Raw genomic sequence first — 144,179 nt, forward strand, 5'->3', positions numbered from 1 at the left:
TCCCCATTGGAAACAATGGGGGATGGGACACCCCCTTTGGGAGTCCATAGCTTTGGACCCCCTGGACCAAACTTCACAAAACCTGCTAAGTGGTATCAGTAGTGTACTCCTCTCCTGATGATACCACCCAGGTTTGGTGAAGTTTGGTTCAGGGGGTCCAAAGTTATCGACCCTCAAAGGTGTAGCCCCCATCTCCTGTTAGCTCCCATTGCAAACAATGGGGGATGGGGCATCCCCTTTGGGAGTCCATAACTTTGGACTCCTTAAACCAAACCTCACCAAACCTGACTGATAGCATCAGGAGAGTCTTCCGAAACATCCCTGAAGTTTGGGTGATGCTAGCCTAAAAACTGCGCCCTCTGCAGGCCAAAAATGGAAAACACTGAAAATACAAAAAATCCCACAAACTAACCTGTAGTTTTTGCGCCCCTTACAGGGCTGCGCCCAGGGCAACTGCCCACTTTGCCCAATGGGAGGAACGCCTCTGGTCCTTAGCATTCTCCAGTCCCAGAAGAAAAAAGAAGCAGCTGAAAAAAAGTGATGGAGCTGGTGAAGAGAAGAGCTTCAGCGAGCATTCAGTTCAGATTCGAAGACAAGCTAAAAACCTAAAACTCTGGAAACCTGAATTATGTAGTCTGGAGACTCTTTATAGCTTCCATCTATTTTCACCCACAGAATACCATCAAAAATGGGTTAAGAAGAAGAGTCTGGATTTATACCCTGCCTTTCTCTCCTGTGAGGAGTCTCAAGGCAGCTTACAAACTCCTTTCCCCTTCCTCTTCCCACAACAGACCCCTTGTGAGGTAGGTGGGGCTGAGAGAGCCCTGAGAGAACTGTGACTGGCCCAAGGTCACCCAGTAGGCTTCAAGGGTAGATGCAGGCAGTGGTGGGATCCAAAAATGTTAGTAACAGGTTCTCATAGTGGTGTGGGATTCAAACTGTGGCGTAGCGCCAATGGGGCTGGTGGGGCACGACAGGGGCGGGGGCGGGCATTACGGGGGCGGGGCATTCCTGGGCGGGGCTGTGGCAAGGACGCAGCCACTGCGCCGGTCCTTGGGCAGGAAACAAATGCACATAGGCTCGGGCTGCCACGCATGCCTGTGCACCTCCTGCTAGACTGCTTCAAGTTCTGCGCGCTACTGCTGAGAGGAGGGGTGTAACTAAGGCAAAAAGTTTACTTGTTCTATCCCTTGGTTCTTATTTGACTCTGGTCAAGAGCACCTCAAGAGCACTGTTGTATGATTATTTCTGAAAACAATAAATCGGTAAATAGGAATACCCAACTGATTGTTAAAACCTAAAGGCTACCCTGGAAACCCCAAAGAGAACATGGTATGGTAGTAGAAAATGGAGCCTATTTTAAAAATACGAATAATTGGGTTGCTTTGGGGCTTGTATTTTTCATTCTTTTGAGACAGATATAAACTCTGGACCAGGATTTGCTGAGCTGATGGATGGGATAATTGCACCCTCCGCTTCATCTCCTTGTAGTTTGTCATCCCCCGTGGTTGGCAAGCGGGACATTGAAGGTTGGACATGTATAATTATTTCAAGGAGGTGAACCCTGGAGTGGGGGGGAGAAAGCTATCCCTGCTGGAACAGGTCGAAACGTGATTTGTGCTGACAGAAAAGTATGAGAGAATGATTGACCCGGACAGGCAAGAAGGTATAATTGATCCCCAAAACATGGACTTAGCATTGATTTGCCATTGCAAAACTGATTGGTCCCAGGGGAATGTCCCTAACTAAACTGGCATTTCTCCTGTTTTCTATGTAGAAGGAAGGCTTTTCAGCGCTGGAATGCTACAAGCAATGCATGAGCCACTTGTGGAATTCACTGCTATGAGGTGTGGCTGGTGGCATTGTGGATACATCCATGGACGTCTGTGCTATTAACAGTGGTCAGTGAACAAACGCTCTGTGTTCAGAGGCCCTTTCCCCACTTACCTTTGTCTGAGGGTTGCTGCGTGCAATTCCCAGTGCGCGCAATTCCTGACGCGTGCCCCGGCTTCTCCACAACCCCGTCATCAAAAGGCACCATTTCAAAAGGCGCCAGGAATTACGCGTGCTGAGGGGGCGCGAGAGAGGCAGCGTCGGGGTGGCTGTGTTCTTGCTGCCCCTGAAGTGGGGTGTGCAGCTGGACCCCGTGCTACTTGAGGAGAGTAGCGCGGGGCTTAAGGTAAGTGGGGAAAGGGCCAGAGACAACCTACGTCTGAATACCCGTTCCACATCCTTTAGTAGGTATCTATACATTTGAAATAGTTAAAACAGTTCAGAAATTACCAGTCATTGTGAACAAATAAACATAATAACATGGGCAGTGGAAACTAAAATACTTTCCCTGGGATTTTCCTGGGAAGTCGTGCAAATGCTGCCTGCTTCTGAAATCTTCTCTCAATTAAAAAGGCGACTGCTAGATCAAGAGTTTCAAGTTCTGCAGGACAAGGCGAGAAGCAATTGCTCCCCCCTCTTTTTTAATACCAGATTTAAAATCAATCACATGGCAGATTATTTGAGTTTACTTCAGGAGCCCAAGCATAGATGGATAATCACTAGGGCTCATTGTAACTCCTTCCCTTGCTCTATGCTACAAGGAAGGTTCCGAAAAATCGACCTGCAAGAGCGAAAATGTCCTCATTGTATGACAGCGATGCAAACCATGGAACATATATTGCTCAACTGCCCCAAATACGAGGGATCTAGGACCAGACTTTTTCCTCTTTGTCCTGTAATCTTTAGTGAATACTCTGCTGTGGGGAAGATTACGTTTCTACTAAACAATTCCGCCTCCGAGATTTTAACTTTTGTAGCTAGGTTCCTTATAGAAACTTTGAAATGATTACCTATGACGGTTCTCATGTATGGGATACTTATTTGGACAATGTTGGCTGTTATATGGATTCTATGCCTAATAAAGGTTTATATATATATATATAATAACATAAAATGCATGTATAGAGGTACAATGAATTAAGCTAATGTAGATTCATCAAGCCCCATATCGTGAGATTGCAGAGTAATGGATCAGACCAGGGAACTAACTAAATATGCTTCTGATTTTTTTTTTGTAATTTCAAGCAAGAATTTGGCAACGTCATTGCAATGGACGTAATCAAAGTTATCCAACAGACAGCGGATTATCAGTACATTTGCTGTACTCGTCCCAAGAAGTGGTATGGTTTCAACAAACCTCCTTCTAATGTCATTATGCTTATGGCAGTGCAACAAAGAATGAGTCAAGGTGTCGACTTGGGCCCCATTACAAGACCAGAATCTTTTAGATTTTTCAACTCTTTTATATCTTCTGTGGAGTAATGCCGAGGGCAAGACATTAAATCTGGCTTGCGCAAAGGCTTGTTCAGGATTGATCAGAATATTTAGATATTCAGCCATATATCCTTGTTGGAAAGGAATTGATAAGCACAACGGGGAGAAAAGCCTCATTATTCAGAGCCTAAAATTCAAAGTTGAGCAATCTGATTTTTAAGCATTTTAACACCTCTTCAGCTGCAAGTAGATGTAAGGAGTCTACTGAGAGGCCAGGATTCTCAATTTTCTTTTCAATAATGTTACACCAGTTTGCCACTTTTGAATCAGACAAGATCTTAAACACTAAACAGTCTGGATACTACTGATAATGTATCCTGAGCCAGGGGCTTTCCCCACTTACCTTCTGCTGCGCGCTACTCTGGGAAAGTAGCGCGGGGTCCAGCGGCGCTCCCCACTTGTAAGAGCGGCAACCACGCAGCCACCCTGACGCTGCCGCTCTTGCACCACCTCAACGCGTGCCATTCCTGGCGCTGAAGAAACGGCACCTTTTGAAGACACCCCGTGCTCTGCGTCATGGGGAACCCCGAGAGCGCACCAGGAATGATGTGTGCTGAGGGGGCGTGAGAGCGGCGGGCAGCAGAAGGTGAATGGGGAAAGCCCCCCAGTATTTAAAGTCATTGTCTCCAGGGTATTCTGGGCTATTTTCAGGCACAATGCCACATAAGAGACACAATTGGGGAGCCCCATTAGTTTGTGTAAAATTTGGATTGTAAGGTGTTGGGATTGTGTGACATTCTTATCCAAATTGGGACTTTGTAAAGCAACTGCTAGATGGATTTGTAATTGGTTGACTGGCCGAACACAAAGAGTGCTCATCAATGGCTCATTTTCATCCTGGAGAGAAGTGAGTAGTGGAGTGCCACAGGGTTCTGTCCTGGCCTGGTGCTATTCAATATTTTTATCTGCGGACGACAGAGGTAAATTTACTGGTGGCCCCCGGCCCCTCCATGATGCGGCTGGCCTCTACCCGGGTCAGGGCTTTTATGGCCCTGGCCCCTGCCTGGTGGAACACTCTTCCATCAGAGGTGCAGGCCCTGCAGGATCTTGGTGAATTCCGCAGGGCCTGTAAAACAGTTCTGTTCCACCAGGCCTTTGGTGAGGCCAGCCACGGACCCCACCTCTAGGATGCCCTTGTGTTGTGTGCCATCATTGGCACGCCTGACATACTATCTAATCAGTACTGTCCCCTCCCGGCCTTGGGATCGGGCGCCGTATATTATTGCTGCTGCTGCATTTTATGGTTATAGATTTGTAAATTGTTTTAAATTACCCTAGTTTTTATGTGTAAAATGTTATTATGTATTGTTGTTGCAGGCCTGCTGTACGCCACCCAGAGCCCTTCGGGGATGGGCGGTTTAAAATCTAATATATAAATAAATAAAAATAATGAAATAGGTGGCATGTTAATCAAATTTGCAGATGTTGTCAAATTCAGAGGGGGAACTAATACTCTGGAGGACAGGGGCAGGATTCAAAATGATCTGGACAGATTAGAGAGCTGGGCCAAAACTAACAAAATGAATTTCAACAAATGTAAGATACTACACTTAGGCAGGAAAAAATGAAATGTACAGATATAGAATGGATGACACCTGGCTTGACAACAGTACATGTGAAAGGGATCTGGGAGTCTTAGTAGACCACAAACTGAACACGAGTCAGCAGCGTGACATGGCAGTCAAGAAAGCCAATGCAATTTTGGGATGCGTCAATAAGAGTACGGTGTCTAGATTGAGGGAAGTAATTGTGCCACTCTGCTCTGCATTGGTCAGATCTCACTTAGAGTACTCAGTACTCAGCACCACAATTTAAACATGATATTGACTAGCTGGAATGTGTCCAGAGGAGGGCAACCAAAAATGGTAAAAGGTCTGGAATCCATGCCCTACGAAAGAGAGACTTTGGGAGTCGGAGATGTTTAGTCTGGAGATGCGAAGGTTAAGCGGGGGGGCGGGGGGGGGACATGATAGCCATGTTTAAATATTTGAAGGGATGTCCTGTCGAAGAGGGAGCAAGCTTGTCTTCTGCTGCCTCTGAGAATAGGACACAGAGTAATGGATTGAAGGTGCAAGAAAAGAGATTCCACCTAAACATTAGGAAGAACTTTTTGACTGTCAGGGCTGTTCGACAGTGGAATTCACTCAATGGTGGGATCCAAAAATTTTAGTAACAGTTTCCCTCGCCAGCTCCCCCTCAGCAAAGGGGGCAGAGGCGTACCTAGGCAAACCTGAGCCCTGGGCAAAACCTGAGTTGGATGCCCCCCCATGGGCAGCCACCCCACCACGAACCCCCACATTTTTTTTTCACCAGGTCATTTCTAAATCATCATCACATTATAGAAAATGCCCCAACTCACAAATCTGAACCCAGCAATGGTGAAACACACAGGTTCTTTGATAGAGACTGGTGAGATAAAAGGTACGAAAGGCTGAGAATCCATGAATTGCAGTACCTGAAAGGGATTAACCCAGTTCAGGGAGTTACATTATTAGTCACAATTGCTATATGGAACCTTCACGTTCAAAGGCAGTATGCCTCTCGGGGAGGCGAGGGCGTGGAGACGGAAAAGCGGACCCAATTAGTAACCCCCTCTCGGCACACACAAATAATTAGTAACCCACTCTCGGGAACTGGTGAGAACCTGCTGGATCCCACCTCTGAATTCACTGCCTCGGAGAGTGGTGGAGTCTCCTATTTTTAAACAGAGATTTTTAAACAGAGGCTGGATGATCATGTGTCTGGAGTGCTTTGACTGTATGTTCCTGCATGGCAGGGGGTTGGACTTGATGGCCCTTGTGGTCTCTTCCAACTCTATGATATTCATTTTAGCTCAGCACTAGTGTCTGCTTGGATTTTTTTTGTGCAAGGACTGTTTCAAAATACAGGGTTGATTTTGAGCATGGGCCATCACTGTGAAATGACTTTTGCAAGGGCATCACAACAGCGACAGTTGGAATAACATGTCTTGAATGTTGTGCATATAATTGCAGGGATACTGGCTGAGAGACCACATTGATTTTATTGGGGACTCAAGGGCTACAAGATTTCAGGTGACTTTTAAAAAAATGAACCTTTCTGAAAAAAAATCCTTCGTTTTGTAGAATGGTTCTGAAAACTCCATTGTTCGTTTGGTAGGCTTTTAAAAATCCTTTTCTACTTTCCCTTTGCCTTCAACTTACGTTCTCTTAGCAAGAAATGAGGTGAAGGCATTTAACTGAAGGAGATGCTGGCCGATAGCCAAGTGAGGCCTCAGAAAGCACTACAGCGATAACAAAGGAAGTGCAATCAGCTTGTCAATAGAGATTGGATTCAGATTCATCCAGGTGACAGAAATGGATAATAGACCAGCGCACCGCACTGGAAAATCCCGTCGCTTTAGTCTAAAGCGCCCTCTACTGTTTCTGGTCATCTCTTGCTGTCTCACTGCAGGGCTACCTGGCATGGCCGTCCCACCCCCACCTCATATCTGTTGCTCAGAATTATGATTTTTGCTTCTGTGCACTCCAAAGACAAGGGTTTCGTGCTTCTGTTTTCTGATTTAAGTTCACGGTGTGTCCCTTCCCTCATTTTCCTTCAGTGTTGACAAGTGAACAAACTGGAATTAAGACAAGCTCGTAACCAGGTGTTGGGGGGGATCCTATGAGCCACTTTAATTGCTCTGCCAGGCAGAACTTCATTTAACTTTGAGGATATTTTAAAAACATAGAGTATCCTGGGATAAGGGAGGGGGTCAAGTTTGGAAGAGGCATGCCTGCGAGCATGCATCTTCTCGTCCATGTGTCCTCTTTCAGGATGCGTTTAATTGTCAGGTGCCCCCCACCATTCTATAAGCATGTTTGATGATTGCCAAGCTATGACTACTTTGAAAATTTTTGTCTCTTTTTAACAAGCATATATTTTAATAAGAAAAAGAGGAAGAGTTTGGATTTCTATCCCCCCTTTCTCTCCTGCAGGAGACTCAAAGGGAAGTACAATCTCCTTGCCCTTCCCCCCTCACAACAAACACCCTGTGAGGTGGGTGGGGCTGAGAGAGCTCCGAAAAGCTGTGACCAGCCCAAGGTCACCCAGCTGGCGTGTGTGGGAGTGCACAGGCTAACCTGAATTCCCCAGTTAAGCCTCCACAGCTCAAATGGCAGAGCGGGGAATCAAACCCGGTTCCTCCAGATTAGAATGCACCTGCTCTTAACCACTGCGCCACTGCTGCTTACATACATACATATATTCCTTTTTTTTTACAAACATATTTTTGGAATACTGACAAATGGTGGCTCCATTTTGCTGCCTTTCAGACAGCCATGGATCACCCAGCTTGCTATTAGATGGAACAAGGGAGGGATCCGTGAAAAAGTTGTGGGGTGGAGGGCAGGAGAGTCACACCTAGCTCAGTGGTCCCCCACTTCCTCTCCTTTTTCACAGTCCGCCAACACTGCCCCCTCTGCCTCCACATTTCTTCTACCTTTGGGGGAGAGTTTACACCCCATCCCATTTTTGTTTCTCATTATAGGGTTTTTTTTCTGCCAACTGTGCCTAGAGGGCACACACTCTATACCAGGCTTTACTGTACGGGTTTTTTCACCTGCACTCTGAGGCCAAGTTCATACAGGCCAATTACATCCCCTGGGGTACTTTACTGAGGTACTTCCTGTTTCCTGGACAGCTTCAACCAATCATCACAGCATCCTTGTACGTAAAATACATGACAATTAACTTGATTGTCCTTTCCAGAGTGTTCACCAATTTGGAACAATTTGGATCAATGCTTTGTTGTTCATGCTGATTTCTAGAGAATAGCTTAATAGGAGGAGCTCTCAGAATCCAGTGGAGTGATAACAAAGAGACTTTGCAAATCTGTGTCCCGTTTCATCTGAGCACCTTTTCAGCTCAGCACCAACTTTTCCTAAAAACATGTACAAAATGAAGATGCTTTGCAAATTACTAACATACAGCCCCATTCTGTACATTTGTTTGATGTCTCACAGAGGTGAATTCTGCACAACATATTTATAACAAATTGTAGTCTTTATAAATGAACCCATTGTCCTTTTTTCATTCTCCTGTGAGCTATTTACATGTTCGGGATTTAGCCAGAGGTGGGATCCAGCAGGTCCTCACAGGTACCCGAGAGTAGGTTACTAATTATTTGTGTGTGCCGAGAGGGGGTTACTAATTGGTGATTTTGCCACGTGATTTTTGCCTTAGTTAAGCCCTCCTCTCAGCAGTAGCGCGCAGAACTTGAAGCAGTCTAGCAGGAGGTGCATCGGCGTGTGTGGCAGCCTGCGCCTGCGTGCATTTGTTTCCCACCCAAGGACCGGTGCAGTGGGAACCTGTTACTAAAATTTTTGGATCCCACCACTGGATTTAGCCATGGAAACAATTGGGGTCATTTTCGCGCTTTTGCACAAGAATGCTTCTCTTTTTTTTAAAAAAAAAAAAGGTTCAATGTATGCATGGCTACGAAAGCATATAGAAATGAACCCTTGCAGCCATGCCAATTTTCCCTCAGTCCTCTTGGCTGCACCTGCATAGCTTCACATGTTCAACACACAAATTTAAAAGAGAGAGAGAAAGCACAAAAGGGACTTTCCTGCGGTGACTAGACAATAAGGAGTGTATAGCTGTAGGTCTATGAGGGAAATGGTGGTCATATTCACTGTCATGGGGAGAAAACATGCTCGGGGGACTTGTAAAATGGCAGCGGGTCAGAGATACAGCCTACGATGTGCTGGGCGAAGTGCACAAAATGGTGGGTGGGCAGATTCTTCCTGAAATGGCAGACAGCAGCAGAAGCTGAAGTGAAAGGGTGGCAGGGATAAAAATAAAAGTGTGCTGTCCACCCCCCTCACCCGGGCCCTTTGGGCGGTGTATCCTTCCCTCCTCCCTAACCTGAGGGTTGGTCTCCCCAGATGATGACTCTCTCAATTGTTCAAACGGGCCAAGAAACCACCGCACCCACAAAGCAGTGGGTGTACGGGGCAGCCCTCGCCCACGCCACCCTCCTCCTAGTAGGTCTCCTTGCCTCCCTTCCCTTGTCTGGCTTGAGAGTTCACACCCTCCCTCCCTCTCTCCCTTGTTGCTTCACAGGGAGAGGAGTTTCCAGGGGCTTGTCTCTCCCTTGCGGCCTCACAGGGAGAGGTTTTTACAGCTTGTGTGAACGACTCCCACCCTGTTACTGCACAGGGTGAGGACCAGCTTGAATCGGGGTCTAGGTTCTCAAAGGCAGTCTGGGCTTCAGGGTCCTCTCCCCTCCTTCCCACCATTGAGGTGTCCCTTTCCCTTGTCGCTTCACACCACCCCCCACATTCCCTGCTGCTGCTGCGGCAGCTCCAGACTCGCCCTTTCCCACTTCCTTATATCCCTTCTGCCCTCTCATTCCTCTTCCTCGTCCCAGCTACTTCTCCAGCCCATCTGCTACAGCTGCCTCAGCTGTGGGCTTGCTGGGCCTCAGCCTCCTCTCTTTTCCGCCTTCCCCTTTGAACAAGGCCTCTGAGGCCTCTAAGGCCTTCACCCTCCCTGCAAGAGGCTCCTCTGCAGCCTTCCCATCTCCTGCAGTGCCAGCTGGTGTGGGACTCAGTGGGGTAAGTTCGGGTGCTGCAGCCAACCCCGGACACCTGTCGCATTTGCATGGGAGTGTCTTCAGCCCGTGTGAGGGCTGAAGATTTTGCAAAAAGACTGCTAGTTTAGCAATTTTTGTACAAACCGGTTTGAGAGAAACATGACAGGCCTGAGTCATTTTGGGGAAGAGACCTGTGCCAAGTTCTTCCCCAAAACACAATATATAATGTCCTGAAGGTGTTATATTTGTGCCATATGGAATCCACCAGAGTTCCATAGGGCTGGCTCCCAAGTATAAAACAGCAGCCTTTCTCCCCCCCCACCCCCCACAAAAAAAATTGGTGTGGCTAAAGCCTGTATTTCAATCAGTCCACTATCTTTTTATAAGCACGAATGTATTTGCTGTCTGAAACGAATACACAGTCACTATAGAAACTGCAGCAGAAACTGTGAATTATGCACGGTGGTGGTCTAGGAGCAAATGCCACCTCTGCAAGCTCGAAAATAAAGCGGCTTTGGAAAGACAATAATCTTTTTTAAAGAAAACACCAGTTGTTTTGAAACAGTTACTCATAGCAGCACAGCATTTCCTGTATCCTTACTGCGCTAATAAGTGTACATAATAATCTGCAGTGTAAGGAAAATATGGAGATTCACGTCTGATCAGACTGGAGGCCTGCTCTAATAGGAGCAACCACCAAAAGGCCACGACAGGCCTTTCTTTACCAACTGAGGGGGTGCATACCACCTCCTATTATTTTGTTTTTTGTTTTAAACTATAAACCTTTCTCTCAGTTGCCAGGTATCCTAAAGGTATCAAGTATATAGACTTTGGGTTCACTGTCACGAGGTAAGTTTTGTGGTGCACAAGGGGGTTATTGAGATTACTGAGGCAGGATTATTAAATAAACCACAAAGATTTATTTATTTGCAGGCTGGTTTAAAGAAAAAAAAAAACCCCAGCAGCACAGTTAACAAAGGAGAAACATGGCCGAGCTACTCTTCACTCTGGTGGAAACCACACAACATAAATACAACGTCTTCAAGACATTATGAAAAGATCCTTTGGGGCATTTTGTGTTCCTATAGTGGAGGAGAATGCAAGTGTTGCCAGCCAAAATGAGTATTTTTTCCTGCTTGCTGCATAGAGCTCTTGCCAGTTACACAGTGGTGCCTGCCATTTTGTGCGCAGCGATTTTCCATGTCTCCACCATTTGCTGAAGGTTTTCCACAGAGGTTTCCTCTGCTTGCAGCACATCTGTATGTGATTTCATTCCCACACAGCCATCTAATGTATGTTGGGGCTGATTGGTCATCCTGCAAACTTCTGTGGCAAAGTGAGGATTCGAATCTGAGTCTCCCAGATTCTTGTCCAACACTCTAACCTAGGGGTGGTCAACCTATGGTGCTCCAGATGTTCATGGACTCCAATTCCCATCAGCCCCTGCCAGCATGGCCAATTGGCAGGGGAAGATGGGAATTGTAGTCCAAGAACATCTGAAGCACCATAGGTTGGCCACCCCTGCTCTAACCATTACACCTCCCTGGCTCTCAAAATGTCAGCGGTGTAAGTAATGCATTATAGTTGCATGTGCTCCCCAGTCTGGATACCTTGAATTCTAGAGAAGCCAAAATGATCCTTATGCATTGCTTGGATCAGACACTGAAAGATCATCCCAACACAGTAGTCTTCACCTGAAAGTTTTCAATCTGTACTCAGTGGGTAATTATACTGGTTGGAGACCTGAGGCGCAGAGAGGTCATCTGCAGTACTGTAGTCAAAACTCTGCTCACAACCTGAGTTTGATCCCGATGGAAGTCAGTTTCAGGTAGCCGGCTCAAGGTTGATTCTGCTCCATCCTTACAAGGCTGGTAAAATGAATACCCATCTCACTGGGGGTAAAGTCTATAGGACAGGGGAAGGCCATGGCAAACCACCTCGTAGACATAGTTTGCCTAGCAAACATTGTGGTGTGATACTACCTCATGCGTCAGTAATAACTCGGTGCTTGAACTGGAGACTACTTTATCTAATTACACTGGTAGAAATCATTGCCAATAGATATCGTAATGGTCATGAGTACAGATGGCTTTAAAAGGGAGTTATGTTCATGGAGGATAGGTCCATCTGCAGCTGCTAGCCATGGTGACTAAAGGGAGCCACCAACCACATCCATAGACAGCAAATCTCTCCAATTGCAGGCTAGAAGGCAATGTCATGGGATAGCCCTGACCTCTCTGCCCTACGTGTCAGCCCTGAAGAGCAACTCATTGGCCATTAGTGGTTGTTTCCCCACTTACCTGCTGCTGCACGCTACTCTCCCCAAGTAGCGCTGGGTCCCCCGGCACTCTCCACTACAGGGGCGGCGACAACGCAGCCGCCCCGATGCTGCCACTGTCGCGCCTCCTCAACGCGAGTCATTCCTGGGGCTCCTCAAAACGGCGCCTTTTGATGACCCCGCACAGAGCTCTCCATGCTCAGCCATGGAGAGCTTGCTGGGTTGCCTTGTCAACCTCATAGAGTTGCTGGGAGGACAGATAGGATAGGAGGACAGATAGGAGGACAGATGTATGCTGGTTCAATTCCCTACTGAGGAGAAAAGAGCACAGAGCGCGGGGTCATGGGGAAGCCCGGGAGCGCGCCAGAAATGCCTTAGTAGCGCGCAGCAACCTTTGGTCGAGGTAAGTGGGGAAACGACCAGTGACAGAGATTGCTAGACTAGATGGACCACTGTTCTGATCCAACAGGACTCTTATGTTCTCCCTCACCCAGTGGGTCGCAGACCAAATGATTTCCTTCGAATGAATCGCTTGGCTTCGGTGCCCTGTCTTATATTTTTGCCCAACTTCAAGTTGAATATAGCAGACTGATCACCAGAAATCTAAGCTTCTATGCTTCCTTTCTCGTTGTAAAGTAAAACATACACTTTAAACATGTTTTGAATAGCTGTCAAATCTCTTAGGAGCAGTATTGTTCTCCATGAAGAGGTTCCATTTTAGTCTGCACAGAACTGTGGTCCTTCACTACTGACAGCCCTAAGAAATGTCTATTATCGTGCCAAGATTGCCCAAGGGCACTGCAGTTAAAAGAAAACTGCCAGCTATTAAATACTCCTGTCAGAGGCCTTTTGCACATTATACGGAGGCAAACCAAGATTTCCTTCCAAGTGTATGCTTGACAGAGAGCCAGGGCCAATCTTTGTTTCTGCACAGCACTTGTGTTAGCAAAGATGTACTGCAGTCAGTAATTATACTGTGAATATGCATTTAAAACATCTAAGATGTACACCTTTTCACCGCCCCTCCCCCCCTCAAAGGAGAATGGACTGGATATTATGATGCCTTCTGTCATGCCCAGTCCTATACCAGGCCTGACCATAATTCTCCTCCTCATGGGAGAGAGTATGGTCATCTGTCTCTTCCCTGGGCCCCCCTCACCTTCAAAAGCTTTGCTGGGAATTTACATTCTATTGTGGCTATTGGGCACCTGGAATTGGTTCCTGCGTTGGCTGGGATAGAGTAGCACAAGATAAGGGGGCTCAGTCAATGTATATCAGTGGTGGTGAACCTATGGCACGGGTGCCGGAGGTGGCACTCAGAGCCCTCTCTGTGGGCATGCGCAAATAGAATACCTCCCCACCTCTGCTACATCTATAGGGCTGGCTCCTGGGCCGCTTTTGAGCCTCGACATTATTAGCATTAAACCTAAAACCTAGTTTTGGGGAAGCAGGGTAGGTAACCCTGTTAAGCGCTGTTAAACCCCACTGATTTTCATGCAAAGAACAAAAGCACGATTCTTTACCTGGGAGTAAGCTCAGTTGCTGGCAATGGGGCTTTGGCTTCTTTAGTGCAAACGCTTCTTAGGGTTGGTGGGTGGATTCCAACCCACGTTGGAAGAGTTGCACGGCTGCTTCCAGAGCCACCCACTACCACCAAGCTTTGGCATTCCCGAGGTACACCCGGAGCCAACCGTTTAAATTGATGCTTTAGGTATCGCGGGTGGAGCCATGCGTGCAGATAGCGCCCGGCCGCATCCCTTTCACTACCCATAAGGCAAGTGGTTTTCACAGGCGAAGCTGCTGCATGGTTGGTTCCCTTGTATCCAGAGGGTGTTGCTTTGATCTACCAGCAGATGGCTTGCTGCAGAACAGAACTGGTGGTTCCAACTGTCGCAGGTGTGGCATGTACACAATAACTGGCACAGTTGTGACATGTACGCAACAGGAGGTGTGGAAACAGTATAAAAACCTAGCCGCACGCGAATGCGACGTTGTGTGAAAATTTCAAAGCAATCGGTCCAGTGGTTTGGGAGATTACCTGTCAGCAGAAAAACGCACTGATAGATTTTTATATGGAGAGATTTAAAAGCCCTTCCAATGATGGTGAAATGCTGGCCCAGAGAATGGGAGAAACTGCTTTTGGCTGTGTGGGGAAAGGGGGGAAGGAGTGCAAAAACCTGAAGAAAGCTAAACATGTGCTTTCTCTGCGAAGGGCAGGGGGGGAGTCACACTGTCATTTTCAGAAACCGCAGAGATGATCTACTTTGAGAGCGCAGTGAATTTTGAAGAGTAGGAGAAGTGAGCACAACCAAAAATCCAATCCGAAAGGAATGTACGCTCAATGTGAAGGAGACCACAGGAGCACAGAGTTTCAACTGTTTGCATCTGTACATGTATTTTAAATTTACTTCACTTTTTTAAAAAAATATGGCTTTGAAGTATATGCATAAAGGCTAGCAACTGAATAATGGTAATGAATAGATTTATCACTTGTTTTATCAGATTAATTAAATTTTATGAATCTGTGCGCTAGAAAGAAGACCTCAGTATCAGAGCATTTTTGAGATACGGAGGGAAGTGTGGGAGCCTAAGTGGAAGCGTTTGTTAGAAGAAAGATCACATTTGATTTTATTTTCATTGTTTTCATTGTTATAGAATCACTAAAAGGTTCATTAATTCATCTTTCCATTCAACACATAAAAGCAATTCTAATATTAATCTCTCTCTCTCTGAAAACATCAGGGTTCCTTCAGATTTGCAGAGCAATATCCCCTATCTGTTCAAGGCCTATTGTGTGGATTTTTAAAATCCACACTTGTAAGGCCCCTTCCGCACATGCAGAATAATGCACTTTCAACCCACTTTCACAATTGTTTGCAAGTGGATTTTGCTATTCCGCACAGCTGCAAAGTGCATTGAAAGTGGATTGAAAGTGGATTATTCTGCATGTGCGGAAGAGGCCTTAGGTATATTATTCAGAAGAAGATTTATTTATTTATTTATTTATTTATTTATTTATTTATTTATTTATTTATTTATTTATTTATTATTGTTTATTTATTGGTTAGGTTTATATACCGCCCTCCCCTGGAGGGCTCAGGGCGGTGAACAACATGTAAAATAGAGCACATATATCAAATTAAAATCTGTTAAATATTGGTTAATACAGGCTCTAAAAAATAAACCCTACCCCATTAAAATGCAGCATTATTAAGATCAACATAAAAGATGGCATCTACTATCAATTCCCTTAAAAACCAAAGGGAAGGGGCGGCAGGATCCACTCGATGTTATAAGGAGGAGCGGGGGCCCATCAGCGGCTAGTCTCCCCAAGATATATTGATGACTGAAAAAAGGGCAATAAAACTGTAGCATATACTTCATATACTGAAGATATTGTTCTGATTTGATGATCAAATTAATTCGGTGGACCGGAACTGTAGTACCATGGAAGAGAGAAAGTCATTTGTTCAACGTCATACCCTGTTTCCCCGAATATAAGACATCTCCTGAAAATAAGACGTAGTAGAGGTTTTGCTGAAGAGCGAAATATAAGGCATCCCCCGAAAGTAAGACGTAGCAAAGTTTTTGTTTGGAAGCATGCCCGACGAACAGAACACAGAAAAATAAGACATCCCCTGAAAATAAGACTTAGCGCATCTTTGGGAGCAAAAATTAATATAAGACACTGTCTTATTTTTGGGGAAACACGGTACATCATGTTTCCTCTGGCTCATTCTTCCCACTATTGTTTTTTTAAACTCTCTTTTGCCTTCCCACACAATTAATTATTGGTAGATTCTGCACAAATCAAATTGGAGATTCAATTGGAGATTGTCGAAGGCTTTCACGGCCGGAATCACTTGGGTGCTGTGTGGTTTCCGGGCTGTATGGCCGTGTTCTAGCAGCATTCTCTCCTGACGTTTCGCCTGCATCTGTGGCTGGCATCTTCAGAGGATCCTCTGAAGATGCCAGCCACAGATGCAGGCGAAACGTCAGGAGAGAATGCTGCTAGAACACGGCCATACAGCCCGGAAACCACACAGCACCCAATTGGAGATTCTCCTGCAGGAACACAACAGGCAGGAAAGGCTTTATTTCCCTTCCTTCCACCTATTCACGTTTAGTTCTGCACAGTCCACTGTCAGGGAGAATCCGCCCACCTGCCATTTTGTGGAAGTCACCCAGCAGGTTGGGGGCAAATTCTCTGAGTGCCCAGCAGAGTACAAAGTCCCTCAAGCATGTTTTCTCCTGGTGGCAGCAAGCATGACCAGTTTACAGCAACACATTCATTATTGCTTGGCCATTGTGGAGACGTCTCTTCTTTTTTTGTCTTTTGTGTGTTGGACATGCACAGCTATGCAGGTGCAGCTGATTGTATTGTGAGATGATCAGCATGACTGCAGGGGTTCATTTCTGTATGCCTGCGCAGCTACGCATGTGTTGCAGGAATTTATTTTTTAAAAGAGAGAAACGTCTCTGTGCGAAGGTGCAAAAGCAACCCAAATTGTTTCCATGGGCTCCAAATCGCTGCCTGAGTGGGTGAAGGGCACACATGTGAATAGGAAAAAGGAAAACAAGCTACTTTATAAACACTATAACGCATTATACATTTGCTGTGTGGAATCCACCATTGTAATATCTCCACTCTATGATACCCTTTTTGAAATGGGGCAATCAGATAGGTATTCAGTGTTCCCAGTGTGCAAATGTGCCTTTTAATGATTTAGCTGTGTTGGGCTGCAAGGTTTACTTAATTAAATCTCCTAAGCTTGCTGACCTCCAGGTCGTACTGAGAAGTATTTTGAAGTTACGACTGATTCCCAGACTACAGAGATCAGTTCCTACCTCACAGGGTGTTTGTTGTGAGGGGGGGAAGAGAAAGGAGTTTGTAAGCCGCTTTGAGTCTCCTTGCAGCAAAGAAAAGGGGGGTATAAATCGAACTCTTGTTCTTGTTCTTGTTCTTGTTCTTGTTCTTGTTCTTGTTCTTGTTCTTGTTCTTCTTCTTTGTGTCGTGGTTGCATGGTTCTGGTAAGTTCGTCATAGATCTTCTCCAAGTAATTGTGGTTCCGTAGTTCGTCTGCTCCTTCTTCGTGGTTCCTCGTGGTTCCTCGTGTTCGTGTTCGTGTTCGTGTTCGTGTTCGTGTTCGTGTTCGTGTTCGTGTTGTTCTTGTTGTTCTTGTTCTTGTTGTTCTTGTTCTTGTTCTTCTTCTTGTTCTTCTTCTTGTTCTTCTTCTTCTTCTTCTTCTTCTTCTTCTTCTTCTTCTTCTTCTTCTTCTTCTTCTTCTATGGAGAAAATTGCTGCTTTGGAGGATAGATAGTGTTATTATACCCCATTGGGATCCTGCCCTCCATGAATCTTTAGGAATGTCTAGTCGGAATTTCCAACCCTCTATCTCAGTGGTGGCGAACCTATGGCACGGGTGCCAGAGGTGGCACTCAGAGCCCTCTCTGTGGACATGCGCAAACAGAGTCCCCCACACACATCGAGGCCTGGCCCCTGGACCACTGGGCAAAATTTTATTAGCATTAAAACCTAAGACCCCTAGTTTTTCTTGGGGAAGCAGTACTAGGTAACTCCTGTTAAGCGCTTTTAAACCCTAGAACTGATTTTCAAGCTAGTCGCGAAGAACTAAAGTGTGATTCTTTACCAGGGAAGTAAGCTCTAGTTGCTAGCAATGGGAGAAGCTTGCTTCTCTGAGTCAAACCCTCCTAGGGTCAGTGATTCAACCTGTTGGAGCAGCAGTGGTGCATAGGGAGGTTAAGAGAGCTCTATGTGTATCTTAACTTCTGGAGGAACCAGGGTTTGATTCCCAGCTCTGCCTCCTAAGCTGTGGAGGCTTATCTGGGGAATTCAGATTAGCCTGTACACTCCCACACACGCCAGCTGGGTGACCTTGGGCTAGTCACAGCTTCTCGGAGCTCTCTCAGCCCCACTTACCTCACAGGGTGTTTGTTGTGAGGGGGGAAGGGCAAGGAGATTGTCAGCCCCTTTGAGTCTCCTGCAGGAGAGAAAGGGGGGATATAAATCCAAACTCTTCTTCTTCTTCTTGGAAGAGTTGCACGGTTGCTTCAAAGCAAAGCCACTGACTATCACCAAGCTTACTCCCGAGTAACGCACGCCTCAGAGACAACCATTTTTTCTAAGCTAAAACCTCAGTATTCAGGTTAAATTGCCGTGTTGGCACTTTGTGATAAATAAGTGGGTTTTGGGTTGCAATTTGAGCACTCCGTCTCGAAAAGGTTCGCCATCACTGCTCTGTCTATTATGCAGAGCATAAATATGTTGCAACTTCTCAGTCCAAGAGTATGCACCTTTTTGTGTCCATTTCATTTGGAAGACATTCTATTTGTATGCACCACGGTGCTTTAATATTTTTTTGGCACTGTATGTGGAAGAGTCTGGCCTCCTGTGGCTGCTTTGACATTTCGGCTTTCACGGCAGCTTCCTTGGCATATTGGCAACAGCATGAGTAAGCAAGCAGACCTCTCCTCCCGCGAAGGAGGAAGCACAGGGCCAAAGACTCGCATCAGAGCAAAACCCTGCTCCCCACAAGATGAATGTCTCTCAGGGGCTTTCCGCACTGACAGAGTTGTACTGGTTTCTATCTAGGTTCACCTCAGTGTATCCACATTGCAACTGAGCTCAACGTTGTTTTGTCTCAGTTCCGCCCCCCCCCCAGGAGAACTTTCACGACAGTGCAGCAGTTATGAACTACACCTTTCTTTGCTGGAACAAAGGTACCGATGATACAGCTTCGAAGCTTTCTTAAAAGTCGCGGGACCCATCGAAACGGCTAATTCACCTCATCCGTTCAACCAATCAGGAGCCACTTTTGTGGCATGCGCAGAACGGGAGAGTCGTAGTGGGCATGTAACTGTAAAAACTGTAAAAAAAAAAAGAACGCTCCCGTTTCCCGTGGTAACACAAGCTCCAATCATGATTGAGGAGCGAAACAGGCACCAAGATGATCCCGCCCACTTAACTCGGTTCCAGGGGGCCAAGTAAGTTGCTGTGCGGACAGCCTGGAATCTCCCTCCACTGAAGGGAAACGAGTTGACCTTAGCTCCCTTTTGTAGTGTGGAAAGCCCCTCAGAGAGTTTTGGGATTCATCTTGTGTGTCAAGCTTGGGCAGGAAGGAAGTTGGCAGCGGAACTTTTTCCCTAGCTCTAAGGTACCCCTGGCTGGACAGTGAGGCTAGCTAATCTCCAATGTGTCACCCGGAGGTTATTTAATCAGCCTCTGTGCAGAGCATTACTTACCCTCTCTGCACCCATCCCGGCAACCAATTAGAATTCAAGAGAATAATCCAGGCATTTCCTTGGATCTTGGCAACTCGTCAAGCCTCTCCTACCTTGTTGGAACCCCAGAAAAGCAATCGATTATTTGTCCTGCTTCCTGTCAGCTTACCTCATACCCCCTCAAAAATGATTTTGGGATATAAATATTAGTCCTTTGGCCATACAGTGTTGTTTGTGTGTTCCGGATCTGTTCATGCACCCCCACTTGTGTGAGGGCTCTTCCTTTCACTCCTGGACATGCTGGTTATTTTCCTCTTCAGTGCGGGTTTCTCTTTAAGACAGGAGCTATCACCCCTCTCTGAAATCCTATCCAGTTTCTCCCCTTTTCTCTTAGTCGGCTCCTGTATGCTTTGTTTGCATATGTCCGTTGCTGAAAAGGTTGTTCTTGTTCCCTATTTTTATTCTTTAATAAAAACATATTTTAATTCTACAACTGCTTTTTCATTTCAGAGTTGTCACCCAGGACTATCCTTGTATATATAGGTTATTGCATAAGCATAAGCATTTTATTGTCATTGTGCATGCACAATGAAATTTGCAGCAGCATTCCTCGATGCACCCAATTTCAGACTCATACCCCATCCTCACTTTCCCCTTCCTCCACCCATCCCTACACAGCCCCAAACACATCAACCCGAAGCCGCGGAGTTCAGCATAGCCACAGCTCTAGAGTAGAAGCTGTCTCTAAGCCTATTTGTCCTAGTTTTTATAGACCTGTATCATTTGCCAGGTGGTAACAGTTCAAAAAGAGTGTGTGCTGGATGAGACGGGTCTCTCAGAATATTTGGGGCTTTCTTTAGGCTTTGGGAATTATAGAGTTCTTCCAAGGAGGGGAGAGGGCAGCCGATAATCCTCTGTGCAGTAGTGATCACCCTTTGGAGCGCCTTCCTATCTGCCACTGTGCACTATTGGTCCAAGTTACCCCATCTTGCTCTCTGTCTCCAGCTTACAAATAAAGTGGAGACTGCCTTTCAAATAAAGTGGAGTAACACACGAGTCAGCCAAGAACCTTCTGCCAAAACAACACACACACACAGATTGGGAGAGAGAGTGTGTGTGTTTCACAACTGTCATTTACTGCTTTCGGACACATTGCCAAAGTTTGTTCTGAACTTGTCAGTCAATGAACATAAGATCTCTTTGTCAATATCTGCACTGAGGTTCCAATAATCTTTGTTTCCAGTAAGTACTTTTGAATGAACAAAAGAATGTTCAGGTAATCAGGGCAGAAATTTTGGAATTTTAAAAATGCAACCACCATAAGCCAAAGGTTGGTGAAAAAAATAGCAGGGATGGGAAGAGATGTGATGTTTCAGTTTTCTTCCTGGCTCTCCAGCATGCAGATTGCACATCAGCCCAAACTGTGCCACTTCTCAATTGCCGGTGTCCTTGATTTCAATAATAAAATCAAGTATCATATTCAGCACCAATGAGCAGTGAGAAGAGATGAGGCATGAAGGCAGAAGTTCTTATTTCACTGTTGTTTCTCGGATATGACAATGGGAACGGGATCTGACGGCGAGTTTCATTTCAGTACTTGAAGATCAGATATAAAATATGCAGTGTTTGAATGTGAAAATGTAGTGGCTCTGAAATATGCTTGGCTGAAAGCTGCTACGAAACGAAGGTCTGCTTCCTAGGCCCGGGTTTCTCCTATGTTAACCACAATGAGCAGCAGTGGCGTAGGAGGCTAAGAGCTCGTGTATCTAATCTGGAGGAACCGGGTTTGATTCCCAGCTCTGCCACCTGAGCTGTGGAGGCTTCTCTGGGGAATTCAGATTAGCCTGTGCACTCCCACACATGCCAGCTGGGTGACCTTGGGCTAGTCACAGCTTCTCAGAAGCACCCTCTCAGCCCCACCTACATCAGAGGGTGTTTGCTGTGAGGAGGGAAGGGCAAGGAGATTGTCAGCCCCTTTGAGTCTCCTGCAGGAGAGAAAGGGGGGATATAAATCCAAACTCTTCTTCTTCTTCTCTTCAATGATCATATAACTTGAGGCAGGGCCGAAGTCAGCAGGCATTGGGGTGGGGTGGCTCCCAGAGCCCAGACCTCCAGTTGGGGCCTGCTGGTGGTGACCCCTACTAAAATACCTCTCCTGCCAGTTGTCTGTACCCATGATCTCAACTGCCCAGACTCATAGCTACATCCAAAAAAGGGGGGAGGCAAATCTGCCTGTGGGAGCTGTGTGGTGAGGACAGATTTGCCCCCCCCCCCGGGAACACTTGCCCCAGCAGAGGGGTGCTGCTCTCCTCAGTGCAGGGATGTTGCACTAGGCACCGCACCAGTGTCCCAGTGCCCCTGCCACCACCGGCATAACAAGGGCAGGGTGGAGGCAGAGGTGGGATCCAGCAGGTTCTCACCAGTTCCTGAGAGTGGGTTACTAATTATTTGTGTGTGCCAAGAGGGGGTTACTAATTGGGTCTCGTTTTCCGTTAGAAATCCCATTAGGTCCAAAAATCATAAAGTCCTGTTGTTTCCTATGTGGCTGGTTAGCGAAGGTAGAAAATGGGATAATTCTCCCTGTTGGGCTGTTTTAAAAACACATTTTAGAAATATGGTAAAGTTCCTTGTTTAAGGAAAGTATCCTTCTTTTGATTTCTAGAAACAAAGTTAAGTATTTGAAAGTATTAAGTATTTGACAGGCAGTCAATTAGAGGAGAAGTCGTTGTTTCTGTTGGCAGTAGACGATCGGACTTGCTATAATGAGTTTAAATCATGGACAGAAAGATACCAGCTGGAAATTAGGAACTTTGTTTTTACAGTAAGAGTTTTTTACAGTAACAGATAAATTATTAATGCCCTGCCCCCGGAATGCCCGGCCACGCCCCCGGCGTGCCCCGCCCAGCCCCATTGGTGCTATGCCACTGTTTGAATCCCACCACCATGGGAACCTGTTACTAAAATTTTTGGATCCCACCACTGGGTGGAGGTATAGCCAGGGTTTTAGCCCCGTTATGCTGGTGGCTGGTGGCTTTTAAGCCTAATGGGGGCTTCTCAATGGTGGGAAGGCTTTTTCCCTTTCCTAGCCTCCCCATGCCACTGGGAAGCTCTAGGGGAGTGGTGGGGAGGCGGGAGTGCACCACCGGCTGCCTGGTCTCGTGGGTGGACATATAGTTATTGAGGAAGGGCATATAGATGATGCAGAATGGTAGTAACCCAGTGGTGTTACAACAGCTCTCCCACCTTCATATACTGGGTAGCGTTGTCATAGAAAAGATGTGTTAGTCGTACAGGCAAATGAGCATGATTTGGGAGGACTTGTAAGTAGGACAAGAAAGCAGAGGCAGGTGGAGGGGTGGAGTAGAAAAGGAGGCATGAGAGGGGCCCTGGTTGTGGGCAGATGGTGGGGGGCAAAACCTAGAACCAGCATTGATTATATAATTATCTAGAGTTAACCTGTCAATTGATGTATTCGTTTCTTTTAAGTAAATTTGCAAACTACTAAAGCCTCCATCAAGAAGCCTTTTTTTAGCATTCCAAAGTTCAATGAGAGACAACTTAACAATTTTCTAACCAAAGCCTATCACTCACTGTTTCCTTTTCCCTTCCTTGCTACAGCCACACACCAGAATCTAAATAGCCTTAAAATATGAGCAAGTGTACATTTTTTTCTCCGTGGGGAAATCTGAACTTTGTGCCAGTTTCAGTAACACCATTCAGATTAAATCCCTTCTGGTCTTATCTGTTCAGCAGGCAGCCGGGGAAACTCTGCATTGGGAAATGTGGATTTAATTTTATTCAATATTGATCTCCCGTTGCTCCTTTGCCAATCCAAGCATGAACAAATGCATCCTGGGTCAGGGATCCCCAGCTATTATGAACCTGTGAGCATTTTTGAACTGTTGACAGATAGCACCAGCACAAGACAGCAGGCACCAGCACAATACAGTCTCTAAGTCTTCCCCAGGGTATGTTGTAAAATAAAGTTTGAATTAAAAGAGACATTCAGGGCAATTTGGATGGGTAGTGTTCCAAAATTGTCTCCCCCTCCTGCAATTCCTCTGAGGCCCACAGCTCATATCCTCCAATCTGACCATCATATGGAATGTGGATGATGAAAACAAAACAATGAGGCCAGGTAGAAGAAAAAGGAATATCAGGAGGAACCCCAGAAATGGGGGGAGGACTGTTAACCTTCCCAAGAATGATAAAAAAATAGAAGGTAGGGTTGCCGGCTTTGATTAGAAAAAAAAACCCAGGATGTTTCATGGGGCACAGCCTGAGGAGGAGGAGGAGGAGGAGGAGGAGGAGGAGGAGGAGGAGGAGGAGGAGTTGGATTTATATTTCCCCTTCCTGTCCTGTAAGGAAACTCAAAGGGGCTGACAATCTCCATTCCCTCCCCACAACAAACACCCTGTGAGGCGGGTGGGGCTGAGAGAGCTCAGAAGAACTGTGTCTAGCCCAAGGTCACCCAGCTGACATGTGTTGGAGTGCACCCGCTAATCTGAATTTCCCAGATTAGCCTCCTCAGCTCAAGCAGCAGAGCGGGGAATCAAACCAGGTTCCTCTAGATTAGAGTACACTTGCTCTTAATCACTATGCCACTGCTGCCTCTCAGGAGGGCAGAATTTGGGGAAGGGAGGGACTTCAGTGGGGTATAATGCCACAGAATCCACCTTCCAAAGCAGCCATTTTCTTCAGGTGAAATGATCTCCATGGTGTCCATTTCCAGCTTACACTTTCGGTTTGGAAAGCATTGGGTGGGCCAGAATGGCGAGGCGGGAAAAATACAAAAGTTCTGCCCCAGATCTGCTCCTGCGGTTTTTTCCACAGCACTGGGGTCACACCGGGGTATTTAAAAAGTACCACCTTGCTAGTGATTTCTGAAATTCATGGAGCAAAGGGAATACCGTGGGGCAGTGCTGGGGCAACACAGGGGCAGACACGCTGCAGCATTGGGAGCTGTGAGGAATCCTCGAATGCACAGGTATATTCCCCGTCCTCACACTGGTGCAATTTCACCATGAAAAACCGACAAAGGAGTTTTATTTCTCAGTTTTGGTTGTAAAGGGATTGATTGCTGTTCCTCCATGGAAAAAAGATCTCTGTGTTAAAGCCCCAAATCTCAGAAATGTGATAAGATAAAGTGCTCAGTGGGACTGGTATAGGGTAAAGTGCTCAGTGGAACTGGGTTGAGAGAGTGGGTGTCAAGCAAGATTCAGAGTCTTCTAATCTGGAGAATTAGGTTTGTGTGCTACCATTATCCCTAAATAAATGTAACAAACTTTATTTGCTCTCCTGCAAAATTTCTTGCAAAAGCTGATCCTTGAATCCATAGGCAACAAAGACCCCAAGCTTGTCCAACCTTTTGCTCTCATTAATTCCCCACACTAAAAGGGAGAGACTCTCACCACTTTGGGTAACACTACCAGGTCAATTCCGCACTTGCGTTATCGACCTAAGTTTGAGCTGCGTTCAACCTAAGTGCTCCGCTGGGATCGACGTGGTTTTGTACCAGCTTCGCCCCATGTAACGGTCAAATTTCCGACTCCAGTTGGGAACTACTACTTTTTCAGGGAACCACGCTCGAACTCAGCTCGATTCCAGTAAAGTGCGGAATCTCTGGTGCCAGGAGTCCCCCATTCAGCCAATCACAGCTGAGTGTTCCGGGCATGCGTACAGCTGGCCAATCAAAAACCGCCACCTTCGTCCCTCCATTCCTGTGGCAGTTTTTTTAATGTGTGTGGGGATAGACGGAATATGGCTGTAGAACAGTAGCCAATCAGAACGGAGCGGCGAAGAGGCACAGGATGATTCCGCCCTCCGAGCTGCGATCAAGCTGGTTGCAGTGGGGAACAACAATGGCTTCGACCTACGTCAGTACCCTTCTCAGGGAACTGGGTCGAACCTATTTTACTCATGTGCGGAATCGCCCCCAGTCTAATGTTGTTTGCATCAGTTCAGGAGTGGGAACAAAATGATCCATGATGTTTCATTCCCACTAGCATAAAGAACAAAAACCAACTAGGCAATGTTGGCTGATCCTTACTCAGAATGGTGCCTGCTTATGCTATAATTTTGCAATCCAATATTCTCTGAGCGTGGCCTCTGGCCTGTGTGGAAATTTGGCTTTCCTTCCTATTAATGCAGGGCCCCACTGCTGCCAATAGCACCCCTTCACACGGAGCCTGCGTGTGAAATTATTGGTGGAAGGTCAGTTACGCACAGAACCTTGCCAGACTTCATTCTCAAAAACCCACAGACACCGCAGCAAATATTTATGTCCAAAGGTTGAGGAAGGGAAGACAGGAAGTGTTATTAAGCAAGATTTAAATTGCTGTGGGCTTTGATTTCGGGAATGGCTCATAGAGCCAGGGATTTCGGAAGAACTTTTTAAAAAATGACAGTTCCCAGAGGAAAAAATAAGAAAAATCATTAGAGTAAGGTGTGGGTTTTCTGGGTTGTATGGCCGTGTTCCAGTAGCATTTTCTCCGGACGTTTCACCTGCATCTGTGGCTGGCAGTGTTGGAATTTCCAGCCTTGCTTTGCATGCAGCAGCAGCAAGAGCAGCAGGGAATTCTGGGAAGCTGCACAAACATTCGAAAGGTGACAGTGTTCTGTTCCTTCAACACACATTGGGAGACTGCCTGACTGACTAACTTGGGCTCATTCCGCACATGCAGAATAATGCACTTTCAAACTTCTTTCAGTGCTCTTTGAAGCTGTGCGGAATAGCAAAATCCACTTGCAAACAGTTGTGAGAGTGGTTTGAAAACGCATTATTTTGCGTGTGCGGAAGGAGCCTAAGTGAAAGATGCTCTGTATACTGCTCTGTAAACCAAATGATATATAATGTGTTAATGTATATACTTTGTTAATGTATATACTGTATGTTTTCTCTCTCAGGCCCCTTCCACACACGCAAAATAATGTGTTTTCAAACCACTTTCACAACTGTTTGCAAGTGGATTTTGCTATTCTGCACAGCTTCAAAGAGCACTGAAAGCAGTTTGAAAGTGCATTATTCTGCCTGTGCAGAATGAGCTTCAGTTCAAGTAAAGTTCTGCTTCTGTTTTCATGAACTTCTGAGGTAAAACGGCTGGTCTTTTGAGAGATAACTATTCTAATTTGTCGTGCCGCACAATCCACATTTCCGCCCGTTACTTTGCTTGACAGGATTATATATACCAAATATACCTGTTGCCCTTCAGGCATCTTCAGAGCATCTGATGGTAGTAAAGCAAGTGGAGTTTAGGAGAAAATGTCAGGAGGAAATGCTACTGGAACACAGTCATACAACCCAGAAAACCCACAGTGTCGCCACAGGTTTGGGGTACAGACCCAGAGGCAAATGAGCCAAACCGACAAAGGAATAAAATTAAAGAAATAATTTTATTCAAGCCAACAAGGGCTTCCACTAGAATCAGGGGAATCACACACAACTGAGCAAAACCAGCAGTTTATAAAGGGTACAAGCCAGAGTATATCAAAAGAAAGAGAAGACCAATTGGTTTAGATAGGATTACAACTGTTCTGTCATAATTAAGTCATCAATATGCCAATATGCCAAGAGATAGTCAGGAGCAGTGGCGTATCTACCTAGGGACAAGGGGTACCCCTTGTCCCTGGGCGCCACTCTTCTGGTCACGTGAGGGGTGCAAAATCAGCCCCCCACGTGACCAGGGAAGTCCTAAGCTGTCTCCTCGTTTTCACGAGTCTCAACCCGCTTTCAGATGGCTCCCAATCCCATGTTTGCATCCCCCAACCCCTTCCTGATCCCCAAGCCCCACCCCCCGTCCTCAGTGCTTATAAAAGAAGGTCTCCGAGGCCGGGACTGCAGTCTCTTCTGGCCTGCCTGGAGGGGAGGTCAGAAGAGGCTGCAGGCTGCCAGCTGGGAGCCCAGCCAGCAGGGCGAGTCTGGGGGGGAGGTGGGCACCCTAGACCTTGCCCATGTCCATGGTGACATACAGAGTCGAGCCTGAAGTGGGGGTAGGAGCCCCTTGGGGGGGCATCAAGGGCGGGGGGGCAGAGGCTGGGGGGGGTGTCCTGGAGACAATTTGTCTCCGGGCACCATTTACCCCTGGAACGCCTCTGGTCAGGAGAGGGTCTTAATGTTCCAAAAACATGCAGAGACTTAGCTTTGTTGTTTGACCTGATTCAGCATATTTCACACCACCGACATCCTGTTCTTCTGGTGTTTCTACTTTCTTATCTGAATGTGCCTTTATGGCCCTGACTTGAATTGAACAACAGAAACTGGCTATTGACACTCCTCTGGAGGATCTCAGGATCCTGGTGCCAGGAAAGGTTTGTTTCTAGGCAGGAGGCAGGAGTTTCCCCTTTATAGATGCCTAAATTCCGGGGCATGATTTGGAACAAGAGGGGTCTTTGGATGACACTATGAATTCTATTAGGCTGAATGCTAATATGCCTCTTTGTTATGGACTATAGGCTGCTGTTATCTAGCTCATTGGCTACAAGAGAAGGCCCGTTCCTACAAAAGCCTCTGTAGTGATTAAGGCCAGTGAAAGCCTTTGACAAATACAGAAGCAAAACCACCAGCCAATCCTAAATTAATGGTTTCCTATTTCATGCTGTTGGAGCTTTTTAAAATCAGAAAAAGAAATGCTTAAGCCATGTTATGTAATGTCTCCAATTGAATTCCAACACTACAGTGACAAATTCCAGAGGGTTAACAGTCCGATTAATCAGATTAGCAGTCGTAGCAGCACAAAAAACCCCAAGAGGCAATGGGTGGCATTTTCGGGACCAACAGGTTTCTTGAAGCATCAGCGTTAGTGAGCAAATGGGCTTCATCTCACAAAAACTGATCAATCAATCTGTCAAACCTTATTGTGCCCCGAGACTCCTCTTTGCTTTATAGTGATGGGTAAATCTGATTGGATTTTATAATGGCAGGTTTCATTTTGATGATCATTTTTATAATAATTGTTTTAATTTTTATAACCCCGAGTTGTATTTTTATGGCTTTGCAAATGAGAAAATCTTGGCACCGTGCTTATACAGGCCCGTAAATTATTGTTCTCCCTGAAATCAGGCAGCACCCACAGAGTATTTTTCTTTCCCATGTAACTAGTCAGTTCTCCATCCTATATCTGCTCTTCACATGCACCAGAAGTAACGATGTCTGAAAAGAAGGCTGTTTGACCAGGAACATCAGATCCTACTTGAAAAGGCTTCCAGGACCTGCTCTCCTTTAGCTCTGGGTATCACTTACACTGGTAATAAGGGGGCTCAATACCTGTACCAGATCACCATGCCCAGTCTCCATAGAGCAATGATGTTGGCCCGTTGCAATGCCCTTCCATCAGCCGTATCAACAGGGAGATTCACTAAAACCCCTTACCACCAAAGGCTATGCATATGCAACAGGAACTGTGTAGACTCTATAGATCATATTTTACTTTATTATCCACTTTACGCCATTCCAGAGTATGCATCTGACTTGCAAAAGATTACCTTTCTGTTGGACAGCCCAGGTAGTGATGCAAACGATGCAGTCGCCAAATTTGTGGATTGTATATGAAACAACGCTCTAGGAGCAAATTTTGAACATCAGCCTTCTTTTCCTGTACATTGATTTTAGTTTCCCTCTATTTGGTTAAGTGGACCTGTGTATATAATATTGTTATGCCAATAAAGGTTCTTTGTTGTTAAAAAAAAAAGTAATGATGTCCAGAAATACACGTTATATGAACTATGGTTGCCAGCTTTTAGGTGGGGCTTAGAAATACCTTGGAATTACTAAAGAACCCCATGCTACAGAAATCATAATCCCTGTACCAGGGTTCTGCAATCTGTGGCTCTCCAGATGTTCATGGACTACAAATCCCATCAGCCATTGCCAGCATGGCCAATTGGCCATGCTGGCAGGGGCTGATGGGAATTGCAGTCCAAGAACATCTGGAGAGCCGCAGGTTGCAGACCCCTGCCCTGGACAAAATGGTTGGTTGCTTTGCATAGTGGGCTCTATGACACTGTACTCTGCTGAGATCCCTCCCCAAACCACACCCTCCCTGGGTTCAATAACGGGGTGTCTGCATTTCCAATCCTGGAGTTGGCAGTCCCTAACAATTCAGGGAGTTCAATAATCAGATCTAGAGACCTTCAATGCACTGTACGCTCTCTGTGTTGGGTTTGGCACAAATGATGGAGTCATTTTCAGAGCCTGAAAATGGATGTTCTCAGTAGGCCAATGAGCCCATAAACCAATGGCCGTGATCTAGCATTGCCAAGTCTCCCTGAAATGCAACTGATCTCCCAGCAGGAGAGAGAAGTTCACCTGAAGAAAATGGACACTTTCAAAGATGGACTCTGTAGCACTGTACCCAATTAAGGTCCCTTCCCTCCACAAACCTTGCCCTCCTTCGGATTCACCTCCAAAATCTCCAATCCAGCCCAGAACTGGCCACTCTTATGTGGCTGCATCCAGTGGTGGGATTCAAATAATTTAACAACTGGTTGTTTACAAGCACCATTTTAACAACCGGTTCTGCTGAAGTGGTGTGAACCTACTGAATCCCACCACTGACTGCATCCTAGAAGCAACTGTGTTCCCCCACCCCCCACAGTGAAAAATTAAAAGCATACCCTAAAAGCTAGGTGTGAAATTGGCCATCCAACCAATGAGGTCTCATAGGGTTGTCAGGTCCCTCCTGGCAATTAGGCACGTGAGTGCAGGAGGCAGCTATCCATGGTCCTGCACAATGCCATCACTTTCAGCGCAACGCAGAAGCTCCAGCTGTAGCCCTTGCCCCCAAACTCTATGATTTCCATAGAGTTTTGGGGAGTGCGATAGAAGTTCTCTCCTGTACGATGCCGGCACTTTTGTATTGTGTTGGAAGTGACATCATCACATAGGGACACAGATTGCTCCTCCTCCTTTTCCACTGGCTTGCTTCTGCCTGACAACAAGCTGAGCGTTGGCGGTCAGTGTCAAGAATTGATGTTGCAAATTGTAATTTGTAGATCTGCATGCAGGGCTGGACTACTGACCTGGTCAGCCACCAACCCTGACTTCTTGGAGGAACAGTGGGATGAAAATGTTATAAAGGTCAATTACTTTTTATCTAGGATTTCCAACTCCAGGTTGGGAAATTCCTGGGTATTTCGGGGTACAGCCTGGGCACAGCAAAGTTTGGAACTGAGAGAAGACTCATTGAGGTATCAAAGAGCAGGGGTCATAGAGCAGGGGTCTGCAACCTGCAGCTCTCCAGATGTCCATGGCCAATTGGCCATTCTGGCAGGGGATGATGGGAATTGTAGTCCATGAACATCTGGAGTGCCATAGGTTCACCACCACTGGAGTATACCAACCAACCCCACCAATAATAAGTTGTGATTCTGGGACATCTGCAGGCTCTGGAAGCTGGCAATTCCTTTTATTCCATTCTTCCGCCAAAGAAGCCAATGCAGACTATGTGGTCCCCCCTCATGTTTTATCCCAACAACCTCCCTGTGAGGTAGATTGTACTGAAAGAGGGCAAATGGCCAGTGAATTGATTTGAACCAGCTCTCTCAGTTCTAACCTAAGATGATAACATTCCATCTGCCACCTTTTGAACTGTCTTTACTGTTTTTCAGAGACGATCCCTATTTTTACTTTCATCCTTTGCAGGAGAAGCCTTTTTAAAGAATGTTGACATACAGGCACATCCGGTGGAACGTTTCAGGTTTCAATTCCTTGAAAAATCTTGCATTCATATTGGCACAAATGGTCAGCATACTTGATTTCTTTTCTTCCGTTCTTGTAACCCAGATAGTAAACCTATGGGTTGCTGTGATGCTATGGCCCCTTCCGCACACGTAAAATAATGCGTTTTCAAACCACTTTCACAACTGTTTGCAAGTGGATTTTGCCATTCTGCACAGCTTCAAAGAGCACTGAAAGCAGTTTGAACGTGCATTATTCTGCATGTGCGGAATGAGCCTATAACTGCTGGAGTTTTGAAGCAGCCATGTTGCTTCATTGAGGGGAAGAAAACCTAGAACGACCCCTTGTGAAGAAAAGAGTTTTATAACTTTTCTAAGGGGCAAGGGGTCTCGTTGTTTATGACCTAGCCAGGCCATGTCAAAAGGCCAAATGGTATGTCCTTCTTCACACCCCTCCCAACATTTTTTAAGAGAATTCAGCTTGATGAATTGTTCTGGAGAACTCAAAAGATTGGATATTGTTTTGTGTCGAACCCTAGTTGGTGCAGTTCCTGGAGATTTGAGGGTGGAGCCTAAAGAGGGACCTCAGTGTGATGTAATTGTAACCTCTTTCTGTGGGTTCTGTGGGGCAGTACTTGGAAGGAGTTGCAAAGAACTAAATTTAAACAAAACAGCTTACTTCTCTTAACAAATAACACTTTTAAAACATTTAACATTTACACTTGACAGTCCTGTGAAGTTTGCATTTTCAAGTCCTTATATTTACAGCCGACTGATATTGCCAAGTCCAATTCTTCTTTGCTGGTGGTTGGTTTTGAAGACATCAGAGGCTCGGTGGACGGGATTCAAGATGATGAAGGTTCCCAGAAAACTCTCACCATTTACATACACAAAAACTCTGAAACAATAAATTCTAACATTTACAATATAGCAAAAAATAAACTCCCTTCCCACTAGTTCCCCACAACATTGCAGTTACCTTAACCAAGGTGTTAAGGGCTTAATAAAATCAATCAAGGTCCCAGCCTGGTAGCCTTGCTTCCTCCAACCTCATGAGTTCTGCAGCCTTCTGCTTCTTTTCAGACTCCACCCCTTTCTGGGTCATCCCATTCTTACACAAGGGTTACATAATGTCACAAAGTCCACCCTCTTTAGTTACCATTTTCTCCAGGGCAAATGATCTCTGGTGCCTGGAGATCAATTGTAATTCCAAGAGTATTCATCTTGATGTCGGCAGCATACTCCACTGAAGTCAATTCAGTTGGGCTCAATAAAAGATATTAATAACATAACGAGGGCGAACGAGTCAAATGACTCAGACTAGAGTCTGGCTTAGTCCATACCCCCAAGTTACTTTTTGCAGTGGCCCACCAGGTGCCTTTGGGAGCTCACCTGCAGGATGTGAAAGCAAGGGCCTTCTGTGGCTGTTGCTCCCGAGCACCTGGACTGTTAAGGCATTTGCAATCTCAGATCAAAGAGGATCAAGATTGGTAGCCATAGATCGACTTCTCCTCCATCAATCTGTCCAAGCCCCCTTTAAAGCTATCCAGGTTAGTGGCCATCACCACCTCCTTTGGCAGCATATTCCAAACACCAATCACACATTGCGTGAAGAAGTGTTTCCTTTTATTAGTTTTAATTCTTCCCCCCAGCATTTTCAATCGATGCCCCCTGGTTTTAGTATTGTGAGAATGTGTGTCAACATTTTCTACCCCATGCATAATTCTATAGACTTCAATCATGTCCTGCCTCAGACGTCTCCTCTCCAAACTAAAGAGTCCCCAACGCTGCAGCCTCTCCTCAAAAGGAAGGTGCTCCAATTCCTCAATCATCCTCATTGCCCTTCTTTGCCCTTTTTCTGTATCTCCGAGATAGAAAAAGATACATGGCTTTTGCTTTTCGATTTTATCATTGTGACAATAAATATTCTTATTTTTTAAAGGCAACTATTGCCATCTATTTACTAGGATATTTTAGAAGCCAGTTCAGCAGAGGTGGTTGCAAAGTTATAAATAAGATGCCCAACAGGAGAATGTACAATAGATGAACGTAGTCTGGTTTCATCTGCTACAGACAAATATAGACTGTCAGCTGGGCGTGCACACGAAACTATAAGGTCACTCGTTTCCCATGGGAGGTTTCATCTTTCATTTTTGCCCTGTCACTTTTAATCCTGTTAATAATAGCTGTACAAATGGACTATTGTGTTATGTGAAAGATTGCTCAAGACGGGAAGTTTTCTGGTTTTGCAAGGTTTAGGGAGGTACGGGTTGAGTTCGCCAAAAAAGGCAAAGGAATCGAGTAACCGGTGCCTTTGCAGAGCGCAGTCATGAAAATAAGATATTGCCCTTAATTCCTGTCGCCAGGCATGGTGCCCATTTTTAAAGAGGGTAGCCAAGTACCACGGAAAATGGCACACACACCACTGTCTAAAACTGAGAGCCACCATGGTGTGGTGGTTAAAAGTGGTGGACTAGGTTTGATTCCCTGCTCCTCCACATGAGTAGTGGATTTTGTTTAGTAGTAGTAAAGCCTTTATTGGCATTGTAAATTACAGTAAAACATTTATCAATTTAAAAAACAACTAGAAGGCACCAAATATATACACATACAAGTTTGTTCCAATGGAGTTCTCGGTTTTGTAATTCCAGCTCTTCTTCGGCGATAAAGCCTCCCAAACGTGACCTACCAAGTATTGCTACAATCCAAAAATGCTCACTTTTTTACAGTTCATATGCCAAACCCTGTTCAAAGCGTTGAGAGCCATAATGCTCTCAGGTTTAAATAAGTTGCTTTCCTTCTGGCCTTGTTACATGGCAGATTTAATAAGCAATAGTGCTGGCTAAAAAGATTGTGCCCATGTGTAACAATTTTAGTCGGAAGCTGGAATCTCTAAAGTCTTACCCACTAATATCACCGTCTCGGTGATTCAAGGTAATCAGATCCCAGTATGTGAACCTCCTACTCCTTTACATTTACCCTCGATCTCCCCGATTTATTTACGCCGACGAAAAGCACTACTTGTTGGACAACCCTGATCCTTCTCTCTGTATGATAGTGGCAGACTTTCTCCTGGAAATTACCAAATGCCAGTAGATTTCCTTCATCCTAACATGTATATCCTGTATTGTATATGCTTTTTAATCTGTTTTTATTATTGTTGTACTGTTGTCTATGCCAATAAAGGCTTGCTTCTACAGTTCATATAAACAGTGATACCTGATAATGAGACTGCAACATCTTTCTATAAGTCCTCCACACTTGCTTGGGTTTGGTTATCAGGGGTCTTAGGTTGGTTTCTAAGAGAACTGTTTCCCAACATATTGAGAAGTGGACTGATTATAAAGTGTTATAGATTTCCAAATCTAGCATGGGATAAATAATACTACTAGTTAGGAAAAAATACACAGTGAGCTGAAACATAAACCTTCAGTTCCTAAGCTCAATTAGTAGACACAGAATACCAGTAGTCGTTATATAATGTAGCAAGTAGTGGATTTGTATCGGGTGAACCAAGTTGGATTCACCCCTTCTCCTCATGAAACCAACTGGGTGACCTTGGGCCGGTCACACTTCTCTCAAATCTCTGATAGCTCCACCTGCCTCACAAGATGTCTGTTATGGAGAGGGTTAGGGAAGGAGATTGTGTTAGCACTTTGAGACTCCTTGCAGGAGAGAAAGGCGGGGCATAAATCAAAACTCTTCTTTTCCTCCTCATCTGGAGAAGATTTCCAGTCACAGAAAAATAAGTTCTGTTTAAAAATACACCACAAATACTATGGCTATTATATACGAAATTGAGAGGAACCATTTGGGGCAGACATCTCTGGTAACACTTTGGTAACAGTACTATTAAATGTATATAAGAGTAGTGGTTCTTATGACTGTTTGAATGGGACCCCTTAACAGTATCCGCCCAAACATTCAATTCAACAAAAAATAAAAAGAGGAAAACTGCCATTTCTGGATGTCAGGGTTATCCACAAAACAAATCAACAATCGGCCACACAGTTTATAGAAAATCAACTCAAACAGATTGATATGTGCATAAAACTCCAGTCAACAACCACAACAAAAAAGGGGCATGTAATCAAAAAATCATAGGACTCGTAAAATGGATTCTGCAAATCTCTGGTAGACATGAGAACCAACCCATTTCCACTAACAACTAGACATAGAACAGTTTTCCCGAAGATACCATCACTCTGTTAAACAAATAGATTCCCTAGATAATGTTAAACTATTTGTATATACTTATTATATAATTACTGCACTACTTTCATCATTCCCTATTACCCATCTCCTCCACTTACTTATTTGTATGACTATAGCCTGTACTGACATTTTATTTTATTTTATTTTATGATTTTACATTTTATGTTTTCATTACTACTGATTGTTTCTTGATTGCTTACTAGACCTATATGACAATCATTAAGTGCTGTACCTTATGATTCTTGACAACAAATGTTTTTTACTTTTATGTACACTGAGAGCATATACACGGGAATAAATTCCTTGTGTGTCCAATCACACTTGGCCAATAAGATTCTATTCCTATTCTATTCCTATTCCTTTTTCCCAGAGAGATTCAGTTACCTTCACCTTAAGAAACATACCTGTGAATACTGTCCAAACCTCTGAGGAGTTGGAGCACATTTTATTAGTTTGTCCAAAATTTAGCGATTCTAGACCAAACCTGTTTTAGGGATCACTTACTGGTCCATCCAAACCTTTGTAATCTTAAATTGAACTATCTTCTGAATACCAGAAGATCCCAAGCAACTGGATATAGTGGCCAAATTCTTGCTCACTATTACTTGAAATGATTTCCTGGTCTCCTCTTTCGCTCTGATGTATGCATTTTTTGAAACAGGAGTACCTGTTTATCTTGTAAAACTGTATTTGGATTACTTAGTTCTGCTATGTTTTAATGCCTAATAAAAGGGTCTTTGAACTTGAACTTGACATTTCACAATCAATATCCTGTAGTGTGCAAGATGACAATAAACTTTTTAAATGCGACATCCAAGCCTCAATAGTGTTACTCCACGTTCAAATATGTGGCTAGTTCTACTTGAAGTGTATGAAACTCATTCTGCCAAAATAGTACTCTTTTATTAACACAAAATGGGTGGGGGGGGTGTCCACTGCTTGTCAGATGGCAAAAAATTATGGTTCATGCAACTTATGGGAGGCTGTGGTGTGACCTATGGCACTCAGATGTTCATGAACTACAATTGGCCATGCTGGAAGGGGCTGATGGGAATTGTAGTTCCACCGAACATCTGGAGTGCCATGGGTTGTCACCACTGTAATAAGAAGGATGGCGTGGTTAACAGCAAAGGTTCCCAATATGGGTGACATGGGGCCCTGCAACCCTTTTCAGGTGCCAGGGTGCTAGAAATTGGGTGGGCAGAAGTGGGTGAGCTTCAGTCCAGCAGGGCTTCTGACTGACTACTGGACATCTGATTGGCTGAATTTTTTTAAAAATTGCTTTGTGGCAGCTGCCTGAACAGCACAAGGATCTCTGTGTTACCAGTTAAGCTGTGGCAATCATTTTGTGGCTAGCTCCATGTACTCCTGCAGCAGGCATTTTTTTTCTGTGCCATTGACAGAATTTCAAATGTGTCTATTAGCCCAACCTCCATGCTCAGAATGGGACATTATGAAAGGGTGGAGACTCAAAGGCAGCAGGAGGCTGCAGAGCTCATGTAGTTTGGAGGAACCAGGCTACCAGACTGGGACCTTGGTTCATTATAAGCCCTTAACACCTTGTTAAGGTAACTGCAATGTTGTTGGGAACTAGTGGGAAGGTAGTTGTTTTTTTTTTGTTTATGTTGTAAATGTTGCCGGGTTTATTGTTTCGGGTTTTGTGGTTGTAATGGGTGAGAGTTCTCACCAAGAGCAAATGTATTGAATCCCTGTTCATCAAGCCCTTGGAGTCTTCAGGAGCCAACCCACTTGCAAAGAAAAGGAGTGGACTTAGCCATATCAGTAGACTGCAAATATAAAGAGACTTGAAAATGCAACTTAACAGGTTGTAGTAATGTGTTAAATGTTAAATGTGTTATTTGTTAAGAAAAGTAAACCATTTGTTTTAAATTTAGTTTCTTTGCAACTCCTTCAAGCACTGCCCACAGAACTTCATAAACTGAGGGTTACATCTACCCAGGCTCAAGTAGGTTAGAGGGAGTCATGGTTTACAATATCTTTTCTCCAGTATTGTGATATTTTCAATCTGCTGAAAACTAAGATGTTTTACTTTTAAAACAATTATAAAAGGTACCAAAATTATAGTATGTTAAAGTTATAAGTGATAGTTTGTTATGTTATTAAAAAATTGTAAAATAAGTGCAGGTTTGATATTTCAGTTTCCCTAAAATTCCCCATTACTACGGCTTTGGAAACTATAGAGAGCTACACCCGTCCAACAAGGATTCACATTTAATTAGTATCAAGTAGCATTGGCTGGCGTTTCCGTGAACTGGCAGCCTTCACACCACCCGTGCTCCTCTGACTTGCCCTGATCAGCAGCAGACAAGCCGGCCTTGAGGTGGCACTGCTGCCCGCGACTATTCTCCCTGGGCCTGCAGACTAAATTCAAGGAACCTCAGCACTTCTACAAAACATGGATTAAAAACCACGGTGTTATGGGTGAGGCAAGCAATGGTCAGGCTGCACAGTAAATATGTAATGAGTTGCAGTCCCTTTTCCTTTTCCGTTCACATGCGTTTGGTGCAGGCAGCGACTGGAACCCATTGAAACAATCCAGATTGCTGCACCTTTGCATGGAGGAAAACCTCTTATTTTTCTCTTTCCTGCAACATGCAACTACGCCAGGCATGCAGAAATTAACCTACAACCATGCGATCATCCCACAAAACCATTGGCTGCACCTGCGTGGCTAGCGCGTATTCAACACTCAAAATAGGAAAGAGTCTCCCTGCAATGGCAGGGAACAGCAGCGAAGCCCGGATTCTCCCTGACTGTGGATGGCCTTGTGGAAGGAAGAAATAAAGCATACCTCTTGCTTGGCTTACGTTAAGCCTGGGAAGCTGACTTTGTCAGGGCCTGTATTTAGGGGGTTTTGCTTGTCTTGGCTCTCTCAATGCACAGGGGAGGTGGAATGGAGTTAAATGCATTTCTAACTGTCTTTCCGCTGTTGTTTCTGTAGATGTTATACAGTACCAGGTGTGGTGCTCAAGGTCACTGCCACGAACCATCATGTTATCTTCTTGATGGTAGCAGGTAGCGCTTTTCCAGGCTGGGGTGCGAGCTGTTTTAATTACTAGGTTTTACAATGAGGCAATTCTCGGTACTGGCTTTAGCCAGGGAGATCAACACCGGATAAAAGCTACTGTTCTTCAACAAGAGTTTGCGTGTGTTTTGGGATTCTGACAGGCTTCAACCAGGATGTTACCGAAAGGACCGGCTGGTTTTGGTGATTTTTGAAAATCACAGTTGAAATAAAACAGGAGCGAGGCTCTTTTTTTGAGGCAGGGACCTATGCAAGACTCTCTCCCAAAATGGTTTATATGAGTGTCCAACACCTGGGATGGCTTGCCCTATGTGGAATCCACCATTAAGAGATGCATCTACCCGCTTACAAGATACTCGATTTAATGGACCAGGAACCCAGGGAAAAAGTTTAACCCTGGGCCTCCACATCTGAAGTAGAGACTAGTGTTTCACCTTGCTTTGTAGTATATGACGAAAACACTACCCAACTACCCAAAGAGTTCAGTACTAGCACAACTCCCTTGCTGAATTGCTCTCCTCAGATATGGCTGCTCTGTTCAATTTCAGCCAGTTTACAAGTGAAGGAAATTTCAATTTTGAGGGGTAAAGCCCAATTAAGAAAGTTGAGCAACACCAAACCATTCCTTAACTCCTAGTTAGACAGCCATTTAGCTAGACCTGTGGTGGCGAACCTTTGGCACTCAGATGTTATGGACTACAATTCCCATCAGCCCTGCCAGCATGGTCAATTGGCTGATGGTTGTGTATAACAGATGCTCTTCACCACCAAACTGAACAGAAGGGAAAAATCCACTGAAAGGACCAGGGCTATAATTATTTGCCAGTATTAGCACACCACGCTACTGTTGCAATGAAACGTATGGGATACTTCAGCTAATGAGCTCAAGCAATGCCAGGTTTACCAGATTTTTTTTAAATCCTGTCCTTCTCAAAGATTCAGGGCCACCAGTCCCCTTCCAACACATAAATACATTTTTTCCCCATCAAACTGGAGTCAGCTGACAGATTTCTGTCCCATCCTCCCAGTGAGCCTTAGTGGCAAAGTATTCCTAGTCTGACAATAGCTATTAAACTAAACTGGTCTACTTACTGTTCCATCACAGGCAAAGCATACATGACATATACAGCCACACCCGAAATCAATAATTTCGAAAAAACAACTGAACGCTTTCAAAGAGACAGCTGCATTTTGTTACTCTGCTGGCACTAGTACAAATTAGCCTTTTCAAGGCCCAAGGCATAGATGTAGATATGTAGCATCAATTAATAAAATTATAACAAGAACACTCCAACACTTGAAGAAGAAAAAAAGATACTTATCCACAGCTTACTTTTTTGTGGCTGTATTAGAAAGACATAGGAATATTTAGAACAATCACATGAATCACTCACACTGCTGTACTACACTACAACATCTGAACACAATTTACCATGCTGCGTAACAATATTCCTTGTGTAAACTTTGGCATACAGGTGAAATTCCCTCTTGAATATCATTCCTAATAAGATTACACCTTGTCTCTCAACCCAGAGTTAGTTTATTTATTTACTCAATTTATACCCATGCTTTATCCCAAGGTGACCACAAAACATTGTATTCCCTATCCTTCATTTATCCCTCCCACAACAATCCTATGAGATGCGTGCATTGGGATAAAAGTGTGATTGCCCAAGGTCACCCACACAGCCTCATACAGGTCCTAATCTACAACCTCACTTTTCTACTAAGGGCAGAAGAATTAATATGCAAGTCACATTCCTGACAGCAGCTACTGAGCACCTTTCTGCAAAGGGTGTCAGAACATCTGGTCATCATGGAAATGACCGGGACGCAAACAGTCCTTGACAGCTCACATCACCCCAAAAGTTTGCTCAACAACTTCACATAGTATGGCTTCAATTTCCAACTTCTCCAGCGGAATTTGCCACCGTCGTACGGTAGTATCAGCATAGATCAGATTCTCTGTAGGAAATATAGGGAGACAGATACACAGACCCGGACTCTGTCTATGTGTGTGCATGCTGGCTCCCAAAGGCACCCTGGTGGGCCACTGCGAGTAGCAGGGGAGTGCTGGACTAGATCTGTGGTGGCGAACCTGGCACTCCAGATGTTATGGACTACAATTTCTGTCAGCCCCTGCCAGCATGGCCAATTGGCCATGCTGGCAGGGGCTGATAAGAGTAATAATCCTGCTTATCTGAGTCTGTCCTCCTACTGAACTAAATGGACTCTGGTCTGATCCAGCAGACTCTTTATTCCATGTTGTTATGTTCTTATGCACATGCAGGTAGGCCATGGTAGCATCCCACAGGGACATGTGGGGTCACATATCCTAGGCTGAGGAGCCATTTGGGTCGCGATGGGGGCTGAAAATCACTGAGCCTTTCTTCCCCCTGCCCCTGCTCAAGCTCACCAGAGGCAACTGCTGGGGTGGCCTCACCCAGCCAGGCTCAGCGGAGGCCCTGGTAGATCTTGAGCCAACCACACAAACTCAGCCTTGATCCTGGCTAGCGGTTGAATGAATAACTCCAAGATTGCGGGGTGGGACCGCGGAGGTGAACGTGGCAAACCACCTCTGAATATCTCTTGCCTTGAAAACCTACAGCAGGGTGTCAAACATGTGGTTCGGGAACAGTGGTGGCGTATGGCATTTCAGATGTTCGGTGACTACAATTCCCATCAGCCCCTGATGGATGATAGGTATCCCATGAACATCTGGAGTCTCAGTTCCTCCCTCATGGGGCTAAGGTAAGTGGGGGCCGGGGTGTGTGTGTGTGGAAAACTTAGAGTCTGCCCGGGCTCCATTTTTTTACTTCATGCTGAGGTGAGCTGACCTCGTCTTCTTTAGTATAACCCTTAGGGGAGCCAGATATACCATGCTAAATGGAAATTTACCCTGGAAAGCTAGCACATTTCCCATCCTTGCTCTCCCCACAACAGACGCCTGCATTGAGGCAGACGGGGCTGAGAGGTTGGAGAACGTGACTAGCCAGGGTCCGCCCATTGGAGAAGCTGGATGGAGGGAGCAGGAAATCCAAACCCAGTTCTCCAGATTAGAGTCCACTTGCTCCTAGCCACTACACTGCACTGGTGGTGTTGGTCAGGCACCATGCTAGAACCGCTGCTCTCCATACATCTATGATCTGTGAACATCTCTGACTCTCACAGATCCACCTCTCTGTATTACTCCATCTTTCACTTTTGCGGTTTTGATGTAGCCTCCCTAGGAGCCGAGGACTACGCAGTCTTGGAAGTGCTCAGCAAAGCACCAAAGGTCCTGCAGGTAGCATCCCAGCAGCTAAGCCTACATTCTCTCTCTCTCTCGGCGTTTAAGCCTGCACGATGTGTGTGTGAAAAGTGGCACAGGTTATTACTGTATTGTCAAAGGCTTTCATTACTGGAATCAACTGGGTGGTTTGTGAGTTTTCTGGGCTGTGTGGCCATGAACTGGTAGCTTTGCTCAACTGAAAAGCAGGTATGTAGTAAATGACTGCTTGCAGAGCCAAAACATTTGGAGCAAAAAACTATCAGACCGATCCACTGTCGCCATAGTTCGATCTTTGCTGTAACTATTGTTACCATTTTGAATGGTGGAGTTCACTCAAGTGAAGTTGGGTCAATGAGTTTCCTGGGCATTGTGAATGTTGTAAATTTTATAATGATTAGCCAAATGAGTAGCCTCTATGAACAATGGCCAGATTCTAAACATCAGACTGCGTACGGGACGCAGTTTGGCCTCAAATAATTTGTGCAAAAAATTTGGGTGGAATGATTTGATAACGCTGTTATTCGGAGATTAGCCAAATGGGGCTCCATGGAGGTAGCTGTGCTCTCACCTTCAGCTTGGAGACTTGCAGAGCTGGTTACCCCTGGAGTAATAGAACCTCTTGATGGCCTTCAATACTTGATTGAGCCGGGGGCAATTACATCTTTTAGATAGGTGGACCATGACAGGTGTTAAACCAGAATCTAAATACTTGAAAGTTGTTACTTGCACCGATATAATGGCTGAACCACAGTCATATAACGGAAAGGCCATAGCAACCACACTATTACTATATGACGATAATGTTATTTGCAGGCAAAATGTTAGGAGCAAAAACTCCATAACCATGGTCTGGCAAAAAAAAACCCACAAAAGCCACTCATTATTACTATTGCTGTTATTTGCAAATGAAATGTTAAGAAGCAAGAACTGCACACACTGAGCCACAGCCAGAAGCCAACAACAACCATATTTATTTATTTATCATTTAATGTTGTAATATCTCCTACTATCTCCTCCCTTCCTTGGCCTTGGTTGGGCACCTGTTTTAAACAATTTTGTTATAAAAATACTGCTGTTTTTTAATTTATTGCTGTATAGGTTTAAGGGATTTAAGTTTTATGTTGTTGATTTGCTGTTTGTTAGAACAACCATGTTATCGAAACCATGCCGAGCCCTTAGGGATGGGCAGCCTATAAGATTTAATTAATAAATAAAAATAAAACAAATAAATATCACAGCTGCCAGTTCTTTAACTGGTTGCTGCTGTATTATCTTTGTTATTTGCAGACCAAAGTGTTTAGGAGCAAAATTGCCAGGCCAGAGCCGCAGCCTGGAAAACCCACAACACTCATATTTATTATTATTACTACTACTGTATTATTATTGTGTATTATTATTATGGGATTTATTATTACTACTACTGTATTATTATTATTATTATTATTATTAGTATTATTATTATTCTGCTGCTGCTGCTGCACTCCATGAGCGATTGAGCCCCACAGGCGACCCCTGGGGCTCCTTCCCTCGACTTTCTAAGCGGCAGCCATTTTGTTTTCGCCACCGCCTCCGACGCGACACTTAATGACAGCCCCTCGAACTCATTAACGCCCACATGCCTTCGCCTCGCCCCCCCCTCCCAAGAGCCCCGCCTACCGGATTACCAGGCGCGCCGCGAAGTTCGATGGCACGCGCGCCCGTCAATCCAGTCTCGCCACCCGCCCGCCCCTTCGACCGACACGCCCAGTTGGGCGCTGACCATTGGAAGGCGCCTGACGTCAATCATCCCTTCTAGTTAGCCCACCACTTGTCGGGTAAAAAAACCCGCCCCTGGCAAGCAAGTTCCCACTCCCCGCCGGAGGATGACGCTCTACCGATCACTCGGTACCGATTACAGAAGTGAAACAAACTGTACGCACGTCGTTTTGCTATAGGCTGCCCGTCCCGTCAATCCAAATTTAGCCCTCTCCCTTTTAACCTGCAAAGCGAAGCAAAGCGGGTGGGAGAGAATCACTTTGGTAAGCTCGGAGCGGAGGGGCGCGACACCACTAATAATAGGCGTCCCTTTCGGTATTTGAGTTTCACACCACGTGTCACGCAGCCTTCAGCTACCCGTCCGGTCGGGCGGATTTGAAATGAAACATGTTCTCAGGGCGATGCAGCAGCCCCCCTTCCCACAAGGGTGGGGAGGGACAATGGAGCCGCCGCCTTCCCGCCAGCACGACCACATGCAGAGCCGGCACCGATCCCTGAATAGGTACCCAAAGCAGCTTGGTGGGGCAGCCCGGGCTTTCCAGCTAACCGCCCTTTTCTGCGAAACAATTGCAAGCTTAAGACCACCCATCCATTCCTACTATCAGATCCTCTGAAGATGCCAGCCACAGATGCAGGCGAAACGTCAGGAGAGAATGCTGCTAGAACACGGCCATACCGCCCAGAAACCACACAGCACCCCAGTGATTCCGGCCGTGAAAGCCTTCGACAATACACAGATATTTTCCAGTTTTAATATTTTGAGCCCTGATCTGGATGGCCCAGACTAGCCTGGCCTCATCAGATCTCAGAAGCTAAGCAGGATTTGCCCTGGTTAGTGCTTGGATGGGAGACCACAAAAGAAATCCAGGGTTGCTATGCAGAGGCAGGCAATGACAAGACAGCTCTAAACTTCTCTTGCCTTGAAAACTGTGCAGAATCACCATATATTGCCTATGCCTCAGCAACACTTTTCATAGAAGAAGAGTTTGGATTTATATCCCCCCTTTCTCTCCTGTAGGAGACTCAAAGGGGCTGACAGTCTCCTTGCCCTTCCCCCCTCACAACAAACACCCTGTGAGGTAGGTGAGGCTGAGAGAGCTCCGAGAAGCTGTGACTAGCCCAAGGTCACTCAGCTGGCATGTGTGGGAGTGCACAGGCCAATCTGAATTCCCCAGATAAGCCTCCACAGCTCAGGCGGCAGAGCTGGGAATCAAACCCGGTCCCTCCAGATTAGAGACACGAGCTCTAAACCTCCTACGCCACTGCTGCTCCCACACATACTTTGTAAGATCCTAGGACAATAAAGGTTGTGTTCTGTGTTTCCAGCCCGCTCTTTTGGAAGTGGCAGTGAACGGTTATTCGTGACCAACGGAAAAGATGGTAGCTTCGCCACAGCAAACCACACCTGCATCCAAACAAGAGGCTACGTGCCTACTCCTGACAACGAGGCCGAGAACAACGCCCTGGCGAAAGTACTGCAGAGGCACAACAAAGCAGCTTTCCTTGGCCATGTTTCGTCCGGATACTCAAACTGGGCACCCCAGGAACCCACCAGCGCCAAGGGAGCAAAGAACTGTGTGAAAATGGACACCGATGGCAAGTGGAGATCCGCATCTTGTGAAGAGCAGCTCTTGACCACTTGTGAATTCTTTGTTGTTTAGCTGATCTGTGTTGAGTGACACAGCAGTGGGGTACGGTACGAGAAAGTCTTGGTCTTGGATCAGGAGGTCCTTGTTTTAATACCTGCTCTGTAATGAGGCTCACTGAATGGTTTCCCATCTAGCCTACCCCACAGGGTTGTTGCAAGGATAACGTGAGGTCCCTTTTTCTTGCCCTCTGCTGCACCTGTGTGATAAATAAATACATCCTTTGAACTTCTCTGGTATTTTATTTTATTTTTTAAAAAACAAGTTCACTGTTCACTCGGTGGACGCAGGGGCCATCTGGGATCATAGGGGGCCTGGTGACAGGATGAGGGATATTTCTCACAGGAAACACTTTGTTTCCCTGCAAAACATGCATCTGAGAATCCCCAACACAAGAATCTTTCCACCCCAAAACCCCCTCACAAACAAATACGGGTTCAAAATGGGATCTGCCTTGAAAGTCCACTCTAATGGTTGCTGCCTACAGAATCCACCATAATTTATTTATTTATTCATTCATTCATTCATTCATTCATTCATTCATTCATTCATTCATTCCATTCATTCATTCATTCTTTCATTCTTTGGACTTTTATACCGCCCTATCCCCGAAGGGCTCAGGTAGCCAGAAAGGGGGGAGGGGGGAACAGAATGCTTCCTGCTTCCTGTAGTTTGCACAAGCAAGCAGAAAGCATGTGAAACCTGGGTTAGAGGGGGGAAAGTTGCTAATTTAGCAACGTTCATTTATCCCAGGTTTAGCAAAATCAAATGGGTTAGACGCATTTGGGGGGCAAGTTCTGCGGGAACCTCTCCCCCGTAATGCTTCTTTTCACACCTCTTAACCTGTTATATTTTGCCTGCACAGAATCAGTGAAGCTCTTTCCTATCAAGAGAATCGTTTCTGGGGGGTAGTTGTGTTGGTCTGCAGTAGAAAAGATAGACTAGGGTTCTGTAGCAACTTTGAGACTAGCAAGATTTCCAGAATATACGTTTTTGAGAGTCAAAGCTCGTTTCATCAGAGTCAAAGGGCGAATCCCCACTACCGTCTTAGCCAGGTTTCAGAACACAAACTAACCAGGTTTCAGGGATGACCTCCCCATTGCTTGCGTGGCAGATTCCATTTCTGGCACTTGTTCTCCCCGTTAATCTGCGGGCAAATCATCAGCCGTATGCAAATGACATAGACCCCATTAACATGGTTCAGGGCTGATCCGAGGGGAGGGATGAGGGTTGAAACCCTGACTCGTTTCCCGCCCTGGAGTGTGACACGGAATTTGGGCAACCAATCAGCGATGCGATGCGCGCACAGCCTTTCCTTGGTTTCGTTTCCGCTTTTGCGATTGGCCAGCAGAAGGGGACGTAAACATTAAACAGCCAAACGTGTAACCTTAAATCATTAATGGTTTACACGGGTAACGATTAACTGTTTGCACAGTTAAACAGTTAAACGTTAAACTTTTACATGCTGGTTTTTTGATCACGCCCCTACAATGTACGTTTCCACAGTGGGAAAAGGTCCCGCCCCATCAAGGCATGCCAGCCAATCAGGGGAGAGTGGTGAAGCGAGCTCTCCTGGTAGTGGGGAATGCTAAGAGTTCTGCAACTTGGTGTGTCTGCTGTGTGCTTGCTGCAGTGGGGAGGGAGAAACTCCAATGAAGAGGACACGGTTTCACAACGAACAGGTTTGGATCTGCGTGCAAATTTCAAGTGGGGATTTGACCAAAGTGATTCTTGAAAGCTTAAAGGTAAAGGTAATTCCCTGTGCAAGCATTCCATTTCATTCCATAGCCTGTATTGGCATCACATAAATATCAACAACACATTGTTGCTGTGTGAGGGTGGGAACCTCTTGTGCAAAGCCCTCTCCCCATAACCACACCACTTCTTTTGCTGGGGTAAATCAATTGGCCATAGCCATTTTATTAATCAAGCAGAAGCGTGAGGCGTAGCAAGGGGTCTTGATCTGATCGTATCTGCATCATGGCGGAGCTCCCACGAGCAGATGCCCCGTACTGGAGCTTCGCTCCGCCGTGGGGCATTGCTGGGCGGACGCTCCTGGCAAGAGGTATTCCCCATCTGCCCTGATCGGCAGGCGGTTGCCTCTTGCCACCATCGGCTACTCCCAAGGGGAAGAGATAGCTCCCTAGCTCTCTTCCCCTGGCCCTTCCAGATCAATACCCATGCGCCAAACCGTTCATGGCTATGACAGAGATAACATGCATTAACAAACTTGTAAAGATGGGGAGAGGCGGGCGGGCAAATCATCAGCCGGCCGAAGCACGTGGCCGGCACAAAGGAGGGCTTGGTCCTTTATAGGCTCGGGCCAGCCCTCCCACTTCCAGTGATGTCTGCCCTGACTTAACATGGCCAGGGCTCTGCTTCCGCCCTTACTTGGGCAGAAACAGTCAGCTTAGCTTCACCTACCCACCCCGAGCGGCAACCGCAGCCCGTGGTGATTCACAGCTGTCTATCTCAAAAATAAAGTTACAATGCTTAAAATTAGGTTCACATTCTCCAAATACAACATTATTTGTTTTAAAAAGGGGGAAACCATCAACTCAGTCCTGGGATCACTAAAAAATATGGAATGTCTTATAGATTAACACCATGGAGAAGCTGTATTCCTGCTTGCAAGAAACTAGCTACATCTTCACATAGGATTGGATCAGAAGTGTTTAATAAACAAGAAAGCTTTGTATCAGGAAGTCCCACTCTATAGACTAAAAATGGTTTTTATATATTTCTCACGGAGCACATCATAAAAAGGACAGTAAAAGAACATGTGAATCACACTCTCAACATCACCCATCTCACAGGGATATAGCCTCTCTTCCTGAGGAACATTATGAAACCTTCTACACAGAAGGCATAACATTAAATCCAGCTAGCAAAAAAGCTGTGCATTCTTTGACAAAAGAATGGGGGATCTGGGATCTTTCTTGCATTTCTTCTGGCCCTTAGACTGTCATGGTATAGAAAAAAAGTAAAGTTCACAAAAGGGTCATTTCTAGTCAGCAGAAGTTTGCCAAACACAAAGGCTGGAGACAGTCAGTCTAGGGACAAGCTATAGTTAACCTTTAACATGATTGGTGAATTCAACTGTGACTCTCTAGACCAATGACAGGCTGATGCCTGGGTGGGGGGGGGGGGAAAGTATCCTGTTGGATGTATTCATTGTATATGCTATGCTAAGTTCTTTGATAGAGATAGAGAGTTGAGTTTAAGTTCTGTGTGTGTTGAACTTTGTTATTGCTGAAGAGTTCTGTATAACTTTATAGTCTTGTAAAGAATAAACTTGTGTAACCTTGCAACTGCCAAAGTAAAACCTTCCTATGGAAAGAACATCTTGCATGGAGAGCATTCTTTTTCAAGTGTGGTAGGAGGCTGCAGTGAGTGCAAGAAGACTATAGACCTTCTCATCTTACCAGAGTGACTCCGCTTTAAACTCTGCTGATATAGACTAGGTCTGACCCTTACGCAAGGTCAGATGTAGGCAGGGACCTTGCTACCAAAAAGTGGCAGAAATCGAACATAAGACAACTAGAAGTGGCAGGAATCAGACCTCAGTCAATTTTTAATAAGCATAAATTACATTCCATAGTTAGGGGTTGTCATGGGTTCATATCACCGTTAAACCCCAGGAAACGGCTTCCTGTTTACATCATGCATACCAACAAGGTATCCTTTGTCCTGATCAGGTCTTACAACTCTGATCTCCCTTGACCTGTTGTGATGATATTATAGTGCAAAAGCCCTTTTCTGGCATCTCCCACAAGTGAAAACAGCAACAGGCTGAAACCCAAGGAGCTCAGAGGTCAAAGGCTCTTTTCTGCAAATAAATCCGTGTGGGCAAAGCCACGGGGTATTGTTGTATGGCTGCAAGCTTTCCGCCCCTGCCGATCCAGTTGCAGACTTATACTAGTATTATAGATATTATAGCACCAGGAATGACAAATGGTGGGTGTATTGAGGAGGAGGCGGGCAACACACCTAAGGGTACAAGGAGATAACTGCTGTTTGATTACATGGTTCCATGGACTCATTGTTCACCTGAGTTTTCCCAATGCTATCTTGGCGGTTTAATGGGTTTCTCTATTTCAAAACAACTCTTACACAAAAAGGGATTCTTCTTGAGGTTTTTGTAGGGGGGGAGGAGGGTAAGAAATTTCAGATTTTCTCTTTTCTCCTCTGATATTTGTGGCAAAACAAAATCTGATCAGAGACGAAGAAAAATTCCCTTCAAATATACTGTAAATCAGGCGTCCCCAACCTATTTGAGCCTGGTGGGCATCTTTGAAATCCTGACACAGCATGGTGGGCGCTGCCATAGACTCCCCAATCGAGGTCAGAGGCAGTTCAGAGAGGATCTAGCAGTTTAGTGCACACTTAAGATGGTGAAGCACCAAGTTCACAGGGGTCTAGCAAAGCCAAGTCCAAAGTCAGAACCAAGGTCAAAGCAGGATTCAAGTGACAAGAACACAAGAAGTGGTTTCCAAATCAGAACACAACATTGCTGCCCCAACACAGTCTGGTTTCCACTTCCTTCTGTAATGAATACCCCATCTGCTAGTGCAAAACCCCATGCAACTGAGTTGCTTCAGTCTGGCTCCTGCAAAGACTTCTCACTGAGGCCAGCTCACCCCAAAGCAGTTAGTTTGTTGCTGCATCTTCTTCTCAGTAAACTGGCACACAGCTTCCTCCCTCCTTGCTTCCAGGGGTCTGGAGATACAGGGGCAGGAGCAGTGGTGGGATCCAAAAATTTTAGTAACAGGTTCCCTCGCCAGCCCCCCCCTCTGCAAAGGGGGCAGAGGCGTACCCAGGCAAACCTGAGCCCTGGGCAAAACCGGAGTTGGATGCCCCCCCCATGGGCAGCCACCCCACCACAACCCCCTCAAATTTTTTTGCACCAGGTCATTTCTAAATCATCATCACATTATAGAAAATGTCCCAACTCACAAATCGGAACACAGCAATGGTGAAACACACAGGTTCTTTGGTAGAGACTGGTGAGATAAAAGGTACGAAAGGCTGAGAATCCATGAATTGCTATATGGAACCTTCGCAATTGCTATATGGAACCTTCACGTTCAAAGGCAGGATGCCTCTCGGGGAGGCGAGGGTGTGGAGATGGAAAAGCAGACCCAATTAGTCATCCCCTCTCGGCACACACAAATAATTAGTAACCCACTCTCGGGAACTGGTGAGAACCTGCTGGATCCCACCTCTGGGCAGGAGGCTGAGGAGACTCGGAGCTGAAGCCTGGCTGTAGCTCCCAGTCTGTGGACTCGATCTGAATCTCTGGTTCTGGTCCTACAGGCACAACGGGAGCCTCAGGCCTGTGCACTTGTAACCTCCTTCTGTGGGTTCTGTGGGGCAGAACCTGGAATGAGTTGCAACAACAATTTTTAAACAACAAAATGGTGTACTTTTCTTTACAATTAACACTTTTAAAACATCAACATTTAACGTTACAATTCAAGGTCCTGTTCAGGTTGCATTTCAAGTCCTTCTATTTACAGTCTACTGATATTGCCAAGTCCAAATCTTCTTGGCAAGTTGGCTGGCTCGTGAAGACTCCAAGGGCTTCTGATGAACAGGGTTGGTGCAACATGACATTGAAGGTCTCCAGGAGAACTCTCACCCATTACAACCACAAAAGAAAACCCTTAACAAGGTGTTAAGGGCTTATAGAAATCAAGGTCCGAGTCTGGTAGCCTTGTTCTTCTGCAAAAGAGCTCTTTCAGCCTCTCTGCTGCTCCGAGTCTCCACCCCTTACTGGGTCAACTCATTCTGGGCCAACCCATTCTGGGCATGGGGGTTACACACTCTCATGCATTTGAGTCCTCATCTGAGGAGTCCCCAGCCATGTTGGGTTATAATAGGCTTAGTCACAAAATGGCTGCCTCAGACTACCTTCAGTTACACAGACAAGCCCTTTTTGCTGTTCTGGCAGCTGCTGTCAAACCATTTTTTTAAAAATCTGGAAAGCCTACCAAATCTCCAATGGCCAATCAGAATCTGCACAGCGTATTAAATCTTCAATGGCCAATCAGAAGCCTTGTTTGGCAAGGGCCTCACTTGGCCAGAGCCACTAAAACACTTGGTGGGCACCAGGAAAGCAGGTGCCATGGCACCCATGTGTACCCTTTTGTGGATCACTGTCCTAAATAGAAGGGACACCACTTTCCTGTGAAAGAATCCCATGTATCTCAGGCATGCATGTAAATCGAATTAGCACCTCTCTAAGAGGATGAGCACCAATCACATGACAAAGAATCACCAATGGGCCCTGGCCATACGGTTGCTTCATTTAAACCTACTTACCAAACTTCACCCCATTCTTTCACAGGGAAGGATGTGAGTTACATGAACCTAACATGAGCCTTATTTTTGGTCAATTTTTTTTGTTTCCTGAAAGCCCCATAGAGGGTGACCCCTGATCACTTCTACCCAACTGGTGACAATCAAAGTTCCTGAATTGAATGTAGCAAAAATTCATGTGGAAAATTAATACTGATGTTGAATTTTACTGTGATTGAATGAAAAATGCACAACTGGATTAACTTGTATGCAAAAGTGAGTTATAAATGTCCAGCTAGTGACCCCAGGAAACAGGATCAGGGAATATTCCAATAGTTGACCTATTGTATGTGTGCCTCTAAACACATTCATGACATAGGAAGAATGTAAAAGCTATGGTGGATTCTGCACCTCATGACTATAACATCTTTAGGACATTATAGAAAGTGTTTTGGGGAAGAACTTCGCACTTTGCACAGCTCTCTTTCCCAAAACAACTTCAGCCCATTATTTTCCTCTCAACCCGGGTTTCTCAAAAATGGTAAAACTACAGGTCTGTTTTCCCAGCCCAGGTTGAAAACATTTCTTGCTTGCTGAGCAGACATAAGCAGGCAAGAAATGCTTTATTTCTCCCACCCAAACCTCTTACTTTCATTTTGGCCTCTCACACCTGCCACTTTGTGCACTTTGTCAGATTCTCCATTCACCTGAATTCTGTTGTTTTCTGAACATGCAACAAAAACCGGGACAGGGCCCCTCACAAAACACATGGGGGGGGGGGCCTTATACAGAATCAAAATATCAGTCTACCAAAGTCTGTTCAGACTGGCAGGAACTCAATGGCCCCTTCCGCACATGCAGAATAACGCACTTTCAACCCACTTTCAATGCACTTTGCGGCTACGTGGAAAAGCAAAATCCACTTGCAAACAATTGTGAAAGTGGATTGAAAGTGCATTATTCTGCATGTGCAGAAGTGGCCAATCTGAGGTCTTTCACATCACCTGTTACCGGATCCTTGGAGGTACCGGATCCTTGGAGGTACTGAGACCCTCTGCATAGATGCTTCGCATCTGAGTTGCAGTCCATCCTCCTCCCAGACTCCGTGTCTCCTGTCTCTTCAACTGTTCTGGCAGGGAAACTCCTTGATCTCAGACAAATGTTCTTTGTCTTAAGGAGCTTTAATGTGCGCTTGCCGGCATGTTGTCAAACATCTCAATTTGACAATAAAACTAAGTGCTTGGTAAATATTTATTTATTTTCTGGGTTATAAATAAATCATGACATGCTTTAAACTGAGTGGCGGCGCTGACAAGCAAGCAAACAGCCTCCCAGCAACAGAATGGAAGTTTTAATAATGTATATGGTATGGCGGAAGAAAATCAACATGTACACATTCCCAGGAGACAATTTTTTTTACCACAATCTGTCACTACCTCTTATGAAAAGATCTCAAATGGAAATTGAACACATTGCCCGACGTTTCACTTCTCGAATCAGAAAACAGATGTAGGTGGTTTTTCCTAAGTCACAGAGCTTTCTCTGGCGTTTTCCCCATGGCCAAGATATCCGGGGGGGAAATTGGGATCATACATACCGGGATGTTTCTATCTGGGTCTCTGCCACTGCACGGCAGCCCGCCAGCATGTTCAGGCCAGGAGGAAGAACAACAGATTACGCACGGCCCCTAGTTTAGTTGCATTTTCCTTACTGAGGTTGCCGCACATGCGTAAACTGTCCCATTTTTCCAGCATTCTGATTGGCTGTGGATGGCAAGGCGGGAAAAATAAACCGGTCTGCCTCCCATGGTGTTTGCATGGGAATGGGATAGGCACAGTTTTTTAAAAAGAACCGCCAATTTTATCGGTTTCTGAAAGGTGCGAGATAAGGGAAATCTCATGGGGCAGGTCTGAGTTAGACCCAGAAGTCATGGCCAAACTGGGATGTTTCACCTCCTTCTCCCAGGATATATTGGCTGTGGGGAAAACGCCTCTGTGGGAGACACCATGACATGTATGATAGCAAAGGGCACCCTGGGTCAGTGCCACATGTCACTCATTCCTCCTCCCTTTCTGTGTACATGGGCCTTGTAAAAAAACATGTCACAGGTTATAGTTCCTTGTGATTTTTCAGGCAGGAATGAGAGCTTTCAGGGAGGCTGAACCATTTCCTGGGAAACGTCCTCATTACTGCAGGCCAAAAACGTAAGCAATCTTTGGAGAATTGCCCTTTTAAGAAAGTCATAGAGACAGGCTGCACAAGCAGCAGCTTCCCTGAAGCCGAGCCTCAGAGCCTGTGGGGAAAGGAAAAGTGTGAGTGAGTGAGGGGCAGGGGCTAAAAGGAGCGTGGTCGAGCTGCAGTGGGTTGCAATGCAGGGCTGATCATGGAGCTGCTGCATTTCCCACCCTCGACGTATACACGAGTCAATAAGTTTTCCCAGGTTTTTTTGGTAAAATTGGGTGTCTCAACTTATACTCAGGTCAACTTATACATGAGTATATACAGGGTAACTGATATTAACTGAAGAAGAAGAAGAGTTTGGATTTATATCCCCCCTTTCTCTCCTGCAGGAGACTCAAAGGGGCTTACAATCTCCTTGCCCTTCCCCCCTCACAACAAACACCCTGTGAGGTGGGTGGGGCTGAGAGAGTTCCGAGAAGCTGTGACTAGCCCAAGGTCACCCAGCTGGCGTGTGTGGGAGTGCACAGGCTAATCTGAATTCCCCAGATAAGCTTCCACAGCTCAGGCGGCAGAGCTGGGAATCAAACCCAGTTACTCCAGATTAGATACATGAGCTCTTAACCTCCTACGCCACAGCCAGTTAAAGTTTCTCAAAAGTTTGTCCTGTAGAACTGCTAGAAATAGTAATGAGGAAGGAAATTTGAGTCTCTCTTTAAACCATGATTACAGGCAGTGTTTAATTTCTCGGTCATTTTTTATTCAGCACTTTCACATTGTATATTCCCTTTGAAGTTTTTTTTAAAAACCGAACCATGACTTTCAGATCTGTAACAATATGTTCAGGAAGACTAAAATGTTCCCTACTGGTTTCTGAATGTTGTGCGTTCCTATGTCAGTTTTGTGTTCATTGATTTCCCTCATGCTGAGACCAACCTGTTCGTCTGTTGTAGGCAGTAGAAAAGCACTGATGGCACATAATGGCGTATTTTAAATTTGATGATGTGCAACTGGATAAATCCAGGATAGTGTAGCTGACCTTATTAGGGTCTGTAATAGTACTGCCTTGAATGTACATGGAAAAAAAGCTGACATCTAGGTCTGTTGAGGGCTTTGGCAGTCCCATCCACAGCCTGGTCATGGTACAGCAGCCCCACTGGTCTCGAAGGAGCTTCCCAGAGGCCTCTGAGAAGCACCAGTAGGCTGCTCCGTACTTATGCCAGACATAATGCCATTGGCTCTTCCCCTGCCCCCAGCTCACCCCTGCTACCCTGGAGGTAGGTCATCAATGATGCATTGAAGTGGTTTGATTTGGGAGCTGTAGGTGACACCCAGTGGCATTCTGTTATCCCCTTTAGATCTGTCTTGTAGCAGGCTGGTTCTGGGTACCGCACTGGCTTGTTAATCTGTTTCTTTATGGTACAGGGCCAGTACAATAGTCCCAAAAATGCATTTTTGTAAATCCTCCACCTGAAAGTACCTGTCTGACAAGTCTAAAATTATGCATGGGGCAGAAAAGGCAGAGAGAACTATTTCTCCCTGTCCCATAATACGAGCGCTTGGAAATAAAGACAAGAGCTGTCTGTGAAGCTACTCCAACATGACTGGAGAAGCTGAAATATGGACACATTTGTGTCGCCGTAGCTTTGCAGACAGCCCCCTCAAAACAAAACCAAAGGGAAAATGACACATGCATGGGGTGGCTAGGCTAAACAAACTTTATTCATCTACTTTTCACAGCAAAACAGCAAATGGATGAGTTGCAAGCTGAAGAAACCTCTGTGGCGGGTCTCCATAGAGCAGTGTTTCCCAACCTTTTCGAGGTCAGGGTACCCTTGACTTCACTCTTTATATCTCACGGTACCCCTGCCACCACCACCCATCTTCCCCTCCCATTGCTCCTGCTTGCCACCCCCCCACCTTCCCCTCCCAGAGTGAAGGGAAGCATTGGGGGGGTGGCTGCTGACCTTGCGGCAGGCCCTGCCCCATGGGCCAGCTCCATGTCCTTGCTGGCGCCGGTGGGAGACACCACAAAAATGAGGGGGGGCAGTAGTGTTGCCACGGTACCCCTGGGACACGGAACCCCAGGGTACCACGGAACCCTGGTTGAGAATGGCTGCCATAGAGAATCTGTTGCAACACACAAAATGGTGGGCACCACTGTGAAACTGGCCAGACCTTCATGCAGCAGGCAGAAAAAAATCCGTTTTGGGTGACAACACCTGTATTCTCTCGTGCTGTGGGAACACAAAATCCCAAAACAGATCTTTTTATAATGTTCTAAAGATGTTCTATTTATGCTATGCAGCATCCACCAGTGTTTAGAGCACAGCATGAGGCGGTCTTGGCTTCCGCAGCCTGCTTGTAGGCCATCTGGAGGAATCTCGTTGTCCACTGAGTAAAACAAAATGCTAGACTTGTTGGACCATTGGTCTGAGTCAGAACAACTGGTCTTGTGTTTAATGTTGCTCCCACCTCTGTCATGTACACTGAGGTCCCTTCTGCACATGCAGAAGAAAACACTTTCAGTCCACTTTCAGTGCACTTTTCAGCTGTGCAGAATAGCAAAATCCACTCGCAAACAAATGTGAAAGTGGATTGAAAGTACATTACTCTGCATTTGCAGAAGGGGCCTGAGTGAAAACAATGCAGAACTGCATAAACATTTGTCACTGTGCTCATGATGATCCCTCAAGGTCTTGTCAAGGTGTATTTGCTGCTATGTGGGTGTTGTCAGGGAAAAATCTATTTTAGAACACATGCACACTGTGCCATTTTTAATGCATAATTTAACATATACATGAAAAACATGAGACTATGTATCGAGCCTTCTCCAGGTGATTGCAGCCATAGTTTTCCCACACTGCTCTATCTGATAATGCAGCAAAGTTCTTTTAGTCAAAGGCAAATGGCAAGCAAGTGTTGCCTTTATCTGAATTGTAACCAGGAGGGGACAGGGTATTTATCTTGCAAATCCATCAGATAAATCTAGTTGCCTCTCCCTCCTTAAATGGACAAAGGTGGGTTTTTAATGGATATGATAATGGAGGGAATCCTATCAGCAAAGCAAGCAGTGGTTGAAGGATTAAACCTTCCTCTGCTGCAGCAGCTACCATCTGAATCCAGTTTACCTAGGCTTGCAAGTTTGATTTTTGGAGCTTAACGGCCTATTACTACCTCAGGCCTTTTAGCTGTGTGGTGGGGCTGAAGTGCGGTCTCCTCACGTTTCTCTGTTTACATGTGAGGAGGCAGACCAGTCCTCTCCCCAGCTAGTTTCAATAGGCCTCTGTTTCCTGGTTCTCTTAACTCCACCCCTCTTGAAGGCACAGATCTCATAACACTCGGTGGTCCCAATATTATAGAGCTGATATTCTCCCCCCTTCCCTTCCCCTCCATAGACTGACTCTCTCTCTCTCTCTCTCTCTCTCTCTCTCTCTCTCTCTCTCTCTCTCTCTCTCTCTCTCTCTCTCTCTCTCTCTCATTCTCCCCAGCCCCAGCCCCCCCGCTCTCTCTCGCTGTTGCTGCTGCTGTGGGAGAGAGGCTTGTTTTTTAAAAAGGGGCTTGTCTGAAAAAAAGTTTTTAAAAGCCCTCCCTATCATCAGAAAGGTAAGAAGCAGAGTGGGGTAGGTGGGCTGGAGCCAGAAACAGACCCTGTTTGTGCTGTTCATTAATATATTGATATGAGTGTTTAAAGAAGAATGAAGGAGACAGAAACATGGAAGGGAGGGGGGACGAGAAGGAAGGCATGGATGGCAGTGCAAGGAGAGGGAAGGGCAGAGGTAGGCAGGATGGCCAGGAACAGAGGGAACAGGTCCAGGGCAAAGCTAGGCTCACTGGGAAATCTCCCCACTTGGTTCCGAAGCAAAATTACATTTGTGCTATAGTCTTGCTTGCCACAGGGAGAATGGAAAGTGAGAGAGGGGTTGGAAGAAATAAGTCCATACAAAAAATCTTGCTGCGAAGACATTTGCCCTCTTCGCACAGAAGCTACAGGGAACTGGATGGATTACCTGGACAGCAGGACCAGACCTCAGCTGTTTCACTGAGAAGGGTGAGGCCAACACAGCCCCAACCCAGCTGCAATCAACAGGCCTCAGCATTTCCACATAGGGGGTCAGCCCAAACCAGGCTGCAATCAGGAAGGAGGGCCCAGAGCGCTGAGGGGCCAGTCTTGAGTCAACAGAGCTCAACAGACAGCCCACCAACCATTAGTAGTCTGGAATAGGGAGTCTTGTGGGAAGAGAGTCCCTTTTGGGATGGATAAAAGGGACACAGGGGAGGGGTCTGCGGGGAAGGAAAGGAAGGAGAGAGTTGAGAAATGTGCAAGAGTGTTGTAAACTGTTTGCCATGAAAGTCTGCCTGATGGAAACTGCTAGCCTTGGTGTGCTTCTTTGCTCTGCGAGTCGTTCACCAGGGCCAGGGCCTATTTTGCCAGGATGGTGGGGAGAGAAGATGCCCATTACCCACAGCAGGCAATATTGTAAAGTTGCTGCTTAGCCTTGGAAGTTTCTCTTCTGACAAGGTTGGCGGAATGTTTCTCTTATCTGTATCTCCTGTTTCTTTTGCCGGTCTGTGTGAAACTGTTTCAAGGAGGTTTTTGGATGGGAACTAAAGGTGTTTATCTAACTTTGGCGGGAACTGGTCGTAAAAGAGGCTTTTCGAACGTTGGGGGGTCAGTTCCCGCATTGCTTGTGATCGACTTAGAATGCCAGCTCAATAAAGAACTTGAAAAGTTACTTTTGGCCTGGGCTTTACTGGTTCCTTACAAATATAGTGTTTCAATGGGGGAGACTGGTCACCAAATACAACAAATAAATAATAAATACAGTTGGGACACCCAGCATGGTGTGCAGTAGTTAAAAGCAGCAGACTCTGATCTGGGGAACTCGGTTTGATTCCCCACTCCTCCACATGAATCCTGCTGGGTGACCTTAGGCCAGTCACAGCAAACTCTCTCAGTCCACATGGAGGCGAACAATGGCAAACCAACTCCAAAGCATCTCTTGCCTTGATAACCCAATACCTTAAGGTCGCTGTGACCTGGCAGGGCTTAGCAACAGGGTTGCCCCTTACTAAATAGTTCCCAAAGTATTTAGAACTATGGTTTATGCTACTGTGCATAACTTAATGACACGAGGATCCTGCTATGTCATTTTTGTATTATTGAATGTGTCCAGTTAAGACTTGTGCTTTGCTTCAGTTCTGTTTTTAGGTTTTGGGTTGTTTCCTCAACCTCAATTCTACTGTGTGGTTTATTCAGTGCCCGATCCGGTTGATTGTATTGACTCACCCTGTGTAATCCGTGTCCAAGTGAGAAAGGTAACCATAAACGATGTAAGTAAATCTATATTAATAAAAATGTAAGTGTTCGTTTGTTCGTTTTTTCCAAATCCCAAATCTCCAAAAGTCCTTCACCGATCGCTCTGAAATTTGGACACAACATTCCATTCGACTCCACGCTTGTTTTTATGTGTTCCTTTTGAATTTTGACACAACATTGCATCAGCCAATCAGGATGCATGCTTCTTCCTTCACATGCTGATGGTAAATGGACCCTCAGAGAGGTGGCACGCAAGGGAAGTTATGGACTCTCAAGTTATGGACCCTCAAAGGGGTGGTATGCAAGGGAAGGGGAGTGAGGGAGGGGAAGGAGGGAGGGGTGACATGCAAGGGAGGAGAGGGAGAGGGCCCGTCATCTGGACATCACATGCTGTTGGTAAATGGACCCTCAAAGGGGTGGCATGCAAGGGAAGGGGAGGGAGGGAGGGGTGGCATGCAAGGGAGGAGAGGGAGAGGGCCCGGCATCTGGACATGGCCCATCCACCCTAGTGGAGGGAGGAGAGGCGAAGGGGGGGTGTAAAGGATTCAGTGGTGTTGATGAGCGGGTCAGCCGCCTGGCCTTGACTACATTCCACAACCCGGGCGATGGGCCAGCTTCTGCGGCGGAGACCTTATCTCTGCGAGGGAGATGAGACCTACGTTCCCATGGGAAACCGGGAGGGGGATGGGATGGACAGAGTTATAACCTGTGCTTCTGGCGGGAGATATTATTCCTGCCACGGCGTGTACGTGAGCTTTCTAGGATGTCTGAATAAACGGTCTTTTACACCCAAAAAGCCTTTTATTTCTGCTTCTATGGAATTCCTTACAGGGGCATGCACAGGAGAGGAGGGAGGGGGAAGGGGGCATGGCCCCTCGTGAAGGGAAGGAGGGGGTGGGGAGGGAGGGAGGGAGGGGGAGTGGTGGCATGCAAAGGAATGGGAGGGAGTTAGGTGTGGCATGCACCAGATGGCATTTCACCAGATGAGCCACAGCAACGCGTGGCCAGGTACAACTAGTTAATTAATAAAAATGTTGGGAGAGACCTTGAGTCACACCTCCCATTGTGTTTGCCTGATTTCAATCTCACTAAATATTCTCTCCAGCCCAAAAAGCTCCGCCTATCTGGAAATCCACCCCTTCTTCTCGAAGAAATCCAGTTCTACATTGCCCACATTTTGCAGGCCTTGGGGGATCCCTTTCTTTGCGCCTTGTGCTTCTTATCAACTCTGCAAGATGAAAAGGAGGCATCAGCTTTGAAGAACCTTCTATGAGTTTCCTGTAAAGTCATATGACTGAGAAACAAGAGCCCATGTTACTTAATCCATACACTATAAAAGAGAGGCTGCACTCCTAATAGATTATTTTTCATTCAGACCATCAGAGAGCATCAGAAATTGAAAAGTAAGTGATAGGTGTTTTTTTTATAATTTGCTCCTTAATGATGGCTCTTGCACAGAGATTTATAAATGAAATGTCATTGAACTGTATTAATGGGAAATTGAAGACTGTTGCGAGTTACTTCTAAGGACTGGTAAGACTGCACTGCGCTCAATGGATTTGATTAATATCACCCGGAGTTAGATCTTCCTCCTTAATTCAAGCTTCGCTGATAAGCCATCTCTTATATTCTGCATTGTTGTATCTGATTTGCACATCTCTCTGTGCTGATCTAATAATTACTACCGGCTTTAATCTATAGTTGATTATGAGTCCAGCATCAATATCATTTGCTAGCATCTTCATCTATTTGTTTAATGGCTTGGTTTAAATGCAGTTTGTAAATGGGCCTTCGGAACATTTCATTAGGATAAACTGCTGCATGAGAAGATGAGATTCCTGTTCCTTTAATATTTATACAGAAGAAGGAATTTCGGCAAGCATCGTTTGTCATTGAAGGGGGAGAAAAGTGAAATGGGCCAAAATTCCCTCCTTATATTTGATTTCACTTTCGGCTTCGTATTCTTCCGGGACTGTCTCTTTATCCAGCATCAGGACTTTGATAGAATGTGAATCGGTCAGAGGATTTCCACTCATTGAAAAGCACATAAAATATTAAATGTGGGGAGAAAAGAGAGAAAATTCCAACTATTAGACCACTGCATACAATGCAAGCATTCCTAAGTCCAGTTCTTTCTTGAAAGATTATCCCGAGGATTGGTCTGCGCTGTCTTGAAGCTATTTCATCTTGAAGTGACAGACTGACCACACTTGCAGTTTATCAGTGTCTGCCTTGGTAAACATTTTAAAAAATGCAGAGGAGTCACACATTTCCAAGCACCAACCATAAATTGCCCATGGCTTCCCACCGTGTGTCTGCTGTGTTTTTAGAGATGAGCAGTGTGTACAGTGGTGGGATCCAAAAATTTTAGTAACAGGTTCCCATGGTGGTGGGATTCAAACTGAGGCGTAGCGTCAATGGGGCTGGGTGGGGCACGACGGGGGCGTGGTCGGGCATTCCGTGGGCAGGGCATTCCTGGGCGGGGCTGTGGCAAGGATGCAGCTGCGCCGGTCCTTGGGCGGGAAACGAATGCACGCAGACGCAGGCTGCCACATACGCCGGTGCACCTCCTGCTAGACTGCTTCAAGTTCTGCGCGCTACTGCTGAGAAGCGGAGGAGGGGCGTAACTAAGGCAAAAATCACGTTTCAAAATCACCAATTAGTAACCCCCTCTCGGCACACAGAAATAATTAGTAACCTACTCTCGGGAACCTGTGAGAACCTGCTGGATCCCACCTCTGAGTGTGTATGTGTGTGTGTGAAGTGCCGTCAAGTTGCAGACATGTCAATCCTGAGGAGTTTTCAAGGCAAGGGACAAAGACAGGTGGTTTGCCGTTGCTGTTTTCTGCACAGCAGCCCTGGACTTCTGGGAAAACAAGAACCATCCAAGTACTTACCAAGGTCAACCATGCTTTGTTTCCAAGATCTGATGAGATTAGCCTAGCGGCCAGAGGTGTCCAACTCTGGCGCTTCATATGTTCATGGACTACAATTCCCATCAGCCCCTGCTGGCATGGCCATGCCAGCAGGGGCTCATGGGCATTGTAGTCCTTGAACATCTGAAGTGCCAGAGTTGGACACCTACGGCCTAGCCTGTCTTCTTCTTTAAAATAGAAGCTGGTTCTGATTCTCAATCATGAATAGTGGGCATAGTGTCCAGCGCACTTGCTTAAGTCAAACACATCTGGAACTGGTCAATGCTGAATGGGTGATCTTCTGGGACTCCTGTGTAAGACATGGAATTCTGTGAAATACAAGGGTCAAGATATAAATGCCAGAAATCAATGGGATTGAGAGAGGTACTTTGAATACTCAGAATGTGCAATAGATGCAAGCTATTTTGACTTAGGGCCTTTCCCCACTTTTCCCTCTACCACGCTGCGCGCTACTTACTGCGCGCGTCATTTCTGGCGCGTGCCCTGGCTTCCCCACGCGGGGTTATCAAAAGGCGCTGTTTTCTCCAGCGCCAGGAATGACACGCGCTGAGGGGGCACGACAGTGGCAGCGTCGTTGCTGGCTGCCGTTGTTGCCGCCTCTGTAGTGGGGAGTGCTCCGGGACCCTCGCGCCACTTGGTCCGAGTAGCTAATGTTAGCTGCGTGAAGGCGTTTCAGGGTGTTTCCCCACTTACCTTCTACCCCGTGCTACTCTCCCCAAGTAGCGCGGGGTCCCCTGGCACTCCCCATTACAGGGGCGGCGACAATGCAGCCGCCCCGACGCTGTTGCGCCCCCTCAGCGCGCGACATTCCTGGCCTTTTGAAACGGCGCCTTTTGATGACCCCGCACTCGTGGGGAAGCCCGGGCACGCGTCAGAAATGACACGCACTGGGAGTAGCGCGCAGCATCCACTCACCCAGGTAAGTGGGGAAACGACTTTAGTTATTGTATGCACGTCAGGAAATTTCTGAAATAAAAAAAGAAGTTTATAAAAGAACAATGAGGGAGGAGTGTACGATCATCTGCTTATCTACAAAAAAATAATTCTATCTCCCTAATGGTAAGCCAATACCAATATCCTATATCAAGTTCCGAACCATGCTGTAGAGGATATGATCAGTAGATCCACAAAGTGCCATCCTTTATTAGTGGCAAGGAAAATTTCTAATCCTACTGTTGCCATACGTTTTCTTCTTGGAGACTACAATGCTCATACAACACGTATGGTAGCTCTATACCTGACAACCATTTTAAAGTGCTAATTTATTCCCATTTTACTACTTTTAACTGTATTTAAAAAAATATATATCTATATATATTATACCAGTACACTAAACCAAATTGGTTCATTATTATTTTGCACAGAATCAAATTTTAAATATCAAATATGATATACAAAACAAATGTAGATCTTTTTATAAAAGATAGGTATCTTCCCTAACCTGTCTAATATTCGGCATGGTAGGATACCTATTGCTGTATTATTTTGCTTTTAACTTGCTAAACAGATCTATTTTTATTGTAATTTTATATTAGATTGTATTTTTATATCGATGTGTAGAGATATTCATTATTGCTCTGGTTATTTCCTTAAAAAAAAAAATCTGAAGTGATTTGAAGCCCTCGAAGTCAACCGTCAAGTTATGTGGACTATTTCCTTGCTACTGAACTATATTTGAGACTGCAGAATGTGTCTGTGTAAATCCTGATCTATTTATGCCTATTAAAGGTTAATAAAGATAAAGATAAAAGATCCACAAAGTGGAACTGGGAGTAGAAATAACTCCGGCTGACCTGGTCTGCTGACAGTCACTATACAACTGGGCCCAGTGGTGACTTTTTAACTGGACTGGAGTACTGGCAGCACTGTGCAATTCAGTCAGACTTTTCCCAGGCTGAATCTACCAAAAAGAAAGGAGGAAAAGCTGAAAGCAGGGGGCAGGTAAAGATGCTGGCTGGTGGGTGGGCAAGAGAGAGGAAAACAGGCAAAGGGGAGCAATTATGACAGTTTTCAGGAAGGAAAAAGAGGAAACAGGGGGAACAAAGGAAAAGAAATGTCCCTTGCAAGTCCTTGCAGATCTCCCACTAATAGTCATCAGAATGGGGTGCTGTGTGGTTTCCGGGCTGTATGGCCGTGTTCTAGCAGCATTCTCTCCTAACGTTTCGCCTGCCTCTGTGGCTGGCATCTTCAGAGGATCTGATGGTAGGAATGGAAAGCAAGTGGAGTATATATACCGTGAGGTCAAAAGGTGAGGCCCTCTGAATAGAGTAGCCTGGTATGTGAGTCACAAAGAAGTCTGTAGCCTGGGAGTAACAATGAAGATAGTAAGGTCAATCGGTGAAACAGCCCGGAAACCACACAGCACCCCAGTGATTCCGGCCGTGAAAGCCTTCGACAATACATTGAGTCATCAGAATCCTTTACAATATCCTTTGCAAAAAAAAAAACCCTATGCAATGTAATCGACACATTTACCTTGGGTGAACTCTTTTTTTAATTCTTGAATTTTCCTCCAGGAAAACCTTTCGACGATGCTGGTGCTTCTGACTTTTTGTACTTTTGTTTCGCAAGCGGCATCCGCGACAGATCCCATGCCCCCCCATCAAGTGATGCAAAACTTGGATCGGAATGCCTGTTCCCTGGTTATATGTGGACCTGCCGAGAAAGGGTTGCCAGGGAGAGATGGCAGAGAGGGGATCCAAGGCCCAAAAGGGGACATGGGAGCTCAAGGTATGGAAAAAGTTGACTGTCTAAAGACTGAAACTAATGGAGGCCAGCTTTCTGTTGACATACGAAAGGAGGCACCCAATAGCACAAACAATACAGCTAAAATAATTTGACATGAATTGTGTGATAATTTTTATCATGAGGATTTTCAGTCACATTGTTAACTGCTCTACAGTATGTCTAACAATCATCCTTAACAACATAAGAACATAACAACTAGCCTGCTGGATCAGACCAGAGTCTATCTAGTCCAGGGGTAGGGAACCTGCGGCTCTCCAGATGTTCAGGAACTACAATTCCCATCAGCCCCTACCAGCATGGCCAATTGGCCATGCTGACAGAGGCTGATGGGAATTGTAGTTCCTGAACATCTGGAGAGCCGCAGGTTCCCTACCCCTGATCTAGTCCAACACTCTGCTACTCGCAGTGGCCCACCAGGTGCCTTTGGGAGCTCACATGCAGGATGTGAAAGCAATGGCCTTCTGCTGCTGCTGCTGCTCCTGAGCACCTGGACTGTTAAGGCATTTGCAATCTCAGATCAAGGAGGATCAAGATTGGTAGCCATAGATCGACTTCTCCTCCATAAATCTGTCCAAGCCCTTTTTAAAGCTATCCAGGTTAGTGGCCGTCACCACCTCCCGTGGCAGCATATTCCAAACACCAATCACCCGTTGCATGAAGAAGTGTTTCCTTTTATGAGTCCTAATTCTTCCCCCCAGCATTTTCAATGTATGCCCCCTGGTTCTAGTATTGTGAGACAGAGAAAAACTTCTCTCTGTCAACATTTTCTACCCCATGCCTAATTTTATAGACTTTGATCATATCCCCCCTCAGACGTCTCCTCTCCAAACTAAAGAGTCCCAAACGCTGCAGCCTCTCCTCATAAGGAAGGTGCTCCAATCCTTCAATCATCCTCGCTGCCCTTTTCTGCACTTTTTCTATCTCTTCGATATCCTTTTTGAGGTTTGGCGACCAGAACTGAACACTTAACTGAACAGAACAGAATCCTTAACTAATGGTTCTGGCATCAGAATCTCAGGGATTGTTAAATTTGCATGCAGCTTTGGGTTTTGAATGATGTATACATTCTGAATATGGTTCAGGGTGATAGTAACCGGATACTAAAGGGAATATAGGTTGGAGACATTCACCCCAGTCACAAAAGGAGTTGTACACGAGTGGCTTTATGGGAATTTATCATTTACCAGTTTGGGAACTTCGGATGTGCAAATCGAAACATGAGCAACAATGCCATCTATCTGCACTGAAAATGTTTGCATGGTATATACATACCACGATGTACATTTGAATGTCCCTCTCAATCAACATTCTTGAAGTAGTCATCCATGGTGTATTAACTGTTGTCAAGTTCTGTCTGACTCACGGTGACCCTCTGAATGAATGATCTTCATTACCAACTTATTACCAGGAGCAGCAGTGGCGTAGGAGGTTAAGAGCTCGTGTATCTAATCTGGAGGAACCGGGTTTGATTCCCAGCTCTGCCGCCTGAGCTGTGGAGGCTTATCTGGGGAATTCAGATTAGCCTGGGCACTCCCACACACGCCCGCTGGGTGACCTGGGGCTAGTCACAGCTTCTCGGAGCTCTCTCAGCCCCACCCACCTCACAGGGTGTTTGTTGTGAGGGGGGAAGGGCAAGGAGATTGTCAGCCCCTTTGAGTCTCCTGCAGGAGAGAAAGGGGGGATATAAATCCAAACTCTTCTTCTTCTTCTTCTTTGATTTACTTCATTTATAGCCTCCCTTTCTCACTGAAACTCAAGGCAAATTACGGAATATGTAAAATAAGACAATTCAATCAGGCATGTCTTTTTTTCTTCAGATTAAACATACCCAGCTCCCAATTGGCCATGCTGCAAGGGGTTGATGGGAATTGTAGTCCATAACATCTGGAGTGCCAAAGGTTCGCCACCACGGTCGTAGGGTATGGATTCCAGACCTTTTATCATTTTGGTTGCCCTCCTCTGGACACACACAGCAGTGGCGTAGGAGGTTAAGAGCTTGTGTATCTAATCTGGAGGAACTGGGTTTGATTCCCAGCTCTTCGGCCTGAGCTGTGGAGGCTTATCTGGGGAATTCAGATTAGCCTGTACACTCCCACACACGCCAGCTGGGTGATCTTGGGCTAGCCACAGCTTCTTGGAGCTCTCTCAGCCCCACAGGGTGTTTGTTGTGAGGGGGGACCGGAAAGGAGATTGTAAGCCCCTTTGAGTCTCCTACAGGAGAGAAAGGGGGGATATAAATCCAAACTCTTCTTCTTCTTCTTCTTCTTCTTCTTCTTCTTCTTCTTCTTCTTCTTCTTCTTCTTCTTCTTCTTCTTCTTCTTCTTCTTCTTCTTCTTCTTCTTCTTCTTCTTCTTCTTCTTCTTCAATATCCTTGGTCAGCCAATTACAAAACCACCTAGCAATAGCACTGTCCACCTCACATTTTACTAGGGTTTTTTGCAAGAAATATATGGGGGATGTGCAAGGCCTTGTTGAAATCAAGGTATGCTACACCCAGCAATGCTTTCATCTACCAACCTCAAAACAAGAGATAAGATTCATCTGGAATTATTTGCATTTGAAAAACCCGCATTGACTTTTAGTGATCATAGCATTCCCTTCTAAGTGCTTACAGACTGTCTGTTTAATGATCTGCTGTAAACAACACAAGAACCAGGGAGGAGGGCCAATAACCATTTGTGGGGGTTATGCCAAGTGAACAAAAATCATGACCTGCTGGTGGACGACACCGATAGGGGTGCAAGACATAAAAGTAAAGGGAAGAATATCTATGAATTGGATATGATGATCCACTTGTCAAAGATGTGAAGGTTTCCACTACTTTCCCCTCCTCACTAGTTGTCCCTTTCAACCTGAGGAAAGTCGAATTCTGGCATCACCAGATCCATTTGGAGTAATGGCCATGCAAATTGGCAAACTACAATGAGGAAGGGGTCTTATTCTGGTAATTGGAAGGGGGGAAGAATTAGGACTAATAAAAGGAAACACTTCTTCACACAACGTGTGATTGGTGTTTGGAATATGCTGCCACAGGAGGTGGTGATGGCCACTAACCTGGATAGCTTTAAAAGGGGCTTGGACAGATTTATGGAGGAGAAGTCGATCTATGGCTACCAATCTTGATCCTCCTTGATCTCCGATTGCGTATGCCTTAGCAGACACCAAAAAACAGTGGTTAGGAGCAGCGGCATGAAGGCCATTGCTTTCACCTCCTGCATGTGAGCTCCCAAAGGCACCTGGTGGGCCACTGCGAGTAGCAGAGAGCTGGACTAGATGGACTCTGGTCTGATCCAGCAGGCTAGTTCTTATGTTCTTATGTTCTTATTCATGCTTTTGATTTTATTCTGGGAAAACCAATCAGCATTTTTGCTGATACGAAAGAACACAATCTTCTCTTTGAGTAACAGGATATCCAATAAAGTACACATCTATTGATTTCTGTTATATATTTTGTGGCCTTTGATATTTCAGTCTTTTCCAATAGCTTATTGTGCTTTCTCCTTCAAATCAGAGTTTTCCTATTGATCTTTGAGGTAATTTTCTAGTCTTTGTTCAGGGCTTTGGATTGCTTTCATGAGACATGACTTCAGTACAGTAACTGAATGCTCTATCCACAATTCAATCCTTTTTTAAAAAAAAAATCTGAAAGTTCCAACGATCAAAAATGAAACGCCCTCCCAACCCAAGTCAGGGTTTAATTATTTATATTTATATATTAAATTTCTAAACCGCCCACCCCCGAAGGGCTCTGGGCGGTGTACACTAGGCCAGATTGTATGTAATACACAGTTTTACATACAATCGGCCAAAACAACAGTACACCAAATAAAATAAATTAAATCAAGCTAAAAACAATTTACAAAATTCGTAAAAATAGCAGCATCAACTCAATGCAATACAACACAGCAAGAATGTGGCAGAATTGTAGAAGTATATGGCGAACCCAAGGTTAATAAGAATTATTTATTTTGTTTCTCAGTGTTAAATCCCTAACTTGTATGCCACTATTTATCACCGCTGTAAACTAACAATGTGGCATTAAAATGATTCCTAACGGCACTAGAATCAACGGGGCCATAATTGCAACGGGGGGCAGGGCACTTGGTGAGCTCCAGAGGGGTGAGCACGTGTGCCCTGGGCTGGCTGGGCGGCCGAGCCATACCTGGCCTGATCGCGTGTGACGCACGAGCGCAGGGGGTGGAGCACAATCCCCATATATTAGGCAGCACGCTCTGGCCTTCTTCGACACCTGGAGCAAACTGAGCCAGAGCTTGCTGTTTTGGGATCCTTAGGGCTTGAAGAGTGCTAGGATAGCGCATTGCTTCCCTCCCTTCCTCTTCGGTTGGAGGTGGCTGGGTCAGCATATGGCACCGAAGAAACGCACCGACGGGTGTTTGGTCACCTGAACGGTGCGGTCTTTAGCGAGGGGGGAAACAGGGAGTGACACCCTGAGCATTCAGTCTGGGGGGGTATCCAGGCCCCGGATGAGGCAGTACATGGCGGGGCTGGTAATCCGGCCAACGGTGGACCCTTCCCCCACTGTGCAAAGGTCCGGGTCCCAAGGGTTGGGGGCTCAATAGCAGGATGGCGGGACCTCCTCTGTGGCTTCGGCTTCCTCATTGGGCATGGCGCAATTGCTGCCGAATTTCACAGCCCCCCCCCCCCATTAGCCGTGATGTGGCCGGGTTGTAGTACACCCGTGCAATCCTGGCAGGGTGGAGAATTTGGACCCTCTGACTTCCTTTGCTGATGACATAAGAGTTGATAATCCTACTTTATAAACAGCACAAACAGTTGCCAAGTCTCAGAGTCTAATCTGAAGTTTCAGGGGATTAGCAATAGAAGCTTGAGAGGAAATGTGGAAGAGTCCAGAATCAAGGAGAACAGCTAATTCCAGTTTGGCTTGAAGAAATGTAAAAACTGGCTGCCTCGTGATTTGAATTATGCTGCTCGACATGCTGGTCTGAAGAGGGTCACAGTGCCTTTGACTGCTATCGATTCAGTTGCTCTGATGTTATAGATTGATTTTACACAATTGACTTCCTAAGGGGAAGCTGAGGGAACCTTTGAGAGCCTGGATTTCAGAGCATATTAACAGGCAAATACGGTTTTGAGCAGACAGGACATAGATGAAAAAAAAGCAAAGTAAAGGGGGCGAGGGAACAGTACGGCCTACCAGATGTATGGTTGCCACATCTCAAAAAGGATATTGAAGAGATAGAAAAAGTGCAGAGAAGGGCAATGAGGATGATTGAGGGACTGGAACACCTTCCTTATGAGGAGAGGCTGCAGCGTTGGGACTCTTTAGTTTGGAGAGGAGACGTCTGAGGGGGGATATGATTGAAGTCTATAAAATTATGCATGGGGTAGAAAATGTTGACAGAGAGAAATTTTTCTCTCTTTCTCACAATACTAGAACCAGGGGGCATCCATTGAAAATGCTGGGGGGAAGAATTAGGACTAATAAAAGGAAACACTTCTTCACACAATGTGTGATTGGTGTTCGGAATATGCTGCCACAGGAGGTGGTGATGGCCACTAACCTGGATAGCTTTAAAAGGGGCTTGGACAGATTGATGGAGGAGAAGTCAATTTACGGCTACCAATCTTGATCCTCTTTGATCTGAGATTGCAAATGCTTTAACAGTCCAGGTGCTCGGGAGCAACAGCCGCAGAAGGCCATTGCTTTCACATCCTGCATGTGAGCTCCCAATGGCACCTGGTGGGCCACTGCGAGTAGCAGAGAGCTGGACTACATGGACTCTGGTCTGATCCAGCTGGCTTGTTCTTATGTTCTTATGTTCTTATGAGCCCACAGATAATTCAGCATCAATACAAATAAAGGCCTATGGTTAGAATGAAAAATGGCTTGTCAATAGATTGTCTCTCCAGCTTTCGTACCTTCAAACTCAAGATGGTGTATGGTTACATCTATTTTATGTCCAGTAACTAAGTCCAAGTTCAACCTTTATTAGGCATAAATATCGAAACAATTGGCAGAACAATGTCACATTTGACAAAAGCATATTAAAATTCTCTGGTTGAGAGCACCTGCAAGAGATATTGTGCTGTATTCCCTAAAATCTCATCATCATTACTATTTAGTAGTTTTATTATACAAGCTTTGGGAGAGATGTTACACATAATTCGTGATAACAGAGCTTCTCTCAAGAGGTTATAATTCAAACAGGAACATAAGATATGTTCCAGTGTTTCAACCAGGGATGAACAATTATGGACATTCCCTGTCTGAAAGGGACAAATTCCTGAATCGCCCTTGGATAAGCGCAGGGGGAAAAACATTACAACTGGCTCTTGTAAGAACCCAATGTTGCCTGGGCTCATCAATCAGTAGTAAATATGAAGCCATCTTTCCAGCCACAAGATTGATGCCAAGGGATAAGTGGGAACATATCGATCTTGCTTGTCTAACTAAATATTGCTGTTCTTAATCAAGCAATCTAGTTTTAGTTGTCGAAAATATGTATTTTGGTTCCCTCATAACTAAGTCCTCTAGGGCTAAACCCACCATTCAGAATCGCATACATCTGGGAGAGCCCTAAACAACGGACTGTTGGGTTCAGCGACAAAGGAGCAGCAGTGGCGTAGTGGTTAAGAGCAAGTGCATTCTAATCTGGAGGAACTGGGTTTGATTCCCCGCTCTGCCGCCTGAGCTGTGGAGGCTTATCTGGGGAATTCAGATTAGCCTGTGCACTCCCACAAACGCCAGCTGGGTGACCTTGGGCTAGTCACAGCTTCTCGGAGCTCTCTCAGCCCCACCCACCTCACAGGGTGTTTGTTGTGAGGGAGGAAGGGCAAGAAGATTGTAAGCCCCTTTGAGTCTCCTACAGGAGAGAAAAGGGGGATATAAATCCAAACTCTTCTTCTTCTTCTTCTTCATTATGGAAGTATACTCTTAACCAAGATTTAAAAGTGAGTAGCCATGCCCTTGTTGTTAACAAATGTTAACCCGTCTCCAAACATAGTACCGTGTATGGTACGCAATGGGGAATGCCCATGATTCTGTACAAGAACACTGATTGGACCCTTTCTATTGTTTTACACCAGGCACCAATCCATATTCAATCTTAACAAGGCTACACCGGCGCCCATCTCCTTTGCTCACGATGGGTCATCCAGCTCTCTCTGGAACTTCCCACCCAGCAGGCACAGTTCCCTGAGCCGAGCTGCTCGGGGGACGCCTTTCAACTACGTCCCCAGCCCCATGGTGGTGCCAACAGTCAGCGACAAAGAGCTGGAGAAGATGCAGGCTTAAAAAATCCCTTGGTCACAGGGTAGAAAACTACCAGATGTCTTAGCAATTGCACCCATACAGAAGATGTTGCAGTACTTTGGCTCACTATATTCTTAAAGCTGGTGGGATATGTTTCTGTGCTTTAGCATAAAAAAAATTGGCGACCGCGCATAAAGCAATTGAGCTGCTCTTTATAGCAGCATTTCTGTGATGCACCCAGTTAGCCTTGGATTGAAGATAAATCCCCAGATATTTGAATAATTTTTCTTGGTCGATATTGGCTCCTTGAAGTGTCCAACTATGGAAAGTACATTTATTGGGGAAAAAAGCGTAATTTTAGTTTTGAGGTATTTATTGTCAATAGATTTTTTGCACAGTAGTTGGCACACGCCGCTATGAGACGATTGAGCCCTGCTCTAGTTCTAGAGAGCAGCATCGCATCGTCAGCGTAAAGTAAAATAGGGATTCGATTGTTTCCTACTGCAGGGCTGTGTGAGTTAATTGCTTTTCGCGTGAGGGCCAAATCATTTAGGAGCATGTTGAAAAGAGCCGGAGCCAATATACAACCTTGTTTCACTCCAGATGTAATTGTAATTTTTGGAGATAGCCCCCCCCCCCCGGTCTGGGTACACCTCACTTGGCAGGAGGTATCGTAATGCAGAACCCTTATCAGCATGAGAAGTCTTCGTTCCATGCCCAGTCTTTCAAGTTTTTGCCTGAGGCGATTCCTATCAACTGTATCAAATGCCCCCTTCAGGTCAAGGAAGGCAGTATAGAGTCTAGAACAGTGTTTCCCAGCCCATTTGACATTATGGTACCCATGACCTCGCTCTTCATATCTCAGGGTACCCTTGAGGTTCCTTTGATTTTTTTTTTTGCATTTTAAGGTTTTTTTTTCCATTTTTGGCCTGTAGGTGCGGGGAGTGGCAAGCAGGGGGACGGGAGGGAAAGCAGCGTTGACAGCTGTGTTGTTTGTTTGCCTAAATTCAGCATGGAGACCACCCTTTAAATCTACCCCCCCCCCAATCCACGATAAATGTAGACAAATAAAACAATGCTGTTTTTCAATGTTGTTTAAAGGGAGCTTATGAGGCTTCCAACGCCCCCCCCCTTCGCAATCCATTTGATTCCGGGGGGCAGGTGGTAGCATTGTCATGGTACCCCTGGGATGTGCTCATAGCACCCCAGGGTGCCATGGAACCCTGGTTGAGAATCACTGGTCTAGAACGACCTTTCCTGAGGTACTCGTGCAATATTAGCTCAAGAATTAAACAGTGATGTAGCATCAAATGACCCCTTCCGAAGCCAATTATGTCCAGTAACTACTAAAAATAATTTTACAGAACTAATTATTCTATATCTCTCTGAGAAGATTGCCTTGTGATGGACCTGCATTTGTTCTTCTCTAAATGCACATTTTGCTTCACAACTTAATAATCTGCCTTTCTAATCTCTGGTCAAACCTTAGGAATTCCAGGACCAAGAGGAATAGTTGGTCCTCCAGGGAAAACGGGGCCGACTGGACTACCAGGAGAAAAAGGATCCCAAGGGGTGCAAGGAGAAAAGGGAGATCTTGGTAACATGGGTAAGTGGGCTGCATTTACTACCTGGTTATTAATTCCTCCAAGTTTTACAAGCCAATGCACTGTAATACTCAGCCCATGAATGCATGGCGCCCAATTAAAACCAACCAATGATGCAATCCAACGAGAGGGCAAAGCCATAATGCAAACAGGGGAAGGGTTGTGCTGGGGCAAAGTGGCACAGATGCCAGCACCAAGGGATTTGCTTTGCTGGCCTGTGTAAGGCTGAACACACTCAAAGCAAGCAGCTGAAAAAAGAACTTTATTGACTTATGTCACCCTAGGTACAGGGTGCTGGAACTGAGGATTCATGTCCTCAGTTCCAGTATTTAAACTATTTACAAAAACAGACAGCAACCAATCAACTTTTCCCCTCCTCCCAGCTCCTGGTCTCCCATTGGTTCTGAAGCTCCGGTGGGATGTAGCTTTGCAGTTTGCTTTCCCGCACTTTTTGGGGAAATGGTGGGAACTGGTGCATGTTGGGAGTTGCAGTCCTGGCAGAACTGTGTCCAGTTCTGGTCGCCGCATCTCAAAAAGGATATCGAAGAGATAGAAAAAGTGCAGAGAAGGGCAACAAGGATGATTGAGGGATTGGAGCACCTTCCCTATGAGGAGAGGCTGCAGCGTTTGGGACTCTTTAGTTTGGAGAGGAGACGGCTGAGGGGGGAAATGATTGAAGTCTATAAAATTATGCATGGGGTAGAAAATGTTGACAGAGAGAAGTTTTTCTCTCTTTCTCACAATACTAGAACCAGGGGGCATTCATTGAAAATGCTGGGGGGAAGAATTAGGACTAATAAAAGGAAACACTTCTTCACACAACGTGTGATTGGTGTTTCGAATATGCTGCCACATGAGGTGGTTATGGCCACTAACCTGGATAGCTTTAAAAGGGGCTTGGACAGATTGATGGAGGAGAAGTCAATTTACGGCTACCAATCTTGATCCTCTTTGATCTGAGATTGAAAATGCCTTAACAGTCCAGGTGCTCAGGAGCAGCAACAGCCGCAGAAGGCCATTGCTTTCACATCTTGCGTGTGAGCTCCCAGAGGCACCTGGTGGGCCACTGTGAGTAGCAGAGAGCTGGACTAGATGGACTCTGGTCTGATCCAGCTGGCTTGTTCTTATGTTCTTATGCTGCCCCAGCACCCAAACTCAGAAGCTGGCCCCTGTGGTGGCAAATGCCCATTGTATCTCCTTCTCATTACTAGTTCTGCCATCTGTGGCTCTGGGTGCAACTTATTTATTTGTCAGATGAGGGCAGGGAATTGAATTGTGACAAATTGGAAAGGGACTCTGCAAAGCAATGCCACGTGGACTAAAGGGGTACAGAAGCCAATCGGCCCTGAGCGTGGATTGGGCTTTCTAATGCCTTAGCAGCATTTCAGTATATCAAGGTATGCCAAATATCCCCTGAATGCCAACGGAATTTCTTCCCAAATGAGAAGCGAGTGGAAGCTACTTCCCTGAATCTGAAAGGCTATAATTACCACGTCTTTAATGAATATCTAACAAGAGGTACTTCATGTCTTCTTTTTATCGGAAATGACTCCATCAACCAAAAAAAAAAACCCCGACATAAGAAGAGAGAAATGGCTTTGAACTCATTTTGATTATGAAATGTGATCAGGTGTGATATTTTAATTTGCACATTTTAATTTAGCTGCTCTTAGCCTGTTCACGTTGGTGCCTTCTGGGTATCATCATTAGGAATGCAACGCCCGATATAGCAGCACTTATTGCAGCAATATGTTACGATTACTAATGGCCTTTCTGAGCAGCTGAGAGCCGAGGGTGGAGATGAAGGACCTTGCTTAGAGTAACCTCAGAGGCTGCCAGTACGGCTGGTAGAGCAGTTCAGTCGACCTGTGCTGTTCAGGCAGCAGCCATTAACTCTGGTGTAGTATTCTTGGGTGTGTCACCCTCTTGGATAGCATCAGACAGGACACAGAAGAAGTCAGAGTCAAAATAGGAACAATGTTCAAAATGACTCAACTATAAAACATTCTAAAGACAATCTCTTGACCACAATACCAGTTTGAAGGCACCATATACACTCCTAATGCTTTGATATTATTAGCAGTAAAAGTAGAACTGTTACAATATGGTTGCCAGGTCCCGCTAGCTACCAATGGAGGATGGTTGCCAGATGGGGAAACTCCTAAAGATAAGGGTGTTACCCAGCTTTCACAGGTTGTGAACTTATTTCTAAGGAATCTTCACCAGCTGCTAAGAGTGTAACAGCACACAACTATTTTAAAGTAGCAATGGGGAAAATAACTCGGCTTGGCAATGCAGAGGCAGGCTGGGTAGGGATCTTTTTAGACTATGTATACCAGAAATGGCTTGAAACGTATCTGCAAAGAATTCACAAAAGACCAAATTGCAATTTAAATATTTTTATATAAATTTTGGTTGCAAACAATCACACAGTAAGAAGTCAAGGCACATACACACAGTTCCTAGGATATAAAAAGGGAGGAGTAGATAGGTGGGACAATAGCGCAGGGAGTTGGGGAAGCAGGTCCTATACATTACCTAAATTCAGCTGAAGAAGATCTTGTAGAAGGCAAGGATTCAAATGACCAGCATCTTAATCCAGGAGAAGGACGATATCATGTCTCAACCCAACCAGACCAAGAGAGGTACAGGCTAGTATTGAGCACTGGAGTTGAGGTGCTCAGTACTTTTATACCCTTCTGCGTGGGTAGGGGCGGGGACAGGTAAGTTTAAGTTTCATAAGAACATAAGAACATAAGAACTAGCCTGCTGGATCAGACCAGAGTCCATCTAGTCCAGCATTCTGCTACTCGCAGTGGCCCACCAGGTGCCTTTGGGAGCTCACATGCAGGATGTGAAAGCAATGGCCTGCTGCTCCTGCTGCTCCTGAGCACCTGGTCTGTTAAGGCATTTGCAATCTGAGATCAAGGAAGATCAAGATTGGTAGCCATAGATTGACTTCTCCTCCATAAATCTGTCCAAGCCCTTTTTAAAGCTATCCAGCAGTGGCAATCACCAATTCTCCTGTGTGGCATATCTCCAAACACCAATCAACTGCGTTATGTGAAGAAGTGTTTCCTTTTATTAGTCTCTAATTCTTCCCTCCTAGCATTTTCAATGAATGCCCCCTGGTTCTAGTATTGTGAGAAAGCCCCCCCCCCCCCCCCCCCGCCCCCCCCAACACTCCCCCCACCCCCCCTTTTAAACCCCCCCCCCCCCCCCCCCCCCCCCCCCCCCCCCCCCCCACCCGGGCCCCCCCCCCCCCAATGTATTGTGAGAAAGAGAGAAAAATTTCTCTCTGTCAACATTTTCTACCCCCCCCCCCCCCCCCCCCCCCCCCCCCCCCCCCCCCCCCCCCCCCACACCCACCTCCCCCCCCCCCCCCCGCACCCCCCCCCCGCCCCCCCCCCCTTCACCCCCCCCCCCCCCCCCCCCCACCCCCACCCCCACCCCCAACCCCCCCCCCCCCCGCGCCCCCCCCCCCCCCCCCCCCCCCCCCCCCCCCCCCTCCCCACCCCGCCCCCCCCCCCCCCCCCCCCGCCCCCCCCACCCCCCCCCCCCCCCACCCCCCCCCCCCCCCCCCCCCCCCCCCCCCCACCCCCCCCCCCCCCCACCCCCCCCCCCCCCCACCCCCCCCCCCCCCCACCCCCCCCCCCCCCCACCCCCCCCCCCCCCCACCCCCCCCCCCCCCCACCCCCCCCCCCCCCCACCCCCCCCCCCCCCCACCCCCCCCCCCCCCCACCCCCCCCCCCCCCCACCCCCCCCCCCCCCCACCCCCCCCCCCCCCCACCCCCCCCCCCCCCCACCCCCCCCCCCCCCCACCCCCCCCCCCCCCCACCCCCCCCCCCCCCCACCCCCCCCCCCCCCCACCCCCCCCCCCCCCCACCCCCCCCCCCCCCCACCCCCCCCCCCCCCCACCCCCCCCCCCCCCCACCCCCCCCCCCCCCCACCCCCCCCCCCCCCCACCCCCCCCCCCCCCCACCCCCCCCCCCCCCCACCCCCCCCCCCCCCCACCCCCCCCCCCCCCCACCCCCCCCCCCCCCCACCCCCCCCCCCCCCCACCCCCCCCCCCCCCCACCCCCCCCCCCCCCCACCCCCCCCCCCCCCCACCCCCCCCCCCCCCCACCCCCCCCCCCCCCCACCCCCCCCCCCCCCCACCCCCCCCCCCCCCCACCCCCCCCCCCCCCCACCCCCCCCCCCCCCCACCCCCCCCCCCCCCCACCCCCCCCCCCCCCCACCCCCCCCCCCCCCCACCCCCCCCCCCCCCCACCCCCCCCCCCCCCCACCCCCCCCCCCCCCCACCCCCCCCCCCCCCCACCCCCCCCCCCCCCCACCCCCCCCCCCCCCCACCCCCCCCCCCCCCCACCCCCCCCCCCCCCCACCCCCCCCCCCCCCCACCCCCCCCCCCCCCCACCCCCCCCCCCCCCCACCCCCCCCCCCCCCCACCCCCCCCCCCCCCCACCCCCCCCCCCCCCCACCCCCCCCCCCCCCCACCCCCCCCCCCCCCCACCCCCCCCCCCCCCCACCCCCCCCCCCCCCCACCCCCCCCCCCCCCCACCCCCCCCCCCCCCCACCCCCCCCCCCCCCCACCCCCCCCCCCCCCCACCCCCCCCCCCCCCCACCCCCCCCCCCCCCCACCCCCCCCCCCCCCCACCCCCCCCCCCCCCCACCCCCCCCCCCCCCCACCCCCCCCCCCCCCCACCCCCCCCCCCCCCCACCCCCCCCCCCCCCCACCCCCCCCCCCCCCCACCCCCCCCCCCCCCCACCCCCCCCCCCCCCCACCCCCCCCCCCCCCCACCCCCCCCCCCCCCCACCCCCCCCCCCCCCCACCCCCCCCCCCCCCCACCCCCCCCCCCCCCCACCCCCCCCCCCCCCCACCCCCCCCCCCCCCCACCCCCCCCCCCCCCCACCCCCCCCCCCCCCCACCCCCCCCCCCCCCCACCCCCCCCCCCCCCCACCCCCCCCCCCCCCCACCCCCCCCCCCCCCCACCCCCCCCCCCCCCCACCCCCCCCCCCCCCCACCCCCCCCCCCCCCCACCCCCCCCCCCCCCCACCCCCCCCCCCCCCCACCCCCCCCCCCCCCCACCCCCCCCCCCCCCCACCCCCCCCCCCCCCCACCCCCCCCCCCCCCCACCCCCCCCCCCCCCCACCCCCCCCCCCCCCCACCCCCCCCCCCCCCCACCCCCCCCCCCCCCCACCCCCCCCCCCCCCCACCCCCCCCCCCCCCCACCCCCCCCCCCCCCCACCCCCCCCCCCCCCCACCCCCCCCCCCCCCCACCCCCCCCCCCCCCCACCCCCCCCCCCCCCCACCCCCCCCCCCCCCCACCCCCCCCCCCCCCCACCCCCCCCCCCCCCCACCCCCCCCCCCCCCCACCCCCCCCCCCCCCCACCCCCCCCCCCCCCCACCCCCCCCCCCCCCCACCCCCCCCCCCCCCCACCCCCCCCCCCCCCCACCCCCCCCCCCCCCCACCCCCCCCCCCCCCCACCCCCCCCCCCCCCCACCCCCCCCCCCCCCCACCCCCCCCCCCCCCCACCCCCCCCCCCCCCCACCCCCCCCCCCCCCCACCCCCCCCCCCCCCCACCCCCCCCCCCCCCCACCCCCCCCCCCCCCCACCCCCCCCCCCCCCCACCCCCCCCCCCCCCCACCCCCCCCCCCCCCCACCCCCCCCCCCCCCCACCCCCCCCCCCCCCCACCCCCCCCCCCCCCCACCCCCCCCCCCCCCCACCCCCCCCCCCCCCCACCCCCCCCCCCCCCCACCCCCCCCCCCCCCCACCCCCCCCCCCCCCCACCCCCCCCCCCCCCCACCCCCCCCCCCCCCCACCCCCCCCCCCCCCCACCCCCCCCCCCCCCCACCCCCCCCCCCCCCCACCCCCCCCCCCCCCCACCCCCCCCCCCCCCCACCCCCCCCCCCCCCCACCCCCCCCCCCCCCCACCCCCCCCCCCCCCCACCCCCCCCCCCCCCCACCCCCCCCCCCCCCCACCCCCCCCCCCCCCCACCCCCCCCCCCCCCCACCCCCCCCCCCCCCCACCCCCCCCCCCCCCCACCCCCCCCCCCCCCCACCCCCCCCCCCCCCCACCCCCCCCCCCCCCCACCCCCCCCCCCCCCCACCCCCCCCCCCCCCCACCCCCCCCCCCCCCCACCCCCCCCCCCCCCCACCCCCCCCCCCCCCCACCCCCCCCCCCCCCCACCCCCCCCCCCCCCCACCCCCCCCCCCCCCCACCCCCCCCCCCCCCCACCCCCCCCCCCCCCCACCCCCCCCCCCCCCCACCCCCCCCCCCCCCCACCCCCCCCCCCCCCCACCCCCCCCCCCCCCCACCCCCCCCCCCCCCCACCCCCCCCCCCCCCCACCCCCCCCCCCCCCCACCCCCCCCCCCCCCCACCCCCCCCCCCCCCCACCCCCCCCCCCCCCCACCCCCCCCCCCCCCCACCCCCCCCCCCCCCCACCCCCCCCCCCCCCCACCCCCCCCCCCCCCCACCCCCCCCCCCCCCCACCCCCCCCCCCCCCCACCCCCCCCCCCCCCCACCCCCCCCCCCCCCCACCCCCCCCCCCCCCCACCCCCCCCCCCCCCCACCCCCCCCCCCCCCCACCCCCCCCCCCCCCCACCCCCCCCCCCCCCCACCCCCCCCCCCCCCCACCCCCCCCCCCCCCCACCCCCCCCCCCCCCCACCCCCCCCCCCCCCCACCCCCCCCCCCCCCCACCCCCCCCCCCCCCCACCCCCCCCCCCCCCCACCCCCCCCCCCCCCCACCCCCCCCCCCCCCCACCCCCCCCCCCCCCCACCCCCCCCCCCCCCCACCCCCCCCCCCCCCCACCCCCCCCCCCCCCCACCCCCCCCCCCCCCCACCCCCCCCCCCCCCCACCCCCCCCCCCCCCCACCCCCCCCCCCCCCCACCCCCCCCCCCCCCCACCCCCCCCCCCCCCCACCCCCCCCCCCCCCCACCCCCCCCCCCCCCCACCCCCCCCCCCCCCCACCCCCCCCCCCCCCCACCCCCCCCCCCCCCCACCCCCCCCCCCCCCCACCCCCCCCCCCCCCCACCCCCCCCCCCCCCCACCCCCCCCCCCCCCCACCCCCCCCCCCCCCCACCCCCCCCCCCCCCCACCCCCCCCCCCCCCCACCCCCCCCCCCCCCCACCCCCCCCCCCCCCCACCCCCCCCCCCCCCCACCCCCCCCCCCCCCCACCCCCCCCCCCCCCCACCCCCCCCCCCCCCCACCCCCCCCCCCCCCCACCCCCCCCCCCCCCCACCCCCCCCCCCCCCCACCCCCCCCCCCCCCCACCCCCCCCCCCCCCCACCCCCCCCCCCCCCCACCCCCCCCCCCCCCCACCCCCCCCCCCCCCCACCCCCCCCCCCCCCCACCCCCCCCCCCCCCCACCCCCCCCCCCCCCCACCCCCCCCCCCCCCCACCCCCCCCCCCCCCCACCCCCCCCCCCCCCCACCCCCCCCCCCCCCCACCCCCCCCCCCCCCCACCCCCCCCCCCCCCCACCCCCCCCCCCCCCCACCCCCCCCCCCCCCCACCCCCCCCCCCCCCCACCCCCCCCCCCCCCCACCCCCCCCCCCCCCCACCCCCCCCCCCCCCCACCCCCCCCCCCCCCCACCCCCCCCCCCCCCCACCCCCCCCCCCCCCCACCCCCCCCCCCCCCCACCCCCCCCCCCCCCCACCCCCCCCCCCCCCCACCCCCCCCCCCCCCCACCCCCCCCCCCCCCCACCCCCCCCCCCCCCCACCCCCCCCCCCCCCCACCCCCCCCCCCCCCCACCCCCCCCCCCCCCCACCCCCCCCCCCCCCCACCCCCCCCCCCCCCCACCCCCCCCCCCCCCCACCCCCCCCCCCCCCCACCCCCCCCCCCCCCCACCCCCCCCCCCCCCCACCCCCCCCCCCCCCCACCCCCCCCCCCCCCCACCCCCCCCCCCCCCCACCCCCCCCCCCCCCCACCCCCCCCCCCCCCCACCCCCCCCCCCCCCCACCCCCCCCCCCCCCCACCCCCCCCCCCCCCCACCCCCCCCCCCCCCCACCCCCCCCCCCCCCCACCCCCCCCCCCCCCCACCCCCCCCCCCCCCCACCCCCCCCCCCCCCCACCCCCCCCCCCCCCCACCCCCCCCCCCCCCCACCCCCCCCCCCCCCCACCCCCCCCCCCCCCCACCCCCCCCCCCCCCCACCCCCCCCCCCCCCCACCCCCCCCCCCCCCCACCCCCCCCCCCCCCCACCCCCCCCCCCCCCCACCCCCCCCCCCCCCCACCCCCCCCCCCCCCCACCCCCCCCCCCCCCCACCCCCCCCCCCCCCCACCCCCCCCCCCCCCCACCCCCCCCACAGTCATTTAGCATATCCAGGAATGTTCTCTCCTTACTACTGACCATTAGACATTGCATTTTTCCAGTTTATGTAGGGATAGATTAAAGTAGCCCATTACCACAACATTTTGCTTTTATTTGGCCTCCTCTAATTTCTTTTTCCATCTCAGAGATCACTCTCCTGTGACACTTTGGTCCAGGGGAATGATAATATATTCCTAATGTTAAACTATACTTCCCCACCTGGTATTGAATACCGTATCCACAGTGCTTCTGTAGAGGAATCAAGCTCCCCTCATTTGTCTATTTTATGTGAATTACTATGCTCCTCTCTTTGATGCTAGAGACCCACCCCACCCCCAATCGGCCCTGTCCTATCCTTTCACGCAGCCTTAGCAGAGGGAGCCTACTTAGACACCGGGATCAACAGCATCCCACTGGTTCTCCCTCATTCCACCATGTCCTCTGCTTGATGCCCACCTGTATATCAATATCCTCCTTCAAAGCTCTGTACTCCAGCTCCCCCATGTTTCCAGGCGGAGATAGCTTCTACTATTAGCATGCAGGAACGCCCTTGTCTCTGTCTCTGTCCCTAACCTGCAGGATTTATATGTTTTTGCCCTCTAGCCTTTTGTAGACACTTTCACTTATCCCATTTGCTACTGCTCTTGGCTTGTATGGATTTGGTTGATTTAGAAAAACCTTTCCCTCTCTGTCTGCATCCCCATGGACTCACCTACCTTCTTCAGACAGCAGAAGTCACACCTCAGCTCCTGTCGGCTTTTTTCCCCAAGGATCCAGTTTAAAAGCTGTTCTGCCACCTTTTTTTTAACGTTGAGCGCTTAGCAAGCCTAGTTCCCCTCTTTGAGATTAAAAAGATTGAAGCTCCACGTCCCTTTATGTACAGAACCTGCCTTAATTCCAAAAGGTTCCCCAGTTCCTGAAACAAATCTGAAACCCTCTACTTACACACCACCTTCTCATCCACGCATTTAGGACCCTGTATCTCAAAAGCACTTGCCTGGCTCGCCCTCTGGCGTCGGAACAGGTAGCGATTTCGGAGAATGCGCCACCTTGGGAGTCCTGGATTTGGCTTAACACTTTTTCCTGCTTAGCCTACAATTTGGCTTTTACGAGACCTCCCAGCTACATTTCCCAATGTCATTGGAGTAACCAATGTGGACCACAACTGCTGACTCCACCCCAGCACTGTCTAACAACCTATCTAGACAGAGGCGTGACATCCGCTGCCTTGGCACCAGGCAGGAGCCAAGTCACTTGGCATCGCGAGTCCATCCGCCTCTCACCTAAACTACAACTCTCCTATATTCCTATTGATGAATCACCCCACTTTCCACAAGGGCCCCCCACCTTGCTCCCGGGGTATCCCTCAGTGCGAGGAGGATATCTGACCACCAGCTAAAGGAAGGGGTCCCCATCTAAGGGAACTATCTTCCCCCACCTCAGGAACTGGCACCCTCCGTCACCCAGACTCTCATTCTCCATGACATCCTGAAGAGATGTCACTTGCTTGGGAGATGGGACCCAGCTGCTAGGTCCTAGAGAAGCCTCTTTTGTTGCCCTCTCTGGCTCTCTCTCAGCCAGCCCAGGTCTGCCACCTTGGCTTCAAGAGAATCACACCACGTTCAGCCCGATTGCCAGGAGCTCGATTACGGCAATGAGGGGCACACCCATGACTTCTGCCCCTAGTGGCAGATGAGTCATGCAATGTGGCTTGCTCAGTGCAAAACACTGGAAGCCCCCCATCCCCCTGCTGGCTTCACTGCCTTCCATATCCTGATTTTAGATATTCAAATACTGGATTTTAATTAGGTGGTACCTCCCCTCTTCAGGTTTTCTATACAGTACCTATCCGCATAAAAATGTTCTTATTGGTAGGAAAACACTTCTGGGCATGCAGATTGAAGTGGCAGCTGATTCAAAGAGACCTAATGACAAAGTTAGAATGTAGAGGCCCACCCCATGGCCACTAACTAGAAGATTTACAAATGCTGGGGGAGGCCCACCCAGTTCAGCCTCCGCAATCAATGACCCTGGGACCAAGGAGGAAAGAGCCCTGTTTAGATACATATTTTAAAGATGCCAAGAAGCTGGGAAAGGAGGCCCTCCTGTAAAAGAGATCAAGACTCCTCAAAGGCCTTTCTGGCCCGCCTCAGCCCTTTTCTGGCCCTGCTGTTCTCCTGTCCTCTTTTCTCTGCTGGTTTGAGACCCCAACTGTGGATTTAAAAATGTAGGAGAAGCCTCCCACCCCTTCCCAGCACTAACTTCAGAAAGAGATTTACAGAATGCTTGAGAAGCTCCCACCCGATTCCAGCACGCCTCTCACCAATCAAGGCAGCCCCTACGGACAAGGAGAGAGAAAAGAAAACCCTGTTTAAAATACACTGTTTAAAAGATGTGAAGCTTTGAGAAAAGGCCACTCTGTAAAGAAAAAAATCAGAGCTCCCTCAAGCCCTTTCTGGCCCACTTCCTCAGCCCTTTCCTGGCCCACTGCTGTTCTCTCCACTGCTTCTATCTTCTGCTGGTTCCAGAGACCCCAACTTTGGACAAGATTTAAAAATGTGAGAAGCTCCCACCTCTCGGCACTAACTGAAAGGATTTACAAATCGCCGAGAAGCTCCCACCCGTTCAGCACGCCTCCACCAATCCAGCAGCCCTAGGGACAAGGAGAAAAAAAAGAGAAACCCTAACCCTGTTGTACACTGTTTAAAAGATGTGGCTTTGAGAAAGATCCTCTGTAAAGAAAAAATCGAAGGAAGCTCCTCAATGCCTCCTTTTCTGGCCCACTTCTCAGCCCTGCGGCCCTTTACTGTTTCGCCACTGCTCCTCTTCTCTGCTGGTTCCAGAGACTGATTTCATTTTCCTAAATTCTCTGGAATTTCCCATGCTGGACTTTCTGGCTTGAGCTAATTAAAAAGCTCTATCTATTATTCCTCGAAGGTACCCGAGACAATTGGGATCAATTCTCATTGCTCTTAGATTAAATCAGGAAGCACAGAGATGGCTTTTATGCAGAGTAAACTCTTTGGAGACAACTTCACCTCCAGGTTATTCAGATTTGGCTGGAGACATTTGATTAAGACAGGGTAGAGTGGCTTTAGGGAGGAGTCATAACAATAGGTGGAGGGAAATGCAGAAGAAGCAACCATCTATTTGTTGTGCTGATGACATGGTTTCTAGAAGAGATAAGTGGAAATGCAGCATCTGATTACCAAGGTATTTTTTCCTCGTGATGTCTTTTGTCTCACAGTATTTTAGCAAGGTGTGGTAATCAAGATCATGCCCGCAAACAAAATGAGACCTCCAGGTTATGCTGGAGTAACTCATCCCCTTGATGAGATTTTGTAAAGTAAACCTTTGACCTTTGGCTTGCTGCCAAGTGGACATGCTGCTACCTACACAGAGAAGTGTATGACAACTGGCTTCTGCCAATATGATTTTTAAAGAAAATATTATGGCAATAATATGAAGGGTGATCAGGGCCGTAACAAGGGGGTGGAGTCTAGAGAAGACAATGACCTTAGTAGGGTACAATTCCATAGAGTCCACACTCCAAAGCATCCATTTTATCTAGGGAAATTGATCTGTATTGTCTGGAGATGTGTGATAATTCCAGGGGATCTCAAGGTCCCACTTGAAGGATGGCATCCTTTATAGTGTTCCAGATGTTCACAGCATTTTTCATAGAAGGATAAAAAGGCAGATCCCTGCTCTAAGGAGCTGAGAATCAATCGTAAGTCAGTGGAGAGGGGCCAGAGCAAGAGGAAAAAGGAATGGTACGCATGTGACCTTACATATTTAGACTTGGTGCCATTCAAGATGCCTTATTTTAGTTCAAGGCATCTTTTTTGGATAAAGGTTCAAAGCGCACCTTTTCCCCATAAACCACCTGTTAGACATCTCCCACCTGGCTGTGTGGAATGCAGAGCTCAGGAGGCATCTTATGTTTCCTGCCTGACCGTTTTGCTCTCTGGTCAGTTTCGCCGTCTGCTTCCTCCTGACATTTTATATGCAGCTGAAGGGATTCTCCCTGCTGCCATTCACTAAAAGTTGCCCCAGGATGCTTGCTCTGCAGGCTCTGATCCTGGGTGCCTTTTCAGCACCAAAATGGCGCAGTTGTACTCAGCTGGTGCTGCCAATTCTGGCAATATATAGTTCTTTAAAAAAAATGATGGCGCTATCTTCAAAGATACACCGACATGCATAAGAGAATCTTATTTTTTAGCTTTAAAGGGGGCTGGGACAGATTTATGGAGGAGAAGTCGATTTATGGCTACCAACCTTGATCCTCTTTGATCTGAGATTGCAAATGCCTTAACAGACCAGGTGCTCAGGAGCAACAGCCGCAGAACACCCTTGCTTTCACATCCTGCACGTGAGCTCCCAAAGACACCTGGTGGGCCACTGCGAGTAGCAGAATGCTGGACTAGATGGACTCTGGTCTGATCCAGCTGGCTTGTTCTTATGTTCTAATCTTGGCTGCTCAGGGGACTCCCATTGAAAACCATTGGGACCTCAGAGGCCAGGTCTACCACCCATTGAGAAACCCCCCAGGCTGGGTTGACACCTCTTAGGCATGCACAGGGCTAATTTGGATCTGGACCACATCATGAGGTGAGAGAAGAATTAAGCTTCCACTTCCACACCATTCCCCTAACCCGAAACAGCTTGAAGATGAACCTGGGGAAAATAAATCATGTAGTTAGGCTACATGAATGAAGACAATTTTTTCAAGAAGAGGTAGGTCTCACGAAGGGATCTGAATGATAGGTTGGCACCACACAGGTGTTTCGGGTTGGATTGCCAGGCATAGAGGGAAGCAAGGGAGAATGGGTCGCTTCTTTTTCATCAAGGAAGTAGGAGGGCAACAGAATATGCCAGAATTAGGAAAAGGCAGAGACCAGGCTATGCCAGGAGGTAAAGGCAGAATTAGGAAAAGGCAGAGACCAGGCTATGCCAGGAGGTAAGGACAGAAGATTGGAGATTAGTATCCACTTGCTATTAATCTTTTTAAATAAGAGTATGGATGACAGGTAGCATAACAGGTTTAGCTACTTCTCTTCTTTCAAGCGCAGGGCATGCCACACCAACATTACAACACTAGCTCTTGTGAAACCACCCTGATTATTTTTATTTATTTATTTATATATGAAATTTATAAACTGCCCACCCCCGAAGGGCTCTGGGCGGTGTACACTGGGCCAAACATACAATGGCCAAAACAACATACACCAAATAAAATAAATGAAAACAAGTTAAAACAATATACAAAAATTCATAAAACTAGCAGCATCAATACAATATACTTAACAGCAAGATTATAAAAGTGTGTGCGGCGCCCGATCCCAAGGCTGGGCAGGGGTAGCAGTGTCAGTCAGATATTATATTGGACGTGCTGATGAGTACTCAAGATAGCATGTGCATGGGGCATCCTGGAGGGGGGGGGTGTCCTGGTGAATTCAGCAGCCTCACCAAAAGCCGGTGGCACTAGAACTGTTTTTACAGGCCCTCACACAGAATTCTCCAAAGGTCCCATACAGGGTCCATAACGTCTGATGGAAGCGCTTTCCACCCAGAGCAGGGGAGCCAGGGCCGTGAAAGCCCTGGCCCGGGTAGAGACCAGTCGCATGGTGGAGGGGCCAGGGACCACCAGTAAATTGGCCTCTGCTGGAGCCGCCTTGGGAGGCACCATACAAGACATATGGGGTGAGGACGGATTTAGGGATCCAAATGCCCGTCAAAGTCCTAGGCTGTAAAGTCCTTCCTCGTCAGGTGTAGCCAATGGGCTGCCCAGTTGGATGGGCTCATTGGAAGCCTAAGAATACAACATAACTAGCTGCAGTTCTCATGACTCACCACATGGGGCAGCAGTACACAGATCTATGAAGTAATGTTGACCTGTTTGATGAATGACTTTGTGCCTTCATACATAATAATTTCCATGTGAGAGTAGGGGCCCACGTAGGAATCCAGGAGTCCTGCAGAATTGTACTGCAGGAAGCCCCAGGTTCCTGCTAGGAACAAAAGGTGACATCGGTCCTCAAGGTGAAAAAGGAGCAACTGGAGACAAAGGTAAACCTGTTTATTGCATTTCCATAGGAATTTCTGCCGGAAACTTATATGCAGAATCCTCAAAAGCTGAATACATAGTTATTTCTATGGCGCGTGGCCAAAACCTTTAGGTAAAGCTTTTAATTGGCCACATGAATTCCAAAGCTGTTTGTGATGTCATGAAGAGATCCGTTATTCAAAAGCAAACCAAATGTCGCAAGACCCAGGATAAGAATCTGTCTGCTTGGCTGTTCACGTACCAGGTCTTATACAAACACATTGCACTAGAGCTGCCCAAACTAACATGATTCTTATTCACACTCACTCTGCATGAGAATATTGATTCACAAGCTGCTATTTTCTCACTTGGGGAGTTTTTCCTGTTTTTTCCCTCAGAGTGAGTGTAACAAATTGGTGCTTCTATGGCACACAGCCCTCGTGCTGCAATTTCCTCTGAATCTTATAAAGTTGATGTTTAAAAGATTAAGTCCCCCAGAATAGAGGACAAAAGAAAAAAAGCTGCCCAGCATGCAACTGGCTTCAGTAGAAAGAAGGCCCTCCCTGATGCTGGAAGACCTACTACACAGACACTATGCTCATACCCAGCAGCCAGGAATACAGACTCATGCAACTCTTTTTTTGGGATGAGTGTAAGGCTGTTTTCACGCAGTGTGTCCCTGGGGAGGGGTTTGCACGGCCGCTGCCTTTGCATGCCTGCAGTGGCAGCCTGCGCAACCCCCGAGCGGTGCCAAGCCCAGCTGTTTCTGAACCCTTCCGCTCTCTGAGGCGAGTGGCCCAGAAACAAGAGGCTTTAACTACTGCTGCGTGGGAGATGGCGAGCAGCTGGAAGGAGTGCACCATCCCCCCCTTCCCGAACGCCTTCCCTTCCCTCCGACCTTCCAGCGTGTTGTCCAGGCCTGGGGACATGCCCCCCTATCCTGCGACTCCAAAGAGGCTGCCATTGCAGAGGCAGGGGTGTGTGTCCCCTGGCCTGTGGCGGCGTGATACAGAGAGTCAGAGGGAAGGTAAGGCATTTGGGAAACATGGCACAGCGCTTCACCGTCTTCCCACTTCCCTACCGGGACCGTTCATCACGAGAGCAGTCCCGGGAAATGTCAGTCGGCATCACATTATATGCCCAAACGCACTTGCCCTCAGAAAATGATGGCGTTGCAGAGAACTGGCCTTTGTGTTCCCAAACCCAACAGGAGCTTCTCTGTGGTGAGGAGGCTTTCATGCTTGCAAAGCCTCCCACTATGCTTCAAGGAAGCCTCTGTGGTGTAGTGGCAGCTGGAGCCACAGCTGTGGCTGGAGTGCCTGGCTCTTGAATTTAGGGGCCGTTAGTGCTTCTTGGTGGCATGCCTACCGATCTTTGTGATGACTCATTTTTTTTTATATGGAGAGAAAGAGCCACGCATTACCACTCGATCTGTATGTGGTACCCAGGAGCCAGAGCGCCCTTGGGCCCTTTGAGCACAAAACCTTTTAAAACTAAAAATGTTTTAAGGCAGAAATCAAATGTTTCCCTCCATGGGGAGTTCCACACTGTTTGTTTCCCTTTTTAGGTTCTAAGAAAAGATGTTTGTATTTCCCAGCCTCAAAAACATGTTTCAGGTGAAATCCCTTAAAAACAGTTCTTTGGGGCTGAAATATTTTCAGAAACCAGCTTCACTTGAATTTGTGCAGTCTCTTTGGAAGACACTCTCCACATCTCTCTGCCGTTCCCAAACTTCCTCGGTGGTATTTTCTGAGCCTCATGATCCATTTCCCCTTACCTTATCTGTCATCATTTCTGGGAGTTTCTATATTTTTTGAGGGGGATAATCCATCGAAGGCAGAATTATACGAGATATGGAGAGAAGTTGTGAGAGACCTTGAACTTCGCTCCGATTCATTCCAACTAGCTTTGGCTCCATTCCGTACATGCAGAATAATTGCACTTTCAGAACTGCTTTCTCAGTGCTCTTTGAAGCTGTGCAGAATATGCAAAATCCTCACCTGCAAACAGTTGTGAGAAAGTAGGACTTTGAAAACGCATTATTTTTAGCCAATGTGGAAGGGGCCTTAAAAGGGGAAATGTAATAGCAACTATGAATCATTTTCAAAGGGGTAGGTGAGTGAGGACCAATACATTGTGGTAAAAGGGGGGATTAGAGAAATGTTATCAAAGGCATTTTAGTTGATTTGTTCAGAAAGGGACCACAAGGAACAGGATTTACTATGAGGCACTGAGTGAGGAACTAAGATGTACCCGTGTAAACAGGTAAGCTCATTGCCCAACAAGTTTTACAGCTAAGCTGTGCATAAATGACCCAACCTGGCACCACATACAACTGATGAAATACCAGAGAGGAACACAAATGGTGGCAAAAGAAACTTAGGGATTAGCTGCGGGAGGCAAAAAGGGATTATGGGAGCATGGCTGTGAACATCAAAACCAACAACAAACAGGTTCTTCTGCGGTGCATCAAAGCAGGAAAGCCAGCAGGGGCGGTAGGCCGTTAGATGACAAAAGGAACAAAAGGTGTGCACAAAGATGGAGATTGCAGAAAAAAGCTGAATGAATTCGCTGCATCTCTGTCTTTTACTTTAAAAGAGGAGGTGAGGAAAAAATTCCTGCACCTGAACCAAGCTTCTTAGGAAGATCAGAGAACTATGAATAGTGGTAGACAAGGAAGAAGTTCAGCGGCCATTGATAAACTAAATGTTACCAACCCATCCCTATTTAGTTGCATTCTTTCCTTTGAGTTTCTTAGAATAAGCATGAGAGTGCTGATCTTCTCCTTTAATACCACCTTATGTAATCAAGGCTCCATCCTGAAGACTGAGTGTGTCTCTGTCTTTAAGAAAGGATCTAGGGAGAGGGACCCCGAGGCCTGACCAGTCAGTTTGACATCTGTTCCTGGTAAATTGGTAGAATCTATGTTAAAGATAAAAGAATTATAAAACATGTAGAAAGAAAGCAAGACCTGCTGAGAAAAGAGTGTACCTTCAAACTTTTACCCAGAGGCATCCTGTCTTACAAACTACTGAAGTTCTTTGGGGTTAATGGGCATGTGGATAAGGGAACCAGTGGTTGGTATCACTTTGGATTTCCAAAAAAGGCTTTGACAAAGTTCCCTCACAAGAAGACTATTAGGAAAACTCAGCAATGAAGGAATAAGGAATACTCTATGGATTAAAACTGGTTGAGAAACAAGGAAGCAAAATTAGGTGTAAATAGAAATTAAATGGAGATGTAGGAGTAGTGTCCCCAAGGATCCGATAATGGGACTGATGCTCTTTAACCTATTCATAGACCTGGAAGTAGGGTGCAGTGCATGGTGCAGCCAGTTTACAGATGATACCAGAATTATGTAGTGTTAGAGAACCACAAAATTACGAGAATCAAAGCTGATGGACCTTGATAAATTAGGTGAGTGGAGCTAGAAATGCAGTTCCAGTAGCAACAAAAAAATGCAAAGTGATGCACAGGGCTAAAAGATGAAACTACATGCAGGTCGAATGCTATGGTCTGAATAGGAAGAGATTTGAAGAATGTAGTTGTCAGTTCCATGCAGAATGTCAACTCAATGTGGCAGCTGTGAAACAGAACTCTATGCTGGGGATGTTGGAAGGAATTGAGAATAAAACTGCAAAGATTGTCCTTCTGCTCTCGGCACATGAGTGCGACCGCACTTGGAGTACTGTGTTGTTCCAGTTCTGAGGTCGCCCACATCTCCAAAAGGATATTGAAGAGATAGAAAAAAGAAGATGCAGAGAAAGAGGCCAACGAGGATGATTGAGGGACACTTCTTATGAGGAAAAGGCTGGCGTTTGAGACTCTTTAGTTTGGGAGAGGAGGCGTCTGAGAGGGATATGATTGAAGAGTCTATACAAATTATACGCTGGGTGAAAATATTTGACAATTTTCTCTCTTTTCTCTGTTCCAGAACCAGGGGGCATTCATTAGCAGAAAATGCTGAGAGAGTGGGAACTAATAAAGAAGCACTTCTTCGCATAGCGTGTGATTGGCGTTGTTTGGAATATGCTACCACGAGGAAGTGGTGATGGCCACTAACCTGGATAGCTTTAAAGGGGAGCGGATGCGGGCTATGGAGGAGAATCGATTTATGGCTGCTACACCAATCTTGATCTCTTTGATCTGGAATTCTACGTCTTATGAGTGGTGCAGGAACAGCAGCCACAGAAGGCAGTACTTCATCCTACATATGTGAACTCCCAAAGGCACCTGGTGGAGCCCTCACGAGTAGCAGAGCTGGACTAGATGGACTCTGGTCACCAGTCAGCTGAAAACTGACCCTTATGTTCTTATGTTCTTATATGCAGAGAAAATAAGTGCTGCTTGTTTGTGTGGACGACTCTTCAGATTTGCAGCATTATGTTTACACTGTTTGCTTTGAAAATCTGTGCCTGAAGCTGTTTGCTACCATGGTCTTTGCTTCCACGCTACCATGCTGAGACACCTGCGGTTTTATTTAGCCTTCCGTAAATTCATACCTGCTGTCAAAATTATTTGCATCACGCTTTGTTTATCATGTTTTGATGCTGTAGTGTAGGCTGACACCCAGAGCACTCAGTATACAAAATATGGTGTTTTTTCTCTCCAAGAATTTTAATATCTCTGAAATACAGACTCTCTGTCTTATGTATGCATGTTAATAGTCCGCTTTTCTTTGCTTCAACAACGATAGGGCAAATCGTTCTTGGCGAGGGTAGCACAAACTTCTATAATTGTAATGGTTATTATTCATGAGTAAGCCTTTATTTGTCCCTTGAAAGGTAAAACTTTTCCCCCCTGAGTTTATCAACTAAAACTGGACTTTGCGGTAGATTAGTTAAACTACTTATTTTGACTTAATCTTCATTTGAACACAATAACTTTAAACAACCAAATACTAACAACCTTTAATTATGTTCTGTAAATGTGTAAAAATTGAGAAAAAAAAGTTAAATTTTATTTCGATATGTTTGGAAATGTACAACAATATTTATTTGGCTGAGCAAAAGAAGAGGAGGAGGAGAAAGAGGAGTTTGGATTTATTCCCCAACTTTCTGTCCTGTAAGGCACTTCAAAGGCAGCTCACAAACTCCTTTACCTTCCTCTCCCTACAATAGACATCTTGTGATGTAGGTGGGGCTGAGAGAGCCCTGAGAGAACTGTAAGGGGTTCAAGGTCACCCAGCATCCTTCATCTCTAGGAGTGGGGTAACAAATCCAGTTCACCAGACAAGAGGCCACCACTCATGTGGAGGAGTGGGGAATCAAACCTGGTTCTTCATATGAGAGTCCACCACTCTCAACCACTACACCCAAGTTATGCAGGTGGAGGATGTGGCAAAGTAATTTGCCTTTGTTGCCCAAAGTCCTTGGGCTGGTTTGGGTGGGGCACATGAATTTGGGTGGGGCACATGAATGATGGCCTCTTGATACCCCACCCAAGCTTTGGTAATGTAAGGTTAGGTCGATTCCACACAGGAAATTCCACACAGGTCCTCTATAGGAGAGAAAGGGGGGATATAAATCCAACTCCTCCTCCTCCTCCTACTCCCTCCCTCCTCCTCCTCCTCCTCCTCTTCCTCCTCCTTCTGTAAGTTTTTACCTCTTCTTCTTCTGTATGTTTTTAGCATTCTGAATGCCAAGATCTCATACCTCTTCCTCTAGGAGAATTGTAAATGCTTCTCTTTATCTGAATGGATCGATCTCATTATAGGACCCATGGGAGCCATTGGTGCACAAGGTCCCAAAGGCACAACGGGCAACCCAGGACCAAAAGGGGACCAAGGGTCAGTGGGTGAGAAAGGAGACAAAGGAGAAGTGGGAGGCAGAGGTGAGTGGAATGAATTTTACAAAAAAGTATCCCTGAACCAGCATTTTTATTAATGAAGCTGCCTGTGAAAAAGACATGGAAGGATTCAAGACAGACACAAGATAGCCGTCCTTCACAAATGCATAAGTAAGTGATTCTGGTTAAAAAGCTTCTCCCCTGCCCCTGGGGTGAATAGTGCGAGAGCATGGGACACCTTAACACTTTTGGTCAAGTTTGTTTTCATTTTTTTCTGTTTGTTTTCATATAAACACATGAAGCCATCTTCTACTGAATCAGAGGTCGTTTCCCCACTTACCTCGACCAAAGGTTGCTGCATGCTACTCCCAGCGCACGTCATTTCTGGCGCGCTCCCGGGCTTCGCGGGGTCATCAAAAGGCACCGTTTTGAGGAGCGCCAGGAATGACGAGTGCTGAGGGGGCACAACAGTGGCAGCGTCGGGGCGGCTGTGTTATGCTTGCGCCCTGTAAGGTGTTAAGGGAAAAGTGCGGGGGACCCCAGCTACTTGGGAGAGTAAGTGGCCTTGCAGCTTATGCTCCAGATAAAGTGGGGAAACGACCAGACACTTGGTCCATCAGGTCTGGTATTGTCTACTCAGGCCAGCAGCTGTTCTCCAGAATCTTAAGGCAGAGAGCTTTCCCATTGGTCTTGGAAATTCAGGTGCAACAAATATCAGATTCGGCCCGAATCTGGGCGAATTTGGGCATATTCGAGCCAAAATTGGCTGACTATGTCCTGCCTGAATATGAACGAATCCGAATGCAAGATATTGGCACTGTTTTTTGGTATTTTTTGGAGGGGGGTGTGTGTTTCGGCCTGCAAGGGGTCCCACAGCATTTTCTCCTCCCAAGCAAACTTTAGCAAATTTGGCTGGTTCCTTTCAGGAGACTCACACCAGCAGCCCTGCTGGAAATAAGTGCCCCTATCCAGAGCAAGAGCCCCACAAAAGTGCCTCCTATTGAAACCTCTACCACACAGCCAGCTGGGAATAACAGCAAGCCCCATTGAAGTCTATGGTGGGAAAGTCTATGGTGTCTGTGAAGTCTATGGTGGGAAAAGCCTGGCAGATTCTGTGCTCTGCAGTGACACCATTGTAGCCAATGGGGAATTTCTGAGTGTGTAAGCACTGGCTGCATATTTTTAAAGATAGAGGCATCAGACTTTCAAGGTGGCTCCAGGAGGCCTCCTGGTAATAGCATCCAGGCTTGTTGAACTTTGCATCCAGGCTTGGTAAACTTTGCTTCTGGGGGTGGGGGGCAGGTTAAGAGAGTTCTGAGAGAACTCAACCAGCATGCTTCACGAACAGGAGCAGGGAAACAAAATAGGCCTTTTGGAGGCCCATAAATCGAACCCCCAGAAGCAAAGTTCACCACAAAGTTCACGCCTGCTGGCCTGGGCAATTTCCTGGGGTGCCTGTCAGAGGTGCATTTTTAAAGCTAGTGACACAAAAATTCACCTTTGAAGCTAGTGACACCAACATTTCAGGGTATCATCCGGAGACTGTTCTTATGATACCACCGGAGTTGGGTAACGTTTGGTTTGGGGGGGGGCAAGTTATACACTCTCAAAGGGGTATCCCCCATCTCCTGTTAGCTCCCACTGGAAACAGTCTCGGGATGATACCCTGAAATTTAGGTGCCATTAGCTTTAGAAATGCGCCCCCTGCAGGCCAAAATATGAAAAACACCAAAAATACAAAAACAGACGGACCTGAATTTTTCAGGTATATCCAAATATGTTATTTGTCTTATTCGGGCATACAGATAATTTTATGCCCGAGTAAATCCATATTCGAATTTTACGAAATTTGTTGGGTATTGACCAAGCCTATTTTCCATCACTATTTCCTTTGCTTTGCCTAGTCGTTTTTAACTGGAGATGCCAAGGATTGAACGTGAGACCTGTAGCATGCAATGAAGATGCTCTGCCACTGAGCCATGGTCCCACAGGTTGTCATGAAACCACAGAACCAAACAACAGATCCCAGAAGCCAACAGATAACTTGCTGAATTTATCTCTCAACAGGATTACAAGGGCCCACCGGCATGCCGGGCCCAATGGGACGAACAGGCTCTTCTGGCCTAAAAGGAGATAAAGGCTCCATAGGAGAAAAGGGAATGAAAGGAGACAGCGGCCTCTCCGGTGAGTAAGTTGATGCTGCTTTTTTAAAAAGAGGTTAGTTTAACAATGCTGGGGGGGGGGATTTGTTTGCTATATTTATTGTATTCACTGGTGGATTCCACACAGCATAAATATAACATCTTTAGGACGTTATAAAAAGATCTGTTTTGACATTCTGTGATCCCACAGCATGGGAGAACATAAGCTTTGCCTGCCAAAATGGATCTTTTTCTCTCGCCTGCTGCATGGAGCTCTGGTCAGTTTCACAGGGGCACCTCCCATTTTATGTGCCGCAGTAGATTTTCCATGCAAATTCCCTGTGGAGGTTTCCTCTGCTTGCAGCTCATCCATGCGTAATTTCACTGTAAAAAGCAGATGAATAAAGTTTGCTTTGCCTAGCAATCCTGCACACATGTTGTGTTTCCTTTTTTTTGTTTTGTTTTGCGGGGGATGCCTAAGAAGTTATGGTGACATTAGAAAAGCCACAATATATTCGTATTTGTGTTGCTGTAGCTTTGCAGGCAGACCCCTGAAAACAAAACGAGGGGGAAAAGAACAACAGGTGCCTGGGATCGCTAGGCACAACAAATTTTATTAATCTACTGTAACGAACCAGTAAAGTCCAGTCAAAAGCAAGCGTGTTAAGTTCTTTATAGAGCTGGTATTCTTAGTCAGGAACAGGCAATGCGAGAACTGGCCTTTAAGCTCCCCAAACAGCCACTTATCACGGGAATCAGACAGAAGTTCCACCCAAGAACAGATACGACAAGTTCAAGGTTCTCACTGGGAATCCCTCACACAGACAGTTTCCACACAGGCAAGCCCAGGCAGCAGCAAGATAACAGTGAAATTCCCCGTCCCGGGCGTCCCGCCAGAAACTCCAGCAGGAACCTCTCCAAGGTTAGACCTGCAGCCCTTCCACATCTACTTTGAGTGGGAATGGCAGGCGTAGGAGTGGCAGAGGAAGCCTCTACCAGTAGATCTCAGCAGGAGAATCTGCTGCAGCACTTAAAATGGCAGACATGAGTGATGAAAATGAAAGCAAGAGATTTGGGCAGGAGAAATAAAGCTCTTCCTGCCTGACTCAAAAAGATGGAAGGCCAAGTCAGCCTTGAACCAGTAATAGCCCTACTGCCTTTATAGAAAAGCCCTTCCTATGTTCTGCCACAACAACTTTGCTCATCTGTTCAGAGTCTTCTGCCAGTGCCATCCTACAGATGGGCAAGATCCACAACTGCTTGTACATGTGCTTTCTCAGCCATGGTCCCCTACCTGGTGGAATGTCTTTTCTGAAATCAGGAGAGAACTTCCATTCTGTCATTCCGTTAACTGTGTAAAATGTGGGTGTTCATAGGAGGAGACGAGCAGGCCCAAAGTTCTCTTAATGTCTTGCTGGCCACATTTTTGATAAAGGTTTTCACAAATATTAAATCAGGATCAATACGAGCACTATCAATGAACAATTTATTTGCAAATCAGATAAAATCTGATTTTTTTTAAAAAAAATCACATATCTCACTGGTGGAATTTTTGGTGATTCTGTGAAATTATCTACCCTAACATCTGATCTAGAGAATGTGTGTGTGTGTTTTGTGCAGAAGCAAATTTTTTTTTTAAAAAAAGAACATTTTTTTTAAAAAAAATTGACAAAGCAGGACCAGGCCCATTATAACGCTCTGTAAGACTACTTTGGGAACTATTAAAGCAATTTTTTTTAATTATGGGGAAATTTCTTCATTTAAAAACATTTATGGACCCATTAACTGCGAGACAAGGGGTATAACACCCATAAAGCAATACATTGTAAGTAATTTGGGTTATCCACCTTTATTTTAAGTAGCTGAATAGGGATGGTGGAGATTGTGATTTTGGAGAAATCTTTGTTGGAATTAAAATTATATCTCCTCTTTTGTCAATTTTGGGGAGGGGGAATCACAGCAAGAACTGTGAGGGCGATCTGGCTGCGACATCTGTCACCCCATTGATCGCCAGGGTTGATTCGGCTGATTTGGCTGGCTAGGCGGGTGTCCCCTACCTCCCTCACCACTCCATGTGCGTCCCTCCCGAAGAGGACGACCATCCCAGATAGCAGGAGTGTACCGTTCTTCGGTCAAGGGTATACGATAGCTGCACTCCCCTGCTAGAACCTCCAAACAAGCTCAAGGACTAACAAGAACTGCAATGTGGAGAAATCGCAGTACCTTCATTCTAAAAAAGTCAGGTTTGCCCGTGATTACATCACCAAATAGCTAAACCCAACTGGCTGCATAATGACATAATCAAAACTAGTATCTGGTTGCTGATTGGCTGGGATCAGTTGAAGGGAAGCAAAGGAGAGAAAAGAATAGCTGGGAAGAGTAGTGAACAAAAACATAAATGAAGGATTTTTTTCTGACTGGGTATTTCCCTATCCCACTGTAGTACTTTTGACCCTCAAAGTAAACCTGAAGAATATTCTGTCGTTCTAAATTGTTATTGTGAATTTGTGAGGGGCATCCTTTGATCCTTTGTGACTTAGACAGCAAATTTCTTTGTAAAAAAAAATGAACTACCTTAATTACCAAGCAACCTCCAAAGTATGAGGAAGTCTCCTGTGAAAAAATGTGACCGCGTATCCCCTGAAGAACCACATTTCTCACTTGAAGAACGTCTGAATAAATGGAATTCTGTGTCATTTTCATGGCATGCCGTTTGCTTTATTTCCCAGTTTATGGCGACGTACGTTTGGATGCACACTTTATATATCTTGAGTCACTTGCTATGTGCTTGTCCATTGCCTTTTAGCTCATTGCTCACTTTCCTCATTTCCTCAGGAGTCCAACCTTATGAAAAACCAAGTCAGCGCTTTGCAAGGGCAGTTAGCCGTGCTGCAAGCCACTCTCGCCAAATACCAAAAAGGTAAAGGGCTAAACGGCAGGAGGATAACTCCGCTTTCATAACTGCTATGGGGCCAGTGCGATGTCATTGTGCAGATTATTTATTTATCCAGATATTTATACCATACTTTTTTCTCTCCAAAGCTGACCTGATGTGGCTTACAGCCTTATCTCCTTAATGTTGCTGTACGAGGGTGGATCACTTCTTGTGCGAGGCCCCTTTATTGACACACATCAAACCATTGCTGGGGTAATAAATTGGCCATAGCCATTTTATTGAGCAGAAGCGTGAGGCTAAGCATGGGTCTGGATCTGGTCATGCGGGAGTACGTGCTGCAGCTCCAGAAGGGCGGGTGCCCAGTCCCGAGCTTAGCTCTGCTGTGGGGATCTACTTGGACCCACCGCTCACAGGTCAGAGATGTTCCCCTTTGGCCTGGTTTGACAGGGCGGTTGCCTCTTGTCGCTGTTGCCATTCCCGAGGGGAAGGCGCAGCTCCCTAGCCCCCTTCCCCTTGCCCTTCCAGATCAATACCCATGCGCCAAACTGCCATGAACTAGGCTATGACATAATAAGCATGCATTAACATATAAAATTAGGGTGAGGTGGGTGGAGCCAGATCATTGGTCAGTCAATGACACATGGCCTGGGCAAAGGAGGCTGAGGCCTTACACAAAATCTCAGCTCGCTCCTCCTTTCTTCCGGTGAGCTGCCCCTTCCCGCAGTGGCTCCTTTTCCAGAACTCACGCTTTTATCTGGGCAATTATCCAACTGGATTTCGTTCCAACCCAACCCCGATCAGCAACTCTGCCTTGTGGTAATTCACAGGCGCCTTTTATCCTTCCCACAACAATTCTGTAAGGTCGGTTAGACTGAGAGAAAAATCATATTATCTCACTCAGCAACTGCCTATTGCAGAAGGGGGGGGGGTCTGAAGTTAGATCTCCCATACCCTGGTCGGAGATTCTAACCATTACACCAAGCTAGCTCCATAAGAGCTGTGTTTCTGATGAGCCAGTGAACGATTTTGCCCCTCTTCTGAAAGACTACCTGAAAAATATTGCACACATTCTGCTCCATTGTGAATTCTACGAACCCCGGCAGGGAACACTTACTGGACCACTGTTGAAAGGTGGTACCTTGTTTACTGTCAGTCAGTCAGTCAAGTATTTATTGTTTTTGGGCCATTGAAAACATAACCAATGCAGAGATACATGCAGTTAAAGGCAGTAGCTTAGTTAGAACAATGAAATTTAGATTAAAACAATAGATTTAGTTTTACATTCAAAGTATAGAGTGTAAGTATTTTTAGTCTCTAAAATTAAAAGATGCCCCATCAAATATATCAGATGTTTTTGTAAGCTTCTTGGCTAGTCTAAGTTAATCACCTCAGTACTTTTGGAACATCCAGTTCAAGGCAGTGCTTTTCAATCACTTCTTTCGTAATTTCCCTGGCCTTAAGGACAGGGAGATAAATCTTATAAGAAACATAGGAATCAATATCAGCTAATAAGAAAATCTTACTGACAAAGAAACAGTACTCTATCTTTTCAGGACAATATTAAGTCCAACTGAATTGCCTTATAAGCATAAACCAACCATAGGCTGCCTCCATTGCCCTTACATTTATAGAAACCCATGGTGGTTTATTTTGCAGATGATCCCAGTCTGACCAGATTTCACAATTTATGTTCACCCTGTGGCCTGTTTTTTTATTTCATTTATTTAACACTTTATAGCAAAAAGCAATTTATTTGCTTGTAACTATTTTTCAATCATTTATATTTTAAATTGCCATAAGGGAACAAGGCAAATAAAAATGTTAAAACTTATCATTTCAAACGTTTCAAGTTGGAACATTTTTTCTTGAGAAAGAAAAAAATGGGGCTCAATGCACTGTTTTTACTGACAGGACACAGATACGCAGGCACACAAATATGCAGATATTGCTGATGATTGCATACATAAACAAACCATCCTTTATTTCATTGTTTTCCAAAACCTTAAAGAGACATAGCATTTTCACATTCGTGGATGAAAAGATAATGGTTGTCTACTTATTTATACTATGTATATAAAAGTAAACTGTCTGCTCCTGGGGATTGCTATGATTTTAATGTGTGTGCTCATAGTCAATAACTTTAGCAGTCAAAATTCACATACTCTAGGTGGCGACACTAAAACAGAATACAGCCAGGTTGATCTTCATGCATTTTTGTTAAGGGCATTGGTTGTGTTTCTGTCTGTAAGATGTACATGTATGTGACAAAGGCCTTTACTGGAGGACCCTAGTTCACCTGAAGTTGAACAAACCTTTTTTGTGGTGGTGTTTCCCTCTTCAGACCACTTTCTTTAGCTACAGGAAAAAATGTTGTGGTTATTGATTGATTGATTGATTGATTGATTGATTGATTGATTGATTGATTGATTGATTGATTGATTGATTGGAGTTTTATACCACCCCATCCCCGAAGGGCTCTGGGCGGTGTACAGTACAAATACAATAATATAGATAAAACAATTAAAAACAGCGATAGCAACGATAATAACAATAATAGGGGTGTCCGACTAACCCCATTTTTTAAAAAATTCTCCCCGATGATTATGCCCTTTTTTCATTTTCTGTGATGACCCCTTTCTCCTTGGTACCCTAAAGTATCTGTTTATTATGCTTAATGGTTAATCCAGGACTGTATATTTTAGGTGATTGGCACACAACAACAGAGGCAGCCAAGTTTCTGACAATTGCTATGAAGAAACGTGACAAAGTGCAAATTTTTGTAATTTTTTTATGCTGAATGTCAATAAAGGTTGTTGATGATGAGAGGAGGTAAGGTGGAGGTCACTTGAGATGCTGAGGTGTCAAGAGAAAGAGGGAGAAAGGGAGAGAGAAAAGTTCAAGGAAAGACTATGCCTCAGTGGTAGTGCTACCTGAAATGGTGGGAAATCTCTTCCTTCTAGAGTGAGGAACTAGCAAAAGGTCAGGCAAGCTCGGGGTCTTTGTTGCCTGTGTGTACCAACATCAGCTTTTGCAAGAAATTCTACAGGAGAGCAAAATAAAGTTCAACAATATTATTTAAGGATAATAGGGGTACGCAAACACACAATAGTCAAAGCAGCAGAACACACATACAGTCCTAGGATATAAGCCGTGTTGAGGGGATAGGTCTAGGATAGATAAGGAATATATGGGAAGGGACAATAAAAATTATAGTCACCAGATCATGAAGTGGAATGGTCAGGGGAACAGAACTGGGTGACCTGGTCTTAGCTCTGGAAGAACAGTATCACAGAAAGAGAGATATCCAGAGATACTAATGTTGAGAGAGTGAACTTTTTGTAGGGAAAAATAGGCCCTAGGGGCCATGCAGAGTGATCCTTAATCTGCTTGGACAAAGAGATTTCCTGCCTTTCCTGGGAAGGACAAGAGGCAGATTTCAACCTTTTGGTCTAATGGGGTTGAGACATCAGCCTGAAGTTCCAGGCTCAGGAGTGTCTCCAAGCAGAAAGTTAACTGATAAAATTACAGCTGTGAAACTATGGTAAGTAACATTAGTTAGTACAACACTGAGCAGGTAAGCACATTAGTACATCCATTGTCTTCACCAGGATGTATGGTCCAGGGCTGGGAATGGGATCTTTCTCTAGGGCAAGGTCTTTGTGTTAACTTAATCCTGTCAGGAAGTGTGTGAGAGACACATCGTACAAGTTGCTTTGGAGGGAGACAAGTCCAAATATAGTCCTTGGGTGCACTGAGCCAATGCAAGCAATGGGTACCCCATTTTGGCACTGCACTGCTAGGCACCCCAGGGTTGGCTGAGGTGATAGGGATGCCACTGTATTAAAAAGAGGGTCCCCTTGGTCCACCATAGATTGGTCTGGCAACAGCAGAGCATCTACTTTGTATCTAAGAGGCTCAGCAGCATCTCCTATTAAAAGAATCAAGTAGTAGGTGATGTGAAAGACTACATCTCACATCCTTGGGTGGTGGCTGCTGCCAATCAGAGTAGACCAGAGGTCTGCAACCTGTGGCTCTCCAGATGTTCATAGACTACAATTGGCCATGGTGGCAAGGGCTGATGGAAATTGTAGTCCATGAACATCCGAAGAGCCGCAGGTTGCAGACCCTGGGAGTAGACAATAATCTGACTCACTATAAGGCAGCTTGATGTGTTCAAGTTCAAATCCCATACAGCCACCCAGTGTGTGACCTTGAGAAAGTCCTTATGTCTAGGATGACTCTGAAGATAGAATGGAAGAGGGCTCAGCAGAAGAAGTTCAGGACACAATGTGACAGCACCTGTTCTCTCGGCTTCACAGCACAACAGTGGCCATGATCATATCTCTTTCCCTTTTCTAAATTCCAGTTGCGGCATTCCCAAGTGGCCGAATTGTGGGCAACAGAGCCTTTGTGACCAGTGGCTACGAAGGCAACTTTGACGACCTGAGACAAAGGTGTCTGCAAGCCGGTGGCCAGCTTGCTTCCCCCAGGAACGCTGCCGAGAACGCCGCCATCCAACAGATAGTTATTCTCCACAACAAGCCGGTGTTCCTTGGGATAAATGATATCCAGACGGAGGGGAGATTTAAGTACCTGAATGGCGAGACCATCGCATACTCCAATTGGCAGCAAGGGGAACCAAACAATGAAAAGGGGAGGGAGAACTGTGTGGAAATCTTTGTGAACGGCAGGTGGAACGACAGGTCCTGTGGGGAGAAGAGGCTAATCGTCTGTGAATTTTAGACCGCCAGCTGCACCATGTCCAATCCAGTGATAATGAGGACCGCAGGGTTTTGAGAAGACATTTGCTTTCTATCAGTAGACATTAAAGCAATTGTGATTTTGTTCATCCAGTTGATATGTAGTCCAGTCAATATACATGTGCATACATGATGTAGCAGGTAGCAAATGCTCTGATTAACAAGACGTTCTGTTTTCTGTCAAGACTTTGAACGTCGATGCAATGTTTCTACCAGCCTCCAGAAAAAGGGAAGGGCTCATTTCCTGACCACTTCTTAGAAGTGTGTGGTTCCTTGTCTTGCAAATAATGCAAGAAACTGTTGTAGGCTAACAGCACACCCTTTATTGTGGCTGTCTAACAAGATTGTGTCATGACAAAGAGCCCACACCTTTCACTTTACATCTGTCCGATGCAGTGGCGAGCAGCAGTGGCGTAGGAGGTTAAGAGCTTGTGTATCTAATCTGGAGGAACCGGGTTTGATTCCCAGCTCTGCCGCCTGAGCTGTGGAGGCTCATCTGGGGAATTCAGATTAGCCTGTACACTCCCACACACGCCAGCTGGGTGACCTTGGGCTAGTCACAGCTTCTTGGAGCTCTCTCAGCCCCACCTACCTCACAGGGTGTTTGTTGTGAGGGGGGAAGGGCAAGGAGATTGTAAGCCCCTTTGAGTCTCCTGCAGGAGAGAAAGGGGGGATATAAATCCAAAACTCTTCTTCTGTTCTTCTTCTTCTTCTGCCATCCTATCTCTTTAGAGGTCTCATATTATCACAGAAAATAGTTCTGCAATTTGTTCATCCCCTGGGGTGCCATTTAAGGATTCTTTGACCCCCAATACATGCAACAGAATATGTTGGTAGGCTTTTGAGATAGCAGAGTGAATTGAATCGCTTCAGGTTGCTGGTGCATTTCGGAATTCTCTCCATGTACAATAGTTCCCTGATGTCTAGAAAGAAAACCCCAGAACAACATCAATGGAGGTTGAATGGAGGCTGAACCTAAATGACCATCCACTTGTGCTACTTTTCAGATTGTGGAGAAATATTTTTGCTTTTTCATTCGGGGAAGCATGCCAAATGGCTTTCCCTACCTATAGTTGGAAGTGTAAAAGTTCAGGCACACTGGGAAAGACAATAATGCTAGGAAAAATAGACAGCCTCAAGAAATGAGGCAAACGCAACATGAAATGGATGGACTCAATCAAACAACTCTGTAGTTTGCAAGGCCTGAGCAAGGCTGTTAATGATAGGATGTTTGGGGGGTCATTAATTCATAAGGTTGCCATAAGTCAGAAATGGCCCTTTCTGCCCAAACCTTTTAAAACATTTTGAGCCAGGAAATAAAACATTTCCTCTGTGGAGTTCCTCATTGTTTTTCCTTCACGTTCTTATTAGAAGCAAGCCTTTATTGGCATAGACAGCAGTACAACAATAATAAAAACAGATTAAAAAGCTTATACAGTACAGGATATACGTGTTAGGACGAAGGAAATCTACTGGCATTTAGTAATTTCCAGGAGAAAGTCTGCCACTGTCATACAGAGAGAAGGATCAGGGTTGTCCAACAAGTAGTGTAATCTAATTAAATTGGGGAGATTGGGTAAATGTAAAGGAGTGAGATTCACATACTTGGATCTGATTTCCTTGAATCTGAGACAGTGAAGTAATTGGTGGGCCAGAGATTCAACTGAGCCAACGTTACATGGGCACAATCTTTTAGCCTTTTCTTGCTTATTACATCTGCCATGTAACAAGGCAGAAGGCATAACATTAAACCTGGCGAGCATTATGGCTCTCCTTTGAACAGGGTTTATTAAGCAGTACAGGTAGTGTGCCAAGTGGCCCCGTTCAAATGGGAGAAAAATTTCACGTTCTGAAAATGTTTTATTCCCAGCCTTAAAACATTTTAAATGAATCCCTTTTTAAAGCAATTCTTTAGTCTGGAATGTTTTCAAAATCTCTTAGGTTTTCTATGCCTCTGTGCCACCCCTGAAATCCCTCCTCAACTCCATTTTTTCGCTTCCCTGAGCTCACTCCATTTTCCCTGGTCTGTTGATTTTCATCACTTCTGTAATTTTTGTTTTAAATCGGGGGGGGGGGGGATCTTCAAAGCATCCATTGTACAAGCTATAGTGAATCACAGCAAGGGGCACGAAAACATTGAAGCATTGATTCAACAGATAACTCAAAAAAGGAGGGAGGACTCTCAAGGCATCCTGAACCATTTCAAAGGGGCGAGTGTGGACAAACATGGGGGCAAAAGGAAAAATTGAAAATGTTTTACAAAAATTTTAGGTGATTTGTGCGGAAAAGGTCCAAGTTGGAAGATATGGAGTTCATTTGATTATCTCATTCTGCAGTGATTAGATGTGTAAATCGGGGGTTGGGAGGGGTGTGTGTATTTAGATTTCAGCAGAGATTCAGGGCAAGATTCAACAGACCGTTCTTAAGCATATTCAACAGTACATTGCAAAAAAAGGAGAGAATTTATTTTAAGAGCTGTTTCCATTGCCTTTAGATAAAGTCTAATCACTAGGAGATTTTCTTTGTCAGTTTTAATAAAGATATTGACTTACTGTCCCTGTTTGGACTATTTTTTTCCTAGTGGGCCAAAATGAATTTCTGTCAGAAAAAGAAAATACACATTAGATACTTGAAGGAGTGTGCGGTGGAAATTATGGTCAGGAATGCAAAAGGAAACCATACTGTGATCCGAGCAAAAGAAAACATGGCTTAGCACAAAACTTGTTAGCCACAATAAGCTGTGATGAGTGAGTGCTATCTTTACATTTACAAGAAACCAGCCCAAGTCATCAAAGGTACCTGTGGTTGTTCCTGACAATACTTCAAACTGAAGTGGATCTTAAGGTGCTTTCAGCTCCTTGCTAGTGCCGATTGGGAATGGTGACATGCAGCCATTCCACTCCTCCTGAATTCTACTCCTCTCATGAACTTCGATAGCCTTTCTTCCCTGAATACCTGCATGGCACCACTTCTTTCATATGCAGCAGTGGCGTAGGAGGTTAAGAGCTCGTGTATCTAATCTGGAGGAACCGGGTTTGATTCCCAGCTCTGCCGCCTGAGCTGTGGAGGCTTATTTGGGGAATTCAGATTAGCCTGTACACTCCCCCACACGCCAGCTGGGTGACCTTGGGCTAGTCACAGCTTCTCGGAGCTCTCTCAGCCCCACCTACCTCACAGGGTGTTTGTTGTGAGGGGGGAAGGGCGAGGTGATTGTAAGCCCCTTTGAGTCTCCTGCGAGAGAAAGGGGGGATATAAATCCAAACTCTTCTTCTTCTTCTTCTTCTTTCAAATCCCATATTAAAAATCTTCCTTTGCCTGAAGACATTGCCTTAACTCTGCTGACTTAGCTGTGTGCCGCCGGAACTTGCATAGCGAGTTCCACCCGAACGCTTACTGATTGGTTCGCCACCCTGGGACATGGACATATAAACCCCACTAAACCTTTCCTTCTCACTAGACACAGTGTGTAACAGACATCCCTCTGTGATACACCTCTGAAGATGCTGCCACAGATGCAGGCGAAACGTTAGGAACAAGATCTACTAGACCATGGCCACGCAGTCCAGAAAACCCACCACAATCAGTTGAATCCAACCGTGAAAACCTTCGACAATACTTATCTGGGGAATTCAGATTAGCTTGTACACTCCAACCCATGCCAGCTGGGTGACCTTGGGCTAGTCGCAGTTCTTCTGAGCTCTCTCAGCCCCACCTACCTCATAGGGTGTTTGTTGTGAGTGGGTAAGGGAAAGGAGTTTGTAAGCCCCTTTGAGAGAAAGGGGGGAAATAAATCCAAACTCCTCCTCCTCCTCCTTCTCCTCCTCCTCCTCCTCCTCCTCTTCTTCTTCTTCTTCTTCTTCTTCTTCTTCTTCTTCTTCTTCTTCTTCTTCTTCTTCTTCTTCTTCTTCTTCTTCTTCTTCTTCTTCTTCTCCTCCTCCTCCTCCTCCTCCTCCTCTCTTTTGATGTATTGTCAAATGCTTTCACGGCCGGAATCACTGGAATGTTGTGTGGTTTCCAGGATGTATGGCCGTGTTCTAGTAGCATTTTCTCTGGAAATACAGCCCAGAAACCACACAATATCCCATCCCTTGTGATACTTGTGGGTGTATTTTTACATACCCAGGGTAGTTTTACATTTATGTTATTTTTGCAATATGTTCATTAAAAGAGCTTTTCTTCTAGTAAACAGGTGCCTTTTTCATCATATGAGAAAATATTCTTCTTCTTAGGAGTATTTATTTTGGGAAGAGGAGAAGTAGCAGGTATGAAATCTAAATAGTCAGTGACAGGTATGTCAAGAACAGCCAGAGAACTCGAAAACTCCTGTTGCATTCTGAAGACCCTTATTTTGATTTTAAGATGTTCACAACCCCTTCCAACTCTGCCCTAACTGAGTTTGAAAATGGGCCAAACCGTATATGATTGAAACTTCCTCCTCCTTCTCACACTGAACAATCCTCTCCTTGAGGGATGCAGTTACATAATTATGACCACATACAAAAGGGGGGAAAATTGTGTTGTCTTTAATATATCACCCTCTGCCGCCAACTGAGTACAGAATCACCTCATGTTCTCTAACACTAGAGGGTGCTTCTTTCTCCCAAATACATTTTCACTAACAATAACACACCTGAAATACTGGGGTTATTCTTTGGGTATTCAAACAGAATAAAGGTTCCTTCCACACAAAGTAAAATGTTTTGAGGCAGGAAACGAAACATTTCCTTCAAAGAGTTTTGCAACTTTTTAGCCCAAAACATTTTATTTGCTGCCTCAAAATTATGTATTTGCATATCGAATTTTAGCAATTCTTTTTGTGAAAAGTTCACAGACTGTTTTCACTTGCTGTGCAATCTCTTGAAGGCATATCCCATGACTCTCTGCAGTCTCCGGACTTTTGGGGTGCCATTTTCTAAGCTTGCTCTTTTGGGTCGCCCATTCATTTTCAGGGGCTTTTAAAAAAAATGGGGAGGTTGTGTCTTCACAGCTGTGAGCCTGGGGGAACCTAGATGTGGAGCGGGTGCAGCCTTGTGCCCACCTTGCTGGTGTAACCTCTATCTGTGGGTTCTGTGGGGCAGAACTTGGAATGAGTTTGCAACAACAAATTTAAAAAACAAAATGGTTTATTTTCTTAACACATAACATATAACGTCAACACTTAACATCACACTTCAAGGTCCTGTTCAGGTTGCATTTTCGTACTTATATTTACAGTCTACTGCTACCGCCAAGTCCAATTCTTCTTTGCAAGTGGGTTGGCTCCTGAAGACTCCAAGGGCTTGATGAACAGGATTCAACATGCTGAAGGTTTCCAGGAGAACTCTCACCCATTACAACCACAAAAAGAAACCCTGAAACAATAAACTCCAACATTTACAACATAGCAAAAATAAACAACTACCTTCCCACTAGTTCCCAACAACATTGCAGTTACCTTAACAAGGTGTTAAGGGCTTATAGAAATCAAGGTCCGAGTCTGGTAGCCTCGTCTCCTCCAAACTACATGAGCTCTGCAGCCTTCTGCTGCTTTGAGTCTCCACCCCTCTCTGGGTCAACCCATTCTGGGCATGGGGGTTACACTGGCGCTAGGGACAAATGTCCTGGCAGAGGGCCCGATATGCAGGCACCCATGTGCCCCTCAGTCCCAGAAGTCCCAGCCACAGCAGGGCTGCACTGGCATCTGAAGCAGACACTGGCATAAGGGGAGGGGCAGGTAGGGGAGTCCCCAAGGTGAAGCGGATGTTAATTAGCTTCCATGGGATTTGTGGCCAGTTGAGCCACAGTTCTGCCCCTGGACTTCTGCCACCTTTTTTGGTGGCGTAAATCCATTGGTCCCAATGGAGGGCTTTCTGTAGTCAGGGAGGATGTTTTTCGTTTTCTCCCTCTCCACACCTCTGGAAAGCCCTCTAGAGACAGCCGGGCAGTGTGGCAGCAGTGCTATTTCCGACTGCTTCCACGGTCTGGACCGGGCTGCAAACAGTATAGAAATGAAGTAATTGAAGCTCACTTGCAGTAATAAGCAATACAGTACAGTGTCTATCCATTTACCAATGCAACTTACTGACCATTTCACTACAGTACTGTCCTACTTACCTATGCAAAAATGGAATAGCTAGCTCCAGTTGGCAGGAAAGCGGGACCTTCCTAAACTCATCCAGGAGAATGTTCTATAAGATGCGAATCCTCCACTGCCATGGAGAGTTCTTCTGCATTTGTATGATTAGCAAGAGCCTCCCAGAGAATTGGTATAAGTTTTCCAGCAGTTTCTCCGCAATATGCTAGTTTTCTATGAGCAGGAAGTTTTGTAACCAGGGAAGCATTAATATCTATCTATCTATCTATCTATCTATCTATCTATCTATCTATCTATCTATCTATCTATCTATCTATCTATCTATCTATCTATCTATCTATCTATCTATCTATCTATCTATCTATCTATCTATCTATCTATCTATCTATCTATCTATCTATCTATCTATCTATCTATCATCTATCTATCTATCTATCTATCTATCTATCTATCTATCTATCTATCTATCTATCTATCTATCTATCTATCTATCTATCTATCTATCTATCTATCTATCTATGAGATTTATAAGCCGCCTCACCCTCGAAGGGCTCGAGGCGGCTCACAAAATGGCTGCACTTTAAACAACAAATCAACAAAATATTTCAAAATACAAAAATGCAGCTTAATTCATTAAAAACTTAAAACTTAAAAGCTTAAATAGCGATTACAAATTTACATACAAGTTAAAACAACAGAGCGCCCGATTCTAAAGGCCAGCAGAGGGAGGGGATAGGTAGGACCCAAGATGGAGATCAGGGCCCGACCAGGTAGAAGGCAGCAGCCTCAATGGGGGGCGATAGAACCTCGGCCAGCCCCCCCAAAGGCCCGGTGGAATAGCTCAGTCTTACAGGCCCTGCGGAACTCACCAAGGTCCCGCAGGGCCTGGACAGCTGGAGGTAGAGCATTCCACCAGGCAGGGGCCAGGGCCGTAAAGGTCCTGGCCCGGGTCGAGGCCAGCCGCATCGTCGCAGGGCCAGGGGTCTCCAGCAGCTCTTCCGCCGCCTAACGCAGCGGCCTATGTGGGACATAAGGGGTGATGCGGTCCCGAAGGTATGAGGGCTCCATGTTGCGTAAGGCCTTGAAGGTCAGTACCAACACCTTGAAAACGATCCAGAACTCCACTGGGAGCCAGTGCAGGCAGCGCAGTACAGGGGTGATGTGATCTGAATAACCACCACCTGTCAAAAGCCGGGCTGCCGCATTCTGGACCAGCTTCAGTTTCCGGATCAGTCGTAAGGGAAGACCTGCGTAGAGCGAGTTACAGTAATCCAACCTCGAGGTGACCGTCGCATGGATCACAGTGGCCAAGTCGGACTGGAAGATATAGGGAACCAGCCGCCGGGCCTGGCGGAGGTGAAAAAATGCAACCCGGGTAACATGGGCCACCTGGCTCTCCATTGATAATGAAGTGGTAACATCACTTATTCACTGATGTAGTGAGGGGGGAACGAGGGGGTTAGAGCCCCAGGCACTACTTCCTGCCCTCCAAGCATTTTTAATATCAACCCCCCCACCCCAATTTATTCTTGGTTTAACTGTGAATGACTTGAAGTTGCCACTTATATTGTCCAGCAAAAGCTGGGACCGTCAAAAGACATTGGGTCTCCTTCCCAGTCTTGCAAATTTGAGAATCTTATTGGGGCATCTATCTAGAAATGCCAAGCTGTGGTTCGTCGTCAGATGTTCCAAACCCTTAGACAATTACCAGTTAGGATTTACTGACAGCTCTGTTAATTGGGACATTAAGCCCTCCTCCCTTGCTTTCCAGTGGGCAGTTCATCAGAAAGTGTCTTTCACAGCACATCTGTGGTTTGTGTGGACTGTTTATGCTCTGGAAAAAAAGAGAGGTGGGGTGACCTGAAGATTGAGCTTTGTCCCATTAAATTCTTACTGGAAGGTAAACAGTGGGTGGACCAAAAAGAGAGAGGCAGAGAAAGAAGGGGAGCTACTTGGTTTTGACTGTTTCCGACAACGAAACCAAATTTGGACCAGAATAAGGTAAACAAAACCTTTTTTTAAAAGTTATTTTTGTATGTATTGTCAAAGTCTTTCACGACCGGACTCAACTGGTTGTTGTGGGCTTTTTGGGCTGTGTGGCCGTGGTCTGGTAGAGCTTGTTCCTAACGTTTTGCTGGCATCTGTGGCTGGCATCTTCAGAGATGTATCTCAGAAAGACCCCACGGCCCCACAGCCCGGAAAGCCCGCAACAACCAGTTATTTTTCTGTGTTTGAGACATGCTGCAATCTTGTGGAACAGAGGAAAACAAGCCGAGATATGGTGTTTTTAAAAAGCATTTTTATAATAATTGGCTATTTCCTCCCCCCAAAGCAATTGTGTGTCAGCTGCAGGTGAAACCAATCTTGGGGTGCTGTGTGGTTTCCGGGCTGTATGGCCGTGTTCTAGCAGCATTCTACGGCCATACAGCCCGGAAACCACACAGCATCCCAGTGATTCCGGCCATGAAAGCCTTCGACGATACATGAAACCAATCTTGTTTAAAGAGAAAGGTAAGTAAGAAACACAAGCATTGTATGTGTTGGGGATCCAGTATTTACAGTGCTACTCTCAATAGATTTTCAAGGGATGCCTGTGTTGGTCAGCAGTAGAAGAGCTAGATCCATGTTCAGTAGGACCTTAGAAACCAAATAGAGAGTCAAAGTTCCCTTCATCAGATATCTGGCAAAAGGAGAGCTGACTTTAAAAACTCATGTACATCTTTTTTAATCTTGTTGGTCTCTAAATTGCTACCAGAATTGAATCTAGAAGAAGAAAAGTTTGGATTTATACCCCACCTTTCTCTCCTGTAAGGAGATTTTAAGTGGCTTATAAACTCATTTTCCCTTCCCTCCCCAGAACAGATGCCTTGTGAGGTAGATGGGGCTGAGAGAGTTCTGGGAAAATTGTGACTAGCCCAAGGTCACTCAGTGGGCTTTGTAAGAGCAGGGAAACAAATCCAGGTCACCAGAGAAGAATCCATCACTCATTTGGAGGAGTGGGGGAATCAAACCCGGTTCTCCAGATTGGACTCCACCTGCACCTAACCACTACACCGCATTAGCTCTCATTGTCGCTATTCCCAACAGAATTATACCCTTCTAAGTCCGTTGAGGCTCTAACAGTGCTTGGGATGGCACTGCAAACCAATTGGTTAGCTTTACCAGTTACAAACTTTTGTTCCCTAGTTGCCTGATTTTCAATGCAACTACTTCAACAATGTCAATGGCAGGTGCCATTTCGAAAGAAGGAGGCCTTCTCCTTTCTCATGCAGGGTAAAAATTCTGTTGGGGTACCTGTAGAGAAGAGATTTGGTCCGGAACACACCATTTAAAAATGAAAGAATGCTTGTTTAGTCATCTGCAGATTGATGCCTAGTTAATCAATGTGTCAAATAATCAACAAAGCCTCCCTTCATAATTCGATTATTGTCGAAGGCGTTCACGGCCGGAATCACTGGGGTGCTGTGTGGTTTCCGGGCTGTATGGCCATGTTCTGGCAGCATTCTCTCCTGACGTTTCACCTCCATCTGTGGCTGGCATCTTCAGAGGATCTGATTTATACCCCACCTTTCTCTCCTGTAAGGAGATTTAAAGTGGCTTATAAACTCATTTTCAGATCCTCTGAAGATGCCAGCCACAGATCCTCTGAAGATGTCAATGGGATGACCATTTGCTGGATCTTCTGCTAAACTCAACTGGGCGGAGGGCCACATGCTAAACATCCTTTTACTGCCAAGGGATGCAAACCTGAGATGCACCCCTGGGTGTTCTGCCCTGCAGCTTGCTCCACCCCATAACCTCTTACAGAGGATCCCCCAAAGAGAGGTCGCTCCCTGGCTCCCCTCCTCACAGATCAGTTCCCATACGCAACCCACCTGTTGGGCTATTGTAACCTCTATCTCTGGGTTCTATGGGGCAGAACTTGGAATGAGTTTGCAACAACAATTTTTAAAAACAAAATGGTTTACTTTCTTAACATATAGCATCAAACATCAACATTTAACATCACACTTCAAGGTCCTGCTCAGGTTGCATTTTCAAGTCCTTATATTTACAGTCTACTGATACTGCCAAGTCCAATTCTTCTTTGCAAGTGGGTTGGCTCCTGAAGACTCCAAGGGCTTGGTGAACAGGATTCAATATGATGCAGGTTTCCAGGAGAACTCTCACCCATTACAAAAAAACAACAACCCTGAAACAATAAACTCCAACATTTACAACATAGCAAAAATAAATAACTACCTTCCCACTAGTTCCCAACAACATTGCAGTTACCTTAACAAGGTGTTAAGGGCTTATACAAATCAAGGTCCGAGTCTGGTAGCCTTGTCTCCTCCAAACTACATGAGCTCTGCAGCCTTCTGCTGCTTGGAGTCTCCACCCCTTCCTGGCTCAACCCATTCTGAGCATGGGGGTGACACTATGACAAGGAAGACATGCAGCATGGCTGTCCATGTGTGCTGAAGGAGAGGGGGGTGGGAAACTTGTCACTAACTGTTGGAGGAAGAAGGGGTGTGGGGCTTGTCCCTGCCTTTTAAGGCACCTGGCCCCTTCTGATGATGTCCTCTTCCGCCGTCCCCCTCCCGGCCAGCAATGGCAGCCTTGCTGATCCGCAGCTGCTCTTTCTTTCTGACATTGCTTTGAGGCCTTCTAAACTTGACATCATTCAAGGCTTTAGCATGTCTTAATCTGAACCTGAGATAAATGGCCAGAATACTGTGAGACGTCCTCATAAGATCTTAGCAGCCATTTTAGTTTCCCAAGCCTACACAGCCATCAGTGAGGTTGTTTGTGCTGCCTAGGAAATCCAAACTGTCTGCCAAATCTCATGAGCTTGTATCTTTATTTACACACACACACACACCTTAATTTTAAGGGTTTTTTTGTTTTGTTTCTTTTTTGAAAATCTGGAATTTCTACCAGACTTGCAGAAATATCTACCCTAACTCTGAGTGATCCCACTGTGTATGTGGTTTGATCCACATAGTAGGACTTCTAGATGGCTGTTAGACATCAGATTATTAATAAATATTTACGTAAAACTTTCAAAAATTCAAAGGGCTTCAGATACTTTGATATAATTTTTACAAGGTCAATCAGTATCACTAGTCCCATATTTCATGTTCAAGGACTGGGGCAGGTTGACTAATGCAGATTCCTAGGTTTGATAGCAGCTTCCTCATTCATGCCAACCTCTTATTGATACCAGATGGGGCGGGGCACTGAAAGAAGGTTCTGGATTAAATCCCCAGCACCCCAATTAAAAGGATCAGGCAGTAGACAACGTATAAGGCTTTCACCTAAGACCAAGGAGAGTCTCTGGTCGATTCTGCACTTGCGTTATCGACCTAAGTTCGACCTGCATTCGACTTAAGTGCTCCGCACAACCACTGGGATCGACATGGTTTTGTACCAGCTTCGCCCCGTGTAACGGTCCAATTTCCGACTCCAGTTGGGAACTACTACTTTTTCAGGGAACCACACTTGAACTCAGCTCGATTCCAGTAAAGTGCGGAATCTCTGGTGCCAGGAGTCCCCCATTCAGCCAATCACAGCTGAGTGTTTCGGGCATGCGTACAGCTGGCCAATCAAAAAACGCCACCTTCGTCCCTCCATTCCTGTGGCAGTTTTTTTTATAACGTGTGTGGGGGGATAGATGGCAATATAGAACAGTAGCCAATCGGGAATTGCTTAAGAGGCACAGGATGATTCCGCCCTCCGAGCTGGGATCAAGCTGGTTGCAGTGGGGAACAACAATGGCTTCGACCTAGGTTAGTACCCTTCTCACGGAACTGGATCGAACCTATTTTACTTGTGTGCGGAATCGCCCTCTGTCAGTCAGAGAAGATCTTGATAGACCTGGTAAGTATGAGGCAGCTTCCTGTGATCGAACCCTGTGTTGTATCATACATCCAGCACCGAATAGTCAATTTGAACACATAACCACAGGACCCTGCCTTATTGTCATGTCCCATGACCCTCCCAACAAGAAGAATCCAGTGGATCCAAAATCAATTTATTGATTGCAGTTCAGACAGGATACACATCAAGGATTTTTGCCAAAACGAAAAGCTTTCCCACACGGCCTCCCCATTAACCTCACTTAGCACCCCCTCCCTTTGAGCTGTTGCTAGGCAAACCCCCCTTTTTTGTCTTCCCACTCTTGTTCCAAGCCTGCAACTCTCCAAGCCCGAACTCTGAGATAACAACCTGGGTGCATCCCTCCCTTGGACAGCCATTTAGATTAGCCCACACATTCCCACATAGCATCGCTCCAACTGATACTGCGAACAGCAACAATTAGGATGCCACTACCTCCTGACCTCCCCTGGAGACAAGGGAAGATCCAAGTCTTGACACTTACACTGAATCAGACCTTTGACACATGAAGCAGTGGTGGGATCCAAAAATTTTATTAACAGGTTCCCATGGTGGTTGGATTCAAGCTGTGGCGTAGTGCCAATGGGGCTGGGTGGGGCACAACGGGGGCGTGGCTGGACATTCCGGGGGTGGGGCACTCCTGGGGTGGGGCATTCCTGGGCAGGGCTGTGGCAAGGCCAGTCCTTGGGCGGGAAATGAATGCACGCAGGTGCAGGCTGCCACGCACGCCAGTGCACCTCCTGCTAGACTGCTTCAAGTTCTGCGCGCTACTGCTGAGAGGAGGGGCGTAACTAAGGCAAAAATCACCTGGCAAAATCACCAATTAGTAACCCCCTCTCGGCACACACAAATAATTAGTAACCTACTCTCGGGAACCTGTGAGAACCTGCTGGATCCCACCTCTGACATGAAGGTAAGTAGTGTCCAGTCAGACTGGCAGTGTCTCAGGTAGAGGGATACCTAAACCTTTGAACTGGAAATGTCACCTGGCACGGAATCTGGGACCTCCTGCAGGCCAAGCAGATGCTGTATCGCTGTCATAGCCCCACCTTAGAACTTATATTTCACCTTTATATTGAAGTTCTGAACAACATGCTACTTGGGTAACATCTGGAATGGTTCTTGGCATGACTGTGTTATCTATCCCACTTTTAAGGTTCTATACAGTTCAACTGGCACAAATGGCTGTCCTTCATATTGTCTGCCTCCTGTTCTTGGTGGTATCATCACGGGGGTCAACGCCTGATGAATGCAGATGTGATGGAAGACCCAGCAGCTGCCCTGTCATACCAGGATTTTCGGGTCCTCCTGGGGAAAAGGGGGATCGAGGTACAGTAACTGTGCTGGATTAGGAATGTATTTTGTGGGTCAACCCAGTAACAGACTTCCCTTTGTAAAATTGTTGCTGAAAGGCACAAGGGCAAAGGCCCTGTCCACAGAGCAAAAGCTCTGACCGGTTACAAAAATAACCATCCAAAAGCTTCTTCAGTGTTCAGAGATTTATTGTTTTCTTTCAATTCTGCGCAGAAGAGGGAACTCTCCTCTGTTAGCCACAGGGAGGAGGTTCAAGGGGCTGTTGCTTGCGTAACATATGGTATACCCTCTTACAAACATCCCCTCCTTGTCTTCTCTGGACCATTTGGTTTGGAGTCAAGAAGACATACAGACCTGGTCATCTCATCCCACCTTTTACCACACCTTGCCCATTCCCATATTTGGTGAAACTTAAGTCAAAAACACCTTGCCTAAAAGGTTTCTGTAACAACTTCTGGTTTCTATTTTACCTTTATCTGTGTTTGTGAGCTTCTGCTAATTCCTTATCTCCTTGGTGGGGCCCTGTTTTCCCAAATCAAAGCTCAGTGTCAGGCTGCCCCATGAGTTTCGTTTCTTCCAACGAAAGTAAGCTTTTGAAGTGCTTGGTGCCCAGTGAATTACACTAATATAACTTGCATGATTAAATACAATGGCTTAAAACATCATAAACTATATGTCCATATCATTGCTCAAAAAAAAGGACAGATGACCCTTATTTATTTTAATTTATTTCATTACATTTCTACTCGACCTGTTCTCAGCCAGGATTGTACTCAGGGTGGCTTACAATAGAATTTATTTTATTTATTTATTTTATTAGGCTTTTATACCGCCCCATCCCCGAAGGGCTCTGGGCGGTGTACAGCATATAAGAATAACAGTATAAAATAGTTAAACATTTAAAAGCAGTGATAAAAACTAAAAATTTAATTTATGCAATAGATCTCGGTAAATAGAGATATAATTGGCGTCCAGTGTTCCAGATTTAAAATTCCCTCTCCCCCGAAAAAGGGAGGCGTGGTGAGTCTCGTTAGGTGGTAGGTGACCTAGATGACAGGGCCACAAGAGGGGGGGCACCATTAGCGGCCGGTTCCTCCAAAGGCCCGGCGGAACAGCTCCGTCTTACAGGCCCTGCAGAACTCACCAAGGTCCCGCAGGGCCCGGACAGCTGGAGGCAGAGCGTTCCACCAGGCCGGGGCCAGGGCTGTAAACCATCCCAATATTATGTAGCACAAAACAACTCTTTACAATTTAAAAGCCAGCAATTATGATTGCACCTGTTCAATAAATCCCAGCCTAACCATCGTTCCATCCCTCCTCCTGACTTGACTCGATTTCTGCTTGTCAGGGAGGGGAAACGGGGAGGGTGTGCAAATTGGCAATGCACTGAGAAGGGAAAGATCCCTTAGATTTGTACCAGATTATCAGAAGGTCATTTTCAGGGGGGTGGGGGCAACTTTAGGATTGTTTAAACTTTTGTTTTAATTATTGTACACTAGGATTGCATTGACCATTTTGTGCGTGTTGATATTTTGTTGAGGCCTTTGTAACTTTCACTTGTCTCTTGTATTTATTTTGCATGCCACCAAGAGTAACAGTATAGAAGCAGTGCCTTAAAAGTTGTCTTTTAGGGTTAATATTCTGTGCAGAAGAAACTGGGATTCCTTATGAAACAAGTCAAGTGCTTTGTAATTTGTGTTCGGTGTTGGAAAGATTCTGCCATACAAATAAAACATTTAATCTGTAAAAGAAGCAGAAGAAGCAGAGCGATATCGGGCTGGGAAATTGATTGCTCTGCCCCTTCTGTCCAAACTGGACTTTGGCATCTTTGTCTTGGCAACATCCTAAATGTAACATCTGCCAAATACCCTTTGTGTTTCTCTACTGGTAATTTGGAGACCAGATGGTATCCTACAAAGGTCCTTATTAAGAACTTGGAAAAAATGCTACTCGTTATTAAGAAGTTACCTGAAGTGAAAATTTTTGCCATCTAAGGTATTGTGGCTGCATCCATTTATAGCCCCCAAATAGAGATAACCTTCTTTGGGTTCTTCAATCACCTTCCTAAACATGGCTACAGTGGCGTAGCGCCAACGGGGCTGAGTAGGGCACGACACCCCGGGTGGAGAATTGGAGGGGGCATGGCCAGGCCATGGAGGGGGCATGACGTGGTGTTCTGTGGGTGTTCCAGGGTGGAGCAGGAGTGGACAGCGCCCCAGCAGGAGCGCAGGGCGCTCGTGCGCCCTGGGCACAGTTCCCCCTCGCTCATGTCACCTCAACTTTCTCTTCACCAAACTAAATGTACCTAGCTCTCTAAGGGCGATTCCACACATGAGTAAAATAGGTTCTACCCAGTTCCCTGAGAAGGGTACTGACCTAGGTCGAAGCCATTGTTGTTCCCCACTGCAACCAGCTTGATCCCAGCTCGGAGGGCGGAATCATCCTGTGCCTCTTCGCCGCTCCGTTCCGATTGGCTACTGTTCTATGGCCATGTTCCCTCTATCCCCACACACGTTATAAAAAACTACCACAGGAATGGAGGGACGAAGGTGGCATTTTTTGATTGGCCAGCTGTACACATGCCCAAAACACTCAGCTGTGATTGGCTGAATGGGGGACTCCTGGCACCAGAGATTCCGCTCTTTACTGGAATTGAGCTGAGTTTGAGCGTGGTTCCCTGAAAAAGTAGTAGTTCCCAACTGGAGTCGGAAATTGGACTGTTACACGGGGCGAAGCTGGTACAAAACCATGTCGATCCTAGTGGTTGTGCGGAGAACTTAGGTCGAATGCAGCTCAAACTTAGGTCGATAACCCAAGTGCAGAATCGACCTACGTTTCTCCTTGTAGGTCATGGATTCCAGACCTTTTACCATTTTGGTTGTCCTCCTCTGGACTCTTTCCAGCTTGTCAATATCCTTGTCAGTATGTACCTAAGAGACTTGGATTTCGATCAGTATTAAATCAAATGTGTGGTTCTTCTGTATTTATCACTTTGATGTTTTATTGTTCACCTGGATTGACAGGAATACAAGGAGCACAGGGATCCCCAGGAAAAGCTGGACCCCCAGGGCCTATTGGAAACCCAGGGCCAGCAGGTGAACAAGGACCAAAGGGAGACCATGGAGGAAGAGGTGAGAGCCTATTCATACATTTTTTGGGTAATGAGATTTTGTTGCACTCAGGCCCCCAAATCAGTATGGAGGCAACCATGACAATCAGAAAATGGGTGAAAAGTTTCCAATAGTGATGGACTCCACAAAGCACAAATACAATGTCTTTTGGATGTTATATAAAGCGTTTGGGGGAAGAACTTTGTACAGCAGTGGCGTAGGAGGTTAAGAGCTCGTGTATCTAATCTGGAGGAACCGGATTTGATTCCCAGCTCTGCTGCCTGAGCTGTGGAGGCTTATCTGGGGAATTCAGATTAGCCTGTACACTCCCATACTCGCCAGCTGGGTGACCTTGGGCTAGTCACAGCTTCTCGGAGTTCTCTCAGTCCCACCTACCTCACAGGGTGTTTGTTTTGAGGGGGGAAGGGCAAGGAGATTGTCAGCCCCTTTGAGTGTCCTGCAGGAGAGAAAGGGGGGATATAAATCCAAACTCTTCTTCTTCTTCTTCTTCTTCCCCCAAATGAGTTCAGCCCGTCTGGTTTCTCTCAACCCAGGTTTTTCAAATATTGTTAAACTAGAGATCTATTTTCCCCAACCTGGGTTGACAATGATTCCTACCTGCTGAGTGAATGCCAGCCAACAGGAAATGATGTATTTCTCCTGCACAAACCTCTAACTTTTGTCCCTGCTGCTTTTCCTACAATGCTGCGGTCTGCAGGAGATTCTCTGCATAGATTTCCCGTGGAGGTTTTCTCTGCTTGCGGTTCATCCATTTGCTATTTCGCTGTAAAAAGTAGATAAAGTTCGTTGTGCCTAGCAATCGCTTTTGATGGTTTGAAGGGGATGTTTGTGAAGCTATGGTGACATGACTGTATTTGTGTTGCCATAGTGTCACTGCACATATATTTGCTGCCATAAGCAGCAGTGGAGCAGCAGTGGCGTAGGAGGTTAAGAGCTCGTGTATCTAATCTGGAGCTTGTGTATCTAATCTGGAGGAACCCAGTTTGATTCTCCGCTCTGCCGCCTGAGCTGTGGAGGATTCTCTGGGGAATTCAGATTAGCCTGTGCACTCCCACACATGCCAGCTGGGTGACCTTGGGCTAGTCACAGCTTCTCGGAGCTCTCTCAAGCCCCACCTACCTCACAGGGTGTTTGTTGTGAGGGGGGGAAGGGCAAGGAGATTGTCAGCCCCTTTGAGCCTCCTGCAGGAGAGAAAGGGGGGATATAAATCCAAACTCTTCATAGTTTCACTGACAGCCTGCTAAAAAGAAAAAGAAAAAAGAAAAAAAAGTCATGTGCATGGGATTGCTAGGCTAACCAAACTTGATTCATCTACTTTTTACAGGGGAATAGCTAACAGGTGAGCAGCGAGCAGAGGAGGCCTCCGTGGGGAATCTCCATAGAGAATCTTCTGCAGGACACAAAATGAAACTGTGAAACTGAGCAGAGCAGGTGGCTGGCAACGCTTGTGTTCTCCCTTGTTGTGGGAACACAAAATCCCCAAACAATTTTTTTAATTAGGTCCTAAAGATGTTATATTAATGCTGTGCGGAATCCACCAGTGTCGTTCTTAAACAGAGTTCGTTACCCCCTTCTAAACCCACTGGTGTCAATGAATTTGGTGATAGGAAGTGCCCCTCAAGTCACAGTTCTCGTATGGCAACTCCATATGGTTTTCCAGGCAAGAGACAAACAGGGGTGGTTTGCCATTGCGTGCCTTTGTGGGCGAAAAGTTTCCAATAGTGATGGATTCCACAAAGCCCAAATACAATGTCCCTGGACTTCACCGACAGTCTCCCACCTAAGTACTAATCAGAGCGGATCCTGGTTTTCTGAGGCCCCTTCCGCACACACAGAATAATGCATTTTCAAACCATTTTCACAACTGTTTGCATGTGGATTTTGCCATTCCGCACGGCTTCAAAGAGCACTGAAAGCAGTTTGAAAGTGCATTATTCTGCATGTGCGGAAGGAGCTCGATATTTGTTGAGATAGAGCTAGCCAGGGCTGGCGAGGTCAGGGGGGCAATAAGTTTAGAAGGGCATATATCTGCTTAAAATTGCACTGGTAGCCCACCTTGAATGGTTTTGATGATTATCTGTGACACAACAGAGCATCTACACAACGGCCTGGGCCCAGAACCAGGTATTCATGACCTTGTGGGGTGGAGCTGGAATCTCACCAGACAGTTGATAGAAAATTAGCAAACTTTGCTCCCTTTGCTGAGCAGCTGGTTGTCGGGAATTCTGTTTTTCAAAAGAGGTTATGTCCACAGTTTCATGGAAGGGAAAGCAGCCCAGTGTAGCCTAACCTCATCAGACCTTGGAAGATATGAGCAGAGTCTGTACTTGGAGGCTGCCAAGCAAGATTCTGCAGAGGAGGGTGAACCAACTATGTTTCTCACTTGCCTTGAAAGCCCCTTGATCAGGTCGCCATAAGTTAGCTGTGACTTGATAGCACTTTACACACATAACAGTTTCTCAAGTGCCTCAGGGCAGAAAGGCATGGTCTAAATAGGGCAGGGGCAGAGGTGGGATCCAGCAGGTTCTCACCAGTTCCCGAGAGTGGGTTACTAATTATTTGTGTGTGCCGAGAGGGGGTTACTAATTGGGTCTGCTTTTCCATTAGAAATTCCATTTGGTCCAAAAATCATCAAGTCCTGTTGTTTCCTATGTGGCTGGTTAGCGAAGGTAGAAAACGGGATCATTCTCCCTGTGGGGCTGTTTTAAAAACATGTTTTAGAAATATGGTAAAGTTCCTTGTTTCAGGAAAGTATCCTTCTTTTGATTTCTAGAAACAAAATTAAGTATTTGAAAGTATTAAGTATTTGACAGGCAGTCAATTAGAGGAGAAGTAGTTGTTTCTGTTGGCAATAAACTATAGGACTTGCTATGATGAGTTTAAATTATGGACAGAAAGATACCAACTGGAAATTAGGAACTTTTTTTACAGTAAGAGTTTTTTATAGTAACAGAGAAATTATTAATGCCCTGCCCCCAGAATGCCCAGCCACGCCCCGTCGTGCCCCACCCAGCCCCATTGGCGCTACACCACTGTTTGAATCCCACCACCATGGGAACCTGTTACTAAAATTTTTGGATCTCACCACTGGGCAGGGGACTGCAACCTGCGGCTCTCCAGATGTTCATGGACTACAATTCCCATCTGGAGAGCCGCAGGTTGCAGACCCCTGAAATAGGGCAAAGAAACAAATCAAATAACAAAGCTGACGAAGCTGATTTGATCTGCCAGCTAGATAGGGACGAGAGGTTGCTTCTGCATACACGTGACCCCTTGCTAGGTCAAGCAGTTATTATGTAAGAGAACTGGGCTCAGTATAATATTTTTACTGTTCACTTCTGGTATTATGTTCTGCATTAAAGCATCTTTTGTTTCCAAAAAATGACTTCGTGTTTGTGACTTTGGGGATGATGGCCCAGCCAGCGGTCCTGTTTTTCTGGTTCCTAAGCCAAGTCGCAGAAATGACTGTGTTGTTTCGTTGTTCAGAATTCCAGCGCCTCGAATCGGAAGTGGCCGCTTTGAGAAAACAACTGGATGACTTGGCAGTTGTTGTCACCAAAAACCGCGATGGTGAGACGGTGCAGGGTGGAGTGGATTGGGTGCAGAGTTAGCGAAAGCCTCCTGTTAAATATCCTGCAGGCCTTTTCCGCTTTCTTTCATTCCTTTCTATGGAGGAAAGAAGGGCTAGAGCAGGGATCCTCAATGTGACTCCTGTGGGTGCCCCTCCCCCTCCCTCAGGGTTGGTGGGCCTTGACCAAATGTTGGGCCCCTTCCCCCTCCCTCCCCCTTTTTCACCCAAGGTGGGTGGGCCACGATCAAATGGCAGACCCTGTCCCTTCTCCTCCTTCCTAGCCCTCCCTGTCCCTAACCCGCCCCCCCAGGGTGGCTGGGCCATGACCAGAGGACAGGTCCCTCCCCCTCACCAGGTGATGCCCCCTTCCTCTCCCTCCTCTCCAAGGTGGGCAGACCATGACAGGATGATAAGGTACGTCTGACAGTATTCAAGTGTTTTTAAAAAGTTGGTGGAGATAGGTGAGGCTTTTTCCCAGCAATGCTTCTGATTGGCCGGGAGATCTTATGGACTGCAGATTTTTAAAGACTATTGTATTGGTGGTGGCGGCGGCAGCTACGGCACAAGCATCATCACTGTTTGATTGAAGGTCAGCTGCAGTTCAAAAGCAAAAAGGAAAGAGACTCCTTAGTCGACACCACTATTGTGAAAATATTATAGATTTTAAAAGTTCATTTTAAAAGGTTCTTAATAAAGTTGCAATGGAAGATTGATCAATACTAAAAGATAAAAACTACAAAGGGAGGGAGGAATTTAAAGCTTATCTTAAAAAGGTGGGGGAGCTCAACTAAGAGCGACCGCTCGGCACGCCCACCGGAACCGCCTCCGGTAAGCTGCAGCTGCCATTTTGTGGCTGGCTCCAGCTCCCGCTGCAGGCAATTTGTGGCTGCGCCCGCCATGCCGTGTCAGAATTCCAAATGTGCCCACAGGCTCAAAAAGTTTGGATACTCTTGGACTAAAGCAGTGGTGGGATCCAAAAATTTTAGTAACAGGTTCCCATGGTGGTGGGATTCCAACTGTGGCGTAGCGCCAATGGGGCTGGGCGGGGCACGACGGGGGCGTGGCCGGGCATTCTGGGGGCAGGGCATTCCTGGGCAGGGCTGTGGCTAGGACGCAGCCGCTGCACCAGTCCTTGGGCAGGAAACGAATGCACGCAGGCACAGGCTGCCACGCACGCCGGTGCACCTCCTGCTAGACTGCTTCAAGTTCTGCGTGCTGCTGCTGAGAGGAGGGGCATAACTAAGGCAAAAATCACATGGCAAAATCCCCAATTAGTAACCCCCTCTCGGCACACACAAATAATTAGTAACCTACTCTTGGGAACCTGCGAGAACCTGCTGGATCCCACCTCTGGACTAAAGGTTTGGACAAGACCGGAAGCAACTCCGACCCTGTTTTGGTGGGTCTTTGATTCAAACCTCTTAGAGGCTAGTTTAGTGGTGAACAATTGTCAGACTTTACAATTTCAGGCAGCAGAGGCAAATCTGCATATCTGACCAGTTCCTATCCCCTTTCTTGTTTGCACTTAGGAATCTAGTAGGAAAGAACTGCATGGAATCCTCTTGGTGCACACACTGTGAAACTGACTGGAACCAATAAATGTTCTCTGTGCCAAACCAAGGACTCAGCTGCTAGTTTGCTCTGCAGCCATATATTTACCTTGCCCACAAGCTGAAAGCTGCATAGTGTTCAGTGCTGGCCTTCAGGAGACTGGGGAATACTTAGCTCGTGAGATATACGAACTGGTCAGATGCGCAGCTGCAGACTTGCATCTGCCAAAGAGTTAAGCTTCATTCTGATTGGCTACAATACAAAGTGGGGGATTAAGAATTAAAGATCCCCATTAACTGTTGCTGATCTGGATGGCCCAGACAAACTCAGTTGACAGATCTCAGAAGATAATCAGGGTTGCCCTGGTTAATACTGGAATGGGAGACCACCAAGGAAGTCTAGGAGCGATTCCGCACATGAGTAAAATAGGTTCAACCCAGTTCCCTGAGAAGGGTACTAACCTAGGTTGAAGCCATTGTTGTTCCCCACTGCAACCAGCTTGATCCCAGCTCGGAGGGCAGGATCATCCTGTGCCTCTTCGCCGCTCCGTTCCGATTGGCTACTGTTCTACAGCCATGTTCCGTCTATTCCCACACACGTTATTAAAAAACTGCCTCAGGAATGGAGGGATGAAGGTGGCGTTTTTTGATTGGCCATCTGTATGCATGCCCGAAACACTCAGCTATGATTGGCTGAATGGGAAACTCCTGGCATCAGAGATTCCGCACTTTACTGGAATTGAGCTGAGTTCGAGCGTGGTTCCCTGAAAAAGTAGTAGTTTTGGTTTTTGCCAAGCGTTGACGGATGGATTACCGGCAAAACCTGAGGTATGACTGTAGATTAGATGTATAGATATTGACAGGTATGCAACAATCACAGAACACTAAGTCGCAGGGGTCCCCAGCCTTTTTCAGCCTGAGGGTGCTTTTGGAATTCTGTCACAGGGTGGTAGGTATAATCACAAAATGGCCGCTTCGGGAGATGAAGGCAATCACAAAATGTCACCCGGTCAAGTTATGTATAACTTTATCAGTAACTTCGACATTGCAGGGAAAAAAGCTTTGTTTAGCAGGGTACCTTTTAAAATTAGCATATTGATTTTTTAAAAAACGGTTTTCTTGCATTCACATAGGTTACTTGCAGCCATGCAGGAAAGATTATTGTGCTGTGTTGGCAGCTGCTGATGAAGCAATTTTTTTAAAAATATGCAGCGGCCAACCAGAAAATATCAGGTCTCTGTTGGCCAATCAGAAGCCATGCTGGGCTAAAGACCCATGTTTCTAAAAACACATGGCAGGCACCAAAAAGGGGCCAATCGAAATCATGGTAGAACCCCTTTTGCTGTACAGGATGCAATTGAATGGGCATGAAACTGAAAGGAACTGTATTCGTTATCCCAGCTCACCTGTTCCCGAATGGCAGAAGTGTTGGTGGAAAGTTATTCAAAACAGACGGCTCCCAAGGCAGCTTTGAATCTTCCAAAGCAACCTGCTCCCAGGCCGGGGGCCAGCTGGCTTCCCCAAAGAACGCTTCGGAGAACGCAGCCGTCCAACAGATTATCGCTCGCCATAACAAGGCGGCGTATCTGGGAATGAACGACATACAGTCCGAAGGCACCTTTGCCTATCTGTGCGGCGGGGAGATAGGGTATACGAACTGGGCCGACGAAGAACCCAACAATGCTGGTGGGAAAGAGGACTGTATCGAAATGTATCTGGACGGCAAGTGGAATGACCGATCGTGCACCGAAAGGCGACTGATTGTGTGTGAATTTTAACCTCTCTGCTGGTGGCTTTATTGAGGAATGCATAATGAATATCCTACTAGGTAACGGGTACCCATTTTGGCCTGGAATAGTACCGGACCCCAGAGATCCCCTCCCTTGGCCTCTCAGCTGCTTGGTCACTTGCTGCTTAAGTTAACGCACTTGGCCACTGTTAGGAACCACTCAATGGTGGGATCCAAAAAATTTAGTAACAGGTTCCCATGGTGGTGGGATTCAAACTGTGGCGTAGCGCCAATGGGGCTGGGCGGGGCATGACAGGGGCATGGCCGGGCATTCCGGGGGCGGGGCTGTGGCAACGATGCAGCCGCTGTGCCGGACCTTGGGCGGGAAACGAATGCACGCAGGCGCAGGCTGCCATGCACACCGGTGCACCTCCTACTAGACTGCTTCAGGTTCTGCGCACTACTGCTGAGAGGAGAGGCGTAACTAAGGCAAAAATCACATGGCAAAATCACCAATTAGTAACCCCCTCTCGGCACACACAAATAATTAGTAACCTACTCTCGGGAACCTGTGAGAACCTGCTGTATCCCACTTCTGGAACCACTGTGCTTTAGTAGAGCTTTCTTCTTCCTGCCCATCTCAGCCATCCATTTTGGAAGAAACAAAAGGTGACACGGAGGATTTGGAATTATCTTCTTCCAACATGTCATTTTAGCTTCAAAAAGGAGTCACTGGATGGGACTAATCTCAATCTGTATTGGAGCCATAGAACGGATGGAGGAGAGATTTAACTCTTTACCCACTCCCGCACTGTTTCTCCTGTCAAAAATGGCCAGGCAGCATCAAGTCATGCTGGGGAAAAAGACAAGCCCAATGTGGTTACTTGTCATTACTCCCCTTGCCAGGGTTTAACATGTCAGCAGCAGGGGGTCATTTTTGATTGGGGAAATGATATCAGGGAAAGAGTTAATCCCCCCTCCCCATCCTCTCCAGCATAGCCTCAATCCTAGGGACGGAGCGAGGGGGAACTTCGCCCGATGCATGCGTGTGCCCAGCACCCCTCCAGTCCTCCATCTGCCCCAGAACACCCCATCCTATCCCAGAATGCCCCACCATGCCCCAGAACACTTCCAGAGGGGCGTGTGCCCGGTGTGGCATGCACCCCCTGTCCCCTTTGCGCTACGCCACTGCTCAATCCTTAGTTCACCCATTTTGCAGCGAACATATATGACAAGGTCCCATGGCTGCAGGATCATGTGTTCTCGAAAATCTGCCCACAGTGTGCTGGGCAAACCAGCACAGAATGGCAGGCAGGTGGATTCTCCCTGACATAGTGGACGGCGCAGAACCTAAAGTGAGCGGGCGGAAAAGAAGGAAATGAAGCGTATCCTGCCTGTTGTGTTCACGCAGAAGCACCTCCGAGCTGGGGTTGTGCGAAAGGATTGCCGGTTTAGCAATTTTCGGAAATGCCAGACTGAGGGGAATGAAATGGGCCAAACTCGTTTTGGGAATGAGACCTGTGCCAAGTTCCCCTTCAAAACAGTTTTTATAACATCCCGCAGACGTTACGTTTGGCCTGTGCGGAATCCACCATTGATACAGGCCTTCGTTACCATCCCCAAACCCTTCAAAAGACCATACAGCAGACAGAGAATAAAGCATGCAAGCCTAAACAGCAGTGGCGTAGGAGGTTAAGAGCTCGTGTATCTAATCTGGGGGAACCGGGTTTGATTCCCTGCTCTGCCGCCTGAGCTGTGGAGGCTTATCTGGGGAATTCAGATTAGCCTGTACACTCCCACACATGCCAGCTGGGTGACCTTGGGCTAGTCACAGCTTCTCGGAGCTCTCTCAGCCCCACCCACCTCACAGGGTGTTTGTTGTGAGGGGGGAAGGGAAAGGAGTTTGTAAGCCCCTTTGAGTCTCCTGCAGGAGAGAAAGGGGGGGATATAAATCCAAACTCTTCTCTTCTCTTCTTAATACAGAGTCAGAAATCTTCCTCAAATACTATTGCTTTGCTCACAGTTCATTGTACTAATAATGTCGCAACAGGAAAAGCAGTACCTAACATCGTGTGCATAGTTTGTGTCACACAAAGTGTTGCAATTAAAGTTGTTTTTTAAAAAAATCACTGTTTGCTTTAGGAAGGAGCTACTTTGCCGATAGGCTAGCAGTTCCTCAGATAACGCCTGCCTCATTTTGCCGTTCTTTCAGCCGTGAGTCATGTGTTGTGTATTTTGTAGCTAGGTTTAGGGTTAAGGGGTGGGCTCTCGTGGAATTCTTACTAACAAGAAATGGCCAGAAGGTAGTAAATCCCTTTTGGAAGACAGTGAGGAATTCAGAGCTTGATACATAATACAGAGAAGCCCCGACTGCATAAGGTAAGTCAATAACTCCCCCCTCTTATTGCTATTCAAATACTGACTTTTAGGTACAAAATGCTCAAAAGCAACATTTTAGCCAGTTTCAGCTGATTTGTGTTGCTGGTTGCGCCGAAGCCTGAATTACACTGAAGAAAGCTATGAAAAATTAATCTGTGTCTAAAATCAAGCAGAAATCAAAGGGGTCCGGAGTACAAGAGAGCAACTTAAAGGGCTCAAATAGACAAGATCAGGCTTCCTGCTTTGTTTGAAAAAAAGAAAAGAAACCTCCTTTAGTACATACACATTTTACCATCTGAAATGCTGTTTTCAAAGAAGGGAGTCCAATTTTGAATATGAAACCTGAGTTAAAGGGTTAAACATCCTGCACTTTCTGAGCACAACCCCGAGGCAAATAGAGGCTACGTGACCCTGCAATTTGCATACAAAGGTGGGAACAAGACATGTGATCTCCCCTCTTGTCTGTGTGTGAACCATGAGGTCTCCAGGCCTGTCACATCAAAACACTTCTAAAGCAACGTTTCCAGAATATGCTCTTTCTTACAACTATGAATGTGCAGGGTTGGGTTTGGTTATTGATTTATTTATTTTACATGTAAATGCCGTACCGGGTCATTGTGAAGATGATTGCAGGCATTTTGTTGACAAGTACCAAAATGTCTAATACAGTGGTGGCGAACCTTTGGCACTCCAGATGTTATGGACTACAATTCCCATCAGCCCCTGTCAGCATGGCCAATTGGCCATGCTGTCAGGGGTTGTGCAAATCACAATTTTATAAATATGTTTTATAAAGATGTGGTACAGTCATAAATGTCAAGAAGCAAACACGCCCCACTGCTGGTAAATCCTCCAGGATTATGTGTAAGCTCAGTGGTTTAAGCAGGTTAATTTCCCCAAATACCCCTCCTCCCTTTAAGCCTCAACTTTTCACCATCCCGAAGGCCTGTATCACGCTTTTCTATTGCCTTGTTTTCTGTCTTTTCATTCTGGTTAATTTTATAAGGTCACATTTTTTTCCTCTGTATACCTAGACAATCCTTGATTGGCAACACACCTGTCTTGTATGCCCTGGATTCGCTGCTTTTGTGACAGTGACTGTTTCTAATAAAAAATATTTTGCAATAGCCTGTTTTTCTCCCCTGCTGCTTCTATGCCCCCCTGTCTCAACTCTTTAAACCTTTGGAGATCCAACATGGTTTAGACGCTTCCATTGTTCTCGGCATGGTTTTTTCCAGTCCCGCCTCTAGGAGATGCGCTAGAATTCAGTATCATTATTATATCATTTTTGCCCCACTCAATTTGACAAACTAGGATGTACAGATGCAAATGACACACATAGCATTTCTACTCACCTTCTTTCAATAACTGGTCAGGTTTTACTGTTCCACATTGAAGGGATCCATGCAAATACGATTCAGAAGTGACATCATTAATAATCTCTTGTACCAGATTTTGCATAACCAATGGCTGCAATCCATCATATGTACAACCATTTGTCAGCAAAGATTCTCACAAAATAATAGATGTTGTGTGATGGTGCTTATGCTGGTAATACATCTGCACAAAGGAAGTATAAGAGAGAAGAGTGGTAGTTTTCTAAAATATGCAAAAGAGCAGTGTGAAAGAGAATAAATACCTCTTCAGTATACAAAAGCCTAAACTGCTATACTGGATGAGACTTTTCAATATGGGGCTTTCCCCACTGACAGAGTTGTACCTGGTTTCTACCTAGGTTTGCCTCAGTGAATCCCCACTGCCACTCAGTTCAACATTTTGTCTCAGTTCCCCCCCCCCCCCCTCAGAACTGGGCGACATCCTTGTTGCAGTTATGAACTAAGCACTTTTCTGCCGAACAAGGTCGAGCACCGCCAAGCTTCAAGTGGGGAAGCATTGAAATCTACACCTCATCCGCTCAACCAATCATGAGCCGCTGGTGGTACGCGAGAACGGAGAGAGCTGTGGCGGCAGAAAGCGATGTAATCGTAAACTGTAAAAAACTGTAAAACCACAACGCCTGCCTCCGTAACACAAGCATCAATCATGATCGTAGGGAGCCAAACAGGCACCAAGATGATCCCGCCTTTAATTTAGCCTTCCGGCAAGGTTCCAGGGGCCAACTCAGTTGCTGTGGGGACAGCCTGGAATCGCCTTCCACTGAAGGGAACCGAAGTCGCATCTTAGCTCCTCTGTAGTGGGAAAGCCCCATGGTAGGCTAAAGGAGAACTTTGATACCAATTGCATCCAGCACCATCTAGGTCAGGAATCTCCAGCCTTTTGAGCCTGGGTACAGATATGGAATTCTGACACAAGATGGTGGATCAACCTCAAATGAAGCTACCAGAGGCGGAACCAACTACAAAGGGCTGCTCCAGGAGGTGGAGCCAAACCCACAGAGAGCATAAAGGAGAGAAGAGGGTAAAAGCCGAAAATACGCTGATGAACAATTCAGTGAGAGGGGAAATGAAGCAAAACACTGTGGTAGCAGTTGTTGCCCACCAGTTAGGGATGTCCAACCCTCCCAGTGCAAGCATGATGCTGGCAGGGGGGTGATGGAAACCGGTAGTCCATAACATCTGAGGACCGCCAGTTTGACACCTATGGTTTAAAACCAGGGTAGGGAACCTGAGGTTCCCAGAGCCGCATGCTCTTCTGCTCTGCACTGCGGTCGCCCAGCCAGCCGCCAGCCTGGCTCCTGTTCGCCCCTGCAGGCAGCAGTGGCAGCCGCGACACCAGTTCGCCGCGTCGGCTGAACCGCGCCGCTGGCTTCCTCGCCTTTGGAGCTGGCTGGTAAGCTTCCCCGGGCGTCGGTAAGGCCGGTCGGCTGGCTTCATCTCTGCCTCGCCTGCAGGCAGGAAGGGCACACCACCCTCGCCGCTGAGCAGCGAAAGGCCGAAGCAAGCTGACTCCCATTCCTTGTTCGCCTGTGGTAAGCAGGGTGGACACATCCATGCGCTTCTCAGAATGAGCTGAGTAAAGGTTAAAACCCAATATATACAGTGTTATCTTTGTTTTAAATGTCAAAAAATTATTTATGGCTCCAAGTGTTTTCTTCCTGTGGAAAACGTGGGACCAAATGGCTCTTTGAGTGTTAAAGGTTCCTACCCCTGGTTTAAACAGATAATCAAATCACTCATGAATATGGATGCTGCCAGCCTCAGTTATGCATCTGGGAATTCATAGCGTTCAAACTCCTGGTGAAAAATGGATGCTTTAGAGGGTGGACCTCATGGTATTATACCCAACTGAGGGAACATCCCTTCCCCATCTTTAAATCTCTAGGAATTTTCCAACTTTGATCTGCGGACCTTACTCCTATCACTGGATGGGGACCCATAAATCTTAAGTGAATGAGTCATCACACAAATATCCATACCTACTTTTTTTATGTTGATGTAGTCCTTTAGACATTAATGGCTGCCACCGCTTGAATCAGCATCCATCTTGGTGTTAACGCCAGTTCTGGGAAAAACCTGATGCAAACTGATCTGAGTAGGAATTCGCATGAAATGAACATACCAACCAAAACTGAAGTTTATTTATTGCAGTCATACATTCATAAAACTTAGAATAAACCAATACAAATCTAAATATATAACAAATAATTAGTATTCTTGGGAGAACTATCTGCCATATAATATGTGACTTCAGAACTGGTAACAAATACAACAACTAAAACTTTAAAACCAATTTGTGTAAAACCAATAATTATTCTCAAAATGCTGATAATATTTAGTAGGAAACTATATGATTTAAATTGTTATAAATCTATCCCTTTATTACAAATATAATACAATTAATTTAAATAAAACGGTCTCAGATTCAGATAACGGGCAGAAGAAGAAGAAGAGGAGGGAGGAGGAGGAGGAGGAGGAGTTTGATTTATATCCCCTCTCTCCCAAGTGGGAGACTCCAAAGTGAGCTACAATCTCCTGCCCTCACACAACAAACACCTGTGAGGTAGGTGGCTGAGAGAGTCTCAAAAGCTGTGACTAGCTCCAAGGTCACCCAGTTGGCGGTGGAGTGCACAGGCTAATCTGAATTCTCGATAAGCCTCCACAACTCAAGCGGCAGAGTTGGGAATCAAACCCGGCCCCTCAGATCAGAGTGCAATCTTGCCTTAGCCACTGCTCTAGCGCCACTACGCCACTGTTTACTTAACATACCAAGTTATCAGCTCTCAGCTAATCATCACTTTTGAACATAAGTTTGACCACTGAACATGTTTATAGTGAAATTCATCCTTAACCTGGGGCAGGCCCCTTGTGTGCAGGAATTTGCTCAAGGAGACAAATTGTGTACAGTTCTGGGCAACTGCAGTTCAGGAGGAATATTGACCGGGTTGGAGCTGGTCCAGAGGAGGACAACCTAAATGGTAAAGGGTCTGGGAGTCCATGCCCCATGAAGTGAGGCTTAGGAGTTGCATTTAACTGGAGAAGCATAGGTTACAAGGATCATGTCCATAAGCCAAATATTTGAAGGGATGTCATGTCAAAGAGGGAGTAAGCTTGTTTCTGCTGCCCCAGAGACTAGGACACAGAGAGATTCAAGGTGAAGGAAAAGAGATTCCACCTAAACATTAGGAAGAACCTCCTGACCATCAGCCGTTCGACAGGGGAATTCCACTGCCTTCGAGAGAGTGGTGGAGTCTCCTTCTTTGAGTAATTTCTAAACAAAGGCTGATCAGCATATGTCGGAGTGCTTTTGATTGTGTGTTCCTGCATTGTATTGGACTTGACGTGTCCTTGTGGTCTTTCCAACTCTATGATTCTATGAAATGCCTGTTCTGTTCTATGGAAAACCAGTCCATATACAGACAGGAAAATGAGGTGGTAGAAAGTGCCACCACAGCTGATGACACTGTAAGGTTTGAAAAGCAAGAGACATTCAGGTGGTTTACTGCCTGCCCACAAGTAACCTTCTCTGATATCCCATCCAAATACTCGCTACCTAGGGCTGACCCTTCTTAAACTTCCCAGATCTAACAAGATTGCATCCAAGCACCTAATTGTGGGTGACATCCATGTGGACATCCCTATTTTAAAATCATGCAGTAAAAAACAAACAAAAAATCCAAGTCAACCTTGGGGCCCTTAGTCCTCCTTCGTTTTTTTTTAATTACCTTCCTCCAGAGAACCACAAAAGCTGCATATATTTTCCTAGTTGGATTGATGCTTTTCCATTTATTTTTAATGTAATTTTCCCCCGGTAAGTGAATTGTTCTTTGAATGTCAAGGAGGAAATACTAGTCATACACTCTGGATTGGCTCACTGGTGCCTAATCAGATAGCATATTTGTAGGGGGAGGTGGAAGCCGTGAAGGGGAACGATTTGTCATGCTGGGAGGTTTTTCCCCTTGCTAAAGAGCCGCTTTGTAATGCTTGCCCGCCAAAGCTCCCAGCCACAATCAAATTACTCCTTGTCCCCCCCCCATTCCCCTTCTGCCATTTTCTCCTCCTGTTCTATGCATACACTATTGCCAACACACACCCGCATTCCTTCCAGATCCATCACTGACAAAACAGTTATTAAACAAAACCTCAGCCCAGGGAATTACACTGCCAAGATTCATTTCTTTATCAAACACCGCGTCCGAAGGGAGTGCCCTTCAGGCTTGGAAGGACTCCATGCTTATCATGAAAGGAGAGGGCGGAGTTTCATGCTTATCGATTATTGGAAACAAGAGATTTAGAGATCAAAGGAGGTGCTTTGTATCTGTGTAGAAGTTGCACACCACCGCCCCCCCCCACTTCACATGTTTTGTCATTCCATCTATACATTTTTCCATTTTCTCCCCCCTCCCCCCTCTTTTCTATTGGTTATTTCATGCAAGCAGTAGGAGATTCATTCTTCTTATTCTCTTATTCCATAGTTCTTCGTTAAATCCGGCTTCTTCCATCCATTTTTCATACACTGTCCATAGCTTCATGATATCGTCTATTTTTTCTTTCCATAAAATGTTTTTGTCAGTCTCTCAAAGTCTCTAACTGTATTTGTTCCCAGATGTATTCCAACCATTTTGAAACTGTTCATTTTTTGTTATCTTTCCAGCCCAACGCCAACACTGCGTGTGCTGCTCTAATCATTATTTTATACATTGGTTCCAAACTTCTGTTCATTAACTGTATTTCTTAACCTTGTTTTGTTTTAAAATTTTGTCCTGTTTTATATGCCAATAAAGACTTGTGTTGTTGTGTTGTTGTACATATCTGCACACAGATATCCACACACAGATTTGAATGCTCGAGATAAGGGGATGGACTTCAGCAGAGTTCCCGTTGATAAACAAGTAGTGGGTGGGAACTGAAGGCCGCGAACTGCATTTAAGAGATTGTGAAGGGCTTGAACTGTACTAAAGCATTCTGAGGTTCTAAAACTGCATCAGGTAAGCAGGTAACTTTTCTTTTCAGTGTTGCCCCAGTAGTGTCCTTAAAAAGAAAAAAGCAGAAGATACAGATGTGATAGCAAAATTTGCACCCAATTCAGCTGCTCTATGGTATTGTTGGGCCAGCCCTTCTGTTCTATTTGCCAGAGTTAAAAGAGGTGTGTTTATGTAGTTTACACTCAGGGATTTGGAGTTCTCCAAAAAGTTAATTTTAAGGAACGTGATGCACCAAGGGATGTTTGCAATTTGTTCGTTTACATCCCTCTTCTCACAGCCTGGAATACACATTTTTGGATCTGAATGCTTTACATTTTCGGGGGGGGGGGGGGTTTCGTTTGAGATTGTCACTGTATGTTCCAAACCATAGTCCACACAAGCATGATGGGAAAAGAAGCAATTCGAGAGTATGAAACCTCCCCTCCAAGGGCTTTTAAATGCTGCTTCTGCATGAATGACCTGGTGCTAGTGGCAATTTATAACTTATTTTCTTTAAGCCCTTGGCACAGGGGAGCTTGTACTCTCATGAAAACGTGTTAATTCAGACTTCCTTGCGAATTCCGTCGCAATAGAAGAAGAAGAAGAAGAAGAAGAAGAAGAAGAAGAAGAAGAAGAAGAAGAAGAAGAAGAGGAGGAGGAGGAGGAGGAGGAGGAGTTTGGATTTATATCCCCCCTTTCTCTCCTGTAGGAGACTCAAAGGGGCTTACAATCTCCTTGCCCTTCCCCCCTCACAACAAACCTGTGAGGTAGGTGGGGCTGAGAGAGCTCAGAAGAGCTGTGACTAGCCCAAGGTCACCCAGCTGGCGTGTGTGGGAGTGCACAGGCTAATCTGAATTCCCCAGATAAGCCTCCACAACTCAAGCGGCAGAGCTGGGAATCAAACCCGGTTCCTCCAGATCAGAATGCACCTGCTCTTAGCCACTACGCCACTGCTGCTCCTTGGGTTTGAATCTATGTATTCAATCTGCAGCCTTGGGTTTGAATCTACCTACGGGACCGCATTAACCCTTATGTTCCACATAGACCACTGCGCTCGGCGGTGGCAGAACTGCTGGTGATCCCTGGCCCCGCAACGATGCGGCTGGCCTCAACCCAGGCCAGGGCCTTTATGGCTCTGGCCCCTGCCTGGTGGAATGCTCTACCTCCAACTATCCGGGCCCTGCGGGACCTTGGTGAGATCCGCAGGGCCTGTAAGACAGAGCTATTCCACCAGGCTTTTGGAGGGGCTGGCCACGGTTTTACTGCCCCCCACTGAAACTGAAATTGCAACTGAGGCTGCCTGGTTCCATCTTTCTCCATCTCGGTTGGGCCTGATTTTCTGATACCATCACAGGCCCTGCCACTCCCTCCCTTTCTTTTTGGCCTTTAGATCGGGCGCCTGTTTTAATTAACTTTGTTAAACAACTTTTGTTGTTTAATTTATATTTGTTGTGTGTAACTGCTGCTCAAGTTTTAATTGGTTAATGGGTTTAAGTTTTTATGTTGTTTTGATTTGCTGTCTTGAAGAACAGCCGTGTTGTGAGCCGCCTCGAGCCCTTCGGGGATGAGGTGGCCTATAAGTTGAATAAATTATTATTATTATTATTATTATTATTATTATTATTATTATTATTATTATTATTATTATTATTATTACACATAACAACACAGCACAAGTGTCTGGAATTCATCTCTGAATATCGAGTCCTTCCCAAGGACCTAGGATATTAGAGGTATTTGCGTAGAATATGTGCAGTTCCTAGAAGTGCTGCTTTCTGCAGCAGGTGGACTGATGTTCTGTCCAAGTTTAGGCTTTCCAGATGTTTTTCAAGATTTCTTGGGATTCCTCCTAGAGCACCGACTACTAGTGGGATTACTGTTGTTCTTTTTTGCCACAATCGTTCAACTTCAATTTGTAGGTCCTTGTATTTTGTGATCTTTTCCAGCTCTTTGTCCTCTACCCTGCTGTCAACTGGCACAGCAACATCGATGATCCAAACATGTTTCTTCTCTATCACTGTTATGTCTGGGGTGTTGTGTGCCAGGTGTCTGTCTGTCTGTATTCTAAAGTCCCAGAGTATTTTTGCTTCTTCATTTTCTGTGGACTTCTCTGGCTTGTGCTCATACCAGGTCTTGCTACAGGGCAGGCCGTACTTTTTGCAAAGGTTCCAGTGCACCATTGCTGCTAGCCTATTGTGACGTTCGAGATAGTCAGTTTGGGCTATTTTCTTACAGCAGCAGATGATGTGCTCCATGGTTTCATCACACTCTTTGCAGAGATGGCACTTTGGGTCATTGTAGGACTTTTCGATTCGTGTCTTTATTGCATTTGTCCGTAATGCTTGCTCCTGGGCAGCAAAAATCAGGCCTTCAGTTTCCTTCTTTAGAGTTCCCCTTCTGAGCCACTCCCATGTTTTCTTGCTGTCAACCTTCCCTTCAATGTTCTTAAAGTACTGCCCATGGAGTGGCTTGTTTAGCCACTGCTCCTTTCGTGTTTTAAACTGTTGGGCTCTATACTCTTCTTTTGATTCTTTGGCTTTCAGCATCTCAGCCTTGTGGACTTCTTTCAATGCTGGTGTAACCCCCATGCCCAGAATGGGTTGGCCCAGAATGGGTTGACCCAGAAAGGGGTGGAGTCTGAAGGGAAGCAGAATGCTGCAGAACTCAGAGCTCTTTGGAGAAGACAAGGGTACCAGACTCGGACCTTGATTTCTATAAGCCCTTAACACCTTGTTAAGGGTTTTCTTTTGTGGTTGTAATGGGTGAGAGTTCTCCTGGAAACCTTCATCATGTTGCAACCTGTTCATCAAGCCCTTGGAGTCTTCAGGAGCCAGCCAACTTGCAAGAAGAAATTGGACTTGGCAATATCAGTAGACTGTAAATAGAAGGACTTGAAATGCAACCTGAACAGGACCTTGAATTGTAACGTTAAATGTTGATGTTTAATGTTAATTGTAAAGAGAAGTAAACCATATTGTTGTTTAAAAATTGTTGTTGCAACTCATTCCAAGTACTGCCCCACAGAACTCACAAGCTGAGGTTACAAATGGCGCCCAACCAGCGTGGGGCTTGGAAGTGAGATTGCAAATATAAATTGTTTGCAATGAAAGTGTGCAGCAAGTTGGGGTTTGATCCCCATAAAACTGTTTTGTTATGAAAGTTCAAGAGATGTTGCTGTGTTAATTTGAAACACTGTTTGGCAGTTATATGAAGGAAGGGATTCCAGTTGCAATCCCCCATCCCTTCTGCAAACTGCTTTGCTGAATTTGCAACATTTGCTGGAAAGTTTTGCAAACTTCCAGTGCAGCTAAGTTTGGAACAGTTGGAAATCCTTGCAAGGGAAAGACAATGTTCTGCATTCAGATGCACCAAATGTGGTTCCTCCAAGTACAGGAATCTCTGGGGAAATCATTGTGCAATGATTTCAAGAGTTGCATTGTAATTACTGTCGGGACGACAGAATTTTAGTGGGGGAGAATGTAACCCCCATGCCCAGAATGGGTTGGCCCAGAATGGGTTGACCCAGAAAGGGGTGGAGTCTGAAGGGAAGCAGAATGCTGCAGAACTCAGAGCTCTTTGGAGAAGACAAGGGTACCAGACTCGGACCTTGATTTCTATAAGCCCTTAACACCTTGTTAAGGGTTTTCTTTTGTGGTTGTAATGGGTGAGAGTTCTCCTGGAGACCTTCATCATGTTGCAACCTGTTCATCAAGCCCTTGGAGTCTTCAGGAGCCAGCCAACTTGCAAGAAGAAATTGGACTTGGCAATATCAGTAGACTGTAAATAGAAGGACTTGAAATGCAACCTGAACAGGACCTTGAATTGTAACGTTAAATGTTGATGTTTAATGTTAATTGTAAAGAGAAGTAAACCATATTGTTGTTTAAAAATTGTTGTTGCAACTCATTCCAAGTACTGCCCCACAGAACTCACAAGCTGAGGTTACACTGGCTCTTGACTTTCTTGGATGTATTCTTTCAGGCCTCTTTTCTCTTCCTCTACTGATTGCTTGACCTGGAGCAGTCCTCTTCCTCCTTCTGACCTTGCCAGGTAGAGTCTGTCTACATCACTTCTTGGATGCAGTGCTCGATTGATGGTCATAATTTTCCTTGTTTTTCTGTCCAGGATGTCCAATTCGGCTTGTGTCCAGTTAATTATGCCAGCAGTGTAGCGTACTACAGGCACCGCCCAAGTATTAATTGCCTTTATTGTATTTTCTCCATTTAACTTTGATTTCAAAATTTTTCTGACCCTTCTAAGATATTCCTTCCTAATTGCGCCTTTGACTTCTGCATGCTTGATGTTCTCTGCTTGCAGTATCCCCAAGTATTTGTAGCTTTCATTCACTGGTAAGCTCTTTATTTCTATGGCATTTGGCATATTCACACCTTCGCATGTTGCAAGTTTACCTTTACTGAGTTCCAAAGTTGCACACTTGTCAAGTCCAAATTACATTGCAATGTCAGTGCTAGGAACTCTCACTGTGTTCAGTGAGTGACTCAATCTCTACTTTTGATTTTTCCATAGAGCTTTAGGTCATCCATGTATAGAAGGTGTGAAAATTTTTTGGTGAGTTTCTTGCTGTCTGATATCCTGACCTGTTTTTCTTCAGAATTATAGAGAGCGGAATCATAGCAATGATGAAGAGTAGTGGGGACAGGGGAGTCTCCTTGGAATATTCCCCTTCGGATGTTGACTTCCCCTATTCCTGCTCCATTGACTAGTAATTCTGTTTTCCAGGTGTGCATTGCATTCTTGACCAATTTCTTGATATTCTCACTGACTTCAATTATCTCCAGACGTGAAGTATCCAACTGTGTGGCATTAGATCGAGATACTTTCCTGTAATCAATCCAAGCTACATACAAGTTGGTTTTCCTTCTTTTGCAATTCTCAAGGATCATTTTATCTATGAGCAGTTGATCTTTTGTTCCCCTACTGTTTAGTTTGTTTCCTTTTTGTTCTAGGGGCAGCAATTTCCTTTCCTTCCAGGTGGTCTTGTATTGCATCAACTAATAAACAAATAAAAAGCTTAAAAGGTTGTTGGTAGGCAAGTGATTGGTCTGTAATTGCTAGGGATTGCTCCCTTTTCTTGGTCTTTCATTATCAGAAAAGTTTTCCCTGTTGTCATCCATTCTTCAATTTGGCCTGTATTATTATTATTATTATTATTATTATTATTATTATTATTATTATTATTATTATTATTATTATTATTATTATTAATGATAATAATGATAATGATAATGATAATAATAATAATAATAACAATAACAGCAACAACAACAACAACAACAACAACAACAACAACAACAACAACAATAATAATAATAATAATAATAATAATAATAATAATAATAATAATAATAATAATAATAATAATAATGTAGCTGAGAGCAGTCCCCGCTCCTCCACATGAGCTGAAGGCTCCTATCTGGTGAATTCGATTTGTTTCTCCACTCCTACATTTGAAGCCTGCTGGGTGACCTTGGGCTAGTCACAGTTCTTTGGAACTCTCTCAGTCCTACGAGCCTCACAAGGTGTCTGTTGTGGGAAAAGGAAGAGAAGAAGTTTGTGATCTGCTTTGAGGCTTCTTACAGTAGAGAAAGGCAGGGTATCAATCCCAACTCTTCTTCTGAAGCTCTGAGGACTTCCCTTCTCATTTTAAGTCATCATCGGCTCAAATAACCATCAGTTTTAAAGGTGCTTTTGAACTCTGCTTAATGTTACTACTTTGCAAAAGCAAAATTGATAGGGCTGATCACATCCAAAGCAACACATAGCAACGTCGTCCATATATTGGGATTGTTCAATGGCACAGTATAACCAGATAGTAAAACCTCAAGCTTGAACAGTTACGCCAGTATAAAGCAAATATTGAAGGCATCACAATTGCTCTGCTTAATGAATGACAGCTGGGCTGAGGAAATTCAGCTACATTGAAATTGAACTGGCTTGTGCTTCTGGGCTAAACATTCAGGGCTTGGAAACTACTTACAGAGAAAACTCTTCTAGTGAAAGTCTGTGGTTGACCATGGTCGATCTGCAGATTGATTCCAACAGGTCCAAAGGGCAAGTCTTGCTTTGAAGCGCATGACTGTTCAATGCCAAATGCAGCCAATTTACAACAGTACATGCAGCAGTGGTGTAGGAGGTGAAGAGCTTGTGTATCTAATCTGGAGGAACCGGGTTTGATTCCCCGCTCTGCCGCCTGAGCTGTGGAGGCTTATCTGGGGAATTCAGATTAGCCTGTGCACTCCCACACATGCTAGCTGGGTGACCTTGGGCTAGTCACAGCTTCTCGGAGCTCTCTCAGCCCCACCTACCTCACAGGGTGTTTGTTGTGAGGGGGGAAGGGCAAGGAGATTGTAAGCCCCTTTGAGTCTCCTGCAGGAGAGAAAGGGGGGATATAAATCCAAACTCTTCTTCTTCTCTTCTTCTGTGCACTGCACAACTCACATGTAAAGGCCGTGCAGGGATAATTGAAACGTAAGCATCTATTTGAGCGATACGGCTGCTATCAGAGGAGCACTGCCCATGTATCACATGACAGAAAATACAGAGAAGTTTGCAGAAAACTGGAAACTTTTTACACACTATTAAAATAATATAGTAGAAGAGAAATAATTACAGAATTTGATATTTCAAAGAAAACAGCAGATTGAATGAGAATATTAGTAATGAAACAATGTGTAATTCATAAATTGTTTCATTTTAAATAGGTGCATAAACCTGGAATAGATTAGAATTCAACAATGAGATAGCAGGAATGCTGGCCTCAACCCAGGCCAGGGCCTTTACGGCTCTGCCCCCTGCCTGGTAGAATGCTCTACCTCCAGCTGGGCCCTGCGGGACCTTGGTGAGTTCTGCAGGGCCTGCAAGACGGAGCTATTCCACCGGGCCTTTGGGGGGGCTGGCCGCGGCTCTATCGCCCCCCACTGAGACTGAGGCTGCCTGTTTTTCCATCTTGGCTGGGTCCTGACTTCATCTTGGGCCCTGCCTACCCCCTACCCCCTTTTGGCCTTTAGATCGGGCACCTGTTTTTAACAACCTCTGTTGCTTTAATTGTATTTATTTTAGTAACTGCTGCTTAAGTTTTAATGGGTTTAAGTTTTATTTGTATTGGTTGCTGTCTTAGAGAACAGCTATGTTGTGAGCCGCCTCGAGCCCTTCGAGGATGAGGCGGCCTATAAATCCAACAAATTAATAAATAAATAAAAAGTCATATGGTTTTATGGTATGTAGTTTAGTCGGTTATAACAGGTTGAGTCTAGTTATTGTAAGAGTTATGTTTGTGTGTGGGGGTTTTCTTTTGTATTTCATATTTTTGTTTTGTATTAATGTAATAGTAGTGTGAAAGTGTATATTTGTGTGTGGGGGGTATGATGAGAAAATAAAAGGATCCATTAAAAAATAAAAATAAAATTGAGCCAAAGAATCGGATTTCTTGACAATGCAGATGGACACTGTTCTGACTTCTTCAGGAGAACACCCAACTGCATTGTCATCTTTATCCTGATGGCTGACTACTCAATATGCTTAAAATGACAGCAGGAATATGAACTTTGAAAGGTATTTTTAAAAATGCTGTACTGCAAATACATAAACTAAAAGTGCAGAAATACCTGGAGATTCTGGGAGCGGAGCCTGAGGAGAATGGAATTTGGGGCTTGGAGAGGCTTCAGTGGAGTATAATGCCATAGAGTCCACCTTCCAAAGCAGCTATTTTCTCCAGGTGAATTGAGTTCTGTCACCTGAGCCAGAACAGCAGTATCTGTGCTATCTATCTATCTATCTATCTATCTATCTATCTATCTATCTATCTATCTATCTATCTATCTATCTATCTATCTATCTATCTATCTATCTATCTATCTATCTATCTATCTATCTATCTATCTATCTATCTATCTATCTATCTATCTATCTATCTATCTATCTATCTATCTATCTATCTATCTATCTAAAAAGCTAACCGTGTATTTGTTAGTGGTAGTATAACTCAGTAACTACTGGCCCAATTCCTCTGAAAATTCCAAGCCACTATAGTCAGCCAGGTGAGAGTGTTTTAGATGTTCCACATACCTGGAAATTCTCAGCCAATTCCTGGCCCAGGTAAAATGCCTTTTTCCCTGGCACTCCATGAGTGAAGGGATCTTGTGCAGCTGCCTGTGTGCTTAACTGTCACCCTTAGAATGTTCATGCAGCTTAGAATGTTCGCTCAAGATGGCCAGATATGAGCAGTGAAAACAGTACATAGGCATTAACTTGAGTGGAAGTGAAACACATACGCACACATAGACATGAGGGAGAGGGAAGGGAGGGAGAGGGAGGGAGGGAGGGAAAGGTGGCATGCAAGGGAAGAGAGGGAGGGAGAGGAAAGGGACAGAGGGGAAGGCATGTAAGGGAAGAGAAGTGAGAGAGGGGAGAGAGTGAGGGGTGGCTTGCAAGGGAGGGGAGGCAAGGGGCCCAGCATCTTGATATGACCCACCCACCCTAGCGGAGGGAAAGGGAAGGGAGAGGGAGGGAGGGAGGGAGTGCCATGCAAGGGAAAGAGAAGTGGGAGGGGAGGAGAGAAGAGAGTGAGGGGCTGGCTATGCAAGGGATGGGAGGGAGGGGCCAGGCACCCTAGATTCCCTGAATACTGCAGTTACAGTTAAGAAAACCAGGCACACATTACTCAGGAGTAAGCTCGGTACAGCAACCGTGACATACTTTGAATGGCTGTGTCGTGCCCCTCAGAGGGTTTCCTCAGAAGCGACACCCATTGCCACCAACCAAACTTACTCCCAGGTAAAGGATCATGACCAGCCAGCCTAGATGTGTGTGGGGGGGTGCCTTTCCATCCCCCCCAAGGAATGTGGGCACACACATCACTGACATCGTACAGTATCAGGCTGCATGTTTGCATGAGCAC

The 144,179-nt window shown here is 47.0% G+C and overlaps 2 protein-coding genes across 2 annotated transcripts; both read left to right on the plus strand.

Annotated features, from left to right (window-relative positions):
* The first annotated feature begins 43,470 nt into the window (after positions 1–43,470).
* LOC125438409 (phospholipase A2 inhibitor alpha-like protein) lies at positions 43,471–45,024 on the plus strand. The gene is made up of 2 exons (XM_048506855.1): positions 43,471–43,492; positions 44,690–45,024. The coding sequence occupies exons 1-2, from the start codon at positions 43,471–43,473 to the stop codon at positions 45,022–45,024; spliced, it is 357 nt and encodes a 118-aa protein (XP_048362812.1).
* Positions 45,025–60,004: 14,980 nt separating this feature from the next.
* LOC125438627 (pulmonary surfactant-associated protein D-like) lies at positions 60,005–103,660 on the plus strand. Its single transcript, XM_048507090.1, has 9 exons — positions 60,005–60,210; positions 64,260–64,473; positions 73,215–73,335; positions 83,283–83,332; positions 87,660–87,713; positions 93,406–93,522; positions 95,545–95,661; positions 98,455–98,538; positions 102,881–103,660. Exons 2-9 carry the CDS (start codon positions 64,275–64,277, stop codon positions 103,255–103,257), a joined length of 1,119 nt encoding a protein of 372 aa, XP_048363047.1. The 5' UTR covers positions 60,005–60,210; positions 64,260–64,274; the 3' UTR covers positions 103,258–103,660.
* The last annotated feature ends 40,519 nt before the right edge of the window (positions 103,661–144,179 follow it).

The sequence above is a fragment of the Sphaerodactylus townsendi genome, linkage group LG08, assembly GCF_021028975.2.
Source record: "Sphaerodactylus townsendi isolate TG3544 linkage group LG08, MPM_Stown_v2.3, whole genome shotgun sequence".
NCBI classification, from domain to species: domain Eukaryota; kingdom Metazoa; phylum Chordata; class Lepidosauria; order Squamata; family Sphaerodactylidae; genus Sphaerodactylus; species Sphaerodactylus townsendi.

Coding starts and splice junctions, on each gene's coding strand:
- LOC125438627 (XM_048507090.1), top strand. CDS start 64,275: ATGCTGGTGCTTCTGACTTTTTGTACTTTTGTTTCGCAAGCGGCATCC. Junction 73,336..83,282: donor GATCTTGGTAACATGGGTAA/GTGGGCTGCATT, acceptor CCCGATTGCCAG/GAGCTCGATTACGGCAATGA. Junction 93,523..95,544: donor AGGAGAAGTGGGAGGCAGAG/GTGAGTGGAATG, acceptor ATCTCTCAACAG/GATTACAAGGGCCCACCGGC.
- LOC125438409 (XM_048506855.1), top strand. CDS start 43,471: ATGACGCTCTACCGATCACTCG. Junction 43,493..44,689: donor GACGCTCTACCGATCACTCG/GTACCGATTACA, acceptor CTGTGTTTCCAG/CCCGCTCTTTTGGAAGTGGC.